The sequence below is a fragment of the Aplidium turbinatum genome, chromosome 9, assembly GCF_918807975.1.
Source record: "Aplidium turbinatum chromosome 9, kaAplTurb1.1, whole genome shotgun sequence".
Lineage (NCBI taxonomy): Eukaryota > Metazoa > Chordata > Ascidiacea > Aplousobranchia > Polyclinidae > Aplidium > Aplidium turbinatum.
The window spans coordinates 26,029,868-26,159,904 of NC_137480.1; the positions used below are offsets into that span (position 1 = coordinate 26,029,868).

A 130,037-nucleotide genomic window follows, 5' to 3' on the forward strand; every position below is an offset into this window, starting at 1 on the left:
AATTGTACATGCTGTGAAAAGCAACAAAGACAACAGTAGTTATTGTGGTAGCCCATACACATTTGCCAACATGACATTCAACAATTTTCAAGGATTTTGTTTTTCATAACTAGAGTCTTTTTATGTATGACTGACAATCAGTTTGGCTTCAACTTCTGTAAGTGTATTTTTTAAAATCAATAGGTTAACTATCTTGCATTTTGCTAAACCCATTGCCTACACTTATTTACTGTACTATATGTTTAGACTGTCCAAATGAATTTGACCAAGTAAAGTTTTCGAAGCTTGTTCAATGATCCTATGGTATTTGTACAATTCTTGTATTTTTATGCAAAATAATGTATGATTGTAAAGTAGGGATACCATAATTCTCATCCCTTTGGTGTATGTGATGGTGTGAAGCAAGATCGAGTATTAATCTTGAAATTTTACGTAGGCTATGAAATATAATATCAGGGGTGCAGCCAGCACAAAATTTCAGGGGTGACAAATAAGTATTTTTTCATATGTGAGTGAGCCTGGAGTGGCAACGAGTTTCATCGAAGGTGGAGCACTCACTGGGGTCCTCCCCCAGAAAATTTTTTAAAATATATCTTAAAATTGCCATTGTTTCAGCCAAAATCGATAGTAAAACTTTGTCAAATGATCCTGTAATAGAGTGTGAAATGTTACTTTAAAATATTTCGAGGGGAGGCAATTGCTCTCTTTGCTCGCCCCCCTGACTACACCCCTGATAAACATTTATCATTACAATTTCATGGTCTTTCTTTTGGCTGCTGCATTGGCAATTGTTTTTGTAGTTGTATGCTAAAGAAAGACGTAGGTTATTTTGCACCAAGTATTCAGAATCTTTTCTAAAGTTTGTCATTTCTGCAGGCAAACGTATTTAAAACGGTTATTATTTTATGTATGTTATTTCTTCCACACACCGTACTTGTTGTGAGGACCTATGTGATAAATAATAGTTTGCGCTAATTATGCAGAAAAAGTAAACTTGTGAAAGTGAAATTCAGGTCGTACGTATATTTATTTGTGCATTGCCAATTGAAACTTTGAGGGGACCCGAAGTTTGGCTTGGTACCGGGCCCAATTATGCACTCAATGGCCCTGCCAAGACGTATTTTTTTATAATGTGCATTGAGTAAAGATCAGAAACAATCTACTGAATTATAGAAAATGTTTATTTTCTCCGTTTACGTTAATGTTGATGGTTTGGAGAAAACTACTTCTGATAACTTTAGGTTTCATTTCGTATTGCAGTTGGCATTTATGAAGATTAATAACTATCAATCAACTCAAAGAAAGTTCACGATATCGTACAAAGCTTTAAATACTTATTACTAATAAAGGAAATGTTTGTTACCCTCTTACAATATTTTCTGAAAGAACTTTAGTTGTAGAAACTGCAATGTTTAAGACAATTTGAGTCAGCCTGTTAATAAAATCCTTCAAAATGTGACAAATCTGGCCTTATCTGCAGTGGGCCATGGGTCTAGGTAATGTAGTTTTTTAGATATTTCCTAAAATAGCGTTTTTGTAAAAAATCTAGTTAATTTACTCTAATAATTATTTAATACATATTTTTTCTATTGCTGGCTAAAGTGGCAATGTAACAATCACACAATAGTCTGGCAATGCATAGGCGCCGACTTTTCAAAAAACCTTGGGGGGCGAGAAAGGTGATGACGTCATAACCATAACGTTATTTTACTCAATTAAAATAGTCTTTGATTAAGCTTAGTGTCTTGTTTATATTGACACCTAGGTCGCAAACCGAATTTATTAGCACCGCTGCTTGAAACGATTGGTTTTACGCATGCAGTACGCCTAGTCGTAAAAATCTTGATATTGTTAGCTCATAATTGGAACAGTTGGAAAACAAGCCGATTCATTACTTTTTCGTGTGAGTGAATAACAACGATCAAGACAGTGAAGTTATCAAAATAAAACGCTAAAAATCATGATCTCAAGCAGAGTGGAAACCCGCTATTAGTTTTATTAACCTCGTTTCGTTCGTTTTGCTAATTACTTACCTTCAAAGCGTTAACAACGGCGTAGTGTTTTCTCTTCTGTTTTTTTATCGAAAATCTTTATAGTCTTTTATCAAATACCGTATATTCTCGAATATAGGTCGAGATGTTCGCAAGTAATTTTCACCTCAAAAAACAGGTTCAAACTCATACACGGGACAAGCTGTTGTCTCCAGCTCGGCAGTTTTCACAATGAACGCATTTTTGCTGCGGCAAAATCATTGCCGAGGTAGATTATGGAGTGTGAAATGGCGTCGGCCGAAATAAAAGTTTTGAATGCGTGTATTTGCAGTGATTCAAACTTAATATTCAAATTTAATGTTTTCTTGTTAATTCTAAACTTTATGCACTTGTTGGGCAATATGCAAAGCTCACGAGACAAAACAGCGGAAAGAGCTGTTTTAAGAGATCATTTTTTTTATTTTTGCGTGTAGGATATAATCGTTCTTATTACGTAACATTCCATGATTGTCGAAGTCGATGTCAAACCTTAGCGGCCGCATAAAACAATGATGTCAGGTTGGCTAGGTGACAATAGCGGTAAGAGACGTCGTTAATGCAGGCAATATCTGCGACCAAAACCATTAAACACCTTTTCTTTTATCGGTTTTCGATTTAATTCTCACACATAGCGAACAATACAATGCGTTCTGTTAAATCATAGAAGACCTCGTTGAAAATCGCGCGTTAAATTTCGCTGGTTTACTTAATATTGCAGTGAATAGTTATGTGATTATTCCAGCAGCGTAAGTTCCTCTACCATCTACTTTGATATTTCCATACCGAATGAGAAAGCCATGCGATCAGCAGCTGCTGTTTTGCGAGCAAGAGCAACGTAGGCTATTTTTCGCTTTCGACATTCTTTAAGTCCGTTTAAATGATCTAAATCTCTTTCGCGAAGTGTTTTATCTGTGAAACAGCACTTGTAATAACCATTTTTGTTGCTCCTCAACCATAAATTTACAGAAGAGCAGACAAAAGGAATAATCACACTTCCTAATAAAGAAGTTTAAATGCTTTTGATGTCATCCGTCGGCGACTGGCCTTCCAAGGAATGGACGCCGACGAATTATTTCGGCTTGAGAGGGAAACATGTCCAAAAGTTTAAACCAGAAAACTTTGGAGAATTTTTTTTAAATTGCTGAATAAAAGTAGCCCACTGTTGTGAAATGCAGTGCGTAATTTCATTTGTGCAGTTTCGTTCAGTTGAAGAACACTGCAAATTAATTATTTTACCAGACAGCGCAAAAAACTTGAAAAAAAAAACTTTTGTATTTTCAAAACAAACAATAAGTGTGAGCTGTGTTTTTCTACCATACCCCTATTTTTGTAGGCCACATTCCATTCTCAAAACTACACAGCTGGTAGGCTAAAAATAGCACGCTTAAATCAAAAACTTCAACGGCCAAAGTTTGCGTTGTGACGTCACAGAGATCGGTGAGATGAAAACAAGTCCGATTGCCGCAGTTTGCAGAAAAATGCTTTGATTGTACAAGCTCTTCCCAGTCAGCAAAGCTGGTCTTTTTTACATTGATTCAACGTCTGCAGACAATAAATCAATGTAAAAACAACCAGTTTTGCTGGCTGGAACATACCGCTTAGTGTTATGTAACAGAAAACTAGTAAACTCTTTAAAGTTTAACCAGAATTGTAAACAGTTGTAGGAAGTATCAGTTTGTAATGTGCGTTGCAGCCTAGTCAGCATAGACGTCTTCTCAACAATTACGCCATTCACCCCGAACCTTTTTTTTAGCAAATTGGTTAAACGAATCAATCGTATAATCGTATCAAAACGTCTGGCAAATAGGTGATACGATTAACCGATTTCGTCTGTATACAATTACAACTTAAAATTACAAACTAATGTCTGACAAATGCTGTATATATATAGTGTATAACAGAAAGCATGGATTGGTTTCAAAGAGTTCTTTGTCAAACTGATCAAAGGATAAACACACACTAGAGTAGCCTACTGTTGAAAGAGCAGGTGCAAAGCACCTACTTTGCACCTTGGCATGTTTTCGATACATTGGATAAAACATACCGGTAGCAGTCTTAATGTTCCAAAATTACAGCAAGTACAATTTTTATGTTGCATTTAGATGAACAATGAACATTATAATTATGTTACTATAGTGCATGTGAAGTCATCAAAAGAACACGAGAATTCATTACCAGTATTTTGTAAATACAAAGAATATAGGCCTAGTGCACCAATGCAAATTTAAAATGCTGCAGTAAGGTGTCCATATAGTACACTACATAATTATAAAGCACCAACAGTGAATTAAAAAAATCCCAATGACATCACCAATAAACTAACATTCTTTCATTTCCTAATGCTTATGATAATATTGAACAAAAACTGATGTTCTTTTATGGTTTCAAAAACATTTTATTGAAACATATTAGATCGAGCAGGGTCACACTACACAAAAGGCTTGCTTAAAAAAAGAAGAACTGTATGTCATTTCAGGAGAGCAAAACAGAATTTAGCAGATTGGCAGCCTTTGCAGTAGATTTTACTGTAATCCACTTTGAGTGAAAAAAAAATACTTTATTAACCATGTGAAAACGCCTTGTTTCTAGCCTAATTTTCTGCTTTTAAAATCACCTTGTGCAGTTGTATTGCTTGTGACTGAAATCAAAACTAATCAGTGTCCATATCTTTGTTTAGCTCGCAATTTACATAACAGAATTCAGCAGCAGTTTGTTTTAAAACAAAACATAATGCTTAAAACAGTACATGACCAGATTTGTGCCTCGTGTGGCCAAATTGCAATCCTTTATATCTCCAGAACCGAAGGTCATAGAACGCTAATTTTTTTTAAAAAAGAGTTGTCTTGATGAGCTCCATCTGAATACAATATATCATAAAATTCTGAAACCGTGGGTGTACAAGCACCTAAATTAAGGATGGAATGACTCGTTTGCCAAACGACGCAAAAATGTAATGCGTCGTTCGGCAAACACGGTCACATCCTCTGCTCTTATGACGAACAGAAAATTACTCGGAGAAATTCTCAAATTCCAGAAAATTACAAACTCTAACTTTATTACTCATAGTTGAAAAGACATAAAAAATTGGGCTGTAGCCTACTCAAATTAAAAATTAACCACAAAAATGCAGCAGCCTAACGATTGAGTCAATTTGGGTCAAAATTTAGTTAAAAATAAAAAAACGCCTCCGCATAGTATTGAACTCATTCCCTCTGGAGCACCAGCCGGAGACTTATCCTATGCGCCACCGAATCAGTTGAACATAACTGCCGAATTTAGAACTTATAATATATAAGCACTTTTCTCGTCTTTTGTTTTGAAAAAGAAAAAAAATGCCTATATAGTGATGTCATGACCGGTCAAATAGTGTTTCAGATACAAAGACCAGCGCCGGTCAAATAGCCACTGTCCTAAAAAATTTTCCAAAATACAAGTTTATGTTTTCAACAGCTTTAAACTTTACTGAAATTAGGGCAGATTTCCTGGATGCAACCTACCGTAATTCGTACCATGAACAATTCGTACCATCAGTTCGTACCTTGAAAAGATTAAGAGAAAAAATTAAAAAAGCCGAAGTCTCTGATCGCAGTTTCCGCAAACATTTTAAAATTTTCCGCAAACAAACAAAAACTCTAAGGATCATTTAAAGAAATTTTAAAATGTTTGCGGAAACTCCGATCAACCTTAACCCTTTTAAATTGTTTGCGGAAACTCCAAACAACCCTAACCCTAACCTTTTTTAAATGTTTGCAGAAACTGCGATCAGCGACTTTGGCAAACTCTTAGGATCATTACCGAAAATTTAAAAATGTTTGCGGAAACTGCGGAAAAACTGGAAACTGCGATCAGCGACTTCGGCTTTGTTCTATTTCTTTCTCTCGATCTTTCCACTTTGTTTGCGGAAACACCCTAGCCCTAAACTTTAACCCTTTTAAATGTTGGCTGTGGCTATATTTACACTGTATAGTGTAATGATAGCTTCAATAGTGTTGCCAGATAAGGAATTCTGCCCTAATTTGAGAAAAGTTTAAAGCTCTTGAAAACAAAAACATGCATTTTGGAAATTTTTTTTAATCCTGGGCAAAGATCAAAACCCTAATCTTATTTCTAACACAAACCCTTACCTTAACCCTTCCTAACTTAATCCTAACTCTGGCAACACCTGATTATAAGCATGGCATCTGATCAAGTGTGGAAAAATAGCCACTTCCTTTAAGAAAATCGAAAAAACCTGTCAGACCTCGAAAGTAAACTCATGGTGCAGAGGTAAAAGCGTAAAAGCGAAATCAGCTTCAAGGGGAAAACCCGTATCACCAAAACCAGCCAAGCATGAAATATCTGTGAACAAAATTGTCGCAGTTTTGCATAAGCCAGTTCAGTTCAGTTTATTTTTATTTCTGAGTTCAGTTCATATCTGACCATCATAGCGAAAAAAACAATATATGACAAACATAGCAGAGGTCTAGAAAATGGTCAAAAAGCTAATTAATCACTTAACAAACAGTTTACCAGCTTCCTTTTTTAATCATCAGTCGATATCGCCATCACAACATCCTCAGTTTGATCATGATCATGTCAAGAGCCGAAATTGTCGCAGTTTGATAAGGGGACAAGAAGCAGGGAAAGACTATATTAGTCATCGGGTCAGCTGCATCTCAAAGATTTTTGACATGTCCAAGCTTCAAAATTATAAAAAGTAAACATTTTTTTTATTATTCATCAATAGGCCTATCTTTCAAAAAAGTAGTCCTTCACAATCATGTTTTTCTTTTCTTCGTTATAATTATAATATAATAATTTATTTGCATCAGACAAAGCTGTCCATATCCATTATAAAAAATGTTATTCATAAAATTGCTTCATAGTAAGCGACAAGGCAACTTTTGCATTATTTTTTTTTATTCTAAATCAAATTCAAGCAAGAGAGATCTTATTTGTTGTCGTTTTTACGAGTAAGCTTAACAAACAAACCGAGTGAATGAAATATTCCAAACAAGACATTTTTCCTCGTAGTCTATAGGCCTAAACTTTCTTCGCCACTTCAAGGGTCGATAGTGTCTGCCTTTTACCACCTTTGAGCAGTGGCGGCGACCAGTGCCGGTCTTAGGGTATGTCGGGCCCTGTGCGAAATATGCTTTGCGGGCCCCAATGACAATGATCCAATTCAGTAGCGTAGCTAGGTATTTTAAAAGGGGAGGGGGGGTTTGACGGCGAGCGGTGAAATTTTTGAAAAATTGCTTTGAATTTGGTGCATTCTCAAAGCATGTTCAACTCTGTCAGAGTCATTTTCTATGCAGTGGCAGAGCAGCATTTAATTAACAACTGACTTCAAGGATACCGATATAGGCTATAGCCTATACTTGCTTGTGAATCGAATTGAATTTTTTCCAATGGAAATGACGAAAATTACTGCATTTTCTCAGTAAATTGCGGGCCCCCTAATTTGCGGGCCCTGTGCGATCGCACGGTTTGCACACCACAAAGACCGGCACTGTGGCGACTCGGTCTAGATGTTTGGGCAGGTGTCGAGCAGTCACTGAATTGATTCGTCTTCCACTTCACGCAGACCAATGACCATGCACACCATTGGTGTGGTCTGCGGTTTGTACTTCCTTGCCACACTCACAGATCGCGGACGGAGTCATTTCCCATCGGTCTCGATTTCAGTCGCCGAGGTTGATTGCTTACAGACTCGTAGAGACTTGGTATAGTAGGCCTATTGTAGATAGGCCTAGGCTATCTACGCTAGGTTAGAAATAGGCACAATCGATATTAGGCCTAAGGAAGAGTCTCCTACAAGTCAGCAGTTGTAAACTGAGCAAATGTTCTAACTTTTTGCCTCTCAATGCCATTATGAAACTAAATTAAAAATAAAGACAACTTTTGCTTTTGACACAAAATAATCAATTTTTAACACAACAACCTACACTAAATTTGTGATAGGATAGATGGGCGAACCACAGAAGCAATTTCATGGAAGTTAAGAAAATAAATCAATAGCTTTTTTTCCTTGGTCTGAACGTTAAAACATTTGACCAGGCTTTCATGGAAGTTAAAATTATAAGTTGGGACTAGTAGGCCTACTGATTAGAAAACAATTTGAAGTTGAAATTGAATCAAAAAAGAAGAAATTATCAGTGAAATCATCGAGGGAAAAATATTTCTACAAAAATCAGGAGTTTTCGCTAAAAAATTAAGGATGCAACCGCAGTGCAGGGAAAGAATGAAAGATTTCGGCCCTTCAAAATCACCTTGAATACGATTCCAGAATAAAGCTAGCTTTGCCCCCTATTGTTAATGACAGGTCTACTGCACAGCTTCGTCATAAAGACTTACAAACTTCAGTTTTTCCTTTACTAGACTATAGGCTAGGCTAGGCCAAATGTTGTCTTTATTTTTTCATCCACAGCGTGGTGGTGAATGAAGGGACTGTTGTTGAAATGGGCTGTTCAAGCGCATACCTTGACTTGAGAGTTGAACCAGGGCAATAATTCATTTTTTGCCAAAAATATCAACTGAGGTATGGAGACCGACTTTCGTGAAGAAAGATGAAGAAAATTTTTAATTTTAGCAAAATTGCTTGTGTTTTTGGCTATAGGCTATACAGTAGTTTTGATATTGGCCTACTGCCATAAACATGCAAAAAATTAAACACAAGAATTTTTCACAATATATGTTCTTTGACAGCTTGTCCTCTGACACTTTGTATAAATAAAAATATTTGACACATCATCAGATGATGCATCAGATAGACTTTATAAGTTTTAGCGTTCTGAAAGGTTACAGCCTACCATAGCCTAGCCTACTAAGCTATACAAATTTTCAAGACATTTAAAATACTTCTGGGATCATAAATATATAGCCTATAGTAGGCAATATAGCCTATATATTTTTTTAATGGTAAGCTAACTAAATTTTAGGCTAATCCTTCCACCAAATCCAAATTTAATTTGATGAATTCGGTTACATACAAAACGCGCATTTTGAATTTCGGGAGGAGCGGGCAAGATGGTGCTCCTTACCTACAATTGTAGGCTATGGCTTTTATTTTTGTTTGTATTTTTTTATTCGAATATGGGCATTCTTGTCTGATGCAAATAAATAATAATAACATAGTCTAGGCTACTTGTAGAGGATTTGAATAACAGCAGCAGGCCCAGTTTTCGAGTTTGCCAAAGTGAAGTTTCCGATTGTCAAAGAAGGATACTGTTGCCTGTGAATTATTCCAATCACTAGGTGCCGTTGAATGAATAGCAATCTCAATGCACGCCTTAAATCGGGCGCTAAAGCAACTGTGCTTTGGAGGCGAATAATTTTATCCTCGTTTTGGTTAACAGCTTTGTTCCAGATGCATTGACAACTTGTTTTTTTTGGAACTTGTCATTTTCACAACTTACTTCGTAATTGTGAGTCCATCGTTTCTCACTGATAAGTTGTTTTATCCGATGACGTTGACGAGCAATCAGGATATCATGTTTGGAATATCTCAGTGCAAGACTCTAGCTCAAGCGATTTAACCCAGGCTCGCGGAGGCCAAAACACGGAAAACACTTTTAAAAATAACTCATTGGTGTATGGGTAAAAAAATTTTTCTTTGGATGTTTAATAATATTAATTTAAGCCTGTTGCGCCTGTAGGGACCACTTGCGTTTGTGGGATTGAAATAGATAGTGATCCCAAAACATGTCAATTTGCGAGCCACAGGTTTATAACATTGTTGTGTTGTGTCATAATGACATGTAGCGTATTGTGACTATTCAGGGACCTTTCAACGACGCATAATAGATTTCATGAATATTTAATGTTTTCTAGATCCAAGATTAGCCAACATATGAATTTAATTCGGTTCCATTCTTTGGAGTCTTAGGCTATTACCTAATGATGCGTGTGTACGTACTCCAAATTTTTTATTCCAGATACAACTTCTTCTTATTTCGGGCTGAAAATTTCCTGTTGTTTAATATTAGCCTCTCATTGAGATAATTCTTCATTTTTTAAAGATGTGTCTTGTTCAGGGCTGTGCAGTCGAAGTCAGCGTCGGAGTCGGACAGATTGTGGCGTGTCTGTAGTCGGTCACTTATACAACAAGGCACAAACAGACCAATGTCATTTGTTTTTGAGATTTTGGGAAAGCATTAATTTTGTCGGACGCGATTTGGGCAAAACTAATTTCGTGACAAGCTGTTGTCTTTTGAGATTCAAGATGCTCTACTACCGCTTAGCCGCGTAGCTGTGCAATAATGAGCTTGTGATGAGATGAAAGAACCAAAAGACTGTCAGATTATGATCTAAAATCAATTCAGGGTTTTAGCCGCTGACGAAAGACTCTGCCATTTCAGCACTTAGGCTATTTTCAAAACCACAACATTCCCTTTTTATAATTAAATAAATTAACTACCTTTCTATAACCACTAGTTAGGTAAATCATGAATTATTCATTAAAATTGACTTTGAGCCAAAAGATTAAGAATGATCCGCACTATGGACACACCTAAGACGATGTTTCAAAAGAGTAGCTGCACCCTGTAATGAACAAATAGGCTACGTTAAGTTTCTTTCTTGGGGAAAGACTATTCGGTAGTTAATGTTGTTCCGCTAAAGGTTCAATTTTTAGTCTATGATAAGTTATTGCGTACAGCAACGTTATAGGATCCGTTGAAGCAAAAAACATCTACCCAGACAGAAAAATCAGTCTGCAGACGTTGAATCAATGTAAAAATGACGGATTTGGCAGTATGGATAGCTGTTAAAAAATGAAGAGGAGTGAAAAAAGATGTGTGATATTTTCTCTCAGTTTCAACAATTGAACAAAGCCTTCAACGCTGCAAATGAAAAGCTGCTACCGATTCATATCAATAGCCAATAGGACAGACGCTCTTCTGTATGTAAGAAGGACTAGATGTTATTAGACTGGGTTACCGATACATGAGCCAGGAAGACCAACCTGTATTGTACAATAAACTATTTTTTATAACCTATAAATGATTCAATTCGTTTGTGGAAAGTTAGAAAAATAATAGGTAACACTTGTTAGCTAGAACAGTTTAAACCGCATAAGACATAAAAATAAGACGTTATCAAAAAAGCAAACGTGTTACGTAACTAACTACTGTGCAACGTCATGCCACCAAGACCAATGCAAAGTGTGTAATTCAGGGTTACTTAACTAATCTTAACAAAGGTTCAGTTTGACAAGTTGAATATTTTTAATGGTCCGGTGAATAAGTTATTTCACACACAACCACAAAAGTTTTGGAACTCGAAGCCCCCCAGCAACTAGGACAATCACAGTAAAAATTGCTTCCTCCCAGTAGAAATCTGTTTAAAGAAGCCCCGAAACGTGGCAATGAGGTTATTCTTCCAAAAGCTCAAAGTCCACCATCAACACCCAGAAGGTCCGGATTCGGACCACGGTCCGCCAGTTGAGTAAGCTTAGCCCTGGCGTAGTTGATCTGTCACACAGGCAGGCGGAACAATTGAGTCTGTGGATAAATATCACATTGTGAAAAAATTCACGATGATGCTTTCATTCACCATCCGCTAGTCATACCACGTCACATCCGTGAAGCGAATGATGTTGGTAAGTTTGGTTATGCAAGCAAAGAAATTGACTTTAAACTCAATCTTGCTTGTCTATGAATTTATACGCAGACAAATGAATTTATATGCAAAATTTAATTTAAAAAATTTTCTTTCAAATTTTATAATTTATGCAAAGATCAGGATTCAGAAAAACTTATTTATTCCATAAAGTTTTCAAAGCATTTCACTCATATGGAGATAACGTTTGGTAAAATCCTAATGATGAACTGCCATGCAAGTGGAAGAGATGAAATGATGAAGGATTACTCTGCTTTGATAGATGAAGATAATTTTTAGCTTGGATCAGGGATTCATAGTATAGGGATCGCCAACTCGGCTGGATTTCTGACAAGCGGAGTGTAAAAGTGTTGCCAGATATTTTTTAAATTTTTAGAAAAAATATTATTTTGGCATTTTTAAATTTAGTAGTCGCACAAAACTTGCCCGTAAATAACTATTTTAAAACTACTCTAAAAAAATTTATTATTCACTTATCAAACTGTCATATTTTTTGCTAATTTAACCTTTCTTTCTAACTTTTATTTAAATTTTGTGCATAAATTCACATTCTTATTGCAAAGTACAACTTCAAACTACTTTAACTCAATCTTGTACAACTTTAAACTTCAGGTTAGCTTTAAATGGACAAGCCTTGGGTGACCATTACTCTTTAAAAATGCCAAAGAGTTAGTTTTTCTAAAAATAAATATCTGGCAACACTTTTACACTCCGCTTGTCAGAAATCCAGCCGAGTTGGCGATCCCTATGTTTTGAATCCCTGGCTTGGATAAACAACACTTTCAATTGGTATTCATTATAAGGTTCATTTATGGTGGCACAATGTCTTAATTGTGAATAATACTTACGTAGTGACTGAACGATGGTGTAAATTATGAGAAAATAATGAAGATCCAGTCGAGCTGCAGACCAACGTGACGTAAATACTTAACCATATATTTGAGTTATTTTTCAACTTTTGCAGCGTTTTATTGAGTTCTATTGATATTAAGTTTTGATTGTATTGATATTCACTCATTGTGACCTGTTTGTATGTCAACAATGGAATCGCGTCTACACACCAAGACGGAACAGGCTCTTATGCTTTTAGCTGAGACATTTTATGAGTACGTGATAAGGAGTCTGTTACAATAAGTATATTCATGGTTTGTAAGTATACAGCTGAACTAACTTCTGCAGGACAAACTATGTGATAATGTGCGTCTTCTCTTCGCCATCACAAGCAAGGATAAAGTTTTCAATTTTGTAGTTGCCTCATTTTGTGGGCAAGACCTGGTTAAGTATTAGAAATACCTATTGCACTTTTACACTACGATTTGAGAAAACCATAAATAACCAAATAAATTTTGTATCGCCCTGAAAGATTTTTGTCCAAAGCCCTGATTGCAGAGCAATGTAAATTTTTTGTTTACAACAATAAACTTACAAAGAAGTGGCTTACATGGAATAGAAATATTTCTTGACGATAATTTGCGACAACGGCTGCCGAGAAACAAAGATTAAATTCATTACCCACCCCGCTACATGGAATAGCATACATGCCAAAATATATCTTCTGAGATTACTCAAGAGTAAATTTAGCTGAGATTGTTATGTTTGCATGACAAGCATTGAGCGACGAGGGGCATCACAGCAACCATATTGCTTCAAAGTGGATCTTATTATTCAAAGTATTCAGCTTCTTCCATTGGCTGGGAGTTTTCTTTGATGCAAATGTTCGATCGTTTCGTGCCCTTCTACAGAGTTATAAAGAGTAAGCCTAACAACCGCCTGTGAGCGATATACTGGCTCTGTACATTTGCATCCAACTGACACATTTTCGTTTATTCGCTTTTAGTTTTTTGTTAACCTCTGCTGTATTGGTACTTATTGTTTTTTCTGTTTTTTTAATTTCTTTGGAACAGGTTGGAACAGATATTTTAATAATCTCATGGTTTTCAACTCATTGGACAGTCAGATTGAATTGTGTGATAATATTATAAAGCGTTCTTGCACTTGTGCAGAAGATGCCCGGATGAAGCTTTATGTGTATCATTGTCACCTGAACAGCTAACAAAGTTAATTGTTCTCTATTTCTCTGACGAACACTAAAATGTTTCATGTTCTGCTACATATTCTTGTTTCAACTTCAGTTACGCACGAAAAGGTAAAGACGGTGATGACAGCCAGCTGGACAGAGAAGAAATGGATCTCCTGCTCAAAAAGGAGCTTGTACATTTTCTTGGAGTAAGTGTCTGATGAGATGTGTCGCTTGTTCTCCGTTTACAAACCTTGAGTCTGGTTTACAATCTTCGGATTCACAATTTTCGGTTGAATAGCTTACAAGTTTGTAAAATCTGCTTGTAAATAAATAAGTCAGAAAGATGATCAACAAAACACAAACTACCACGAAAAAGTACACAAAATGAGTTACAAATTTATGATATGTCACTTGCAGAAATATTTATGGTTTATCAAAATATATAAAATGTGGGTTGGAGTTCTTGTAAAAAGACATTCTTAGTGATGTAACATACATGAATTCAAGGATGACTCGCGTAATGTAAGTTGTCTAAAGAAAGTACATTAATATCAATGTTTGAGCAAGCATACGTGAGTTGAAATAGAGAAATAGCCTATACAGACGGCCTAAGACAATTTTCCCAGACAACCACTTTATTTGGCCCAGATCTGGTCAGATCCGTACCCAATCTAGCAAAGATTTGGTCCAGATAAATTGGCTGTAGGCCTATGGGTGAGACTATATCACTCTGAGTTATTATCAGACACAGCCCCATATGTTTTTCCAATAAATTTAGTTTCCAGCGTGCAGGTATGACTTATAGGCTCCAGTTATAATGGTCCAGCAGACGCTAACTTCTTGTAACCGATTTACACTTGCCACGCAGGATGGAACATTCGAGCAGTTCGACCGCGACAACAGCGGCTCCGTCACCTTCGCTGAGTTCATGCGCGAATTGGCTGAGGTTGGAACTCAAGTTCAAATGAAGGTCAAGAACGCAATACGGAAACAAAATTCTTAAAAGTTTCCTTTGCAACTGATGGAATTTGGACACTGTAAATGTTTGGACTCGATTTTCTGAATAGCAAAACAGGGTCATCATTAATTAACGTTACAACTTCAAAAAATTGCATTTAACATTAATATTTAGCGTTACAATGTTAAAGGGATTATAAAGTAGATAGTAGATAGTAAAGTAAAGGAAAAAGTAGATAGTAAAGGAAAAACCTGACTTGGCGATTTTCCACGTTCTTTGTGTTTAACATGCTACCATAAAACGATTTTCAATAAAACTTTTGCCCCATTGCGGTCTGATCAGCATTCCGTGCCTGTTTTTGTCAGAGCTTTCAGAACGACAGTAGGCGTGAGCAGCGAAGCGTGCGACTGTACAGTCTACGTCACTATAGGCGAGCAATCAGTTGATCGCGCAATAGTTGTTACTGCGGGCGATTTAACTGTAGGCTATGTAGGCTATGTACATCAAAACAGCAGGTTTCAACATCAAAACAACAGACAGTTTGCTCAAAACATCAGATCTGATGTTAGTGTTAACGTGGCTTTTGTTATTGCTATCTATAGCTTTTTGCTTTGCTTTTGCTTTTGGCTTAGCTTTTAGCTTTGCTTATATTGCTTTTGTCGGCAGCAATTGCTGAGTGGTTAGCGCGTTGGGCTCGCAGTCGAGAGCCTGCATGTTCGACTCCAGCCACCCGCACTTGCTGTTGTTTCTCTGGGCAAGAAACTTTACGATAATTGCCTCTACCCAGTGATCGATTTCGAGTAATGGGTAGTACCAAATTTCAGTAATAAGTAGAGTAGACAATCGGAAACAGCCATTGCCGTCGGCTGCAGCGTGGGTCAGGTGTATGTCGGAAGGCGTACACCGATGCATAGCGCTCAAGTCCGCTTTCCCGCAATGCAGGGTAAACATATGAAAAACAAACAAACAAACAAACAAACTATAGTGACGTATTCTCGAGCAGTGTTTGCACTTTTTGGTCATTTTGAAAAAAATAAAACATAAATGAAACATTGAACTTTGGGCCTTGCCAGTGCTATTGAAAATATTTTTTTTTTCGGTAATTCTTGTTGAAATGTATTCTTGAATGTTCAGTTTACGCATTTTAATGTTTAATTTCCGTTTGAAAATTTCATTTACTATGCCTTTAATAAATTGAATATTTCTCGATTTTATATTTTTGGGCCTAAATTTTATAGGCCATGAATGAAAATTTGAATAAAAGAATTGCTATTGAAGAGCTCTTCAAATCTGGCAAGTCAAGGAGTGATATTTGCAAAGACCTAAAAATTAACAGAACATTGGTCTGGAGAACTCTCAAAAGGCACAAAGAAACTGGAAATCTCAAAAATCGACCTGGCCAAGGTCGTTCTCGAAGCGCCAGAACTTCAAAACTGATAAAAGCAACCAGAGAAAAGGTACAAAGAAATCCAAAGGGACCCATTCAAAAACTGGCAAAGGAGGCGAACGCGGCCTATGAAACCATGTTCACAGTTCTCAAGAAGAATTTGAAGATGAGCCCATTCAAACACATGAAGAAACAGTTGTTAAATGCCAATACCATTAAGAAACGTCTCTCCAGAGCCAAAATTCTGCTCTCACGCATTGAAGGAGGAGGCACGCTGCCAAACCTTGTGTCCAGCGATGAGAAGAAATTTGATGTCCAGGATCATTTTAACAGTCAGAACGATCGTGTTTGGTCAAGAGATGGTGACGTGGAACCCCGGGTAGTCACTCGGAGACAAGGGGCGGCATCAGTAATGGTGTGGGCCGCAGTCAACGGATCAGGAAGGAGTCCATTGATTTTTGTGGAGCAAGGAGTGAAATTGAACCAAGAAAACCACCGAAATGATATTCTTGAGGGTTCATTGTTGCCTTGGGCAAAGAAACATTTCAAAAAACATAATTGGTCATTCCAACAAGATTCTGCCTCTTCACGTGGAGCTAAGAGAACGCAAAACTGACTTTCAACCAATGTGCCGTTCTTCATTTCCAAGGAAGAATATCCTCCATCTCTTGACTGGAAGTCCCTAGACTATGGCAACTGGTCTTACCTGGAGAACAAGGTTTCGACTAAACACCACCAAAGTTTGGAAGCGCTGAAGGCTAATCTGAACAAAAATGGACCAAAATACCTCAAAGAGTTATTCATGATTCTTGCAGGTCTTTTTCGAAGCGTCTCCGACTTGTTATCGACGCAAATGGGGGACACACTGAGTAAAACTTATTTTTCATAAATACTTATTTATTTGACAATAATATTATATGTTTATTACTCAAAAATTTTCTACCATTTGTTAAATACAGTTGTTTAAAGTTGTAACGTTAATTATTGATGACCCTGTAATTGTTATAGAAAAAATGAATTTTGTTTCTACCAGTAAATTCGGTTCACACAACGGCACTTCAGGAAAAAAAATAATTACATTATCATCAACTGTCTATTTCATTGTACGTAACTGCGTTTTTAAGAAACCTTGTAATAGACAAATGATTATTAAATTGATGAGGATTTAAATCATTCAAAATTATCACAACAAATTTGTGTTGTCATACCCTACAACTTTAAGTTTTACAGGAATTTTTTGAAGCCATCTGCATCTTTTCGAACTATCGACGTTTCACACTTGATAAACATCAAAAATTAATTAGACAATTCGATTGGTGGTCTTTTTGTTGCAAATTGTTTGTTCTTATCAAAACTTATTGTGTGTATTGTCACACGTAATTGTTATGAAACAGTAATTGATATGATATAATAGTCACTTAGTAGGATGTCAATGCAGTACAAAATTTATTAGAACATTTTGTGGTAGGCTACGGTTTCTTTCATTAGGACGTTTAAAGGCTCATGTAGATTGTAGATCGTTTTAAAAAGAAAATATAAAAGGATCAAAGAAAGTCTGTCCATGCAACAGGTTTGTCATGTTAAGGTAGTGCTGGGAATGTAAGAATCTGGTTAAATCAACTTGTTAAACTTACCTAGGTCGTGCTCGTAAATAGTCTAAGTAGAGGCCCTACTGTACACGATTAGTGCACTCTGCGCACATTGCACCCAAATAAGGATTATTACTGTATTCATTATATATAGAGAAATAGTTTTAAGCCAAAAGTATTTCACCTGTTGCATAAAACATGCGATGAATTAATATAATACAATATGGCAATTATAGCGTTAAGATAATTTAATTTCACAACAGACCGTTATAGTGAAATACGAAAACATTCATCTAACTAAGTGAAGGAAAGAGATTAGACGCCAGCAATAACTGAATTATAATTAATAGATTTTACACAAAATTAATGGAAGTGTTGAAACCTTACCTTATGCTACATTATACGCCTTCATTGTCTTCATCATCAAGGGAAGTTAATTTTAGATTTTTGGATTAAATGAAACTTATAAGAGTAGGCTAAGTAGCTTATGTGTCTATATATAACACTAAACACCAATAATTCCAACATTGATAAATAATTAATAGATGTCGCTTATCAGGTCCTCTTTTTGGGAGTTGCTTCCTCAATTTCATATTGCTTTAAAAATACTATCAATGATAACAGATCTTTCTTGGTGCTTTATTTCTGTTATAACAATTATTCGGCAATTCGAAAACAATTTTGCTTTCACAAAGTAGTTTGTCTGGTAAGGCATAGCGTAACAAAATAGTGGCGAGCCAGCCTGGTTGAGACCATACGCGCAACAAGAGTTTGTTTTTTATCAGTTTTACTGCAAGCGGCCGATAAATAAGTTTAATAAATTCATTTTATGGTTAAGGTTGTAAATGATCTGATAGCCTGTCTTCAGGGTTCTGCAAGGAAACTCAGCATATCTCATTTTTATTTAGGCTTAAATAATAATAATATGTAGCCTACTGGCCTAGCAACACTTGTGCGACGAAAGCTCTACAATAGGCTACACTTGAATTGATCGAATTATTGCAGTAGCCCACTCTTTATTTCTTTTATATATTTATTGCATAACGTATTTAGTTGGATCACTGGTAAATTTAAAGGAAGATTTTCGATAAAAAGTTTAGGGACGCAGTTTGATTTTGAAATCTCAGTATAACTTGATAATACTCGATGAGTGAAAAATTGAAGCGGTGAAATACAATCGGAGCCACTCGAGATTTGCAATCTTTATGATATTTTTAAGCCTTTATCGCCATAAATTCTATTATCAGCAGCTGTGTAGACGAGAAAAATGAAACAATAATAAACAATAAATACGTTTATTTTTTTGCAAAGTCATGGAGATTCCTCTCATTGACCTGAACAAAGCGGATGAGATCGAAGACAGTTCAGCTATTGTTCCTGGGCTTAAGCCTTTACAATGGAATGTTGAAGAGGTTTGACTTGTTTGTAAATATAATTTAGCTTATTCTTCGTCGTGTGAACTTATGGGGCCGAGGGTTCATCCTTTTTCTACCCCAGATTCACGATGTTCCCGAACTATGCTAAAAAGCTACTAAAAAGCTGCCAGTCTTTGATGTCATCATCCAAGACGCGCAGACCTTCCACTCTGATAGATGGCTTGAAGAATAGATGGTACAGTCATTGATGGTGTGGTCTGCAGTCTGTTCCTTGGAACCACATTTACAGGAGGAGGAAGAGGCTGAAAAAGCTAATAAATTATTTCAGTAACTAATCAAGGCCAACAGGTCTTTTTTCGTTATTACAGTTTTTATTCCAAAAACTTAAAAGATTTAACGAAAAATTAGATGAGAACGTTTCATCAAGACATCAGTAGAGTTCCTTCTTGTTTATCCTTACAAACCTGATTCCTGAAGGTTCACAATATGTGAACGAAAAGAAAGCCATCTTCGTACACTCTTTAAAAATGGCTTTTGCGTGCCTTTGATGAATTTCGAACGAACGTCGTTCGTACGTTCAGCAGGTACTTACAACTTTACCAACTTTCACATTTTACTATGAGATCTATTTTGTGAAAAATTTTATGGTTTTAAGTTTAGATTATTTTAGCTCTAGTTTCTCGTGGGGAATTCGTTATACTCTTATTGTTTGTTTATGCGAAGTCAAGATTTTTAAAAACTTCTTTTCGTACTCTTTCAAGCTGACAATAAACTTTACAAAATCTTTGCATCTTAACAGCTTAAAGAGCGGTTGCAATGCGCATCAGCGAAACTTGAAAAGAGCCTTCAACGTCAAAAAATCTACAAAAAACAAATTCAAACAACTGTCGACAGAATTATGACGTACCACAGTGAACTTTCGGAATGTGAGGTGCGGTAACAAGCAAATCGAATGCGATAAAACTTACTGCTTACTTTGATAGCTTGAGATACAACACAGTCCATGAACATTGAACAATTCAACAATCGGAAACTTCACTCTGTCAATCTCGGTGGGCCTGTGTCAGTGATTCAAAGCATCTACAAGTATGCGAAACTGCCAGGATTAAGCTCTGCAAGAAGCTTTCCCAGTCCGAGAAAGATTCAATCAACCAATCATCAAGGTTTCCTGTTTTTGTACACAAATTTAAGAAAGTAGGTCTATGTCAGACTAATAAGATTTACCTGTAGTTTATGTTTGACTATGATCGCAAAAATTTACTTTCTTCACTTAGTATCCCTACAATAAACCACGTTGGGCACGGTAGCTAAACGAAAGATATATTTTTTCTGATCAAAAAGGGGACAGAAAGGCAGGTAATCTAATCTGTACGTCCACCTTCAAGTACACCTTTATGTGTCTTGTTTTTAGTGGTTCTCAAACTAAACGTCATTCACGCTGCCAACGAAAGACTGAGTCGGTGCTTCCTAATCTTTTTTAGTCTGGAAGCCAGAGCAAAAACTTTGCAAAATTAATCTTACATACTGTATTTTAGTTTTTGTCTACATATTATTATATTTTTCTAAAATTAATACATTTAAGGATCAACTTGAAACCTGATACAGAACCCCAAAAGGCTTTTAGACCCCATTGGTGCAAAACATAAACTACTTTATTGCTAAATTATTAGATGCATAATTTCCCGAGCCTAAATGTAACCAATCCAGAATATTTCATCCAAGTTCTGTTTGTCGAATTTACAAGATTTGCAATCTTAAAAGTATAAATGGTTGTCATCGTCAGTTTCTGAATAGACAGAGCAATATTAGCAAAGACTTTCCTGTCAAAACTGGAAGCTCTGGGTCAACTTTCGGGACCAAGGCACAACCGTTAGTGACTTGTAACTACAAACATCAAAAGGGATGGCATTGTTAGCGGCTTGCATGACAAGAGCTGACCCCATCTCGTTTCGAAAGGTGCATTTCAGCCAGGGTTATCTAGAGAAGGGGATATGAAGGCTCGCAGCGATTGCCTTATTCTCATGATACTACCAGGGCGGTAGTTTGTAGTGCTTTAAACATGTGGTTCTTTTTAAAATTGTAAAAAGTTTTGTAGTGCAGCTGGTACAATGAGCTACAGAAGACAGTTAGCAAATGTTACCTTGAACATATTTAAAGAATACTTGTTTATAAAGACAGTTGAAAAGTTACCAGTAAGCTGTTTTTTATAACAAAGCCTTTGCAGGAGGCTAGATGTAAAGCAAGTATATGGGTAGTTGAATTAACAAGCAACCACAAGCATGCTGTGAATATCCAGGGCTGGTGTTAATAGCGCAATGCAAGTTATCATAACAAGATTTATTAAACTACTATCGGTGCCAATTGTCATTTTACGATAAACCCAGATTATTTACGATAAACAAAAGCCCTTCTATTGTCAGACGTAATAAAAGCCTTCGTATCCCCTTCATTAGATATCCCTGATTTCAGCATTCGAGGACACGTAGCGTCAATCTCGCGGAGTATCTTCCATGAAAGTGTTTGGTCCAGCGAATAATCACTTTTATTGTGAATATATTTGCTATCGGTTGATGTCTTTCCAGGAGGAAAGACAGGAAGTGATTAAAAGAATTTCCAATCTGAGATTTGGAAAATCTATCCACGAAATTTACACAGACGTCGAAGACGCCTTGTTCGACCTTGTACATCGAGTCTGTTGCCAAGACACCTACGACAAAGTTGACATCACCGACGATCTGGAAATCAACGATGTTGTCACAACAACCCTTGAAAAAGCCAATCACGTCACTGAGAGTGACGTTATCCAAACAGCAAAAACAATAAACAAGAATGTCGTCATCGCACATCCAGATGCTGGTGACGTTGATGGCCACGGAGATTTCACGGCGGAACAAGAGAAAAAATTAAACGACTAAGAACAAAATTTTAAGAAAAAGAGAAAGTTACATCTACAAAGAAATGTCGGATCGGCTCATGAAGCACTAAGACTAAAAACAAATTTGCTTGTTGAAGCTTAAGCCTATCTTTTCCACTGAGTGGGGCGTCCTCATAAAACCCGGTGTCGGTACAGATATTGTTAGGCAACCGCTTCCCATGACGATTAACAAGTCTTTGCATCAAATACACAGAATTGTTGTTATTACTGAACAATCTTCATGTGATCGGCAGATCAGCTTTTTATGTTCAACGCGAATTGTCGGCAGGTTGAAATACTGTACACTCGTTTTGGGGAAAACTGTAATGTAGTAAATTTGTAGATTGAGTTTCGGTTTTAGCATCATTGTTACTTATTAACGATTAGCAGCATTAGGTTGAAGCAGGTCGTTTGTATCTACAGTTGTGAAATAGAAAATTAGGTTTGAATTAGCAAAATGTTATACAGCAGCTGCTTGTTACCGTCATTGCAATTGTGGAAAACTTGATCCGGTTAGCCGCGAGAGCACCCTGCCGATTAGGTAGGCCTATCCTGAAGACAGCAATGTAGGCTAGCTGGCAGGCATGCTGTCATGCATAAGTTTAGCTCAATCATCAGCTCAACATTGCACAAAAGCATCTTTGCGAAAACTTACAAACGGTGTTGGCCGTTCATAAAAATACTCGAAAATTTACTTTTTTAAAAACTATTCACAATTTTTGTGCCTTTCAAACAAAATTTTTGTACGACACAAAAAAATCTTCGTACGTAATTTTTGTTCTTAGCGAAGATCTCAATGTATTAAATTAACTGGGAAATGTCAATTTGCGTCCAGCCCCAGACAGAAAATCAGACGCTTTTTTTACATTCATTCAACGTCTGTGGACGTTAAATCAATCTAAAAATCGACTGATTTGCTGTCTGTGGCGAGCATAGGATATGGCTCTTGAGCAAGCTGAACCACGATCAATTCACGACGATGAAAGTGTGCAGTGACTTTATAAAAAACAACAAGGCAAGAATACAGTATTCAGTTACAACGTAATAGTACGTAAATCCAACGCAATTATTGTTATGGTGAACTTCATAGTAACTTTGCAGCTATATGTATTAGGCTAATATCAAATTGAGGGAAATTGTAAAGTAATACTTTCAAAATAGTCTGGGACAGAAGTCAGCTCTACTGTATATTCGGCTTTACTCTTAAGTGAACTGGGATTGTTTTCACTAGACAAAGTTTTGGTAGTCAGCATTAAGATTATGTAACTTAAGAGTGACATCACAATGAATATAATGCAAAGATGATTTCATTTGGCAAAAGTATGACGTGACAAATGGTTAAATAAACCTATTAGGTCATTAAAGTTATAATTACTGTAAAGCACGAAAGAGACTCCATGCAAGATAAATTCTGATCAGGAATGCAGGAGATGAGAGAGAAAATAATTTCTAGAGCACTTTTCGTTGTAAGTGTTGGGGCCTTCCCATATAGTAAAATATGCTGTTTTTATGTTTTACAAACGTTAAGCAACGCTGGAACGATGAGAAAAAAAAACTTTCTTGTTGAGTTGTAAGAAAGCCATGACAACAAAGTGAAACAAAACCAATTTCCTTTTTGCTTCTTCAAGCGCTTGTCTTTATCACTTAAAAGACCATTGTTCTTGGATGCATAATAAAGCAACAAAACTAATCGTTTGTTCAAAAATAGTGATTTATTAAAATTAATACATAATAGAGCACAAAATACCTGCGCGTTCCATTAGATTCGTTCAACAACGTAACCTCAAATACTCTATTCGCAATAGTTACCAGACTTTTGAGAAAAAATTGCACTTAGGAATGTATCTTGCTGTCCTGACTTTACCAGCCAAATACATAAATATAATGAGAGGATTTTGAGACGATGCTTCACAGAGGAGAACCACTTAAATCGACTCTTAACTTGGGACTTTGTGATGATTCTCTTCTTGTAAATATGTTATAAGTGGAGACTGTGATATCAAAAGCACGTGGACTCAATCTTGTCACAGTTCTGTTGAACAAAAAAAGTTTTAAAATAATTTATTTTAACTTTAAACCAGTGGTTCCCAACCGGGGAGGAATTCCTCCCTAGGGAGGAATTTCATGAGTTCAGGGGAGGAATTTCAGTTTTTGCCGTTCGTGTGCAAGAGCTACATTTAATAAGTTAATAGCTGTTTATTTGCTAATAAATTTCATACAAATATTACCCTAAAAGTGTTTCCAGAAAGCGCTATAATCCATTATTTTAGTGTAATTTTGCAAAAAATTTTCGGGGGAGCATGCCCCCGGGCCCCCCTAGAATACGCGTGCCTTCGGCACGCTCTAACCTCCCACCAGTTTTATTGCTTCCCTTGCTCAACCGACCAGGGTACGCCACTGCACATGAGGTAGCGATGTCTTTAATCAAACACTTTGTTGTTCTCTTCGATCCATCAAATATTTGGCCCCCCCAAAAAAACATTTCTGGCTACGCCACTGGCCAACACGCCACTAAAAAACCTTCACATACCTTGGGTTCCGCTTGCGCAGAATGAGGATGATCGACACGATGGTTTTGATAAGCCAAACCAAAAACTGGCATATCTGGTAATTTTTATAGACCGCCGGCTGTGCGGTCCCTGATCCCGTTTTTACTTCCGATCGGAATGAGGAAAGAGTCTTAGAACCCTAACATAATGGTGTCTATTACAATCTGGGGGAATTCTAGAGAAACCATTTTAGTTAAAATTCTAGGGTTTCTAAAATTTAGGACTCCCTTTTTTGTTTTTAGTAATATGGGGAGGAATGAATAGTTCCAAAATAGGCAAAGGGAGGAACGCAACAAAAAAGGTTGGGAACCACTGCAGTTTAAACTATTAAGAAAATGGGCTTTTCGCTCAAGCGGCCAGTTATCCAACTTCTGTTTATAACCGTGAGAGCTAAATAGAAAATGACTTATAACTGTTTTGAAACTCTTGATATATCTCGATAAAGCATTGTACCAATATGGGGTCTGTTGTTATGTCAGTAGGTATTAGCTGGTATGCTTTACTGAAACATGCATGGAAAAGTTGGTTGGTTGGTTTTGAATCTTTATTCTCGGACCGACAAAGTCTTTGATAGGTTATTCCTGGTAGCTTCGCATACTTGTAGAATAGATGTAGAGGCTCTTGACGAAGGGCCGGTTACCGAGATTAGTAGAGTGAAGTTTTCCGATTGTTAAAGAGAAGTGTTGTTGCCGGAGAATTATTCCATCCACTGAGTGCCGCTGAATGGAGAACAGTTCTTGAAATGCGCTGCTCAAGCGCACACCCCGAGAGCTGAACCAGCGTTGCGTGATCTTGAGTCTTTTTTTGATTCATGCGGTTAACCACTGAGTTAACGGGTCGAAACACGAAGAAGATATGGAGATTAGTAAATGTCGCACTTCAAGCGACATTATGACATTGTAAATCAATAAAATCAATGCAATAAAATCTATAACACGTGATGTGGTCTAGTAATCCTTAACAACCACCAAAGCTATTAAAATGCATAGGTTGTTAAATTGAGTTTGAATAACTCACGTTCTAGTTAGATTAGCCTTAGATTAGCCACTCACGTTCTAGTGTTACTTTGAAACCGTATAAATCGCCGCAGGGTGGAGCTGTCCGCGCCGAACACACGAACATTGTAACGCAACAATGCAGACGATCTTCCACGAATTCGAACAGGGAACCATTCAACCGTAACGGTTTGTGACGTAAATGATGCCAATCGTAAACCACTAGGTGGTACCAGTGTATTGGAAATTGGTGGCTCTAATAAACGAAACAAAAATAAGTGATAACTATAGCGGCAGTGAACATCATAACAATCTTACCAACGTTTCCGAAAGAGTTGTGCACGGCGCATCATCGGCCAACACTCAATTGATCTTTTTGCTATCTGACAAACGCCGTGTGGTAGCTTGGTTTTGTTTGCTCATAGTTCAACAAAGCAGCATCTCCACCGACATTGTAATACCAGATGCTACTCATTCACCAGGTAAATCATTCCATATTTGGCATAAGCAATCTTTGTCTGAGCCCACGAGCAGAACAGACAGAAGTCGTCGGATCTTCTGTTGAGGTCAAGCCACCAAGACTAGCATTATGACACATCGTAACTGCCCAAGTTCAAGTCTGCAATAAGACACTTCATAGGACAGTGTCGGATACACTAGGGAAACATGAGACCATGTATGGCACATTAATAAATACTGTAAGGAATTTTTACCTGTTACAACTGGAGGAGGGGTGCCACTACGTGTTGTTATTACCCTGTTATATACTGCTGTCGATGCTGCTGATGACGTTGCTATGATTTCATAATCCGTACCGGGTGATAATGACGTGAACGTCACGCTTGAATGAAGACGATTGATGGAGAATTGTTGATGAGGCTGTAACACACAAAGACGAGGTGCTCAGTTTTCAGTTTGTTTGTATTTCTGACCATCACCATAACACTCATACATGTAAAACATAGCGGAAGTGTAGAAAAAGGTAGAAGCGAGAAAACGCGAATTTAGACAAAATATAACGAGCTTGATACCGAAACAAGATAATCAGTTTAAAATTTAACACTTTGCATATAAAAATAGGATGCGCTATTCAAATAGCTTGTTCTTTCAACTGGTTCCAGCTCACATTTTAATTCAAGTTTTATTAAAGTGTATGACTTCTAACAAATTCTTATAATAACAAAATTATGAACAGGTTGCCACAGTTGGAGCATCAGCATATGTAGAGGGGGAACCACCGCAATATTTTTCCTTGCCAAACTTTACTTTTCGCAATGAAAGGAAAACGACTATTTGTAAAGGTGGATAAAACTGTTTGATCATAATTGACTCGGCACTGATGAAGCCGAAAATGTCTAAATAAAACAAATCGATGTCTAATACACATAACCACATTTTGACAAAAGAAACTACACACACTCACCCTGACTACCCCTCTGCGAATGATAGTGAACAACAGAGTTCGAACCCCAGCTGGAAACCGTTCCCAAGACAACGTGACGCGATTGTAGCCCACTGACGTCACATCTACGTCAAAAGTTTCGTCTGCGGGGTCACCTGAAGACAGTCAATGATAGTTAATGATGGTTAGTGATAATGATGCGGCCAACATTCCAAACTTCCCAGCAAAATTGAAAACATTAAAGCAAAGCCTATTAATGTTTCCCACAAAAGATATCTCGACAACCATTGTTTCTATCGGATACATCGGCAACTTTCGTTGATGAATGTTGTTGAGTTATCTACTTGGCATCGGTGTGTCGTGGGTTCGACACCTCTCACCCAGCACAACTGTCACATCTTTATCGTAAAGAATTGAAAAAATGCAAATGAACTTTGAAGCTTACAGTACAACCCTACAAACCCACTCTGAAATAAATAGCTTATCATATAAACCAGTTACCATATTGACGAATAATCAACCAGTGATAGGCTAAACGTTAACTCGGTGTGTAACAGCCACCAAATTTGGGCATAGACAGGTCTTACAAGTGTTCAAAGCAGACTTGTACTCACTCGTTCGTATCCTTGTTCTACCAACAACTCTTGGTATCACTTCGTCATCAGAGTCCACCGGACGTATTGTGACGTCATAAAACAACGATGCTTCCAGGTTAGACATGATGATTGACCTGCCGGGCTGGATGCCGTCATAAATGATTCTCGATCCCGAATCCGCGGACACACGTTCGACCACCACTTGGTATCTGAGAATGTGAGAGATGAATGCACCTCACCAAAGGTTAGGTTGGAACGCCTGCGTAATGTGAAGTCTACAAATTTCCTAAAACCTTTATAATACGCCACGAAACAGAAAGAGCATTAACTCTCGGTGTAGAAATGTTTAAAATTTTAGAAAGTAATTAAATCTCATCAAAAGCGCAAACTTTGTTTTTTATTCCACCTGGCGCCTAACTTTAGCTTTGATCCAGCTCTATGGACACAATTCGATATTAATTATATTCATCATCATCATCCTATCAGCCAGTCATGCCTCTGCTGGCAGATGGCTTCCACATATGTTTCCACATCATTCTGTCTCTTGCTGTCCTCATCCAGGTGACTTGAATCTTTTCTATTAATTATATTATTCAATAATTATCGAAAGTAGGATACGAACTCACCTGTGTGTGTTTTGGTAACCTCCCCAAGTAGCGACGAATCTCGACGTTGTGATGGTGGTGTTGTCCACCAGAATCGTCAGTCTTTGCTCCCTGGGGAACGTGGGCCCCACCTGGATAACAACGGGGATTCTCCCGGAGATGAGAAGATCGTTGATTTGTTGATGGACAAAAGGAAACAAGAGTTCGTTCACTTCCTCCCGCGATATGTCGCGCGACAAAGTTGTTAGCGATGACGTCACTAACACCGTCAGTGCTTGCGTCAGTCGTGTGACAATGCTGTCAGCAGTTGCTTCTGTGGCGTCATTGGAACGAATCAAGCCCTTGAGCTCCCCAGCCAGAGAGTAGAGAGTTTCAAAGGCGGTTGTTGGACCATAGTCCGCGCTGAGAAAAGCAGAATCCTTCACAAGAATCTCTGCAAGGTTTGGAAGGAGATTAGTTTTCGTCTATCACGTACTCAGACGCAAAGCTTCAAAAACGGCAGTGATTATGTTTTTGCCTCACTAAGCTTACAGCCTTTGACCTATAAATTACAATAGGTTGCAGCATGGCCACCTAAAAATACGGCCTGATTTGTCACATTTTGCAGAAATTTCCAGGTTTTTCTAACTTTGGGCAAACGTTTAAATAAATTTTTCTAAAAATTAGATTTTTACGCTTTCTTTATTCTTTTCCCCAGATGACACAATAGGTTTTAACATCCTCACATGTTCAAAAACAAAGAAAATTTGATTTCGAAGATTTTAGTCAGACTGTTAATTTTCAATAACAGTCTGATTTTGCGTTTTTTAATTTACTTTTTCTCATTTGCTATTGCTTCCCCAAGGCAACAAAAAAGTTTTATGTCATTAGGAAACCGCAAAAAGTAAAAACATTACAAAAAATGTCAGTCAAGCATTAGCAGTAGCTGTAATCAAAATCTGCAAAATGTGACAAATCAGGCGCATCTCCAGGTGGCCATGGTTGCAGCTAATGAAAAAGTAATATTGTTTAATAGATGCAGCTCTTATCTAGAAAATGAGAACAGTAGAGATTCTAAGCGTCTACGTACGTGGAGGGGGTGTGCTTCTTCTGTCGAGAATGTTCTCTACTGCAATCTTCATCTGTTGGATCTTCTCTTGAATGGATTGTTCAAACGCTAGTTCATCGTTGCGTTCTTCTGGAGTCCTTTCGCGCGTTCCAATTCTCTCCAGAGCTGACCTGAACAAGACGCGCGCGGTTGCACAAACACGAACGACAACAATTACTAAGCTGGTTGTACGACTCTTTCAGCACTACCTAGTTTGTGCGATGATCATACAAACATCGTTATATGTTTTGAAGCCTTAAAAGGCACCACCGCAGTGCTATAATGTTTTGTCGAAAAACTATGACGTTTAACAAAAAATTGCTGGTTGTCAGCATGGGCTCTATCCAAGGGAGGGTGAGGGGGGTGATCACCCCCCCACTTATTGAAGTGGTTCAAATGACTAAGACACGCAAGGAAATTCTCTAACCTTGGTATTTCAAGCAATTGCGTCACCAAGGAATCTATGGTGGATTCTAAAATATCTTCATTTACGTTGGAGGATGGGAGAACCACTTGGCCAAATCCACTTCTTCGTCGACCTGCAAGTACAAGCAGGTTGATGGTAGGTACATATCAAAGCACAGATAATTTAATGAAATGATTTCTTTTGTTCGAAAAAATTTGTAATTTTACATGAGTCAGCTGAAAAATCCACTTCGACCCTTAAACTTCTTCCAATACAAATCTATTTGATTTTATTCTTCTGTATCTAGTGACACCAAAGCTACAAGTCACAGACATATACAACCAAGCAACCACACGGCATTTAACATAATGGATTAAAATTAAACATAAACTATAAGCTACAAACGTTTTCGGCCATACACACGTTAGCCCTTATCAAGTAACAAAAAATAACTGCTTATCATATCTACAATGAAAATGAATGACTGATCTAAACACTGAATTGAAAAACGAAATGCAAAATGAAACGGCAGAACAGAAGAAAGGCACATCACGTGGCGTTTAAATTACACCAGGCAAAGACGCAACATATGACGTATCAAGAAAAGACGTTGAGTAGATAAGAAGCACCTGAGGCAAACAACTGTGTATTGAGGCGAGGATTGTATGATTTTATTAGCAAAGTTGCGTCTTTGCCTGGTGTAATTTAAACGCCACGTGATGTGCCTTTCTTCTGTTCTGCCGTTTCATTTTGCATTTCGTTTTTCAATTCAGTGTTTAGATCAGTCATTCATTTTCATTGTAGATATGATAAGCAGTTATTTTTTGTTACTTGATAAGGGCTAACGTGTGTATGGCCGAAAACGTTTGTAGCTTATAGTGTATGTTTAATTTTAATCCATTATGTTAAATGCCGTGTGGTTGCTTAGTTGTATATGTCTGTGGCTGAAGAAAGTAACCTCTTTACCAAAATTGTATTATAAAGCTACAAGTATGCAATACAATTGTGGAGATGAAAACTTGAAATATGATCAAAGAATAGATTGTTTTTGCTTGATTGGTTCAATCTTCAACTCAATATGGAAGTATATGTTTCTCAACAGCAGATTGTAGCAAGAATTGACAGCGATAGACGCCCTATTTCGCCCATAAAGCTGGGCTCCGCAGTATCGCACTTCTAATTCTGAAAGCTACACCGTTATGGTTAGCGAATCGCAATTTCTCGCTGTAGCCTACTAATGAGTAGGCTACTAGTGTAGCCTACTAGTGAGTGGGCTACTCAGCCTTGTGCTGATAGCCAGGAAGAACCCTCCCTTCTTCACAATACAGAAAGTTTTCCAGATTAATTTTCAAACAAATTTTCCGATTACACAGAAACTTTGGTTGATAACTTTAATCTAGTCAAACGTTGTCTTGACGACAATGCAGCTGCATACCGTACCTGTTGCGGTTACGATCCACTCCCCTCTAGCCGTTGGTCCGTCATGGCTGACTGCCAGCACTGTGACGTTGTATGTAGTGTCGGCCTTCAGACCTCCAACACGATGCTGTGCAAGACAATGATGTGTTTCGTTCAATTACAAGTTTCAGGATTGTTTGTTGTGAAAGCAAATGCTGTCAGTTTGAAAAAGCTTGTGCTGTAGCTCACTGCTCACCAGTATTATTACTTTGACAGTTAACTGAATTCAAATTTTAGTTTGTTTGACTATTTTCATGCCATGTCTTGAAGTAGGATAAATCTCAAGACTGCTTTATTTTAAAAGCTTTGAACAACTTAACACTGCAACGATACTGACTTCAATGCAGCAAGGTTTAACGGGGTGTATAGAATAAAGGCAGGTTGCTCACAAGAACGCAAAGCGTGAAACACAATGGTGAAGAATTATTAACAATGACAATAATACTGTAGGAAATTATAAATTAAACAAGTTAAAATCACAGAACGTGCTCTAGAAACAACGCGAAAATAAAGAAAAACAACATGACAATAAACAACAAAATAAGCACGTTTTGCCTTGCAAGTTACTATTACAATGTTTTCTCAATGTTATGAATAGTAACAGACTTTTGCTCTTGCTGTCATTTTATAAAAATCCTTGACATTATTTTGCTACCGATATTGTCCGTATCCCTCTGATCTCCTGCACCACTCTCGGACCCTGTGCGACCAGGATTGTGTAGCTGACCGCGAATGGGGTGGGGTACCACCTCAACCTGAACCCATCTGCCGTTGTCAGATCGGCGCTGATCCCAACTACGGGTTCAGCTTCAGGATAAGCTGGATATGTGAAAGACAACGTGGTTAATTATTTGACAACTATATAAGATTTGTAAGGCGTAAAAGAGGATTGATTTACTGGCTGGGTATTTCATTCATCATCCTTTCAGCTTAAGACAAAACTCTTTAACAGTTTTTTGCGTATTTGCTTCACTCACACAAAAGTAATTAAAATTGAAAATACTAGGCCTACAACCCACAATTATTTTTGAAATGTTGCTTTTAGTCAAAAAATTCCAATTGGATGGAATGCAGCTCTTGTGTATATCTAAGGGCAAATTTATAAGCAAAAAAATACGATGCTTGACAATATTGTAAAGATTCTAACTCCAAATCTTGATTAGATGCATTTTGCTTTAAAATAATTTAGTAACAAACGAGAAGTAAAAGTTAAATAGTTATGCTTATGATGGAATTAGTTACGTCTCACACCATGGTTGAAAGGCTTCAAAGCAACCAACTTACGAATATCAAGTTTAATTGGCGTGACATATTCCGACTCGAAGAACATCCCCACAGAAGCAGCGGATACGTTGTACGTCTCCCGAAACACCAATCCAGTGATGTGGAACGGTGATGTCACGTTGCTAGAATTGTGAGGAAACAAGATTGGTTATGTAGTCACTGCAAGGATGCGCACGCGGTGATGCTTTCATTCATGGCAGCCTTGGCCGAGTGGTTAGCGCGTTGGGCTCGCAGTCGAGAGCCTGCATGTTCGACTCCAGCCACCCGCACTTGCTGTTGTTTCTCTGGGCAAGAAACTTTACGATAATTGCCTCTACCTAGTGATCGATTTCGAGTAATGGGTAGTACCAAATTCACGTCATAAGTAGAGTAGACAACCGGAAACAGACATTGCCGTCGGCTGCAGCGTGGGTCAGGTGTATGCCGGAAGGCGTACACCGATGCATAGCGCTCAAGTCCGCTTTCCCGCAATGCAGGATAAAGATAAACAAACAAACAAACAAACACTCAAATATTCTTGAAACCCAAATATTATTTTGAGAACTTAGGTCAGTAGTGGGCAAGTTACGTTTCTTGAAGACCCCAATTTTCAAAAAACAGAACTTTACAAGCTCTACACAATAACTTTACAAGCTCAATATAGAAGTATCTATATGTTTGTATTTCTATATTATGTTTTTTATTATATTTTGAACCTATATGCGTGTATAGTAGCCTCCATCAATCAACAAACGTTTAAAAATTTAGATTAATTTTATACAATTATTGTGCCTATTTGTCCATAAGTAGGTTATGACTAAAATAATGATTCTCTTTGAATGTAGGCTCTGGTCAAATAGCCTTTCTGCTCAGTCTCCAACACCCAATCATAAAGTTTGAACAAACACAATATACTTACTCATAGACCTTTGTGACACCAGTCCTGGTGTTTTGGGAACTAACTCTGTAGCCAACAGCAAATCGTGCCGGTTGCCATACTACAGTCACCTGCTCCGACGTGACGTTGGTCACTTGGAAGTCCACGGGTTGGCCGGGGATCAAACGAACTGGAAAGGTAGGATAGGGTTAAGTCTTGGATGAGAATAAGTGTTCATTGTTTATATGTTATAGATGTAAAAAGTAATAACAAAATATATTACTTCACTTTAACCGGCCCTGCGTCAAGAGCCTCTACAAATATACGAAACTACCAGGAATAACCAATCAAGGCTTTGTCAGTTCAAGGATAAAGATTCAAAAACCCCAAAAAAATTATATTGATACAAAGTATCCTAATCAATAATTAACCAATAACAGTTTTCTAAAAACATGTTTATGAAAGAAAATTACCGGCACAGCTGAGATGAGACGTTATCACATTGCCCTTGATTTTACATTGCTTCTTAAAAAAGATTTAGTGGAAACGTGCCCTAACGTTTGAACATAGGTATAGATCAAGAAAGGAGTTAAGATGAGCAAACTTTCTTGGTAGGGAGGGGTCGATAGATTTAGTGTTCACTAGGGGGAATATTAATTCTCATGTTATCGACAATTTTGACTGCCACTGAATACCAATGGATTGAATTCTATTCTTTTTAATGAAAACTAACAGGCTGTAGTTAAAAACGTACAAAGTAGAAAAATAAACTTCTTTTTGTCGACCAATACCCGTAGAGCGACATGAATATTGTAGGCATGTTATTTATGGCAAAAGGAAATTTATGATCTTTCACTGGTTCGGTGAACTCGGTAGCATATCAGAACATACTGACGCCAATACGCCATGTCTCGCAAATTAAGCAAAAAGGATATTTCAAATTTTCCAAAGTGATAAAATACATTCCAAATCATAGAACACACTTGTAATCTTTGTAATCAAAAAGTGGAAATTAGTATGGGAACAATTTTTTTTTTAAAGTCTATAGACCAGGGGTTCTTAACCGGGGGTAAATTTACCCCCTGGGGGTAAATTTCACCGACCGAGGGGGTAAATTTACTGAATCATAAATTAAAGTAAATTTCATATTTTCAGTTATTAAAAAACTGGTAGTATTGCACTCGATTTTGATTCAAATTTACGCTTAGGCTTAATGTAAGTTTTCGTCGTTTTCTTTTATCTCCACGCAAGTAGACAACCAGTTTCATTTCAGCAGCGCATGTGTGCTACAATTTTGGAAAAAATGGATAAATTGATTTCTTTCAACAAAATAATATATCCTGGAATTATACGGGTTTACTTTGCACAGACGGTGTCCCTTCTATGCTCGGTGCTAAGTCTGGCTTTACAACTCCGGTGAGAAAACGCGCACCGAACATCATTTCTACTCACTGTGCCCTTCATCGACATGCACTGGCAAGTAAAAACCTTCCAGAATATTTGAAAGCAGTATTGAAGCATGTGGTTGAATGTGTGAATTTTATCAGGGCACGTGCTCTTAATCATCGTCTTTTCAAAGTGGTTTGTGGTCAGATGGGATCAAAACACTCTGTTCTCCTTTATCACACCGAAGTTCGGTGGCTCTCTATAGGGGTCTTGCTTTGTCTCGAGTTTTCGAACTACATGGTGAAATCGAGATTTTTCTTCGAGAACGCAAATCCCCGTTGAGCTTTTTGCGACAACAAATTTATTGGTGCATTGGCTTACTTGACAGACATTTTTTCAAGTTTGAACCAGCTCAATGTGCAAATGCAAAGAAAAGTGTTAGCATTAGACAATATTAGATCTGAGTAGAAGAGTTCAAAAAGGAATTTACGCAAATTTTGCAACATTTGATGATTGGAAAGTCAGTAGAAGTCGCAACGAGATTTCTGACCTCAAAGTCGAAATATGCCAGCACCTTGCCGCCTTAAAAAAGAACTTTGACGGTTACTTCGAAGGTGAAAGTTTTAACAGTACCGGTACTGCTCTTTGGATAACTCATCCTTTCGAAGCAAAGTTAGAAAGTATTGCTGACGATGATCTTTGCAAAGATGAATTGATTGATCTTCAATGTTCAACAACGCTTTGTTCCAAATTCTTATCGTGCAATGGTGACTTTTCCAAGTTTTGATGTGGATTAGTCGAAGAGTTTCCTACGCAGACTAAGCGTGTATTTGAAGTTATTATACTTTTTTCAACTATTTATCTGTGTGAAGCAGTGTGCTCTTCACTGTTGACTATTAAAACAAAACATCGATCTCGCTTAGTTCCCAAAGACGACATGCGAGTAGCTCCTTCAACGACTGTTCCAAGAATCTCCAAAATTGTTCGTGGAAAGCAAGCACAAAAGTCATTTGAGTAGACATTATTTTTCACAGAATCCCGTCAAGAACAATCGTGTCTTCGGCAAATAAACAGCTTGTTTCTGATATTTGCCAAGGTAAATCCAAACAAAAAAGGATGTTTTGCATTTCTTCGCATGGTTGACTGGACTCGATGACATCACAAGGGGCCATCAAAACGGTGGGGGTAAATTTTACTTTTTTCATTTGGCAAGGGGTAAACGAGACAAAAAAGGTTAAGAACCCCTGCTATAGACCGATCAGTAAAAAATACGGAGCCGAAAATGCTGAAGTTAAACTTATTTTCATCAGTTCTTTGTAATATTAACCTATACTTCTATCATCTTCGGTATTATACAAAATATTATCGTCTTACAGTAAGTCAAATGAAGTGTCTGTAATATTAAGCCACGCTCTTGGTAACAGCCAAACACCACCATAACCAGCCAGAAATTTTATTTGATTGAGACATCACAATCTTCGTGATTAATTACGCACAGATACGTCATCGGGAGCTGCTGTGACGACTTTTGAAGAAACAATCATAATTTTGAGCTTATAGCCACCTGTGATGTTACAAAATCTATATGACATCACAAACGGGCTTATCTCAGTTTGTTAGTAAATAATACTTGCGCATTTGGTATTCAGTTTAGTTTGTTTGTATTTCTGACCATCACAACGAAAAACATTATATGCCAAATATACCAGAGGTTTAAAAAAAGATAGAAGTGACAAAACTGTTTTATATCTTTGTCAATAAACAATTGACCAAGGTATAAGTAAAATAGAACTTAAGCCAACAAAGTACTGCAAAACATAAGCAAAGGTAGCCAAGATCAGGTCAGGTGTGTACAGAACAAAAGTCAACAAGAATATGCTCGAAACAAAAGTTGCTGAGCAACCAGTCTTGTGATTAATTGTCCGCATTTCAATCACTGTAAAGTCACCACTAAGCAATTTTATTTTAGAAATAAATTTTTTTCCAGAGCAAAATTTGTCGTTTTAACATTGATTCACTTGTAGATAAGCTGAATCAATATAAAAACGTATGGTTTTGTTAGTTGAGTTATCAGAACGGCAAGATGCTACTTGACGTCACAAAGCAGCGGTTGAGGGGTTAATCAATACCTTCAGATGGTTTTTCTTTCCTGACAAGTTCTGCAAATTGTGATGGTGAAAAATTTGTGCAACAAACCAAATGAGACTCAGAATACATTTGGACAACTCATAGGTTAAGTACATCGCTGCTAGGAAAAAGAATCACTTTGAAAATTGTTTCTCTTTTTTCAAAGATTGTACTTTTTTAATGACTTGAGGCTCCCTTCAGCCACATTTTCTCCGCTGTCACAAGTAATTTAGTTATTTTTTGGACAAAATATTACAAATCCTTCTTTTTTTCGTAGGCTCGTCGTCGTGTAAGCCTCTGGGGCCGAGGGTCTATCCTTTTTCCACCCCAGATTCACGATATTCCCGGACTACGCTGGAAGGCTACTAGACGTAGGGTGTGCCTCACAAAAACAAGCATTACTGTAACTCAGGGATCAATGCAACTTGTTCCATTCACCATTGCATCACAACAATGCAAGATTTCGTGTGTCAAAAATGTTGTAACAAGCCGTGTGTTTATTTATTCGTGAAAAGGCTTCTTTTTTAAGAAGAACCATAGTTTTTCCTTTATTGATTTATATCTGCCATGCAGTACTTCCTTTTCTGTCTGTTTCAAAGCTGAAGATATGAGCAAACGACTTTGAAAATTCTTTGGGAAGTTAGCAAAATATAATTGCCAGCAGTACTCTCCTACATTTTGTTAAAGTCTAGGACCTGGACTCTAGGTGGATTACGCTTCTGATATGAACCTTGAAATTTACAAATTTTGAAACATTAGGCTATTTTAGTGTTTAATTTTATAAAGTGCAAAAGGTCATGCTGACCAAGTGGATACTGTGTGCTCATCATCATCATCATCATAAAGTTTCATCCTCTAGTAGAAGATTGGAGACAATGAGGCGCCAAGTTGCATGTATAAACCGGGTTACAACAATTGTCAAACACAAGCTATATTATATATCTCAAAATACTTTTGGCTATTAGTGAAATGAATCGCTTGTTACAAACTCCGGAAGAAGTTATGTGTAGCTTATGCAAAGATCATAAAAAATGGCATAACAAACATAGACATTAACCATCTACCTAAACCGTGTGGGTTGCACGAGAGCACGTTTTTAATTGTTACCTCACAGTACTTGCTGTTATGAAGTCATACGGACGTCACACTTACGGGTTCGTGTCGTCACAACGTTGCTTTCCTCTGACAGGTCACCTCCGCGACCGATAGCACGATACGTGACGTCATAAACGGTGTTCTGTTCCAGCCGACCAATAGGGAGAGGAGCTGATGAGATTATGTTCCTGCAACGGTAGAGAGGAAAATAGTCAGATCATGGATTAGTGGATAACGGCCGCGGCGAAATAGATAAATAGGAGACTTACAAAGAATTTGCAAATCTCTGGTTTAGAAAAGAAGTTCAAAAAGACAGTTTAGCATAAATTTACTGAATAAAGTTTCATTGGCTAAGCACTGTTTCTGAGGAATGGATTTTCTGATGCAAAAGCAAAGAAGTGGTGAAAAGTTAACAGTTTTTACAAGAATTGAAATTTTGGTTTTGTAACGACAAAAATGTCAAAAATTCACTTCATTAACGAAGCAAAGACGTTGCATTACGTTTTTAAATTTTGTCACGTAATTTTAGCAAATAATCACATGATTAAAGTAGCGTTAGTTAATGTGTACAAACCGATTTTATTTGTATAGAAAAGATGGACAATTGCAGCTTACTTGTGAGTTACAATTGCTTTGGGTAATTTTAGATTTAATTTTGGTCATGCTCTTAGCACAATAGCTCAGTGGAAAATATTAATTCCGAACGCAAAACCAAAGCAAGCTTCACAAAGTTCAGTCCATACTTGAGATAAAGTTGCAGCAAATAGTGTCACAATCAATGTGCGAGGTCTTGCGACGGGCTGCTTGTATCTTCAACGAGCGTGTTGTTTTGGTTGTAGAATTCTGGTGCGATGTGTTATTATTGGTTATGACCTGAAGTAACCTCTGATTACGAAATCTGTATTATGTAAAATGTGTTTTCTGGAATCATTTTTCCTACGTGACATTCTAGAGACTTCTGTTGTTTACATTTAAATGCTGCTTGATAGAACAATGGTTCTTTATGATGTAACCTTACGTAACCTTCTCGAAGTTACTGGACTGAACAACCAACTATAAATAGTGGTGTAGTTTGTGTAATGTTTAATATTATTATTATGAGGATTATTATTATGAGTTGATTATGAGAGTTGTGCTATGAGTTGTGGATTGGTAGTTGATGCAGAAATTATTGGTGATTGAGACTTGAAGTAATTGAATACAAGTAGATGAGAATTGGTGCTGATATAAATTGTGTTCGAAATTAGAGTTATTTGAGAAGCGGGTGGTTAAAGTTCTTCAAGAAGTCAGATTATCATTTCACTAGTAGAATTATTCGACCTTTAATTGACTGCTTTTCGGTTTGACCCATTAAACTACGTCATTGAACCTTTCCAAGTCTTTTTCCTGGTAAGAGATAGAAAGAAATCGTGACAAATAGTAATTCTAAAAAATCCAATGTACCTTAGTCGTCTCAGAGGAGATCCGCTACTTCTTAATATGACAACATAGCTATTTGCGTGCTCTATTGGCTCTACTATGACCTCCATCGAATTGTAGGTAATGTTGCGAATGGTTATTAGGCGGCGGTTTCGAGGCATAACTGGAACAGGATGTCCTAAAGTTGAAGAAATTCTTAAAATTAAAGTCCAAAACACTCCCAGCAAATTGTTAAAATTAAAGTCCAAAACACTCCCAATACAATAAAAACAACTTTATTTTGATTTAGAGATAAGCTAGCCATAGTCATAATAGTAAAGCAGGTCACATGCAGGAAAATGCTTCATCGTATCAATTCTAGTAAGCTTACTAGCTTGGAATCTCTTGGCGATACTACCAGGTGATCTCTCGTACTCTCCCAGAGCAATTACTTGGATAACGTAGTTGTTGAGAACTGTCAGTCCGGTGATGTTCACAAACGTATTAGGGATGTCTCTGCGGAAAGCAAATATTTCTAATGAGGAAATGTTATAACAAACTGCTCGCACAGTAAGTTTTAAAAAAGCTGCACATCTTTGTAATGAGATTTAAATAAATTTATTTTCACACGAGTCAGTTCAATCATAAATAGCTAAAAATTAATTCCGATCAGCTAGTAGCTAGATCATCTTTAGTTAAGCTTATTCAAATAGAATCAGTGTAATTAATCTTTGTAATGAAGAAATGTTTTGATAAATTGCTCGCACAGTACTGTAAGTTTTAAAAGAAAAAATCATCAATTTAAGTTACAGCAGCCTATTGTGAAAATAACTAAAACCGACTTGGGTCAGGCTATAATTTTACGTAAAAGAAGAATAAAGGCTAATCCTATACACGATCTCATGCAATGTTGCATTAGTTTGTTTCAGCCATGCCACTTCCACAAGTTGGCAATCAATATTTTGAGTTGTTTTGTTTGTTTGTCGTATCCAGGCTTACACCTGGTGGTTGAAGATTCAGATTAAGTGGACGGGAAGGCAAGGAAGCCAATCTTCGTGTCCACTTTCAGACATGCCTTTAAGTATCCTACCAAAGACACAGCCGTATGCTCTTGAGCGGTGTCGAACCGGCGCCCTTTCGATTGCGATTCCAAGGCTCTCACCACTCGGCTATGCAGCCGACAATATTTTGAGTTATCGATCTTGAAACAGTTTTGCACAAGATTTTGAGGAAGAAGTTTATTGTTGCGTCACCTCAGTCGTCGTCTCAGATCACTCGCTTCGTCCAACACTCTGACAATGTAACCGATCGCGCGTCGCGATGGCTCCCATTCCACTTCGACGTAGGTGGCTCGAATCTTGGTCACTGTGACCCCTGTTGGCCGGGCTGGCGGGAGAGGCCCTGTTAAAATGTAAAAATTGACCCTTGAAGTTAAAGCTTGATATTCTACGTGTTTGTAATAAACGGATAACCACTTGGATAAGAAGCAAATTTGAGTTAATGAAACAGCATAGTGCTAAATCGGCACCACTTCGGTTGATATAGGGTTAAACTGTTAATCACGACAGGGTAAGTAGTACTAATTCCTCAGCAAGTTAACTACGTAACAAGAATAAACTCGTTGCAAAGCACAAATTTAGCTGCATCATTGTGTACTCATAAAACAATTAAAAGTAAAAACACAACGATTTTCGTAATAACAAAGCATGTCACGTATGAGAGCCATGATCTGATGATCAATATGACTGTCTTTGACAAACCCAATCTAAACAGAAACACCAACAAAGAGTTGGACAACATTTTCTCATGTCATTTTTCTGAGCATCGAACCCGGATGACATAAACAATAAATAATGTGTTTCCACCACACCATGGTTCTGACAAATTGATTTGCAAACTCACTGGTTGTGGTCGTTGCAGGTGGTGAACTTTCTTCTGTTTCGTCGCCAATCACCCCGACAGCTTTGAGTGTGACGTTGTAATCAGTGTCAGGGTCCAATCCACTTACTGTTACTTCAGTGTTACGGAATCCTCTGAAATATTTTCAGTATTAAAAAAATAGATTTTCGTTTGGGAGAGATGTTAGATACTGTGCCAACATGCGAGGAATACGATGCTTGTGAGCTAACACAGAAACGCTTGTGAGCTAACACAGAAACGTTAACAACAATTGAGTTGAAATTGTCGACTATCACTTGGTGGCATGACGAGGCGAACCTGACTGGTATTTCTCGTCGATTGGCTCCACTTCTGATCACTATGACATAGCCGACTGCGTTCTCTATCCTTCGCCATCTAGCGGTAATATTGGTTGTTGCAACTTCAGAAATGGCCACTAGAGGAGCCAGGCTTTGTGGGAGCTCAGGTGATAGCGAGTCTGTAACAGCAAAAAAAGTAACAAAAAGATAATAAGGAAGTTATTTTTCTGTAAAACATGTATCAAAACAAATGAAAATCGATAAAGCGAAGAAAGAAAACAAAGTATTTATCTTCAACCAAAGAAGACTTTTTGGGAAGTTTTTTTATTTTGACGTTTTTTTGGACAAGAATGTGAAATGAATTGACTATGAATTAACAATAAAGCATAAACCAACAATAAACCAGCCGCCCATAGCTCAGTGGTTATCGCCTTCGGCTCTGGTGCTGGTAGCCCTGGGTTCGATTCCAGGTCGGGTCATACCAAAGACTTTAAAAAGGGTACCGATTGTGTTCTTTCTTGCATAACGTAGTGAGGATAAATCAGGTAATAATCTGGTGACATATCACCCTCTTCCAATCTGCCTTGAGCCAGCATGGAAGCAGTACGGCTCATAAAATCACATGGAACCCTGTCAAGTAACCCATGTTGATGCGCAATCTGCTGCAAGCGGAGATAGCAAATGATTATACTATGATTATAACAATAAAGTTTACTTCCACGATCAGAATGAACTGACATGTTGTTGTTGTTGTTGTTTGGACAAGAATGTGAAATGAATTGACTATGAATTAACAATAAAGTTTGAATTAACAATAAGTTTGAATTAACAATAAATTGAATTAACGATAAAGTTTACTTCCACGTCACAATTGACTGACATGTTGTTGTGGTGACGCTGATGCTCCTGTCGCTTTCCAGCCCTTCAGCGCTGGTAGCGGTCACTTCGAACGTATAGTTGACTTGGGCTTGAAGATTAATGACGTCAGCTTCCGATGACGTCAGTCGGTCAAGTTTTCTCTCAACTTCAGTATTCCTGATCACCTTCTTAATGTCGCCATCAACGCTGAACACGTAGACGGAATAATAGACAGCACCTGGAACATGTTAAGGTTCGTTGCAAAGACAAGAACTTAAGTTAAGCACAAAGACGAAGTAACTCCACAGATGAATAAAAAAATAACAGTTAACCTCTCAAGTACTGTGAAATTTACATGCCTTTTGACTCTTTTTTATTTCTTTAAAAATAATGTCTAAAAAGACATTATTGTCCAAAAAGAATGTCTAAAAAGACATTATGAAAAGTAACTACGGACAAAGGACAGTGTTTCGATCTTCCGATCTCTTCAGCGTAGTAAAGTGAAAGTGGAAAGTTGTCTTGAAGTGTTGGTTGAGATGATGATTTGAAACTTGAGTGATTGTTGTGAGATAATGAGACTGAATTTAATTTTTAATTTTGGACTTCAGCGAAACGTAATTTAACAGCCTATTAGAAGGTGTGATTTTTTTGAGAGAATTTGTGCTAAGAAATGACTGGAATTAGTTAAAAATAAAAACTAGAAAAAAAGACAAGAATTTGCAACTGAGCTAGGACATAACAATCATCTGAGATGGATCTAAAATACAAGAAATTAGACACTAGCGGCACATATAAGTATTAAAATTTAAAGAAAATGAAAGGGTGTACCAGCAAACATCTATAGGATTGGCCCATGATACTAGAGAAGGATCCACAGAGGATACAAACTGATATGAATGAATCAACAAGTGAATAAAAAACAGAGTTTGTTATTCACAGAGTGAATAACTGAATAACAGATTCAATAACTCCACAGAGTTTGTTTAAATCTCGTTCCGGTACTTAGTTAAATGCTTGTGGTAGAACCACGTCAGGATTCTACAATATGTAGTTGGGCAAAGCAACAAACAACAAAATTTAAGCGCAACCTCTGCAAAAACTATTTCCTGATTCTCTGAAAAGAAACAACCTTTGTTAACCAGACAATGACGGAATGATTAGTTCCTCATCGCTGCTTCAGAGAGGACTGGATTTGATTCCCCGTTAGGTCAAACTAGCGACTTTATGATATGAAAGATTTTAAAATGGTACAAACTGTATTCATTCTTAAAAACGGTTAAGTTGATCAACAATGTAACCACATTGCGAACATTAGCAAACCTCATTTTACCGATTGTACTGGTTCAGCTATTTCACATTTCAAATATTTTACCAACTAGTACTATTGGTAAGTCGTTTGAAATCGTAGAGTGACAATGAACTAGCCATAACATTATTACCTTTGACATCTTCCCAATCCAGCTGGATTGAAGTTTCATTGTTGGAATCTGCGATCAGGTTCTTCGGTGCCTCAAGTCCTGAAGTGAAATCAGTGATGAACAATTGGTGAAAGCAATAAGACTGAACACATTGCTGTTGTGATGAAACAATACCCACTTGTCCTCTGCACAATCGAGGCGTTGGCGACACTTCGAACGCCATCTTCGGTGATCGCGAACACAGTAACCCGGTACCGCGTACCAGGAACGAGATTCTCAATGGAACCGATGTTGGTATTGATGATTGTCGTTTGGGCCGCTAGTCGTGGCCGGTCCAATCGTTGGGCCACCACATCGTAGGAATCCGCCCCTGAAATGGAAGAAATGGGCCACACTTGGAATTAGATATTAATTTGAAGGTTTGTTATGTTGTATCCAGGCTTACACCAGGTGGTTGAAGATTTAGAATTTAGATCCTGTTCTAATATACTCGGTTAAGTAACAACTTCAACAACACAGATGTGAACCATTGTGAACTAGAATTCAAAACCACTCACCGTTGACAGGCTCCCAGGTTAGGTTGAGATGTGTTGGTCGAATTAGAATGACTTCGATCGATGGTGGAGCGACTGGAACTGTAGTTCAATAACATATGAAGTTACAAGTCAGTCTTGAGGAAATATTTTCAAGAATGATGTGAGTAATATTTTAGGATGTTCTTTGGAAGAAATAATTCAATATGAATTTTTACTGCAAAATTTTTGGTTTCCATTAAACTCTAGCCACACTCTCTTATCAGCCACCTGTTCTTTGTGACATTACAGCTACGGAGCTCCTCCTTCCATTCCGATTGATCGCTGAGATGGAGACAGTGTACAAGGACCCAGGTTCGAGTCCTCCAATAAACACTCGGTTTCGATCAGTAGTTCTGTTCCTGATCAAATCGTCGTCTTGCATCACATCAACATGATACTGGGTAGCGCCTGAGCGATACAAGTCAAAGATGAATGTTAATTATAGTGGTTGCTGGCTTGGTACTCGGCAAGCTCAGTGAAGTATCAGCTCAGTGAAGTAGCAAAGAGTGCGCCAGGTGAAGAGACCAATATCACATCGTGTTTTTGGTGAAATAAATAAATTTATTGCAAATAGGAACAGAAAAGGCTACAACGTAAACAAAAATAAAGCCAAAAAAACAATCTCTATCTTTTCCTTTATAAGTTAAAAGTTTGAAACGCATTACTAAACTTAAACTGACATGACATTGATAAAATGTATGTTACTGAATCAAAATTGCCTGGCCGGAGTTTGCGCACCTCATCACTGCGTTAAGTTAGTCCATTGGATATATACAAGGAAATGACGAATAGCATCACGCTACGTACGGTATATCTCAAGTTCGCACAATTTCTGTGTAAATGTAACTTCAATTTGATACTAACTTAAATAATAAAGATTATTTTAAAAATAAAAGCAGAGTCAAAATCCATCTTCACCTTGAGGAGGATCCCATATGATAGTGATGGAGCCTGGTGTCAAGGATGTCACTCGGAGGTTCCTGGGTGGAAGAGTCACTGAAATGGAGAAGTTATAGTTATGATGAAAAGCATATACGGCAACAATTCACATAACGCCACATCGGCAATGACAACTATACTTCTGAAAGGTATGAGAATAGCAAACAAATCATTTCTTTTGACAATCTTTTACATACAAAGTAATAAAAACTTTTCAATTAAATTTACCGTGTGGTAACTCAAGTTGAGGTTGTTGAATTACTATGGTACTTATCTTTCGTGTAGTTTTTGAAGATTAAATTGAATGAAACACTCACCAGTAACAACTTCAACTTGGTTGGTCGTTGACAAGCTCTGCCTGCCTTTTGCATCAAGAGAAGCCACTCTAAAGTTGTACACGAATCCTGGAGTTAGGTTCTGTACAGTGAATCTATTATCCTCTGCTTCAAAGAATCTTTCACCACGGGGGGTTGCAAGAAGAACATGGTACGAAGATGCCCCTGGAGTTAAAGAACATTTAAAAAACAAAAATACTGTTGCATTGCATGAAAACCAGCACAAATATTAAGTTTATCATCGTATTCTCACATCGAGCGACTGAATGATGATTGACTCTTCAACCTATACCAACGTAGAAAAAATTGTTCTTATCATCTGTAGTGTATATAATCACCATAGTGATGGCTTGTGAAAATATATTTTAATTTTGTTCTAACACGTGATTTAACAAACAAATACCTTCCACTGGTTCCCAAGACAACCGGACAGAAGTTGTTGTTTCGTCGTGAAATTCCAGAGTTTCTGGAGCACCAACTCCTGCAAGAATCACAGAATGGAATACGATGAGATTTCCTATCAAGCTAATGACTACGAAACAGGGCAACTCATAAACTTCATAACTTCATGAAAAAATTGCAACAACAGCGATATTTAATCTTAAAATCACAGCAGATTACATTTAATAAACGTATACGAACGAAGATATAAGCTTGCACTGTAATTCCAAAAAGTTTTTATTTAAATTAGACGCTTACGTGTCAACTCTGTTATGCGTTCACTTTCCACACTAACAATCCCGGTTTGTTCTCCCAGGCTTGTCACTGTGAACGCATAGACCCTCCCTGGGATCAGGGAACGGATCGCGATCGCCATCCTCGACGTAGTCACTTGGCGGATTTCATTGTTTTCGTCATAAGATCTCACAAGGTATGATCTCGCACCTGAGAATGTGAAAGTAAACTTACTACAATCGCCTGTACAGCCAGAGGTGCGTGTTGACAGGGTGCACAATTTTGTTAGAAAGCAACAAAGCTTCACTACACTGTAGTTGGCTATGTCTTGAATAATCCCATAACCAGCATGAAAGAGAACATATCGCAAAAATAAAAACAAAAAATAAAAGGATAATAAAAAGGAATCCTTAAACCAGTCTGAGAGAACTGTGAACCTTTGTCATTAACACAATATTCCACCTTACCTTGCACCGCCACCCACTGGAGGTTTATGCGGTTCGTGGCAACACTTGTGACGTTGAGATCAGCAGGAGGATTGGGCACTGGAAGTACAAAGATGTTTACTTTAGCTCATATCTAGATTATTGAGAATTGTTTAAACATTGTGATAGTTTTGCAGCATAGGGGGTTTGTAAAAACCTTTATTTATTTGTTTGTGGTCGTTTTAAGGCTTACGTGGATGAAAATTTAGATTAAGTGGACAGGAAGGCAAGAAAGCCAATCTATGCGTTTTATATTTTCACGCATGTCATTAAGTGTCTTGCTAAAAACACTGCGCCATGATGTCGAGCGGTGTCGAATTGTCAGCATGGCTTCTCCGTACAAAAGTTCTCACCACTGTGCCACAATATGAGAGCAGCAGATAATTTAATATTCTTTTTTTCTACCATGAGTATTACATTTCGATCCGTTAATTTTACAATTTTGCCTCCAGCCAATTTTTTACAACAACAAATTTTGATATTTTAATAACATAATAATGAAGAAGAAGATAAAATAATAATTTATAACAATGAAGAAGAAATAACATGATAATGAAATATATTGCGCTAACCTGTCTGGAATCTGACAATTTCGCTTGGAGTGGGGTTCGTTCGACTTTCAACTCCAACTGAGCTGACTTCAACAGCATACCATGTTCCTGGAAGAAGATCTTGGATGACGACGAAGTTTGAGCGTGTTCTCAATACAAAACCTTCCTCAGTGTTGTTGCTCCTGCCATTCACAACATAACGAATCGCCCCTGGCAAGAATGCAATAAAATTGTTATATCTGCTTCAGTTTGTAAATTGATTGAATCCGTGATTTTTTTGAAGTGTTTATAAATTCTGCTTCAAAGGATTTGGTTAAATGTTCAGTTTTCGTAATTCACTGAACAAGAAGAAGGAAAATGACCATGCTGTCTTTGGGATTTGAAGTACCCCTAGCGCTTTGTAATCATAACATTTTGAGTTTTGGAAATTTTATAACCTTTATCCAAAATAAATTTATTGTGCCATTTTTATTACTGCACCAGGATAAAAAGAGAGATATTAGTGAGCTCAGTATACTCGCATTGCATTGTTAGTGGAAAGTTACTTGCAAACCTCACCTCTCACTGAGTCCCATGTGATGTTGGCTGAGGTGGTGGATTGCGACACCACGCGCACATTACGAGGTGTGTCGGGAACTAGAAATAAACGTTCCTAAGTATTATATACTGAAGATCGGTGCGTTGTGTGCGATATGTGAAAAATATTGAACAATTGAAAATTTTTGTGCGTGCAATTTATACAATTCTGTGCGCCCTATGCATGGGCTTGAAGTCCAAAGAGATTATGAAAAATGAAAGTCAAATTTGACTTTTCAGGTGAAATGCAAATTGGTCCAATTATAGAAGTATTCCTACAATGGAACGGCGGACTGATCTTGTGATTTAATCGATCAACACAAATTAGTATCAAATAAATTATAATTTACATACAACGCTTCATATATTGGCAGATCTCAGATTTGAACAGAATAAAATGCAGTTGTTGCTGCAGTTCCAGGCTTTCAAAACCACAAGCGTCATTATGAAATGGGCTTCCGTTCAGCGATTGATGTTTAGCTTAATTATTAGCACACAAAGTGCCATTGACGACGAGTATCTTACCTGTGGTTTCTCTTATGACGTCACTCTCAACACTACGTTGCTCCTTTTCACCAATAGACGTCACATAAAAGCCGTACGCGGTCCCTGGTCTCAAGTTCGTCATCGTTAGGCTATTTGATTCGCTTGTAGTGATGATGTCATCTACGTCATCACTTGTCACCCTTATGACGTATGAGTGGGCTCCTGAAGCAAAGTCGTAAGGTATTGTTAAAACTTGATTCTCGTACAAGTCAGCAGTTGCGAAGTGAGCAAATGGCAGTTGAACAAGTAACAACTGAGCTAGCAACATTTTAGCAAGTGGCTAAAGTTGGCAAATGATGAAATTGAGCAAGTAACATCCGAGGAACTGGCAACTTGGAATGTCACAAGTCAGCAACAATCACTTTAACAAGCGATCACCAAGCCAGTTCGAACTAAACAAGTAAACCTTATTAGCTGACTTGGCAGTAGCTGAAATGTACTTGCTGAGTTGAAGCACATGCTGAGTTGTTGCATGCCGAGTGGTCTGACGACCCTAAAACTTGAGCCGGTATAAGATGCTATATTATAGATGGTTTATCTCTGTTCCAATTCAGTCCAACCAGGTTCAATAAGTGCACAAACATGGTCCTCAAAGTAAGCTTTAAGAATAGTAACTATTTTTTTATTCAACAGAAATTTGTGACCAAGTAAAAAGTTCTGCACATGATAAGCTGTAGGAACAAACTAAACTTACCTAACACTTCGTTCCATTCCAAACGCATCCGGTCAGTTTCCACAGAAGACACTGCAATGGCTTGAGGGGGCAAAGGAACTGAAAGCGAACATACAAGGTCAGAATTCTTTGATTTCGAAATGGAGCATAAACTTTTTAGATAAGAGTAAAGCCAAATAATTTTAAAATCTTTAAATAGCACCAATTACAAACGTCAATTGTTGCTACTTACATTTCATGACCTTTCCAAGCAACTGAATGTTGGTAAAAAATTCTGACTTATTGCCGTGAACAAAATTAGAATATCTTCTTTGAACATGTTGTTTTGTTTCATGCCTCAACTCTCACAGGAACATTTGTACAAATGCTTGCACTTTTTCGTAATTACTTTTTTCTTTTTGCAAAAAGATAACTTCAACCATTACTTCAAATCATCAAATTTTTTGCTGTTTAACATTTTTTCGACTTGCTCTTTAACCTACCCGTTTGTACTTGCAGTTCGTCGCTTTCGAGAGGGTTTACTCGTTGCTTTACTCCGACTGACGTCACTCTGATGTCATACCACCCACCAGGAGTGAGATTACGTAATGTAATAGAGTTTGCTGTAGGTCGGAAAACCGCGCTCGCTGATTGGTGAATGCTTTCAACCGTAACCACGTATCCGGTGGCACCTTTCGCTTCGTTCCACATGAGTGACGCTGTATCAGTCGTAGTTGACACGGTCCGTAGATCCTCTGGCACACTTGGTACTGAAATGACAGAAGTGAATTGCATTTGTTGGTTCATAACTTATCATCTCAGTGCCGTCGACTTATAGTTAAGTGATGAGAGCCCTGGTAAAAAACTCGAAAGGAATCCAGCTCGACACCGTTCAAAAGCATAAGTCTGTGTCTTTGGCAGGACACTTAAAGGCATGCCTGAAGGTGGACACAAAGATTAACTTCCTTGCCTTCCCGTCTACTTAATCTCAGTCTTCAACCACTGGCGTACGTACGTCTAAATATGACAAAAAACTTTCAGTGCCGGAACCAGATGGAAACATTATTGTTGGTATTTATCAGGTTATTGCCACCACAGAGAGGAACACATGGAGGCAATTGATCTCCTGTGTTGAATCTGATACAGCTTGATGAAGATGATTCGGCATAAAGATGTTGGTGGACCTAGTTTTGGTTTTTAGTAAGTCACATCTAAGCAACTGCTACCTATGTTGATCCTTTTTCCGTAAAAAAATAGGAATATTTCAATAATGATGACTGATCATCGCTGGTATGACTGTAACATGAATATAAACATTGAGATCCTACACTAGTTTAGACATCAGTCTTTTTTAAATTATTGACAAAAACCTACAGTTTAATATTACTACGTATTACCACTGCACCTCAAGTGCAGTTTTTATTTCGGAATTTACATTTTCCTTTCAAGTTACACTAACGCAGATGTAGTTTGTTTAATTTGCTAACGCCATAAGCTATAAGGAACTCTATTTACTATTGGCTCATAATGTTGCTGAGAAATAGTGATAGTTTTCAAACAATAAACCAATATAAAAACATTATTACCAGTCAAGTCAGTCACATGTTCACTTTCCACGCTTTGTTGATCTTGATGGCCCACTGACGTCACATAGAATTCATATCTTGTTCCCGGTTCAAGGCCTTGGACTAAAAAGTCATTTTCTTCACTAGCTCGTATGACATCTGGGGTTCCTCCCTCAGTGTTGACAATCCTAACGCGGTAGGATTGGGCTCCTAAATATCAACATCGCAGTGCAACAATGATCGAACAAACAAAATACGTAACAAAGAAACAAACTCTATTAGTCAACAAACAAAGCTAGATATGAGTATGATTAACATAGCCCATGCTGTTTATTTGATGATTTGGTTATTGTGGGGATGGCGTGAATACACTGCGTTGATCTCTTTGCCTTGGTATGAAAGCAAATGTTTTTTCGACAAAAAGGAAAGCGATGTGGAAAGGTCAGGACCAGAAAAGAATGCTCCATTAACACTTACGATACTTCTTAGCCAAAGGTAGATATCAACGAGCTTTGATCAACTTTGAATTAATTGGTGAGCTAAATTCACTACAATTGACAGAAGCTATCTTACGCACCTGTGACGTCATTCCACGAAACCACCAATGACGTAGTTGTGACGTCGTTCACTGCTAAAGACGTAGGCGCAAGTGGAACTGCCAATATGAAAAAAATGTCAGCAAATTCTTCACCTTGATTTGTCGGAGTTGTGTAAGCTTATGCAAAACTTAGTCTAGAAACACTTTACACATTTCAAACAATACACACTCAGGCTCATACTGTTGTAGTCACACAAAATCAAAGCAAGAAACGTAACAAAGAAAATTAAACCTTATCAGTCACGCATTTTTTCTTAATTTTATTTTTTTAATTTTATTACATTTCTAACTGACTGGAATGCTCTGGAGAAAAAACCCAGAATATATGATACAAAAGGAAAGTGGTAAGGAAAAAAAAGGACTTTATGTCATAATCAATTTGGCACTCTTGAAGCTGGCTGGTTTTGATACCCACGCATATGGGACCCTCGTGCTGACCTGTTTGCAAATGGAGAATGTCGCTGCCTTCCTCATTCCGTCTTCCCCTGCTACCAATGGAAAAGACCACAAACTCGTACCAAACTCCTTCCTTCAATCCATCAATTCTTGCGAGAGTTGTGTCCGTCTCCATCATCATGTGGTCATCAGAGGAGTGTCTCTCGCGATAATAGACGACATATCGTCTGGCACCTAACAAAGAGAAAGATAAGATTCTTATGGTGTGATTACTCAAAAGCTACGATGGGATGGGCGACAAGTGGCTCCTCGTGCCCCATCCTGTGAGTAACCCCTCTGCACCCAAGTAGATGCTAAACGAAACTTGTCAACCATCAAGAGCCTCCACCCGGACGGCACAGCTGCAAGGGGCAATGAACATGTTCAGACGCCCCACCATTCTGCAGCTCAACATACTGTAGAAGCTACGATCGCATTTGTTCAGATCTCTTTCCATTCGGTCTGAATTATGTTTTTCAAAAGGTTTTTATTGGTTTTCAAATGACTGCCACAAATGCGTTGTAGATTAATATCGTAATGTACTTTTGATACATTCCACTAAGTATTCTTACGGAAATGTCTTTGCGAGGTATTTTGCTGCAATAAAAGCAAATAAATTCCCTATGGTAGTAATTAATTCACACTTTCTGGGATTCCAATTACCCACTCACCCTTCACTGGTTCCCATTCCAAGGTGGTGGATGTGGTGGTAACGCCGCGTACCAGAAGATTGGTTGCCACGTCTGGTCCTGTTCAGAAAGGAAATTATTTATTTGTTACATACTTTAATCTAGCAGCAATACCTTGGACAACTTAACTGAGTCAACACAGAGAGAGATGAAACAAGAAGCAGTTTTGATAATGAGCAAATTTATTTGATAGGTTACCCACTTATCTGTAAATAATAGAAAACATTCTGAAGCTCATCACTTTCATTCGCATAAAACAAGTGAAAGTTTTGCGCACAGTTATCGCTTTGTGATGATTTCGAATAAGAATTATAAATGCAAAAAAAACTTTGTTCTTAAAAAAAATTAATCAGTGGACCCTTCTGTTGCATGTATGCTTACAAACGAAGCTGAAATAGCTTTCTATTTAGACACAATGATATAACCGGTAACATTGTGACGTCACACTTAAATTTTAGAGATACTTTTCAAAAGAATAAATTGTGACGACACAAACATATTCGAGCAACATCTTGTCAAGTCGCTCACTAGTTGTTTCTTGAATCGCTTCACTGGGCTCGCTATCTACTCCTTCCAGGCTTCTAGTGATGATGGTGAACTGATAATCTGTTCCAGGGAGCAACTGATCCACCACAACGGATGTGGAGTTGCTGATCACTTCTCTTCTATTGATCACTCCGAGCACTCTCCACGTCACCGTTATGACGTAACTAGCAGCTCCTGTAAATTAAAGAACGCATGCTGAGAACGTTTGGATGTCCATCAGGATCATTTATTTTTTCTAGCAATGATTTTAGTGTGAAGAAGAAAGAAAATTAAAGCAGAAATATTTGAGTCGTTTTATCACTTAACTGATGTTCTGCGCACTTTGGTAATGCGCATTCTCAGAGTATATGGTGTTACAAAAAGTTTTAATAGTAGAGAAAAGGTTTGGAGTATGAAATAAACAAGATAACGTTTTCCCATTCTGTTATATCACAATGTCTAGTGCAATCTTAGCTGTCAAAAAATCAAAGCGTCCCTGGATTGTTCATCATCAGACCTACCTCTGCTTCCACTCCACAACAAACTGACGGTTTCCACACTGACGTCAGTTGCTTCAAACACGCGGGGCGGTAGAGATACTAAACATAGAAAAGCGATAAATATAACAAATTCCACATTTTAGTTAAACAGTGCCGCGATTAATTTTAGCCGGACATCTAGCTAGCAAACCAGTCCTTTTTTACATTGCTTCAACGTTTGCAGAGGTTGAATCGTTGTAAAAAACTGACGTCACTTATTTTTTGTTCGGATAAGATCTTTAGGATTTGTGACCACATAATCTGGTGATGGACATGAGTGAACGTTGGATTGTTCCAGTACTTTAAATACACGACGAACAATTATTTATTACCATTGTGGAAAAATATTGCACTTCATTCATTAAATATTGGACGAAATATTCTAGATTGGCGATAAGCTAGAGCTCAGGGAATGATACAAACTAGGCGTTGCTACAATCTGTGGCGCTTTAAACCAGGGGTCACTCTGGTCTCTACGTGGAAAAGGCTGCAGTGCCATATTTGGTTGCTTGAGAATCATGTGTCTCTAAGCGCTTCCCTGATTCTCTATTGGGCATTGTGAGGTATCGAGACGAATATTCTTCAAGCAAGTAAAAGCGAACTTGCAGTCCCTTAAAAGGCGTTCAGAGCCGCCCCTGCACTAACGGGATGAATGCAAAGAACGATTGAGTGCTTCGGTTGTGGAGCTTATCAGTGAAACTCACCTGTTCGAGCTCGGGCGGTGACGTCAAAATTAACATTTGTGACGTTGAAAGCTCCAATAGAGACCACGCTGAACCGATACAGCGTCCCTGGTCTCAAAGCAGTTGCAATCGCAAACTCATTCGCGCTATCGAAGCGTGAAATAATGTCATCGTCCAAGTTGATAACGACCACATGGTAGCGCTGTGTCCCTGAAAAGCGAAGATTGTTAATTCGTTGGATCGCGTTCACAAACGCGGAATGAAACAGTGAAGACGACATGCATACAGGAAATGTAGCTATGCTTATGACAGACATAAATTGAAAAACGGGCAACCTTAATGATGCCCATGCTATTGGCAACAAAGTTGATATAGTCCCGAAAAAATAACTTTAATATTTTTTTATTTTTCACCAAACCTACCTCTACAACTATATTTTTATAAACCACTTTCAAAAAAGTTAATTGCAATAAACCTAACAGAAATATAATTGAATCCGTAAAGACACCAACTTGGATGCATTGGTTACACAGAGCCAATTGGCAAAAAATACAAATATTTGAGTTTAAAAGAAGGCTCAAAGTTTTTTGAAACATAATACGCTACACAATGAGCGCTTGCTGTTTTGGAGAGGTGTAATTTACTCAAGCAGGCCCGTAACTAGGGGGGGCGCAGGGGGGGCGAAGCCCCCCTGCAAAAATGTTGGCACCCCCTGAAAAAAATTATGTTAATTAGCTCTGTTCGCTGACTTTTCAGTTTTATACTCAATTTTCTTGTGTTATTTAATTGTAAACATTGTGTGTTTAAGGGTGTGGTAGAATGTTGTCTCTAAAACAAAGTTTGCCTAATTTTAAAGGAAACTGCATTAAAAGAGCGAGTTTTGCCAATACCAAACATTCAAATATCTCAGCCAGGAATTAGCAACAAGAAAACATAGAGACTTAGCTTTATTACCGAAAAATGCCCTAGAAAACATGATCTTATACTTTTGCTATGCCACCGGACAGCACCATTTTACAGGAATATTTATACCCACATGTTTGTTAAAAATGCTTTCAGAATGCACCAAATTCAAAGTAATTTTTCAAAATTTTCTGGGGGAGGCCCCCCAGACCCCCCGCTGCTGGGTGTCGCCTTTGGCGAAGACGCCGTCGGTTTTTGCCCGTCGGCCGTCAACCCCCACCCCCTTTCAAAATTCCTGGCTACGCCACTGACTGGTTCTATGATAAACTAGTTTAATGTAAACGTTGTATTAGGCCTACGATTAATGTTCTTGCGTAAATATACCCACATTGTGTACAAACGTCGTTTTCGTACATGATACGGAAAGTAAAAGTTGAGCCCCCTCTAGAATACTTTTCGCCCCCCTGCTGCTCCAAGCTAGTTACGGGCCTGTACTCAAGTGCCTTTGAAAAATTCAATATTTTGTTTTCCTAGCTTAGGTGTAATATATCAGTAAACAAAAATACTGAGGGAACACTTGCTCAATCTTCCAGTCAGCTAAGACGTTGAGCAGCACCTCATGTTTAACAAGGATCTTGGTAAAAATAAATTAGTTTTTCATTCACCGGAAAGTGCAGTTCGCACTGGGAACAATACTTTTATCAGCTTATGGGTACGTGGGCCTGGCATATGCAACGTATGAACGAATGAAATACAATGCTTACATATCTCTGCACAACTGTTGTCACACAATACCTGGATGGCGTATCCACTGTAAGGACACGCTGGTTGAAGTGACGTCGACAATGTTTATGTCATCCACCGCGTCGGGCTCTGTCATAGGAGAAAAACACCAATTAACAAAACGAACAAAAACAAGCTAACAACCCAGGAGCCTATATAGATTTAAATGCAGCCTTAGTTCCTCATTAAAAGAAACAGTTTATGAAGGGACTTTGTTTGCTCCAGAAGAGAACCCTTGTTGAATGGTTTGAACAAGGATTCGATAGGTCCGGTGGGAATCGAACCATCTTCCTTCCAAACAACAACTCAACAATTCCGCCTGATAGCTCACTTGGTTAGCCGTCTGACTATACGAACAAAGAAACTGTAAGATAAGGTGACGCTTGTTCGACTATCGGGATGTGCGCTTGAACAACGCATTTCAAGGACAGTTCTCCAATAAGCAGGTAAAAAATTTGAGTGAAAATTTAGTGGGTGAAAAATTCACGGATAACAACACATCAACAGTCAGAAACTTCACTTTGTCAATCTCGGTGACCGGGTCGCGAAATTTTTTTTCCCACGAGATTTCTGTCTCATTTACATATTTTGGTAAATGTTTGTATTAAAACCGTGTGAATGCAACATTTTCTCGTTGGCACGGTTGGTGCAGTGGTTTCATCCTCTGCCTAGTGTTCGTGAGAACGAGGGTTCGACGCCCGTCGAAGTCAAACTTTTTTTTTCATTAAATTAATTTTTGCGGTGCACAAGAGCTTTTCAAAAAAAGTAGGGTTAGGGAAAGCTTATATTTTATTATCATTGCAGAATTTCATTGGCAAATAGTTATTTCGCAATCTGAATCAACAAATCTCTCAAAACACTTTCGGAAAATCTTTTAGAGAGACTAGAATCAATGAGACAGAAATCTCGTGGGAAAAAAAATTTTGCGACCGGGCCTGCGTCAGTGATTCAAAGCCTCTACAAGCATGCGAAACTGCCAGGATTAAGCTCACAAAGAAGTTTTCTCAGTCCGAGGATAAAGATTCAATCAATCAATTCACCAAGAAGATAAACCAGTCGCAATGACGTCACAGCATATGCATTCGTGCGTCAGATCTGATGACGTTAAAAGTTACAACTCAGCCAGTAAAAGTTGCCGTTTTTACATCGTTTTAAGCAACGTTGAAATTATGTAAAAACAACAATTTTGCTAGCTGGGAAGGCATAGCCTTTGACAATTTACTATGCCTATGTTTATTAATTCATTATAACTGCAATGCTTTTTGTTACGCTAACCAAGCAACGCTCTGGTTTATTGAATAATGTAGGGTGGTAAAGCAAGCCGTATCACACCTGGCTTGCAAGTCACATAGCTTACTATTTAAATTGATAATAATTATTCGACATTATCAATTCGGATCACTTTAATTCATTATACTTTCAAGCTAAAGATCCTTAAAAGGTAGTTGATCGAAAAAAACTTTTCAACAATAAAAAAGCCCTTTACTAACTTTTTAAACCGAACAAAGCTACTCAAGAAGTAAACAGATTTTCTTATAGATAATGTCAACTTTTATATAAAACGCAATTCAATACTGGCTGTGTAAAATTTTCCCAAACCTTGGAAAATACCTTCTATCATGCCGAGAATATTCCCTAACTAAATATCCAAGTTGGCTTATCCTTTTTATGTAGGTAGGCTATTTTTCTTACTACATGTATTTGGTGGAGTTTTATCTAAAGAAAGGGACGCGATGAAGGCTTTTATTACGCCTGACAATAGAAGGGCTTCTGTTTATCATAAATAATCTCTGTTTATCGTAAAATGACAATTGGCAACGATTGTAGTTTAATAAAGCTTGTTATGACAACGTGCATTGCGCTATTAGCATCATACCTAAATATTCACTGCATGCTCATAGTTACTTATTAATTCAACTACCCTTATACTTGCTTTACATCTAGCCAACTGCAAAGGCTTTGTTAAGAAAAACAACTTACTGGTAACTTTTCAACTTTTTTTCCAAACAAGTATTCTTTAAATATGCTTTACATAACATTTGCTAACTGTCTTCTGCAGCGAAATTTATCAGCAGCAGTACAAACTTTCTGCAATTTAAAAAAAAACCGCATGTTGAACCAATTGCCGCCCTTTTAGTGTCGTGAGAATAAGGCAATCGCTACGAGTCTTCAAGTCCCTCTTCTGTAGATATCACTGGTTTCATTTCACTCTTCAAAAGTTCTCTACTAAGTGTTTTCGCTCGATATATTTTTATAAATTAATATGCATGCTAAAAACAAATGTTAGTAAATGTTGTTTATTGAATATTGCAGCAATAAGAGCACTGAATGCATGCAGGTAAGCGTTAGGTAAGATAATACATGTAAGTAAATAAAAACAAATAGAAACTGTTGTTCATACCCAAAACGTTGTGTGTGTTAATCCCAGCAAAAGATCCGTTAGTAGGTGACAGAAAGTGATAATTTATTATCAATCAAATTTCTGTTTTTAAAAGTTACTTTTAGAACAATATTAGTCACATTTTGTCAGTGCTAGGTAAACAATCATGTAAGTTGTTTCATACTCAAGTGTCCGAAATTGCATCGGTAGTACAAGCAACAGTAAAGCGTTCCACATGCAAAGATGTGAAGCAATGTATTATAATTTGTAAGCTTGAAGACCAATGCAAAGTATAGAAGTAGCGAAAGAAAAGTTTTTATGGCGATATAAAGATTCACCTTTCTAGGTCACAACATCCATCTTCGCCACACAGCAACAAGATGGAACATCTTCACACGTAGTCAAAATGATTGTAAAAAAACTTAGTTGATTTCTTTTAATCATAGTTATCAAAAAATGTCACTAAACGTTATATTTGCATGCAACTATGATTGCAGAGTCAAGCAAAAAGGAAGACCTGTTTTTATCTTGAATACAAAAATACTGCAGCATTTTCAAGCACAAAGCGCCATTACGTGTTAGTATAGAAACCACCACTGTCACCGGCTTGTGGCGCTGTTCATGCATCCAAGATGGCAGTATCGTCGTTCTCACTAGTTGCGGATAAGAATCCTTCAGACTCTCTGCTCTTTCTTCCTTCCTCTCCGACTGATCTCACCCGGAAGACGTAGGCAGTCCCAGGAAACAGTTCAGATACCTCCATCGTCGTTACTTCCGAGCTCAGTGTCGACTCCGAAAGCGTCCCGACTTCTTCGTATATGACGTCATAAAACAAGGCTCCTGCAAGAGTTTGAAAACAGAAGTGTATACATTGAATAACAAGGTTTATGTAGACGTGTTTCCAAGCCATATTTCTCAAACTTCACCTTTGACAGGTCTCCATGACAAATATATTGATGTCGTTGAGGCGTTGTTAGTCAAAAAGATCACGTCTGAGGGAGCAACTGGAACTGAACACAAAAGAAACTGATGAAGACAGCTTTGAGGGGTCAGTTATAATGCAATAATAACATTCTACAAAATCTTAGAATCATAACCATGCCAATAACTTGACTGCATCAACTGAACATATTTTAAAGTTTATAACAAAATATTGCATCCTGGCATCAGAAATATGTTGCGCTAGGAATAAAGACTTGACACTTTGGAAGTAATTTTAACTATATTTTTCTTCCACCTACCAGTCTGTTTCCTTATCACTTCACTTCCATCTTGATTGATCCCATTGACACCGACAGAATAAACTGTGAACTCATAAACAGTGCCTGGCAGCAATGGCGTAATAATAGCGGCCGGCTCTGTGCTGCTGACGCGGCTTGTGTCGTTGGTCTCCGTGTTCCGTGCCAGTGTGACGTAAGAAAGGGCTCCTGCAAGCATCATTGTTTACCTTAGTTCGAAATGTAGAAGCAATCGCTAAATGTTTGTGCTATTTATTCATTCAGTCATGTGCAACACTCGGCTGCACAGTGCACAGTCGAATGGTGAGAGCCCTGGTTCGATGTTCGAACGGTCGCTGTTTCGACACCGCTCAAAAGCATGTGACTGTTTTTGGCAAGACACTTAAAGGCATGCTGTCGATTGCAATGTGGCGTCTTTTCGACAATAGCCCTTGATTTCTCTCATGATTATGAACAGGAAGCTGCTCTAGAAAGAAATGCCTATGACACTTCTTAGACCCGCCTATGGTCTGCTGAACTGAATTGTACAAAAGAGCACAGCTTCTGCAAGTTGAAGTTTCTTCTCATCACCACTTTCTCTCGTTTTATCTTTGTCAAAGAGCTGGGAAATGTAAATGTTCATTTTGAAAGTGGAAATACAATTTGGAATTTTAACATAAATTTAAAATTTTAATAAATCTTCACTACGCATTCTTTAAATATATTTTATTTCAACAAGTTTACCTTTCAAAGAAGTCCAAGCCAATGATACTGATGTACTTGTAGTTGTAACAACTCTTGCATCTTTAACCACGTCCGGAGCTGCATCAAACATATAAATTAATGCAATAAAATCTCGAAGTGAGAATTTAGCTGATTGTGGAAAGAGTATAATTCTGGTGAATTACTTTTACACACAAATTATTTTACTCATTCCACGGCCGCCTGGGGATGCAGTTAATTTGTCACATTTAGCAAACTTTGATTACTGTCCGTTAAACTGCTGTTGTCTGACCGAACTTTGATTTTTTTTTTACTTTTTGCTGGCTCGTAATGATGTAGAATCTGTAAAAGCTTTTTGTTGCCTTGGGGAAGCAGTAGAAAAGTGAAAAAGTAAATTAAAAAAGTCCAATCAGACTGTTAGCGTGTAGTTAACAGTCTCACTGAAATTTTATGAATCAAGTTGTCTTTGTTTTTCAATGTCTGATTGTTAAAACTCAGTTTGTTATCTGGAGAAGACAGTAAAAAAAGACGACAATTTAGAAAATTTTATTCAGACAGTTGCAAAAAGTTTGCAAAGTCTGGAAAATTCTGCTCAATGTGACAAACCAGGTCGTATCTCTAGTTAGCCATGTTTTACTCCAGTAATTTACAACCATTTCGTTTTGCCATCGATATCATTTATGAGAGTTTATGATCCCAAATCGCAGCAGGCACTCACCTATTGTTACCTGGACAATGGCGCTTGGTTGGCTCATTTGTCCCAGCAGACTACTCGCCGTTACCGTCACTAGGTAGGTCGTGCCATGATCCAAGTTTTCGACAAATGAAAACGTATCTGGCGTCGTCATCAGTGATGGGACGTCATCGTCTGATGACGTGATTTCTACTACGTAATGATCGACCCCTGTGTATATTGAAATGAAAATGAAAATAAATTAAATTTTATCTGTTATAACATGCCAAACTATGCTCGGATGTACTTCATCGCTGAAGAGTCGAAGTTCACCGGTTCGATACCAAGGTGGGGCATGCAAAATAGAATTGTTTCAACTGTCTTCACTTAATTTTGCGTCATTGATTTGTGTTTTTTCTTCAGCAATTAAGCGTCATGTGATTTAGCCTCTCCTCTGTCTTGTCGTTTCGTTCTTATGTACGGTATTTCTTTTTTCGATTTTTGTGTATGTAGATCAGTTCTGTAATTTTAATTTATGAAGAACATCAGTCAGTTGGTTACTTGAAAAGGGCTGGCCTGAGTATGGCCAAAAACATTTGTAATTTTTAGTTTATTTTCATGTTATTATGGTAAATGCCGTCTGGTTGTCAGGTTTTATCTCTCTTCACTTATCCTCTCCTCACAATGCCATCGCGTGTCCATTTCATGATCTACAATTGTCTGCGTCAACTGTGTCTCCTCTGTGCTGTTGGTATTATTACATTGACGTCATTTCCTAACAACTCCAATACTGTGAAGAAAGGCGTTCTTCCCGGCTATCAGCACAAGGCTGATTACTCACTAGCACAGCGAGCAGCAGTAACGCTTCGCTAACCAGAACGGTGTAGCTTCCACGCTAGCCATTGAGACCTCCAATAAACGTTTAAGTTTTTGGCAGCCGATTGTAGGGCGAAACACGTGTCTATCGCTGTCTATTCGATGCTACAATCGGCTGCCAAAAACTTAAACTCCAATACTTGTGATAAATATTGCAAAGCGAAGGTTTATTTCCTTCAATTTTTGTAAACTACCTTATAGTTAACTTTGAAGTGACAAATTTATAATCACGTCATTGCCCACTTGCCTGTGACCCCTCGCCAGGTGATCAGTATTGACGTCACCGTGTCGTCATTAATGACAACTTGAACATTGGATGGCGGCAAAGGAACTGCAATAGAAAAAATAAAACATTGAATAAACCAAGCAATGATTTATAGAAGCAGGGCAGCACGTCCACACCGATTCTTCATAATCCAGGTATAATTGCCTAGGCCTGCACGTTTGTTTGCTGCAAACAAGTACCGAAGTAAAACGTAACTTTTATAAAATATAAATAATGGCAAAGTTCTGCTGTGAAGTATGTAAAAGATATTGTCGACAAAATGTTGACAGGAATAAGCGTAAAGTCATGTTTTTCATTTATCGTGGTAAAATAATGTAGGCTCAGACACTGCAATAAATTTCAGTGCCGTAATATGATGTGACTAGGGAAAGCCTCTAAAACCGCAATGTTCCAAATGATCAAATAAATGTCATTACGTATAAATCAAGCAATAAAACAACTTGTAGTGAGGAGAACCTGTTTGGAACGTGAGTAATTCACTTCCGTCATTGTTAACACCACTCGTTCCCACAGAAAATATCACAGCTTCGTAGAAAGTTCCCGCTTGTAAGGAACTAAATCTGGCAGTAGTTAGCTCTGTAGTGACACTTTGTGTTTCATCTGTGTCTACGTTTCTCAACACTAGGTTGTAACTGGTGGCACCTAAAAACATTGGATTTGGTTGGATAGGTGGTTTCACTAGTTTGAATAGGTTGAGAGTCATTGCAAAACATATCTTAAATTGTTTAGTTATAGAAAGACTAATTTTAAAATAAATAAAATATAACATAAACAGTTCAAATTATACCAAACACACATCTCCAATACATAATAGTGTGGGTAAAAATGCTCTGAAAAAATAATTTTAACCACACCCATTACAAAGTAAAAAGCTGCAACGAAGAATAACTAGATACCTTTGACAGGCAACCAAAATAGCGACACCTCATTGGTTCCCAAATCAGCCACTTGTAGTCGCTCCGGAGTAGCAGGTACTGCAACGATATCAGCTCTATTACATCAACAAATATCCGAGTGTGTCATATAAACGTCACAATAGATAATGGTGAAGTGTGTGTGATGCAAGCCATCCACTTACACGTGGTCGTGAGGAGGGGTTCGCTTTGATCGCTCAGTTCCCCTTCGAAGTTGACCGCTGTTACTGTGACGGCATAGATAGTTCCTGAGGTGACTCCTCGCACGTCCGTCGATAGATCTGACGTAGTTATCGATGACGGAAGGATGACGTCGTCGTCATCTGATGTGATGTCAACGACGTATCGTTGTGCACCTGCAACAATGTAAATCGTCACAATCGGTGTGGGTGGCGCTGTAAGTGTAGAGACAAACAAGGGAAAACTATGACGAACATACCTGAAACAGGTTGCCACAACACCACGAATGACGTCACTCCTACGTTGCCTATTGAGATTCCAGTCGGTGCATCGGTGACTGATAAAGCATAAAATACATCGCATTAAAACTGAGGATCTCGTATTTGTCAATTTGCAAGACGGGAGAGCTGAGATTTGACACCTAACGGTTTCAATGAAGTAATCTACCAAACTTAACCAATAGGAAAGAAAAAAATTTTATAAGTGGCATTAGCATGAACAGAAATAAGTTAAGTAACAATAATTGGAAAACTTTAAGTGTTTTTAAAACTTGATCATTGCATGTATTTCCATCCTTCTTACTGGTCTGCTTTAAAAGAGGTTCGCTTCCTTCTGGGTTGGTTTTACCATTCTCCGACACTGAGAAGACAACAAATCTGTATCTATCTCCTGGGATCAAAGAAACAACTTCTGCTCTTGGATTTGTAGCATCCAGGTCGTCTTCATCTCCCTCACCTTCGTTGGTGATGATTACTCGATAACCCACAGCCCCTGAAACCATAAACGTCATAATGTGTCAGCTTCTTCATTCAACGCTACATGTACCAAGCAACTTTCACAATCCCTTGTGGCGCAACACAAATCTCTTGTAGTCACGTGCTTTGCTGTCACGTGACATGATTGCTTTTTAGTTAGTTTGAAAAACCACCAGTTGAGTGGAATGGTTAACGTTTTTATCCCTGGTTCTGGTAGGTCTAGGTTCGATTCCAGGTCAAAATATTAAGACTTTATAAACGATGCCGATTGTGTTTTGTCTTGAGGAAATCATAGACGATACCTTTGAGTTAATACGTGAACACATCTTGAATATACAACTGAATACTTTGACTTTCTAGAAGACTTAGATGTTGCATGGAGACAATGAATAAACTGAGGCGTAACTAATATTCATACAAAGAACCAACAATTTTCTGCCACATGTCAATGTTACAGACATTTAATTTGCCTTTTCAAGCTGAATATGTAAAGAAAGCACACCCAGTTTCAAGTCATGTATCATAACCGGTATAAACTTCTTACCCTTTACTGGAGACCATTCGATCTCCACAGATGTTCTAGTTACTGCCACAGCTTGAGGTGGCCCCGGTATTCCAGGCACTAAACAGAAAGTCCTAGTTAAACCAACCTTTAAAATCATGAAAGTTGAGCAAAGTTTGTTATAGCAAAAAATGTTATTTGTAAGATGAGGTTACCCCGCGAACAAAGTTTAAAGTTTCAGTTATTATGTCAAAGCTTGTAAAGTTTATCTGCTTGAACTATGACGCTACAAGAACCCGAATGGAGCGTGTTTGTTAAGACAAAACTCGGAATGATGAAGCTGCGTAGCTATGACGTGGCTACGCATATGCAGTGAACAAAAAGTCCAACATCAACACCACTGAGCTTCATGCGAGTATTCTTGTTAACAAAGCATCGAGTGCTATCCCCTCAGCAGTTAGCCTACAAACCACTACAGATGATGAATCTTAGTTGTAAGTTGGTTTTGAATAGAGGAAAGTTAAAACAAATCATCTTCTTACAAACGGTTCTGCTTGCTGCTTCTCCTGGTTCGCTCCAGAGTCCCCCCTCCCCAACAGCGATCACAGAAAACAAATAAACTGTTCCAGAACTGAGGTCGCTGAACAATGCTGACGTGTCTGACGTCATAACGGGAGAAGGAATGACGGCTTCCGGGTCCAGTGAAGTCACGGTGACGACATAAGAAGCAGCACCTGCAAGATACAATAATTATCAGCTGACATTACGACAATATAACGTATGTTAAACATTTCTAGAATTTGCATAGGCTACTTACCAGTGACTGGCTGCCACATCACAAGTAATGACGATATGTCGGCATCTGACGTCATGATGTTGCTTGGAGGATTTGGAGCTGAGAAGAAAATAAGAAAATAAACGAATTATATAATCTCAGTGTTAATTGTTTTTATTATAAACTACATGGTAGTGTGTCTGTTTCAACATCGGTCTGCAACAACGAGCAAGGAATTTCTTGCTTACTGCACCACTTTCAGAATACAATTATGTCATCAAATTTGTATTGGCATCTAAAAAGAACGTAGCACTGTACATTATGTTGTCTTTGTAATAGTTTAAGTAAATTTTCTTGTAATTGTCATACAATAATTTAATGTTTACGTGCATGTTATCTACCAAATCATTTACGGAGTATCAACTCACCAGTTTGTCTTGAAACAGGTTCACTTCCTTCTGGGTTTATTCTCACATTGGTTCCAACAGAAAACACAACAAATTGATAAAATATTCCGGGGAGCAATTCAGTGATGACTGTGTTTGGTGATGAGCTGGTTTCGAAGTCGGTTTCGTTATTGGCCAGATTTCGAAGTGATATTCTGTAGCTCACAGCACCTGGAAGAGGAACAAGAAAAACAATTTCATAAAAAAAACATTCCAATAAGTTTTCGTGGTGTTAATGCACGGGTGAAAAATAAAATAAAGGATGTTGAAATTCTAAAGCCAAGCTACAGTTGAAGGGATTGATTACAGTGCATTTGTATTGAAGCAGAAATAATCCTTTTTGAAAATTTTCAGTTAAGCTATCTTCAAAATTACGTGGAGATTTGACGTCAAAAGTTACAAAGATAAATTGGTAATTTTGCCATCCACTAGTTCTACTGGGTAAAGATTGACTGAACATCTTGTTCAGCTCTGCATGATAGCGACTAACATCGACAAAGAATTACGTAATAATAAGATACAATGCACTCACCCATCTGTGGCTGCCATGTCAGTCCAACACTTGTTGTTCCCACGCTGGTGATCTCAATTTGTGTAGGAGTAGAGGGAACTAGAATGTGCAATAATAACATGTTTACTGGAAGTTAAGAAATTTTTATGAAAAAAAACAACCTCAAGGTTTTATTGTGAAAGCCGTTGAGTGGAAAAGATTTGTTGTGTTTTAAAATAAAAATGTATATTGAAAACAAAATGTGTACATCTTGAAGAGTATTGGCGTTTCCAACAGACAACTACAGTATGTTGTTTATTATGTCATAAAGTCTTACTCAGCACAAACAGACAAAGAGGAATCTGGATGAAGACATAAAGAAGCTCAGACGAAAACTAAGACTTATTTTTCGTTTTCACTGACTTGGTACAATAGCAAAAAGTGAAACATTATATGGAGAAATAGGAATAATATATTGGAAACACTGGGAACTATGAAAACACAAAACAACGATCAACTTATTGTGAATCATTTCTCGTTGCTCACCTGTGGTATCGAACACTGGTTCACTTGGGTCGCTCACTTGGTTTTCATCTCCAATAGATTGAAGTGTGAACCTGTACCTTGTTCCTGCTTCCAATCCGAGAACCTGTTGTTGAGTTGATGACGATAGCAGGCTCTGAGAGGATTCATCGTCATCATCGGTAGCTTTGTACGACAGCCGATAAGATGCGGCTCCTGCAATAAATGAAAAGCTATCTCAACTAGCAAAATTGAGATTTTTGCTTTGAATCAACGTCTGCAATCGATGAGTCAATGTTGAGACCAATTTTTCTATCTGAGAAGCAACTAGCATGATGCATAGAAGATCTTTACCTTGTATTACCAACACTTTAATGTTGTGATTGTTATTTAAGCATGGCCTATTTTTACAATTTACCTGTTGCAGCGTCCCACGTCACCAAAAGTGACGTCGTCGTGACGTCACTGATCCGTACGTCCGTAGGCGACAAAGGAACTGCAAAGGTAAAACTTCTCTGTATTTTTTGCAAAAGTAAAAACAACCCAATGAATAGATATGGCATGATTTGAGATTAACGAGGAAAGACCAATGGCAAAAGAAGAAAATTTTATAAAAACAAAAGTATCAATTTCAACAAACTTTTCACAGAGTTTAGAAAATGTTTATTTTAATTAGGATTCTTTGGTGCTTAAAAGTGATAGGCTATGAGAAGCAAATAAACATGTTCATAAAAAATAACTTTCCATTTTGGCAAAAGATATTTTAAAAGTACAAGCTAAACTTCCAATATTAGTTGTTTGACTATCTCTGATAGAAATATTTTCCGTCGCTGGTATGTTCATTTGTAAAAAGTTTCCAGAGGTTGGTGCCGAACAGACAAACTGGGTACGATTTTGTGATTACCTATTTACTCATGTTAGATTATTTCGTTGTTCTTACCTGTCTGCAATGACAAGACTTCACTCCCCTGGTCATTTCTACGCTCTCCCGTGCCGACTGAAAACACCCGGGCCTCGTACCACAAGCCTGCCTCCAACCGGTCCACTACAACGGCAGGCGTGCTGGTTTCTTTCACGTCATAATCGTCCGTCGAGCCTCTCTCTTTGTAGTAAACCTGGTAGTATATCGCCCCTGTGAAAGCGAGAAAGTTTAGTGATGGTATAAAACCGGAATAAAACTTTACAGCAACACTTTTAAGTTACAGCTGATTACTTATAATTTGTTCCTTACCTTTCACTGCGTTCCATTGCAACTCAGCTGACGTTGGCGTGACGTCAACTTTACGTAGTGATGACGTGGTGGCCGGAACTGCAAGAAGACAGTTAAAACCTCATATGGCAATTTAGTATCTGTATTCTTCTACTAAGTAAAATGTTTCACAAGATATTGCAGCCGATATTAGTCTTTCCGGCAACGTTTCATCAAGAAGACATGATCGTTGTTTTTAAGGATCAAGATTATTTGCAAAAGTAAAATAAAAATTGAAGCAGAATCCGAGTTGGATTCCAAAAAAAAAATAGTTGGAGCGGAATGAAGCGAGTTGCCGAATGTGAAAGAGATGTGGCGTTTAATTACCATGAGCTGCGTACTATCGCTTCAAACAAATGGGATTGTGAAGCAACAGTCCACAATAAGTGAAGTCTTAATAAGCAGATGGGCCTTTTAACAATGGATTTAATAAGTGGGGACTACTGTAATTGCTTGAAAACAAATTAGATTGCGGAGAAACAGTCCACTCAAGGTAGCTACCATTCACGTTGGTTAGCGAATCAAAATGTGCCTTTTCTTTCGCAAAGCATTGCCAAGCTTCTTTAGTTTTGTCTACTTACGTGTGGTTTCACTTATGACGTCACTGTCAGCGCTTCTTTGTGTCTCGTTGCCAACGCTTGCGATTTTGACGTCATATGCTGTTCCGCTGAGCAGTCCATCCACTGTCAATGACGTCACTGCTGTTGAAATGTTACGCTCCACGTCGTCACCAATTGTCGATGAAGTCACCATGACAACGTATGACGCAGCTCCTGGGCACAGAAACTGAATTAGAAAAGTGTCAACATGATGTTTACGATTTTAGTTTCAGAAACTCTTATATGCGTCTTCCCGACTAGAATGTGAGGTTGTGAGCCTGCAACCTGCCACCTCGGCCAGCGCAAGTGGCCGCCTGACAGTGGGTTCACTCACGAATGCACAGATAGATGGTGGTGCAAAGAATCGCATGCAAACGCCTACAAAAAAACAGTAGAATTCAAATTCTTGAGATATCGATGGTTTCTTCTTTCTCCTGTAGTAGCAATTGAGGTTACGCTCTTTAATTGTGGTAACCAGTGTATTGTCTCAAAGTTAAGTTCTGTTGAGGTTCACATTTCTATGATCAGAAAGCTGTAGGCTAAAATAATGTGCTGTTTGAGGCCACTGCAGGCGCAAGTTGATGTCATAATTTGTCAATGTCGATAACCTGACGACATTGATATCTAGGGTAAGTAGGAGGAGTGCTAAGGTGGCAGGGTGAACGAAATAGATTCATGTTGAAACATCAACGGAAGTAAAAATGTTCTATTCGTTCTTGTGCTTCGTTTTCAAGTAGGAAAGCCGGAACTTACCTAGTTGTTCTGATCGATAACATTCCGTAGCTATTACAGCTTACCGTATGATGGATCCCATGTGAGATGGAAGCTTCTTGTCGTTACCTCACTGATCTCCACAAAGCCAGTTGGAAGAGGGACTGAAAGTAAACAACAATGCATTGAAAGGCTGGAATTGTAAACTTATAGTGTTGCAACGTATTTCAGTGAAATATAGTGCAAAGGAATGTAGCAGCCTGAGTTCAATATCTTCAGTACCTGTTTGCGCACTCACAGAGACGTCATCGTCGCTGTTTGTGAATGACAATGGTCCAACGGAAATAACGTTAAATTGATAGAACTGGCCTGGTCTCAAAGCAGTCGCAGTGATGGATGGCTCGACTGTTGTGAGACTATTCTCTGTGTTGTCATCAATGCTTCTAACAATAACGACATAGCGTTGCGCTCCTGAAGAAAGCAAAGATTAGATTCTAACGAATAAACAAAATATGTTTCAGTGTTTTTAAGAAAGAAAGTCAAACTTGTTTATTAGGTGTTATGCAACTTTTAAGTGTGGCAGTGGAAACTCACAAACTCGAACTTTATTAGTGTCTCTAGGTTCCAATTTAAAACTATTCCTTTTACTGGCTGCAGCCCAGCAACTGAAAATAATTAACCTTGTGCTTCCAAAAATTTACAAAACAAGATTAGCAATAATACCTTCTGCGGGTGGCCACTCTACACTGATTGTGTCTGTTGTGAGACTAGCCACAGATATACTGGACACGGCATTTGGAACTGCAAAAACAAAAATCAGATTGATAAGCAAAAACGTCACTTTTGCTCAACAAAATTGGCTGGAAGAAAATGATTGAAAGCAGTCAATTATGATGACAGGTTTCAAATGCAACCAATTACGATGATAGCTTACAATTGCAACCAATTACGATGACACTTGTACGATCAGTAGTGTTGACAAAGAGGTCCTAGGGGATGCTTGTGGTCACGGGCCAGAGATGATTTTAGGGGCCCGGAGTCTTTCAAGGGGCCAGGAAGCTTGAGAAATCACCGCGTATTGTTTGGATGCATCTTAGAAGTGTCTTAATGTGGGGCCCGAGGTCTCATCGGTACCGGGCCCAAAATATCCTCTCAACGGCCCTGTGTACGACCACCGTTACTGTCCCATGCCCGGCTTAATGGTGATAAGATGATGTTACAATAATTGATTTTATAATGCTTTGTACTTCCAATGTAAATTATTCGTCTATTGAATTTATCAGCTCATATCGAATCTAATCAAAGCTTTTTGAGAATCAGTTATGAGCACCCTTGCTTTGCATAACCCCAGCATTGCGGTACTGAATTCTACTTATAAGAATCCGTGCAGGCAACTTAATGCTCTGATGAACTCACGAGTGGCGGTTGGTATTTCCATGCTGTCCCCACTTTCAACTTCCTCATCTCCGACCGTTCGCACCTTCACAGCATATCGTCTCCCTGGCAGCAATGACGTAACTGCGTATAACGTCATTGGCACTGACGTAGATTCCACCAGAGTAATTGCATCTCTGGTGACTTCATGAACGATGACTTTGTATGACGATGCTCCTATACATCAATACGCAAGTATGTAGTCATAGTGCAAGTATTAAAGAAATAAGTTCGTATTGGGTTGGCAGTAGAAGTGCAGCAATAAAGCAAATCGAAGGTACAGTGTTCAATACTCAGCCCACCATGGCCACCTGGAAATCCGGCCTGATTTGTCACATTTTGCAGATTTTGATTACGGCTACTGCTAGTGCTTGACTGATATTTTTTGAGATGTTTTTACTTTTTGCGGTTTCCTAATGACATAAAACTTTTTTGTTGCCTTGGGGAAGCAGCAGCAAATGAAAAAAAGTAAGTTGAAAAACGCTAAATCAGACTGTTATTGAAAAATTAACAGTCTGACTAAAATCTTCGATATCAAATTTTCTTTGTTTTTGAACATGTGAGGATGTTAAAACCTGTTGTGTCATCTGGGGAAAAGAGAACAGAAAGGGTAAAATTCTACTTTTTAGAAAAATTTATTTAAACGTTCGCCCAAAGTTAGAAAAACCTGGAAATTTCTGCAAAATGTAACAAATCAGGCCGTATCTTTAGGTGGCCATGACCCCACTTATTACTTTACGCCTGTTGCTTATGAATCTTCCATCTAGCCTTGTTGCAACCCTTGGATATCTTGGGTAGCCCACGATAACCATGAAGTAAAAATCGCTAAACGTTTTGTGTGAAAGATAACCAAGTTCAAGACAGAACAATCAAACAACCTGTAAACAATGAGTTTAAGAACAAAAGGCGCGTTGCGTCTCACCAATAGCTGCTTCCCAAGTAACGGATAGTGACGTTGTTGTGATGTCATCAACTTGCACGTCAGTGGGAGGAAGAGCCACTAAAAATATAAGTTACACTGTTTACTTCGTAAACGTATCACGCCTTATAATTATTCAATCTCTTTCAGAGCTATGCAATTCAATGCTTGCTTGACACGCTGGGGCATGAGGGACTCTGCTGCGTGTCAGTGCAGTGCGATGGAGCAAACAGCCAATCACATCATCTTTGGATGTCTCATCTATTCCCCTCCCAATGGAATAACAGGCCTCCGCACACTTGACAATCTGACGAAAAGTTGGTTCCAAGTCCTTCCTTTCGGCTGACCAAAAACTTTCTGCTTCATACGAAGGACGACGACGCCGAGAGCTATGTATATTCCTTTATAATGTCGGTTACCGAGTGGTCAGTAACCTCCTTAGTTACTTGTCGGTGTTTTCAGCTGTAGTGCTTCTAGGTCTGGGTTCGATTACAGGTCATGCTATATCAAGGACTTTATAAATCATATCAGCAACGCCCTATTGGTCAAATCATGGCTCAAAATACCTCATGAATATGACCATGAAGCAGTCAATGCCTAGTTCTGGCAAGACAAGTGGTTGCATGAGTTACTGGAGTTTATTAGTCGTCTCACTATTGCACATGGTCTGTCGATATTGATATGCAACGAGATATGCTACGAGAAATCATAGAATCAACCATGACACAGATACGTATTTGCAGCTGTTAATGTTGTTGTTAAATCTTCTGTTTTTAAGGTTTTGTTCAGTTTTAAGCCTGAGAACAAAGATACCTGTTTGCTTGAGGAGAGGATCACTCCCATCCGGATTCGTCTTTCCGTCTATGGATACGGAGAATACCACGAATTGATACCTGGTTCCGGAGAAAAGGGATGTGATCTCGACGGACGAGCTCACGACCTCGATGTTTTGTGAATCTTCTACGTCATCACTCGTCACAATAACTTGGTAACCAACCGCTCCTGTGTGGAAGAGATCGATCGAGATTATCGCTCCAGTGACGCACATGTGTCTATGTGCTGAGAAGTCACATCTCTATACTCTCTTATCAGGTACGTTGTTGTTACGTTGACAGACATAGTTAACTCAGATCTATTCAAAAGAGTTGCGTTTCGATGCTTGGTATCTTTTGAAGTTGAGAAAGTAATCACAAAAAAACAAAATAAAGTTTAAAAGTTTCAATCGCCTGCTGAATGGTAACGACACAAAGCATTGTATGAACAAACAGAGCAGCGATGTTTATCAAACTTTATCCCAACTCGCCTTTCACAGGAGGCCATGTCAAGTGGATGTGATCTGTAGTTAATTCAGTCACGCTCGGAATCTCAGGTTTTCCAGGCACTGCAACACATACAAGCAAACAGCATGAGTGATTTGGCAGTTTCACTTGTACATCCCAACGTTGAAAGTCATACAATTTCTTTTTAAGTTTTGCACAAGAAAAAGAGTAAATAGGTTGATATAATAATATAATGTCTTAGTATTGTCATTTAAACAAGAATACACGTTTGTACACAACGGAGACAAGAAATCATGACAATGACTCATAAATAACATCTTCAATTTATTATGACATCACTTAAGGCCTTCTGGCAAAAATTCTTGCAAAGCACTTTTTGTTCCTGATGGGATGGTGCTATTTCAGCCACAAAAGGGCGTACTTACACACGGTCCGACTAACAGCTTGACCAGGCTCGCTTCTCTGCCCCTCCGCCCCAATAGCTACCACCTGGAAGGAATAGACAGTCCCCGAGCTCAATTGGTGGAAGACAGCAGATGTGTGTGACGTCATGATTGCGTCGGGAATGACGGCTAAACTGTCAGATGACGACAAGACCACAGAATAGGCGACGGCTCCTAAAACGTTTAACACAAAGTTAATAACTTAAACAGATTCACTCTCAATGCACCAATAGCGTGACGTGATTCACATTTACGTCGTCGATTCTGAGACATACGTAAAGCAAGGATAGCATCGTCATGTGAATTGAAGCTACAGCCAAGAACATAAACAAAACCTGACTGACCAGTCACAGCTTGCCACGTCACAGAGAGGGATGTCGAGTTCGAGTCCGAATTGAGAATGTTGCTTGGCGCGCTGGGCACTAGAAGGAAGGTATATAATTAGTGTGTTTTGTATCTACAAAGTCTACCGTAATGTGTATATATGTCATAAATATACATCATAGAATTTGTAACATTCAAATAAAATTTCCAGCATATCCTATGACGTTTCAAGTTGATTTAAATGAACACCAAGTGATGGAATACATCATACATGCTTTTTTCTGAAGCCGATGAGCTTTCACATTTCACCGAAAATTTTAGTTGGTATAATCGAGACATTATTTTTTATAGTTTCGAAACATATTGAACACTGCCACAAAGCAACAAATGAAATCAAACAGTCTAGCACTTTGATATGATCCTGCAAAAATGTTTGTTTCTTCTCAGTTGTAAATAAACGTCATGAATTTCTCAAAGTCCATTAAGAGAAGAATTTATGCCAAATTCTAATATTCCTAATAAAAAGAGAAGTTTTGCAGAACAGAAGTCAACATTTTTAACAAGTCGTTTTTTGTTCCGCAAGTAAGTTCATCTACTGCAATACACAAGCACCAACCTGTTTGTCTTGAAACAGGTTCACTTCCTTCTGGGTTTATTCTCACATTGGTTCCAACAGAAAATACAACAAATTGATAAAATATTCCGGGGAGCAATTCAGTGATGACTGTGTTTGGTGATGAGCTGGTTTCGAAGTCGGTTTCGTTATTGGCCAGGTTTCGAAGTGATATTCTGTAGCTCACAGCACCTGGAAGAGGAGCATGAAAAACAATTTCAGAAGCATTTTAGTATTAGATATTCACCATAATTCATCAACTACTAGAGTCTCCTACAAGTCAGCAGTTGTGAACTGAGCAAATGGCAATTGAGCAAGTGACAACTGAGCTAGCAACATTTCAGCAAGTGGCTCAAGTTGGCAATTGATAAATTGAGCAAAAACAACTCAGCACATTCAGTAACAATTAATGACCAAGCAAGTCCGAAATGAGCAAGTAAGTTTTATTTGCTGACTTGACAGTAGCTAAAATGTACTTGCTGAGTTGAAGCACTTGCTGAGTTGTCGCATGCCGAGTAGTCTGATGATCCAATACTTTAGGTATAAAAAAATTATGAATTTAATTTGTGAAGCCGTAGCAACATGATGTGCTTGTATCTTTCAATCGAGTCGTCATCGGCGTGAAACTAACAGATTACAGATTTCTACAATTCTTGTTTGATTCAACTTTCCATGTATCTGCCGGCAGACATGGATAACTTGTCCTACCAAAGTTGCTCAGTATTCACAAGTACTCACCCTTCTGTGGCTGCCAGGTGAGCTGGACACTTGTTGTTCTAACGTTGGTGATCTCAACTTCTGTAGGAGTGGAGGGAACTGGAACAAATTGGGTTGTCATAACTTTTATTGAAAAGTAATGTAATTTGTGGATGCGACCCACGCAATAATCGATGGTGGGAGTTGCAACTTCGTTACATGCCGAAATAATTTTGTTCAAAAAAATGTTATCTTTGTTTCAATAACCTTTTTTGTTTTAGAAAAGTTGAAAGGTCCACTTGTGCTCATAAACGTTAACCATTGTAAGAGTGCGAGAGGTTCGTCAATGAAAAGTAGCAATAAATTGAGTTTCGCTTTCAGCAGCATGATCGTTGTTTACTTCAGAAGTGGAGATACTAACGACCTGTTTAGCCTGATGCTGCGAGTTCGCTGTGGTATTAGCGAATTGCACTAGCTTTCGGAATACAGTTCCCTAGTCATGTGCTATGACAAAATGAAGAATAGGTTAAACCGGTATCATGTGTTTTCCAAGTCAGCGCAAATTTATTTTTCAACAATTAATCAGTGCGTTTAAAACAGAACATTTATTACACATCTGCAACAAGAGTCAGAGAAGACTGGAGACATTGATGAATATTGAATAATGCCCTGTCAAACTATGCAGAAACGATCATATATCAGCGATACTTATCGAAATTAGTTGGTTTTTGTGTGAAAATAATTTTATTTTTTGCTTCTTTCGTACCTGTAGTGTCTGAGATGTCGTCGCTGACGTCGCTAACTAGCTCGTTATCTCCCACCGATTGCACTATGAACGTGTATCTGGTTCCTGTTGCTAGGTCGGTTACTAGATGACGTGTGGACGACGTCACAACTACGTTGGTTTCGTCGTCGCCGTCAGCCACGTAAGAAAGTCGATATGTCACAGCTCCTGAAAATGAAACAACAATTTAGGTTTAGTTAAATTATTCACATGATTTATGAAGCCGTACAACAATATGAAAAAATGTTTAAAACAAAACATACAGTATACTGGGGATTATTTTTTTTTGAAAGTATTGAGACTGTTGACCGATCCTTTGGTACTTAGACAGTGCAGACAGACCAACATACTGGGCATTATATTCTCATTATAAAGTTGTTTGAAACATCACTCAGTGTGTTTTCTACAAATATCATTCTCTCATCTGGAGCCTACACATGAAAATGATAATGAAATCCTATGAAATTATTACAAAACATATAATAAATAATGATAAGCGAATCACACGGACACAGAGGAGCATCTCCTGTTTTCTCTTCTAAAACATGAGACGTTTATTGTGGCAAAAAATGCATGACAACTCATTCGTTAGTTTTATTTGTGATATGCAGAATAAGAAACACATCTTACCAATAGCTGAGTCCCACGTCACGACCATCGACGTCGTGGTGACGTCACTGATGTCAAGAGACTCAGGAGCCAAAGGAACTGAAACAAAATTACCGATGAAAGGAAGCTAGAAATTAAAGACTAAAGTAATAAAACATTTTTACTGATAATTACGATCCATCTTCAGAAACTATGAAATTTCAAAACAGTTTATCAAAACTTGTTGGTAGGTCATAGATTTGTGTAATGAATCGTAGCCTTATTGTTACAATGTGCTAAATTAAACATCGGAACAATGTATTGTACATGGAGGCAAGCACAGATGCCATAAACTTTACAAAGCATCCCAGTCGCATCCAATTACTTGTTTGCAGATGAAGAGGTTCGCTTTCCTCCTCATTTCGTCTGTTCCGCAGCCCAACCGAGAAGACCACAAACTGGTACCGCCTCCCCGGCTCCAGGCCTTCTACAGTCAGCGTCGTTGATGACGTATCGATGACGTCATTTGCCTCTAAAGAGTTGCGGATTCCGTAGTGGATCTGATAGTTTAAAGCACCTGAAATGTCCAGTGAACACGTTTATTGTCGTATAGAAGTTTCCTACGCTGTTAGACATCCAATTACAAGGTCGTTGAAAGAACAATTTGGGCCCAGTACAGATGGTAAGCCCGGGCCTCTCCAAACAATAGACTACCAAAGAAACCAATAAAAACCTAAAGAATAATCTACACAATGTTTTCTTCCTTCTTGGGCCCCAAAACCTTTGCCGTCTTTTAAAATAATTCCGGGCCGGACCCAAAAGTACCCCATGAACCACCCTGTCAGCGCTACGGGCCCCTTAAACACAAAGTTAGAAATCTAACCATGCGAACCCTGATTGTTTAAAGGACTTCCTTGAGGATCTGTAACCAAGGATCGGTAAAAACAGGTAATCGCAGCTTCCTCTGTCAGCCAGCAACCACATACGTTTGTAGCCTATCTTTAACAACTCACCTTTGACCTCGTTCCATTGCAGTTCTGCTGACGTGGTGGTGACATCATTACTACGTAATCCTGTAGGAACATCGGGTCCTGAAAATATATGACGTCGAGTTGACAATGAGAAAACAAGCATAAATAAATATTTCATTTCCTCAGTGGTCGGATTAACATGGAAGTGATGGCAGTGGTTGCACTTGCAAATTCCAAAGGCAGATGCTTAGCGGAAAAGCATGCAACATTGGCTCTGACCACGAAACGCTGGAAAATATTACTTAGAAAAGCTGAAAGAGTGGCAAAAACGTTGAAAGTGTAACTAAGTAAGCATCATCCACAACTCTCAAACAAAAACTAGAAATACTCACGGGTGGTCTCGCTTTTGACGTCACTCTCGGTGCTTCTTTGAGATTCGCGCCCTACGCTTACAATTGTGATGTCATAACTTGTTCCAAAAAGAAGACCGGTCACAGTCAATGATGTCGCAGAGGAGCGTAAACTTCTTGTTTCGTCATCACCCTCCGTTGACGTAACCGTGACGATATAAGCTTGAACACCTGCGCGATTTGTAGATGTTGTAGGTACATGTTACACCATCATTGTTTTCTATACGAGTTCCTTTGCGCGATGAATAGACTAGACAATGCTTTGGAAGGTGTTTCTATGCTTTCTGAGCTGTTGGGCATCACACTCGAGTTCAATTCCGTGATTGGGTAATATCCTATTTTTTTTCATTAAGATATCAAACTCTTTTGCTTTACATGACAAGACTTGATGGGTCAACAGTAAAGCATTTGTTACCAAATAGAGGTCATCATCATTGCAGTCGTTACAATGCCATTGACTTCTAGAATTTACAGCAGATCACCCCTGCATCGCAACGGCAACACACAATGACCGTCAGCTTATTATTATGACGCACACAATGACACATCCACTCACCGTACACTTCGTCCCATTCCACGAGAAAGCTTTCCGTTGTGACGTCACTGATCTCAACAAAGCTCGGTGGTAGGGGAACTGCACAAAGCTTGCGGTTAGTTGTTGAAGATCAACGATAAACAAGCGGGCGCAATACATGTCGTCAGCAAAACATTGAACATTCAAACTACAACTTGAGAAACACTAATAAGCTCTGGCACTGACCCACTTGTTAGTGGAAGAAAACTGATTTTGCAGCGAATATATTATTACAATATGCTCTGTGAGTGATCCGGCTATTATTTAATTATTAATAAATTATTAATTACACTTAGTAGTATACTTTAATGAAACTTATTAACTTTCATAAGCAAAAACCATTTGAAATATACGGTATTCGCAAACATGATATAATTTGCTGTTATTTATAAAGATTATCCAAAACTAAGCAACTATTTGAACTCAAATCTTTCCATGCATTGTGATGTTTCTTGAATGGACGAAGTCAAGCAGTGGAACTAATTGAAAGGAAATACGCACAATCTTAGATTTTGGAAAATTGAACCACAAAAATGTGTCCACCAAATCTGTCGACTCTACCTGTTTGTGCCGTTGCATTGACGTCGCTATTGATGTTTGTGAATGACAAAACTCCCACAGAGATGACGATGAACCGATAGAATCTTCCAGGCTGCAAATCACTAGCTACGGTAGATGGCGCCACAGAGTCGATCTTTCTCTCTGTGACATCATCAAGGTTGGCCACCACCACCATGTAACTCGTTGAACCTGACAACAAATTGGGTTGAGAATGGTCGAAACGGTTTTGCTAAGGGTTTGTATCACTGACGTAGATTCGGTTTTCCAGGCAGAAAAGAGACTTTAAATTTAATCTTAGAGAAGCTGTTCAGGTCATTTTAACAAAGATATTTAAGTTTTCCTGTCTGGACCTGCTATTGGAATACAAAACATGCTGTATTTAGTTGCAACACATCGGTTAGAAGTTTTCATACCACTAGTGATTCCAAGTCATAGGCGTGCCTGACTTCAATTGTAAGTAATTGCTGTTTGGAGTTTAAATGGTGCATAGGCTACGTGTCATCACGCATTTCTCTTGGACTCTTCAATCATTTACAATTTAACCTCATGGGCAGTTTGATCACATGGAGACATGGGCATGTCTTCTCAAAATCATTTCCGTAGTTTTAAAAGTTACCAAAGCAATCAAGTGATTTCAACTCGAGACTACCACATTACCTTGAGCTTCTGTCCAGCTTATTTCAATGGCATTTGTAGTCACATTGACGATGGAGATGCTCTCTATAGCGGCTGGAACTGGAAGCAAATCACCATTAAGTAAAAAGTTGCGAATACAAGCAATGTTTTAGTTATACGTGAAAGAAGCATAAGTATGTCGAAGATACGTGCATTACAAATGTGTCGCAACATGTGAGTAATCTAGTGTAGCATAATACAGTATTTTTTGTCTAGAATTGATAGAAACATAAATAATCGTCAAGGCACTGAAGCAAAAATGTCCAAACAAACCAGAAAGAGAAAGAAACAAGAAGAATGCAAACTTACGCGTTGCAGTCGTCACTTCCAAGCTGTCCAGGCTTTCGCTTCCATCCACTCCCAAAGATTTTACTTTAACCGTGTATTCCGTTCCTGGGGTTAATGACGTCACAATATATGACGTCATCGACACTGCCGTGGTTTTTACTAAAGTTGGCACACCGTTGCTAATCTCGTGTAGAATGACGTTATAAGACACAGCACCTGGAATACGATATAAGTTATAAATTTTCACCCAAGAAGCACAATTGATAGGCAGTGGTTCTCCACCGGGTAAATGTACTGAAGATGTAATGAAAAATTGCAGGATAAATGTTCAAAATCTGATTGTAAAAAAGTCGATTGGGTAAATCTATCTTTGGACGGTGGGCAAGGTGAACCAAAAAAAAAAGCTTGAGAAACTCTGGTGCAGAGAACACAGAGGTTTGCAATCTTCAGGCAAAACTACATCTCACTGTTGTGTGGAAACGTGGTCAGGGTGGAAACAATATAGCAACGTCCATAACTCGCCTTGGAGGCTAACATTGTAGGCTGCTTTTCACTTTTATTTAATACGTTGATTACGTTTATGTACGTTTGGAGTTATCTTCTCTATAATAGCTTCTATAGAGAAGCCAGGTAAGCTTCAAATGATCTCTCTGTGCTACACATTCTGTCATAGGTAACAAATTTACCATAAACGTTGTTCCAAGAAAGCGGAAGCGATGTAGTCGTGACGTCACCGACTTGTAGACCAGATGGAGGGAGAGTTACTGGATGAAGAAAACAAGGTCAATGAATACAATTTAAAATATCTTGTTTTGAGCATTGAAGATTACGCTTCTTAATCAGCTTTCAAAAGATCATCTTCCATTAAAGATCATGTTGCATCTTCAAAGAAAAAAGAACTTCACAGTTTAATGGAGCTATATAGTAAAATGAACAAAATTTGTAAAAAAAAATATGCCACAAACTACTAATAGGAAACCTTGAGAGATTTTTTCACTTCAAAAGTAGAACCTAGATCAAGGTTTGACAATTCTAAAACCAGCCTCTCCTGTTTTCAAGGGATACAATACGTACCGGTTTGTTGCGTCACTGGTGGACTCCCTTGTTCGTTTCTTACGTCATCCACTCCTATCGAATACACTGTGAAATGGTACGAGGCTCCAGGAGTCAAACTTTCTACTATGACAGGCAAAGTCGTGACGTCAATGATGACATCATCAGCTGGCACATCCAACCGTTGCAACGTCATGGAATATCTAAGTGCCCCTATGCGAAAGATTCATTGTCATACGATGAGAAATAGTGAAGCCACAACTGTACGTGATACAGAAACTTTTGTGACAGGATAACTGGCGTGGAACTAGAATTGAGATCCAACAATGTAACGACAACTGTATAGACTTTTCGTTGCAGGACTCAATTAAGAAAAGAAACGACGTAGAGGGCAAGAAAATTAGGTTCAGAAATATATTGTTCATGGATGATGGTGTATCAACATAAAACGAGAATCAATATCAGGTGTGCGTGAGCAGGGCTCAAAAAGTTTGAAACGGCTCTTACTTGTAAGTTACCAGAAGTTATAAAAAACTAGTTGGAACAATTTTCCAAAAAAAAAATTGTAATAAAGCTCAAACGCAACATCCATAATTTCAAAGACTGGTTTCATTCTAGTCCATCATCAAAGAATATCTCTCCTCACCTGTTACTAAGCTCCACTCTAAGGACACAGAGGTTGGCGTCGTAGATACGACAGTTGGTTGATCTGGTGTGCCCGGTACTGAAACAATCGAACAAAGATATATTTATTGTGACATCATATATACATTGAGTTGATGCAGATAACGCAAGAAGTTAATTCAAATAAACTGCGACGGAGTTTGAAGCAAACTTAACTCTTTTCTTATTTTGCAAAAATTACAACATGTATGTTGTTAATTACCATGCAGTTATACGTAGCCTATTATTTAATATTGGTGGATGACCAGATGACTGCTTACTGCTTAGCCTATGGTCTTTCGCTACCATCCTGATTGCGCCATATTCTAACCAACAGTTGTACAATGCATTGTTTTGACAATTACATTTACTCTGCTTGTTTGTTAATATATGGCGTTGTTGAAACAAAATAAATTGACCTGACTTTAAGAGTTTATCAATGTGATAACCACAATATCAGATGGCTTGGAATATCTTTAAACCATTCAAGTCATTATCGCATATCAGATTTCCAATCCTACTCAAGTACTCACGCGTGCTTTGTCTGGTAGACACCGGAGCGCTGATTCTTTGCTTCTGCGTTCCAATTGTTTGGATTTGAAACTCATAAGTTATTCCCGAATCCAGTTCAGTGAAGCTGATCTCTCTATCCGAAGTCGCCTTTCGCTGCACAATTTCTGGAACACCAGACGCCCCCGATGTCGTCACAACGACATCAAATGAATCCCGACCTGAATAGGTCATCAGAGATTTAACTATTTCGTCATAAATTCAAATTGATGCATTGTGAAGTGTAGGTTACTTTTTACGTCTTTCTGCTCGCTATGTATTTAGACGTAGGCCTAGTTTTGACAACAAGAAATTGATTTATTTTTTTAAGTTTTTTGCAGTGCTTTCCAAAAGGTAATATATTATTAAACCATTATTGTTTTGTTCGGTTTTGTCACTTGAAAGTCATTTTGACCAGTGTGGGAATTTACTTCAACTGTCGACATTCACATAAGACGATAGTCAAAGATCACATTTGGCTTCTTGGCTGATTAACAATCAAACCACAACCGACATGAGTTCAAACTTCTGATCAATGATTACGATTGATTGTGAGATCAACAAACTTACCGAACACGTCTTCCCACAAAAGATCCACACTAGTGGTGGTAAATCCGCTAGGTCGCAGTCCGCTAGGTGGCAATGGAACTAAAATAGCAAATGGAATAAGGAATCACTGTTACGCTACGTGAGTTGGAAATACAGAAGCAATGGTTGCATTGATTTGTGCAGTAAATCGATGATCAATGAACGATATCTGCTGACATGACTGACATAATAAGCACCAGGGTAAAAGAGCCGTCGGCAAATCAAAGAAGTTTCACAAGTTGCCATAACAAAAATGTAAAAAAAATAAATGACACAAAGAGCTAAACACGAAATAATGCTGCTTTTAGACTTAGATTCATCAATTGCTGTAGCTTGTAGATCTTAAAACAAAGCTGAAATTTGTGAGCATTACGTAGGCCTACTACACTTAAAGTTTATTCTTGGTCGTACTTGTCTGAATCACAATCTCATCGCTGCTTTGAGGGTTCTTTCTATCTCCAGTACCGATGGAGAATACTCGGAATGTATAAACTCCTCCTGGAACCAATCCAGTGATCCGATGGGAAGTCTCTTCCGTTGTGAGAGCCATTGGAGAATCGAGCAAATCACTCTCAATAATAACTTCATAGCTTAGAGCGCCTAGAATAAAAAATACTTTAACTGTCAAGAATATTTCATGCCTTTGGACGGAAAATGATTGGTAACAACTGTTTATCTAAACCACAAAAGCGAAACTGCAACTATAAACTTCACGCCGTTTGATGTTGCCAAGTAGGCATAGTGACGTCATAGACAGCTGTACAATTTATTTACACTTGCGTTAAGATAGACAACATGACAATAGAAAACAATGGCAAACAGTCAAGTTCAAGGTGGTAAACAATGAAGCAATTTTGCCTTTGCCTACCTTGCCCTGCAGACCATTGGATGCTGACAGATGATGTCGTTGTTGAAACTTCATTGAGAGACTGGGGGGTTGTCGGGTCTAACAATAGAAGGCATGTGTCAATACAAGGCTGGTTTGTGCAACTTTTCTTACTAACGAGTGAGACTTCTTAGTGAAAGTCTTTTAGACTAGACTTCTTTCAATATGTTTATTTGCGTATATACTCATGAAGCGACTAAACTACACAGCATATATGAGGGTTAAATAAAGTTGTTATAAAGCTTAGGCTACGGTTCTATGGGCATAACTGCGTTTCAATTTTTATCAAATGATCTCATATATCTTAAAACAAATTGAGGTCACGCTCAGTCGGTTTGTTACAAGGGTCGGGTAATAGGAAAGTGAGCACCTCACCTCCCTGCACCAACCCACCGCTGAAATGCGTATAGAAGTGTTTCTTATTACAATCCTTCAAAAACTCTATATTTTATTGGCTTGACGTCACAGTACTTACACGTCGTCCCAAAGGTTACGCTTTCGTCCGACGTCCTCTGGCGTTGGAGACCGATCGGTTGGAGCTGAAAGAAGTAGGCGACACCTGGTGACAGGCCGGTCAATGTGACGGTCAGCTTGTCTGACGTCACAATCTCAATAAAGTCTGGATCCGATGACGTAGTGGTAGTAATCTCGAATACGGAGCGACCTAAGGAAGCGGTGTGCAACAATCATTATCAATGCATTTAAGAAACATTAAAATAAAAGGTTTTTAGTTTATTTTAATTATGTTGTATTCTTTGTGTGATAAAATTAATAAAATATCACCCATTGAAGCTACTTTGTTTTGTATGTCTATGATACAACAAAGCGAACTCTCTACCAAAGCTTCATTATTTTCAAATAAACGAAGTGCCACTCTCCGCAAAGAATAGACCATCAGACAAATGTTCTCTCAACAAACAGTAGCGAATTCATAGCGTTAACTATGCAAAAAATATGTGTTAATTTAAGAAAGAAAAACTTTTATTTTTCCTGTTGTTAAAACAGTACGTACAAATATATTCATTACGAAAAAATAGCACCATAAGCAAATAAATTCCACAATACATTAAATGGAATATCAATTATTTAAATAATTGCAAAAATTCTCATTAGCTCCTACCGACGACGTCATCCCAAGATAATGTGATGCTATTTGTGGTTTCTTCCACGACGGCGAAGTTATTCACAGGAGCAGGAGCTGCAAAATATTCGTTTCAAGTTTCCATGCATCAAGCTACTCTATGATGTGAAAATCGCCATTTATGAGAGATTCAAGCAAGACATTGTGGCTTATGAGGACATAGAGAACATGCAGCTGCTGCAGACATGTCAAAGTCTCGGTGTATTTCGGTGTGACTCTTTTTAACTTCAATTCTTTCATAAAAACATTAAATGTCCTCTTTAGCCTCCAGTCAAACCAGAACTCTCTTGAAAAACATCATCAAGCGATAAACAAGTTTTTTTGGCCATTTCATGAAGAAGGGACAATTAGGACACATTGCTTTTTGTGGAAAGATCAAAGAAAAACGAGCTCGTGGAAAACAACGCCTCACTTTTCTCAATAATCTCAAGGATCGTCATGTTACAACCAGAACAATTTTTAATACACTCAAACACCGGATAACTGGAAAGAACTATGCTTGAACGCCTAAGCCCGGAACAGGCATGGTACACAAAGAAAAAGAAGAAGTCTCAGACAGTATAAAAAATAGTCGATCTGATAAGCGATGGATGTAAACGACATTGTCTATTTGTGATCTACCAACAGATTTTTACACTTAGGCTAAAATTTTAATCCAGAAAATTAAAAGGTTTAGACATTAGAATAAGGCGAACAGAGAAGCAAAATTTAAGCTGCACTTTTACTTTACTGTAGCTGAAAGGTATAATGATTTTTGAACATAAACACTGGTCAAGCTTTTAACAAAACTCGAACTCACATCCCTGCAAGCAGAAATTATCATCTACAGCCATTCTTCCACCTAGCTACATTTCATCATTAAGTTCGTTACTGCGCCTTGATGGTAAGTTTGGAAAGATTTGGATGCTCCCAAAGTCAGGTTTGGAAACAGAGCCGCTCGGAATTTGGTAATTTTGATTCAAGTCCACAGCTATGGTTAGGTGGCAAGAAGAATATACTGTGACTTATCACATATCTAACGTACATAAGTTACAGTTTTTTGTTTCAAGCCTATATGGTTCTCACCTGTTTGCACCCTCAAAATGGGGCTTCCCTCTGGGTTGCGTCTGTTTTTAGCTCCAACAGAATGAATTTGAAACCTATAAAAACTTCCAGGTTCAAACCCTGCCCGAGTTATCCTGTTATTGTCTGTTCTCACTGGGGTGGGGTCATCGTTTACAGTGATGAGATAGGCAACAGCACCTGGTGTAGAGATGTAGATGAAAAGATGTTATTAGGCCCACTTACGGTCGATAAAGTAGACAAATAGTTTAGGAGTATCTTAAACTGATAAAGAAAACAACTTAATTGGATTGAATGACGTTATTTATAAAACAATACAATAAACTAACTAAGTAACATAATATATTAAATTTGAACGTTTTCGGCAAACTTCTCTGCCCTCATCGGAAATAACCCAATAGGTTGCATCTAAACAAAAACACAATAACCCACAATTGTGAATAATAAATAACTGTGATAATTACGATTTGAAACGAGCAAGATTTTGTAACAAGCAAGAAACTTTACGATAATTGCCTCTGCCCAGTGAACGATTTCGAGTAATGGTAGTACCAAATTTAAGTCATAAGTAGAGTAGACAACCGGAAACAGACATTGCAGTCGACTGCAGCGTGGGTCAGGTGTACGTCGGAAGACGTATACCAATGCATAGCGCTCAAGTCCGCTTTCTCGCAATGCAGGATAAAGATAATAAAACAAACAAACAAACAAAAACAAAAGAAACAGATACAGAGTCACAAGACAACATGGCGAGATAGCAAATTTAAGAAAACGACTATAAACAAGAAACAAACGTAACATAACTTTAGCAGAAACGATGACTGCTTATAAAGAATATCTGGCAACAAATCAAACATTCCTTCACCTCGCTTTCTTTCCCAGGTAATTTCAATCGTAGTCGATGTGACAACGCCACTTTGTGGTAGACCAGGAGCATCGGGAACTAAAAGAATAAAGTTTCTGATTAGTTGACCGTGGTGGCACCTGGTAACAGACTGGGTGCTTTCGCAGTGCGGCAAGCGCAGTTGTATATGATTACAATGCAATGATCATAGGGAAGCCACACGGAGATGTTCTTACAATATTAGACAAGTTCAAAGTTCTTAACCTTTAACATACCAAGCGGGGTCTCGTAGGGACCCCAGAGGTGAATTTTTTTATCTCCCGCCTTACCTATAGCAACAATTTTTCTCATCATCTTTGTATGTGTCATAAATTTAAGCAAGTTCGGTATAGTGCAACAAAAATTAAAAAATTATTTGAAACATATGCAAAAAACAGCATAACGTTACCTGGGGTCCTGATGGGACCCCCCTTGGTATATTACGTTACAAATGCTGAATGTTAACCAGTTAACTTCACGCGAAAAATGTCCTTACATTTTGCCAGAGATTGAGAATTTGATGACAAATCAACACGTAGTCAAAGAAAAAAAAATGCTAAACTTGCAGCTTTTCGCGAAATTTGAATGGATTTATAGAAAACTGCAAAAAACTCTATAAGCCATTTGAAGAAGTAACGGTAGATGAACAATTAGTCTCTTTCCGAGGGAAATGTCCAATGAGAGAGTATATGAAGTCAAAACTAGCAAGATATGAAATTAAAGTGTGGGCAGCTGAAGACGTGAAAACCACTCGCCTGTAGAATCTCCAAGTCTATACTGAAAAACTTCCTGGGAGTACACCTGAGAAAAATCAAGGACGTCTGGTTGTGTGTACTGTGTGACATGATGAAATCACTGTTTGCAACTAGAAGAAGTGTTACCACAGATATTTTTTTTATATCAGTGCCAACTGCAGAATTTTTGCTCGAGAAAAATATCACCAAGACAGGAACACTGAGCAAAAAAGTCAGATATTCCTGCAGTTATGGAAGTTGCGAAGGGACGATATGTTTTATCGTCAAACTTTATCTTTTCAGATAAACTGTCAGTTGTAAGCTATGTGCCTAAAAAAACAAGACGGTTCGTTTACTATCTTCTCAGCATCTTGATAATTCACTGTCTAATGACGATCACAAGAAACCCAACATGATACTTGAATATAACCGCACAAAAGGCGGAGTGGATGATACAGACAAGTTGGTGAGTGAATATTCTTGTGCCAGACGAATGTCAAGATGGCCTTTCTGACTTTTTATGAACGTGCTTGACATTGGAGCCCTGAATTCCTGTATCACTTGGGTGTTCATAAACAGAGACTGGAACAGTAGAAAATCTAATCGAGGATTATATTTCTTGATGGAGTTAGGCAAAGAATTAACGAAACCTAATGTCTTGCGCAGAGCATGTAATCCATCTGGTTTTCAGCTTTACATCGTTAGAGCTATTACAGTTATGGGAGTTTCTGTAGGTCGAAACACTGAAGCTTCAAATATATCCTCAACGTCAAGGCAGCCAGTGACGGAAGAGAGGAAGATGTTTTCAATGTCCTTGAAACAACGATAGAAAAGTTAACATTATATGCTCCAAATGCAAACGTTTCGTTTGCGAACAGCACCGAGTCACCAACCCAACTGTGACAAGTGCAAAAGAATGTGAAGATGACAGTGGATGAACTGTGCGTTTATGAATAAGATCCTTTGTCTAAGTAATTTGTAGAAACACATGTGTTATACTATATGTGATGCTAAGACTAAAATTTTAGGTTTATAACACTTGGGGTAACAACAGGGGTTTGTTACAGTGTCATAAAAATGGCATCTGCTTTACTTACAATTTCAGCAATCTTCCTTTGTTACATTAGCTGTATAAACTATAATCTAAGTAAGGATGAAGAAAGTAGACTACAAATTGGCTTGTGCTTTGGTGTGCCGGTATACTGATTGTATGTATTGTGAGAGAACGCAAAACTGGCTCAGCCAATTTGCGTTTTTCATTTCCAAGGAAGAATGGCCTCCTTCATCCACAAACCTGAACCCCCTAGACTTTGGCATCTGGTCTTACCTGGAGAGCAGGGTTTCGACTAAATACCACCAAAGTTTGGAAGCAGTGAAGGATAATCTGAAAAAATAATTAGCCAAAATACCCAAAAAGTTATTCATGACTCTTGCAGGTCCTTTTCGAAGCGTCTCCGACTTGTCATCGACGCAAATGGCTGACACATTGAGTAAAATTTGTTTTTCCTAAATATTTAATTATTTGACAATAATATTATTGTTTATTACTCAATTATTATCTACCATTCGTTAAATACATTTGTTTGAAGTTATAACGTTAATTATTGATGACCCTGTATATACTGTATACTTTAAGCAATAGAAACGATGGGGTCCTTGGAGGACCCCACCTTGGTAAACGACGTTGGTGAGCTAGGCTTGGTATGTTAAGGGTTCAAGTTCTTTGACCCTATTCAACCATCATGGGCCCTCTCTGGTGTGATAGATGTGCAAACGAAAGCTCAATATATCATCGAAACAAAATAAGAAGTTTAAAATTTCGCTTTATACGTGTGGAAAAAGTAAAGCTAACTTAATGGTTGGAAATAGTGCAATTGGTCATGGAATACTTCAGACACAAAAACCTGCTGTAAGCATATAATTTTCATGAAGAAGACAACTTACGAGTGGAATCCGCAAGGGTGTAACTAAAGCTTTCTCTGTTCGCCTGCTCGCCGATCGACCATCCGGATATCTCATATTCCACTCCCGGAAGTAAAGATGTGAAAACCAAGTTAGCATCCTCCGTTTGTGGATCCATGACTCCCCCACTTCCATCTGTGGCCTCGATCCTGAATCTGTACGCGGATGCTCCTGTGAAGGATGCATCAAAGTGATGATCAATCTGTTTTGTAGCATCTGCACCTTGCTTCAGCGTAGATCCTTACGTTGCAATTATTACTATTACATCTTATTTCTAATCCATGCAACACTATGAAATTTCAAGTCGTGGCAGTGAAAGCCGCGTGGGAGATTCATTTCACTATCTGGGTATCTTTTAAAGGCTGTTCGTCACCAGAACAACTCCAAATATATTAAAGCTTGGAAAGTAGAATTTTTGTCTTTTAAAAATTGAAAAAAGTTAACAAAAATCCACATCAAGTCAATTATATGCCACGTCATAAAATTCTTCATGAAGATATTTCAGTGGACAGTGCCTGCTTTGTAACGGGTTTAGAGTAAAGCATATCTACGATGCCTACAACGGTGTATAAAAACATGATTGTTATCTCACCAATGACTTCATTCCATGAGATCGATATGGAGGCGGTTGTGACAGAGCTGACTTGGAAGAAAGGAGGAGAAGGATCTGAAACAAGACAACAGATGAACTCGCCTTCCGAAAGTTTTCATGACGTCACATTCAATTGGACATGATAACACGGGATAGAATAATCCTGTTCTAACTAATGAAAGCGTCAACATGACAATGCATCTACAGAGATTCTGAAAATTGAAGGTACAATAATTCTGTTTATTAAACCCATTTCAGGACAGGACAATTTTGGGCTTATTAAGCGGATTTTTAGACTTATAAAACGTTTTTTTTATTGCTAGAATGAATGGAAGTAATTTAGGATCGGACCAAATTGGGCTTACTATGCAGGTAGGCCTTTGAATCGTGGGCTTAATAAGTGGGTATTACTATTTTTAAATCCATCTTATTTCAGAATAACATACCCCTAACCATCCCTTCTGTAAGTTTATGCCATAAGACGCAGCAAGCTAATAAATCGATTTTATTTTAGAAGTAGACTACTGTTATATGGTCACGTTTACATGTTTAAGTAATTAACCGAGCGATAGCATTGTGATTAGCGAACTCTTCGAAAGCTAGACACAGTAGGCTACAATATGGAATGGAAAGTGACAGAGAGTTTAAATAGTTAAGTCGGAAAGCTACAACTGTATTACCTTCCTTGTATTTACCATTTATGTAATAAAAGCCTGTGTACATGAAGCACAAAATTTTCAAGGCTACTTTAGCGTCGAGATCAGACTAACTACTGTAGTTTGACACAAATATCTGCAATCACCTGTTTGGACCGATAAGATATCACTTCCATCTTCATTAGCTCTGCTACGGGTTCCAATGGAAAATATATTCAAGTTGTAGTACATTCCAGCATTAAGACCTCTAACAACGATCCCTGATTGGCTGGCGAAAACTGGTGATGCCACGTCATGGGTAAGACTATCAATCTCGACACGATAAGACACAGCTCCTAAAAAAGTAAACAACTTGATATTCTTCAGTAACTTTAATGAAAGTTTCATTCCATTATGCTAACCTTGAAAGAAAAGTCAAGTGAAAACAAGTTAACCATTTTGTGTTAACAAGTTAACCAGTTAGCAACTAGTCTAGAAAATCTCGGTTATTTGAAACATGGAGCTAATTGGGAGACATAAATTCTTAACCTTCAAGCCAGTGAAGACTCGAACACATCTCACCTCTCACTTGAGGCCAACTAAGTTGAACACTAGTGGGAGTGACATCGACAACACGAATTGAAGTAGGGGTTGCTGGAACTGCAAAGATTTGTTCACGTGTCAGCAATAATGTATAGAACATAAACAAAAATAATTAAAATAATTTAGGAAATAATTTGTCAATGAAAAAGAAACCTATAACGTATGAAACTGATTTGTTGCTTGTTTGGAACTGGCTGTGCACGTGCAATTGTCACCACTGCTTGCTGAAACAGAAAATAACGCAAGTTTTGCATTGCATTTAAACATTTGCCAACCAGATTGTCAGAATAAATCATTGATGACCTACTGACGACACCTGGTAGAATAACGTTATCAACAGCATCACTATACTGTAGCTTATGTTGGTAATTACACTAAGAAAGACCACTTAAATCTGACAAGACCACAACCACCATTCCCGAGATCCATCCTGCAGCAGAAGCTTCACCGCACAGATAAGCCTCATAAGTCATCCCGGTACTCACGTACACTGACAATAGCCTAAGCTAAAGCTTGATTCAGTCTCATTGGTTATCTTTGGAAACGAAAGGCAAACATCAGCTTATGTTGGTAAATACACTTAGAAAGACCACTTAAATCTGGTGTAGATTTTCAATAAATCGTGACAGATCAGAACTGAATCCGATGAAGACCAGCACCAGATGGCTGCCTGGGCCGAGACACGTTGCCAGAACTCACGTGTCGTTTCCACTGTACGAGAGGAGTCCGTGCTCTGTACGTCATCATCTCCGATTGACCTTAGAATGAAGGTGTGACGTAACCCAGAGCCCAGTTGTGATATCATCGCTGACGTCACGTCGAACGTCATCGTCTTTTCATCGCCATCTTCTGATCTCACGACCAATGAGTACGAGGAAGCACCTGTAAATTAATAAAATTGGCAAAAGTATATTTCGTTCCTAGCACCAGTTGCAACGTTCATCTGATGAAAGTAAAAGCAACAACAAAGTTGATTTATTACTTCACTGACGTTTCGCGCATCATGCCAATGCGCTTCATCAGAGCGACTAACATACAAAATTAAATTCAAAAAGTTATATACTACAGTGCGGTTGAAGGTAAGAAAAAATAAAACACACATTATTTTAAAAATTAGCCAAAGGTGTGTGAGCGGTTACTTTCCACGTGAAATTACGTAAAAACTGCCAACATTAAAAATAAATTCGAAGCAGTGGAGACCAACAGAAATTCGAGACGAAACTAAATTACAAAAACGTTTCTAACTGTGTTCAAATAGACATGAAGCCTGCGTATCAAGACAATAAAGATTTATAAGCTTTCGGTAACAGATTTCCTTCGTTTCAGTTGAGTACATTGCATTGTTTTAACGTAATATTGATGAAGCAACCTTCTGCCGTGGTGCGTTGATTATAAATTGTTTTATTTTTCAAAAAGTATATTTGACAAATGAGAACTTATTGGCAGAAAATTAGGAGCTACAAAATCAAGTGTCAACCACTCACCTCGGGCGGCTCTCCATGACAACGCAATCGCATCGACTTGAGCAGAAGTAGCGGAAAAGTCGCTAGGTGGGTTTGTAACAGTTTGTAGCGTCACAATGGGAGAAAGAGACTCGCTCAGATAGCCACGTGGTCCGACGGAGCGTAGACGAAATGAATAGCGAATTCCTGCATCCAGTTGTCTCAAGACAAAATTAGACTCTTCAGAGGAGTGCTCGGATGTTGCTCCATCCTCATCCTCGACAAATACTTGATAACTCAAAGCTCCTAATGCATCAACAAGAATCATATAATTTATGAAAATTTATTGTTAATGAAGTTTAGAACAATAAAAGTTATTCAAAAGCTATTAAAGTTTTAAACACCAAAGGACAGTCAAGAGCTTTCCACCTACCTTGTGCGGCCGGCCACGAAATAAAAATTGAATTGGTTGTCACATCGCCAACTAGTGGTGCACCAGGGGCATTAGGAACTGGAAGCAAATAAGAATGTTGAAAGACTTACTGTGGGCTATATAATCTCTTAGTGAAAAAATGACTGATACAAACAGGAGCATGACCATACTAGTAGAGATGACCGGCTATGTCACATTTTGAAGCCTTAAAATACCGGGCCGACTGTTTCGTAGCAGTTCGGCAGACAAAACACATTACTTTTGCCGAGTATGTAGACATGAATCGCAGGTTTGTAGACGTTGACTCAATGTAAGGAAAGTTTGTAAATTGAGAGCTGAAATATTGCGCAGCTGGACATTTTGCTTGATGGGAGTGAACCATGAAGTAAACTCATACGCAGTTAGTCACAGCATAGACAAGTCTAGCAGCTAAAGTGAAAAGGAAAACAATATAGTATGTGCAGTTAGTTTTCATGTGATATTCTCAAGCAACATAACACAGAAAAGTAATGCACGGTACCGAAATTATGCAGCTGATTACTGAGCAAATCAAGCTTCTGATATGCAATGGCTACAGGCCTAGTTGTATCTTCACTTCAGCATACTTTTTAATTGCTACTGTAGCCTACTTTAACTTTGTAGTCAGTTGACGAAAGGAAAGCAGGTTAACTTCATGTTTGCAAAACTAAACCAGATAAACCAATCGTTTTCTGTCAGCAAAATATTGTAACTCTTTGACCAATGTATGAATCGTAATGCAAGTCTTGGCATGTAGGATAGCCTATACAATTATACATGACCGTGAATCGGTCATGATCTGTAATTCACATGTTCAAGTAGATGACGGACTTGTTGTTTCATTGCATTTTATAAGAATTAAGTGACAAAACGCCTAATAAATGCGTTGCGTTTGGTTGCAAATCAAGCTACCTTACTTCTGCTGCTAATATTTCTAAGTTTGCTTTTCCTTTAGATATAGTGTAGTGTAGTGTTGCTGCCGCAATGGATAAAATTTGTCAACTGATCTAACTGGAAGCCTACAAAAAAGTCTGTTTTGTGTATGAAACATTTTGAAGAGAAGTAGCATCTAAATCCAATTTCGACAGTTCACTCAATTGAAGCATCAAAACGCATCTGTAACTGCGCCATCTACCATGCGCCAAATGGTGTGCGTGGACTGCGTGAACTGGATGACGAATCAATTCAATGGCTGCTCGACACCTGCCCAAACATTTAAACCGCGTCGCCGCCACTGCCCAAGGGTGGTAAAAGGCAGAGCCCCTCGACCCTTGAAGTGGCGAAGAACAAGGTTCAAACGAAGAAGAAGAAGCTTTACCAACTCCAGCAGCACCTCCACGAAAAGCACCCAAAATTCGTATAACACACCCTGATGAACTGGTAGACTTTTCGCAGAAAAACAGAATATCTGATTTTCAGCGACATAACTGAGGCACAGTGCCCAGATGGTTTCTAGTACTGTCGGGAATAAAACTTTTGATTTTTACAACATTACTTCTGACAAGTGTCTGGCTTTCCCAAGGTTGCTGAAGCTGTTAAAGTAGATCGAAATTTGCATGTGCAAAAAGATTTGTTGAAAAGGGATATTCAATTTTGGAAAGAGGATCTAGCTGCAAGTGATCCATGCATTTCAAGCTTTGAAAAGTTTCAGGAAGACGTGGATGAAGTTGCCATTGAAATGTTTGACGCAACATTATCTTTTAATAGTGCAGAAGTTGGCTTTACAATGGCCGGTTATATTGCAAAAAACTTGTTAAACGCTCCAAATGTGCAATGTGCAAAAGTTTACTTACAGCTGATTCTGCAGCTAAAGCTCCTTTGTACTTTCAGCTTTTGTCAAGGGGGGCTTCAATGTGCCTTCTCAGCCACTTGCTGATTTTGTTTGTAGTGCTTTTGCTGTTTTAAATGTTGTTGAAGAAAAGGAACGCAAATGTGGATTGCCTTGTCGAAAGGCTATGCAGTCGCCTATGTTTTAAAAAAATATCTTTTCGCCGGTGTAAAATTTGAAAACTGTTGTTAATATTGATTATTATAATTGCCAAAAGATTATAAATTGAGTCAAAAAGAAAGGTCGACATTGTAGCATTTAAAGCAAAGGCAAAAGTAGTTTAAGATTCTATTGTAGTTATGGGATGTCTTTTTTTCGTCACCATGATCACTATCGTCTTTCTAGTTCCCCCCACTTCATTGAATAGCACATATATCATTATTTTCGCATGTCCTTACACTATTTTTGTTGTAAAAAAGTAGTCTGTGCTGTTTGTTATTGTTTATTTTGAGGTGTTTGTTCACTTACAAATTATTAATTTGCACCATTCATTATGTAGTTTGGTAATACAATATGTCTAGATATAAGGTCAGGCACCTGTTAAATGCATTAAAAACGCCTAACAAGCCTAAAAAATATCTGCTTTGTTGTACCTCATGCCAGTAAGAGCAGTTTCTTTGTTAGTCAAAATTTCAAGTATTTTTCTATCGGCCCATTGTAAAAAGGCCTTTATATGTGACATAGCCGGCCATATTCTACTAGGTGGCCATGACAGGAGGTATCAAAATATTCTGATTTTAAAAAGCCAATAATTTCACAGGCTTACCAATTAATCTAGCAGATTGCTTCAGCATTTTGTGAATGTCAACAATTTTAAAACTCCAGTGTTTCCCTTAGGCGCAAAAGTTACAGCAATACCATTTTTTGGGTTTAATCAGGTTTGAATAAGCAGGAATGATCCAGCCTTGTGAGAGTCAAACATCATTGATCAGGGTAGAATTAATTATGTATCTTTATGATAACACCTTACACCACCATGGCTGCAAGAAGATATCAAACAATCTTTTTCTAAACTAAACATGTAAATAACGTTCGTGATACCAGTAAAAGAACCCATATCAAACGATGTTGCTTTATATTGTCGCAATGAACGTAGCCTGCACTGAAATCATTGTTTCATTTCTAAGAACAACACAATCCGTTTCTTGTGAACTTACGAGTCGCTTCTCGAAGCTCAGGGTGTGCTGCGCTGACTCTGTCTTCGTTACCAATGGCCTGGATGTCGAATACATACTCGGTCCCAGGATCAAGATCGCTCACTTGAAGGCGCGGTTCATCAGAGGCCAAGACTGATGAGCTGTCACCTCTGAACGTTCTTCCGTACCTCCTAACGTCCACCGTATAAGAAACCGCCCCTAAAGTTCAACAAGCTCCTTTACAAGCAAACAAATCAGATCGAAAACACAATGCACTCTGTTCATTGTAGTTGTTTAGCTAAAAATTGTTCAGGTCAGATAAACTTCAATTCGTTGTCATTGACCGCTCAGGGGTGAGAGGTATTTAAGAAAAGTTATTTCATTCACTTCCATCTCACCATGGACTTCGTTCCATTCGAGAGTGACTCCACGTGTTGTGATACCACTAGTTTCAATGCCGGTAGGTGGTGCTGGAGCTGTTAAAAACAACAATATGTTTGAGTTTGTAACCCTTCTTCATAACTGTGTTTGCAAACAATTTGCCTTCAAAAGAAATTGCTGCAAACGTCACACTAATGTTAGAAAAGACTGATTTATTGGTTAGGTATGGAGATTCATTATGTGGCTAAGCAAAACCAAGAGTGATTTTCATCAAATCCATTTAAGTCATGCAGGTTCGTTGCATCAATGCACTGAGGCAAAACTGTGTGGTGGTAGTTGATCTAATCAAACCCTTCGATGTGAGAAAGTACTTGCATTCGCGTTTGATCAACGGGAGGGATAGTCTACAAGCAGGTACACTTAAAAAGGTGAAATCTTTACGATGTCAATCTTAATAATCGAGCTTGCGTTGGTGGTTCAAACTATCAGCATGTAAACAACCATAACCAGTCTATAGATGAAGCTTTGCTGGAGGACCAAAATTCTTCATTCAAAAACATTTGTCTCCTGTGGGTATTCATCCGAGCAGCTCAGTTGCGCACTGCTGAGTGCCAAAGCCGCTACATCCAACTACTTTTTGATTTGATTTAAACTTTAAAATGTGTTTTAGTGTTGAGATCACAACAAAAATTACTTTTGTGTCCTCAAAGAGGTTTAGTCTCATATTTTGTGACTTTCTCTGTATCGACGACTCAGACTCTTGGAGAAACGAATCATGCCATTCAGTGAACCTGTAGCTGGCTTTATAAACTGGTCGTTTATTAAGTGCAAGGCGAAATATCGAGGCTGATGACCTATGTGTCTTCAAACAGAAAGAGATGCATAGAAGACGATATTTATAGCGTGATATTGTTATTTCATATTACAATGCTTCCACCTACCGGTATAAGCTGAGCTGATTTCGCTTCCTCTAGGGTTCCTCCTGTTGCGGATGCCGACAGAAAACACGCTGAAGTGATACAAAGTACCGGAGTTCAAACTGTGGATGAGTGCGTTGTTCTCACTAACGGAAATTTCTATGGGTTCAGTTGGTGCCGGCCCCATAATTCTGACGACGTATTGACGAGCACCTACGTAAGTGAAAACATGTCAAGATATTTTAAAGATAAAATTTTCTTAATTTGAATGCAAATTTTATTTTATGAATAAAGAAACCTGGTAAATATTTTTTCGACTAGTTTATCTTATCCGCAACTTACTCGAATATTTGCTCTCAAAAAAGTTGTGCAAAGTTAAGAGAACACCGACCTTTGACAGAATTCCAATCCAACCTTAATGTAGAAGCTCTAACTTCAGATATAATTGCCTGGTTCGGAGTGTCCGGATCTAGACAGAGAAGGTGATAACTTATTATTAATACTTGCATGGCAAAAGCCGGACTTGATCAAAAATGTCAAAAATAGTTTCCATAGTTTTATGGAGAGCATTGACATGATTTCTCACACGACACAGACACATTTTATTGATATGATGTGTTTTAATGAACTTGGTGTCAGTAAAGATTGCATAATGGCAATACTTGTTGTATCGTCAGTTTTACATTAAATGCGTTTCAAATTGTTAGTAATTACCAATTCGGCTTTTTATGGAAAGAGACAACCTTACTCTAGTAACTTTAAGCAGTTGTGTACTAGACTAGAGGCACATATTTTCTGGTAGGTTTATATTAATGCATATGGTTCTTCTCATTTGTTTACTGTTCAATATTTGACTTATAATTATAATTACGATCTGTTTAAGACACAACTTCATACTTGTTTCTTCCCTAGCTGGGGAGCTCCTCACGCTTCTCCTGGACTTATCTTCTCCGATGGAGGTCACTTGAAAAGAGTAGCGAGTTCCAGGGAGGAGATCATCTATCACTACATTCCTTTCAATTGTTTCTGTTTCAGAAACGATTGTCCTTTGCTTTTCCAAATTTCTTGCTGTCACTGCATATGCTCCCGCGCCTGTTGAAAAAGTTGTCGAAGGTGTAAATGCAGTTTCTTACAATTATAACATAAGGTGTCATAACACCCATCAATACTTGCTAACTATTATTGATACACGAAAATGTAAAACACTTGTAGCAAGACTTCACTGATTGTCTACCATGAAAAGTGGATAACTGTTGTTAGGTGGCTACAATCTTTTTCTTGTAAGTTACAAATGTCATTGTCAGAAGTATATGTCACATAAATAAAGCTCTAAACTAATTAGGTTATTTTTCTCTCTAGTTCTGTCTTATTTTCCATTAAAGATAAATTAAACATTAAACAACAACCACATGTTCTAACCGATGACACTATTCCACTCCATGCTGATGTTGGTGCTGGTGATCTCAGTGAATTGTATGGTTATGGGAGCCAGTGGCACTGAAAAGCAAAAGAAGGTAAATTGAAGTAAACTTAATAAAAACAAAGTTTGAAATATTTTAAGTGCACTAGTGACAAGAATAAAATCAAAATAAATTGAAATTGAATTGAATAAACGAAGAAAAAAAACTGAAAAAGTGTTAAAACAGTTTAGATTGAAAATAGTATTTCAAAGCAAACGTCGTAAGTCAAATTAACAACTGCTAATATGAACCATAACATTTCCAAGGGCATCGAGTGACGCAGATGTTACCGCCACTCGGCCTCACAGCCGACAAGAACACCAGATATTATGAGTCACAATATCGCGCGGTATGACATCATGCATAACGTACCAGTTTGTTCTCTAAGTGGGATGCTGCCTTTGTCATTCCGCCTGTCTTTGATCCCAATTGAGAAGATACTGAGATTATACCATCCTCCCGGGATTAATTGTCGCACAACAATGCTGTTTGTGTCCGTCATCAGTTCCCACTTGGTGGCGTTAAAGGGCACCGCTTGCTCAACCTCCACAGCAAACGCCTCAGCACCTAGAAACGTAATCACGTCTTCAAAACCAGCACTGGGTGGACGTGTTTTAATGTTCTCCATGGAATGCCCACATAATATAATCATAATAATATGTTTGTTTTTGTATAGCGCTGTATCCATCGCAGAATGCGTTGCTCCTTAGCGCTTTACAAAACAGTGTCAATGTAGCCGTATAGAGGCGCAACTGAGTACATTATTACCCGAATCCATTCCATTGCTCAGTGCCAAGCAGAAATTGGATTTAGTGCCATTATATAAAAAGTCTTTGGTATGACCTGACAAGGTATCGAACCCATACCTACCGATTCAGAGGCGGACGCACTAACCACTAAGCCACTGAGCTGAGATTTTACTGTAATTTATCACTGCAGCTGTGCTGAGGCTCTGTTAATCAAGCATAAAACTGAAGATGTCTGATTGGTTTTCGGGGTAACATTTGAACTCCAATAGTTTTACTCAAGCTTGCAGACTTCTAATTTGCACATGTGAGGTGTAATGTTTATCAAAGTTATATTTACACTATAATGTTATTAAACAAAAAAATACTATCAAATAGATTCTATTTGAATAAAGACCTTCTGATGATCCCCCTTTTATGGTGAAACAGGCTGTAGAGGTTTTTAATGAATAGAAACTATATTTGATATAATGTTATCCCATGCTTTATGTTCGACAAATTGTTTACACTACAGTTAGGTAGTTAGTGCAGGCCCTTAGGGGCAAAAATGAGCATCTTTAGGCTAAACGTGTTACATGTTGTTTTTTTTGCGTTTTTTTGTAGTTGATGAATCTAATTGTTTTGTCTCACTTTATTTTGTCTCACTTATTTGTATGTGCTTTTTAAGTTAAAATATACAAAAATCAAATATGTCATTGCACAAAAATGACGTAAAAAGAGCTGAAACGTGATTTATGGGGAAATCCCTGATTTGGGGGTGATCACGTGACCCAAAAAGTTACGGCACCCACTAAAATCAAAGTTGGGTTAATCAACTGCAAAAATATGCAAAAAAACAACGTGTCACACGTTTAGCCTAAAGATTCCCCTAAGGGCCTGCACTAAGTCGATAGTGGAAAGAATGAAGGGGTAAAAGCAGCATTATTCCGTGCCTCATACAAGGCTGATCATTACTGGCTAAGAAAAAGTTTTCAGCATCTCACATGAAATTATAAAATAGTTTTTATTTGAATTTTACCTTTGACCTGATTCCAAGATACGGCGAGATTCTTGGTCGAGACTCGAACTAGAGATGCTTGCTCTGGTGTGGCAGGAACTAAAATAGAAAAGAGAAAGCTATTATGACGTCAATAGTCACCAAACAAAAGTATGTTAATCTCAAACGATGGTCCGAATGACGTGACAAACATTTGTACGATGACGCAACTCACGCGTGACGTCAGAGATACGGTCCGTTTCGTGGCTGATCTGTTCCTGGAACCCAATGGAACTGATAAAGAAGCGATATCTTGTTCCAGAGTCAAGTTGATCCACCAGAGCCTCCGTCGTTCCGTTCACGCGGACGATTCGCTCCTTGGTTGTAACGTCATTGTCCGTCGTGAAGGCGCGCACTTGATAGGCGGCAGCTCCTGTGACGTCATCAAAAGATTGAATGACGTGTCTCAGGTTAACAAAACTAAAATGCCTCTGATCAATAATCACGGAGTGGAAGGTCTGCGCGTCATGGATGATGAAACAAAAGACTGGCTGCTCTCTAGTAGCCTTCCAGTGTAGTCCGGGAACATCATGAATCTGGTAAAAGGAAAGACCCTCTGCCGTAGAGGCTCACACGAAGAAGAAGAATAGACGCTCAAGATATACTAGTGGTGTCAACCATCTTCTTGAAAGATATCTTACCCCATATGTCATCCCAGATGATCTTGAAACTATCAACCATGGGCCGTCTCGCCTTGACGTTAGGTGGAGCAAGTGGCACTGCAAAGAACAAGTTTGATTGAACAAAAAGATACCAGAGAAGTATCCAGTACCGTGGTGAAAGCTTTATCGACATGCAAGTTACTGAGCCCGGACGATTTATTTTTTATCAATTCGCTATTGCTCATATACAGTAAGAAGCCTACGTTAAGTTTTTTTTTTTAATCGCCTCACACGCCATTGCTGCTCCAAAGTAATTGTTAGAGCACAAACTGCTCGGAAAGATTACAAGAAGAGTGGTTACCAAGACTTGCAACCCCATACACAGAATAAACTGGTAAATAAAAACATAAATTTGTCTTGGCCGAATTTCCAGCTAAGCAGTGTTCTCCATGGTTGCCATGACAACAAACCTGTCTGAACGTTGATAACTGCGCTCCCCATATCATTGCGTTGCCTCCTGGGATCCCTTGCAAAGACAGTGAAGTTGTACCATGTCCCAGGAGCCAGATTGGATGCGGTCACCCTGGCTTGTGTCGCGTTATACCCGTAAATCAGTTTCCTGTTCAAGGAGCCCGCCACGATATGGTAGCTTGCCGCCCCTGAAATATACACAAACAGTAACAAATAGTTACCGAGTTTTCATCAATGACGCGCTTGAGCAATGATGGGTCTCAATCAACACGCACAGAAGGGCATGGGATCAATTTTCATAAAGAGCATGTTGGTTTACTGTAGAAGTAAGATATTTAATCACACGTTTTGTGATGTACTGCTAATCTTCTTTCCTCCATTTTGTTCTAAGTGCTGAAATTCCGCAATCTCATCTCATTACATTATTTAACATTTTAGGATCAATTTCGCTAAAGCAACAATTTGAACTTATTCAAATAGAAAGTTAAAAATTGGCACTAAAATTTTTTCTTCAAATTTTCAACCAACTTGATTGAACTGACAAATATTAGTCTGGATAACACAAAAATTAACTTCAAATATGAGATAACAATGAAGCGCTAGATATACCAACGTAGTGACATGACAAATAAAACATTGAAAAATGAAAACAAAAGCGTGATTGAAGTAAAACTGACCTTTTGTTGGGTTCCATTGTAAAGTGACTGTAGATACAGTGACCCTCACTAAACGGACGTTTTGAGGGGTCCCAGGAACTGAAATATACAAATACTTTCAAATTTATGTTTCTGCGGGTTCAACATATCAAGTCTTTTGATAAAGATCTACCTACAGTATAAGGGATCAAACGTTGCTATCACTGTGCTGGAGCCAATTTGTGATAGTTGTCCCCAGAACTATATTGCATCACAAACATGCAACAGAGCTATGTCTTCCAGCATACTCACTTGTCTGACGCAACAATGGCCGACTGAGACTGCTCTTCCTTTCCTCATGGCCGACAGTTTGAACATGACACCGATACCGCGTTCCAGGGCGCAAGTCTGTCACCTCATACTCTGTGTCATTGCTCCTGAATGCTTGGGTGTATTCCTCAGTGAACTCTGCATCGAAGTCGTCGCTATGGACGTACAGGATGTAGGATACAGCTCCTGAAAAGAGGATGAAGAATTTAAAAGTTTAGCGCCGATTCAATCAATCAATCAATCAATCAATCAATCAATCAATCAATCAATCAATCAATCAATCAATCAATCAATTAATCAATCAATCAATCAATGGTTTATTTGTCAGAAACAAGAACATAGTATATGTTTGAGCATAGTACATTCGTTTCAACACTGATACAAAAGCTTGCATTTGAACCAACAACACTGTGCACCAACTTAGCGAAACTGATAGAAATCTAACATCATGCATTTTGGTTTCTTTAATTTTGATGCTCAGCATTTTTAATTATTAGTTTACAGGAAAAAAACGAAGTGCTGTCTATGATTAACGACATATCAGCAGATTCATAGACGAAAATAGTTGTAGAAACATTCGGATTAAAATGTAGGCCTACTTGAACTTTGTTTGGATAGTATGGTGGATGGTGGATGTCTGTCTGAGTTTGTACAGCTACCAAACCAAACAAACATTAAATTACATGAATAATAATAATATTAATAATCATGCTTTTATTTGTGCCCATTGCGATAACATAGAGTACACTGCGATCACAGATGCGATACAACAGACGACAGGAAGCAGCGAAGTGACACATAGTCTTCGAGTCAAATGCTCTCCTTATTTTGGCTTGCCATTAAGTGTCTTTGCCAAGACACAGCCACGTGCTCTGGCGCAGACTTTCTCACCACCCGGCTACGCAGCCGACATTACTTTATGTTCATTGTTTATGTGGTAACGAACAATAGCAAAATGGAATAATATGAGGAGTCTATGAATAGGACTTACCTCTAGCCTCCAACCACTGAAGCCTCAGTGAGGTGGTATCGGCTCTCGCTAAACGAACATCATGAGGAGGGGAGGGAACTGTAAGAATAAGTTTAACAACCGGTTGAGCAAAGGCATTCTCAATCAATGTGAACACACAGAAACATAAACATATTTAAATTCATTCAGAACATCTTTTCATAAAATGTTTTCTTTCATAATATGGAATTAATTGTGTTTATCAAACATGTCACATCAAAGCAGATGACGATTCAAACATTTTCTAATTACTGTTTACAAACTTCTAAGCTGCTAATATTTCTTTTACACGTAACAACAAAGTGGTATGCATAGTGTGAGCATAGCAAGAACAGGTTGTTATGAGGCTTTGAAATGGAACGATCAATCCGAATAAAAAGTTTCCTAAATTATTGACCTCATGTATTGTATATCATGAATACTAAAGGTAAACAAAATGGAAATGTAGTTTTGAATGTCAGTTGTGAAAATAAAACGTTTATTCTCGAAGCCTGTGTTGAGCTATGAGTTTCACTTTTTCGGACGGTGTTCTAACAAGCTTCCATTGGGGTCACCAGTTGAAAACTATTAAGCTTTAAAGTAGGTTGTTGATTTTTGTTGCTTGATCTTCAGCAATTTTTACAGCTGTATTTATTTTGGAAAGTTCCATAAATGATGACTACTTCTCTAACCTGTTTGCTCAATGAGAGGCTTGCTTTTTTGGGGGTTGGTTTTTTCAAAAACGCTTGTTGATGTCACAGTTATTCTGTACCAAATCCCCCTGGTCAACCTATCTACCACGACCCCTTCCAATTCGTGGAGGACTCTCCGTCTGTTAAAACCTGAAAATCTTCTATCACTGGAGTACAAAGTGTCCACCTCCAATACGTAACTGACCGCCCCTGTACAATTAGATTAGTTTCAGTAATTTAACATCATAATTTGGCTTTGGTAGAGAGGTACTTTTTAAAAACCATAGACAGACAATCGATAACAACTTAATAACATTGAATTGCATAATTCAAAATTAATACAGAAATGAAATAAATACATAATTTCAAACGTTTTCGGCAAAACTTTCTGCCCTCTTCAGGAAAATATCTTAAATCATCTAAACAAAACAATTATTCGTGAAATGTTAATAATAAATGACTGAAATTAAACATTATGAACGGTTTAACATTACCTTGAATATTGATAATGTTGGAGCCTAATAATATTATTTAAAAGATTATATAAATAGTGTTGCTTATTATTCCGTCATTCAATTCCAAAACAAAACACTAAACCAACACCATGCCTTCAAGAGCAGTCTCTTTGGTGGATATTTGAAGTCACCCGCCTCTGACTGATAAATGTGAAGAAAATATACGAATAAAGTTTGCCCTTAGTTTGCAATAGTCACCGCTCTAACCTACGCCGGAAAGACTTCATTACAATGACAAATATTGATAAAAACAAATAATATGTTTATGAAACATCGCGCCTAAGCCACTAGACAACAACTTTGTTACAATGAACAACAATAGCTTGTTGTGTGGTCACAATATGTTGCTGGCGATCGAAGTTGCCACACTCACCTTCTGCAGGCTCGATGTCCAATGCGATGAAGGAACCGTTGACGAATGTCGCTCTCGGCTGCCGTGGGACAGCCGCATCTAGAAAGGAACAAACGCAGAATGAAACACTCATTGTTGGTAATAATAAAAAGACAATTTGAACGTCATAAAGTTTCAATTGTGAGGACACAATTTTAACACTGATGACTCAAGTCATGAGAATCCAAACTTAAAACTGGTCAATAACTTCATTGAACCAAAATAACTACTTTTCTCTTGCAAAACTTGGAAGCAAATGCAGCTTTCGCACAAACCATATAGAAATAGCAACCTTTACGTACAAGTAGAATCGCGGATGGATTCGGTTGGTCTGCTCTCCTGGCCTTGTATGCCTTCACTTATAACGTAAAAGTCGTACAGCGTCCCAGGCTTCAAGTTCTCGACTGTAGCGGAACTGATGGACCTATTGAAGGTCTGGCTCACATTCCCTGTTGGCTCGAGGCCGTCGAGAGCGCGCGAGAAGACGATGTATCTCCTCACCCCATAAACTGGGTCCCAATTGATGTGGATCGTTGAAGCTGATACCTCAGTGACCTCAACATTACCAGGTGGGTTTGGTACTGGATAACAAAGAAAATATTTCACACTGCAAAAAGCGGATTATCTTGCTGTTTTAATCTCGTAATTTGAACGAAGCAACTACATAACAAATGTAACCCACTATACAAAATTTTTGTTTTGTTTTCTTATCCGGATATAAGACAACTTGTTCGTCAATTTCAAGCTTGTATAAAGGTAAACATAATGACAAGCAACGAGTTTAAAAATCCTATATAGGGAATTAAACTCATGTCTTCTGATTAATCGTCAATCAATGCGATGAACAGCATCATTATATTTCCCACAGTCGTACCTGCTTGTGCTACTAGCGGGTAGACGACGTTGGCATCGACAAATCCGTTCAGTCCTATCGAAAGCACTGTGATTGTGTAGAAGGTGCCTGCCTGGAGACCGTCCGCTGTGAACCGGGTGGCAGTCACATTCGTGTTGATCTTGTACCTGAAATCCCTCCCTGACGTCACAGAGACGCTGTATCCCAATGCAGCTGAAAACAAACACAATCTGCTTGATGATGAAATATTTAATTACTAAAGTCCTGCTGGAAAGCATAGACTACACTATCAACTAATAATGGAACGAGGATGACGTTTTATCAATCTATATCCACTGAGAAAAGCTAATAACAAGCTGACGTGAAGTGAACACGTAACAATACCATGCAATCATATGGCATACTTGATTGTCATAATTCACAACGTTTGAACTAGGTTTGCATTGCTTTCAGCTCTTTTTCAGCGGCTTATAGTTTTATTTTTATGCAATCATTTATTTTCTTTATTTATTTTCTTATTCTTTGTTCGACCGAAAATTCTAGACTATAAAAAGTTTGAAATGAAACAAAATTTGCATTATTCTACAATTAAAAATATACCAAAGACAGGCAAGACACAACAATACCACAGGGTTGAGCATTACAACAGCATATGTTTTTTACATATTTATTTAAATTAAAAAAAAAGCTAAGTCTCTTATTTAAACTAAATTAAAAATATTATGGATGATATTGGGTAACGCTGATGTAGCACCAACATGTACCTCATTCTGTGTCATCAGAAGGCCATAATGTAAATGTGGACAGCACAAATTTATTACAAAACAAGAAATACCTGGTTGCGCTCCCCATGCAAAGGTGATAGAGTCGCTGGTGGTTTCCACGGCTCTAACGATGTCTGGATTGCTGGGAGCTGGAATGCAACATTTCAATCTACGTGGCTTGCCAGAATCAGCACAAACACAAGAGAATGTGCAGGTATAGGTTACCAGGATGCTGTAGCTATGTGTGCCTTCTGTGTGTGTTTGTGCGTCACAATCAACTCAAATATACGTCATTAAAACAAAACTGACTGAGTAATTTTTGTCTAAACTTAAAAAAACGCCATAACTGTACTTTCATTAAAACACTTCACCAATTTCTGTAAAGCCAAAAAACAATATTAAAGGAATAAAGTGTTTAACTGACCCGTGACCACCACCAAGCGGCGACTAAAAGCGCTGATTGCTCCTCCGGCCCCGATTGTCCGGCCCCTTAACTCGTATCGTTTCGATGGCGTCAGATCTTGAATAGCCAGAGTCGTCTCACTGTAGTTTGTAAATCTTTGTTGCTCGTTTGATTCTACATCTCGGAAGACGAGATTGTATCTTAATCCACCTGCAGAAAGTCTGTCATTACCTTCTTTAACTTCAATTCAATGATTGAAGCTTGGTGGGGTTTGCTTTGTGTCACCAAGATTCTATCCAACTGCAAACACCAAACCTAGGCATGAAAACCACTCTTTAAAACCAGTGAACTCAACTGACAAGAAAAAGATGAGTGTTCAGATTGTTCACAATATCTGCAAAACTGCGAGCATTGTATGCTGTTCTGATTGTGTGCTTCTTTTATGTAAAATTAGTGAAGAAACGTTTGAAATAGAAATGTCATTGTTCTATCTCTGAATGCAAATTATGAAGCGGCCCAGAACAACAATAGAAAATTACAATGAACTGCAGCTAACAGACCTCAGCTGTTGCAGAGCGAAAATAAATAACTTTAATCAATGTAACTCCGATTTTCGATGTGAAATTGATTCTAATCAACTTTTCAAATCATTTTATTTGCGCCCACCGAAATAGCAAAACTTGTTGCAAACAATTACCAGCACCCCATAATAATCCTCATGACCACAAATCAATTATCACCAACCGCGGGCGAAGCTATGCAATGTGACGTAATAGACCTGCAGCATGATCGCGTCAGCATTAAGCACACAATTGAGAATCGAGAAGCCAGTTTCTGGAAATCACCAGCGGCCGCGACCACTCTATGAGAAACAAGATCAATTATTTTAATTATTTTAAGCTGGAAAATACCAACGAAACAAATCTAGCGGTTCAATGTCGTGTATCAGGTAAACAAATGTTGAATGGTTCTAATGTTGCATCCCTTTGCAAGTTAAGAGGATCATGGTTAAGTTTGTACAACGTACAGGCTTGCTACTTTCTCCTGTATAAAATCTTGAAATTCATAAACAGTTATACAATGAAGAATGCCACAAAAACTTTGTTCCAGTTAAAATCTCCCTTTATTAGTCAAGTCACTTTTCATCTTCACACGCTTTGTTTGTTGACAATCAACAACTATATAATCACAATCCATTTGAATAATGTTATACATCACGTTGCTACAAAATAAACATAGCGTGGAATTTTTTTGGAAAGTCTTAAAGCTAGCAAGATTTTAGTAGAGTGGAAATGAAAAACAAAGTTAACATTTCTATTTATAAATCAGTTGTAAGAATCGTGAGGTTTGAGTAGTGGTAGAAAATAAGCCTAGACTATTGCTATGCAATACCACAAATACTGTATTTAGCATTATTGTTTGAGTATTTTAAAAATTGCAAAGTATTGTTTTGTTGCAGTGTGCAACAATTGAAATTTGTAATGTTTTGGAACAAGAAATTGAACCAAGGCCTGAATCCACATTGTAGCCCTCAAAAAATGTTGGTGCATTTGTTTTGCTCTTGCCCGTTACGAACATTAAGTGCACCAAAGTTACTTCGTGTAGCAGTAGAGCATAGATAGAGAGTTGAAACGGTCAAAATATTTTTCAAGGGCACCACTCTACTGATCACACGTATGGACTAAATGCCTTCGAAAAGCTCCACCGCTTCGCTGTCAACAACATCCCGTTAGTGCGGTTGGTTGCGCGGCGGCCAATGAGCAGAGCGTTTGATCAAAGCTCGGATGGGACATTAGTTCGAAATCCATTGAGGACACACCATTATTTCTTTACAACAAGCTTGAATAAAGATGCAAGGATTACTATCCTTGTCTTTATGCAATCCAGTGAGTGGTGAGAGCCTTGGAACAGCAATCGAAAGGGCGCCGGTTCAACACCGCTCAAGAGCATGCTGCTGTGTCTTTGGCAGGACACTTAAAGGCATGCCTAAAGGTGGACACGAAGATTCGCTTCCTTGCCTTCCCGTCCACTTAATGTAAATCTTCAACCACCGGGTGTAAGCCTGGATACGACAAACACAAAAAAAAAACGATGCTGTAGTGTAGAATGCAGAAGCTCAAAACTATTTGATAATATTTTCTAATCTCCCAAACAAACTGGTTTCAGCGATCATTCATTGTCATCATCACTTTCAGCCTGTGGTAGGCTACACCCACTGCAGAGCGACGGCGATAAAGAGAAGCAACAATGCGTTTGAAATTGTAGAAACGACTATTGTTATGAGTAAAAAAGCACTATTGATTCAGGTTGGTGTATTAGAAGCAATTCATGCTACACTCCTCAAATCAGAAGCAAAAATAACTCGCGTTGCGTCACGTAAGTCACGCATGACGTGAAATAATATCGCGCTGCAAAGACTTTTGACGTCGTTTAGTTCGATTCTAAGAATACATTACGTCAGTCAGTAAACGTGATGACATCTTTCAGTGGTTACCTTTGACAGGTTTCCAGGTGTAGTAGATTGCGATGTGTTGAACTCTTGCTGCCTGGAGAACGGGCGGATCTGGTACTGTTTGTAAAATGCTTTCGTTAGTAAGTTTCACACTGACGTTTAGAAAACGTTGGAACACATTTGAACATCACAATCTTAGGTTGAATTAAAAATTGTTTTCTGCACAGGACTTTGAAAATAAACAGAATATTTAGTCGCCGGAGAAGCTGCACCAATTGCATAAAATTAATTTTAGTAAATTTCCCATGCCAAGTGCAATCTCAGGAATGATGACGTCATTCAAAACACAATCAGACAACAACGTTTGAAAATGAACAAAACAGCATAACAACAAAAACATTCAGTACCGGTAACGATAAATGCTGGGTCGCTTTCCTGGCTTCTAATTCCGTCCGATAAAGTTGAAACTGTCACCCTGTATCTGGTTCCGGCGTTTAGTTCCGTTATCAAGTGATTAGTTCCCGCAACTGGGTGTCCTCTTGTATTCTATAAATAATACCAAAGCTGTTTACTGATGCAGTGGTTAGACCAGGAGAGGAATTGAGGGAATAGGCCCACCAGGTTGGGTACCTTTCCTACAAGATAATATATTTCATATACAAACAAACAAGTTTGCATTTAAAAGATTTTACTTTAGTAAATCAAAGCATGTAGGCTACCAATTGGACTGATGAAGGAAAACTTTACAGGTCCAACAAAAGTGGGAAAAAGTTTGAAGATTGACAAGCCGAAGTTGTTGACAAAAGTGATGTATTTCTTTCTATCAGGCTAATTCTTATTAAATCCAGAATTGGATGAAAAAAATGTTCTGTTTTCACTTGATGCACATTATTAACATGAATGATCTATTGTAACTCCACTCTCCAATACGTGTGTAACAAGTTACAGCAGGCAGTTATTTCAAGTACTGTGGTAAAAAGGTTGTAAGGTTATATTTTTGTACATTTGTTGCCTTTTCAGAAACGTGAATTGCAATTTCTGTCTTCACATGTGTTCAGGATTGGTGGCATTTTACAAAACGACTTCATAAAGCTCAATCGTAGGTTTAAAACCTGAATTTCACTGCTTGTGTTTCAAAATTCAGACCGGAAATAAGTACCAGGAGACCACAAGTTGCCCGCAAAATCTTTTCGTTCATTATTCAAAGTAATCAAAATGTAATATAGTCTTGTGGAGTTTTTTCCACTTATGTCATTAATGAAAAGCTCTTTTGAACTTGGCCATGACTACTTTGATAGGATTTAATATCAGATGACCCAATTGAGATGTCATGGTAATTTATTTATTTTTGTAGGCAAGAATTACGGAAGTAAGAATAGAACTTTAGAACTTTAAATTATAGGGAAGAAGATTTTGATTAGCACCTGTCTAACAGGAAATAATGCTTTGCTTGGTTAACAAAACACTTCAAAAATATATTATCAGGAATTTACTTAAATCAAAGGATGTAGTGCGGTTGTGCCCAGTTATTTGGGTGGATTGTTAATATACTATGGGAAGCCTTAGTGCAGCAACGCTACGGAATAGTTACATGATATTGCAGCACTTTGTAACTTCCACTACGCTTGCGAGAAACTCCCACACGATCAATGATTTCCTCATTTGCAACAATAGCAGAACTGAACGTTTGGAGGGGGTGTATGCAAATAAACCAAAAATATCGGTAACAAAATAATTACGTCATATTGGTTGCTTTGTTGCAAGGCGCCAAGCTCGACCTGACAAGTACGTCGACTAAGCGTGGTGGATTATGACGCAATAACATAAACCGATTACGCGAAGTTAAGTTGCAGAATCGGCAACAGTGAATGGATTCAAGCTCTTTGCGTTAAAACCATGAAGCTGCTGTGGCTGCTGTGCTGTAGGTGGTTAGTTGGACCAAGTTGTATGTTTTGCCGCTGTGTGGGAGTAATCCGAGAAAAAAACAAGTTGTACATAATCGAGAAAGAATCCACCGACCGGAGAGATACGAACGACTCAAAACCGCAGGGAATTACCACATTTGCTATTGCGCAAGATATTTGGTAAAAACCAAATTTTCCAAGATTGCAGTAAGCAATACTGTAAATGTAAGTGAACAATGTTAAAGAAGAAAGAGATGCACCAGGTGCTTGTTGAATTAAACGAACATGTAATAAAACGAGCCTGACCATTTTAATGAAAAACAATTTTGCTGTAAGCAAAAACAATAAGAATGCACTAAAAAAGCGGATATAATAATATTGTCAACTCATAATAATTGTGAAAGACTTTAACTATACGAAAGCTATATCATCACAATGAAAACGAAGCATTCACTAATGGTAAAAAGAAATCTTTGTCAACTCACAAACTAAAATAGAAAGTTCAAAACTTTAATGTTTTTGGCAATAAACTAATTAAAAAGTTTCTGTTTTCCATCCCAGTTCGTTCGAAAAGTATCCACATTATCAATCACGTACGTACCACGTCCCCTTAACGCTCATTGAACCGTTACCAGCGAGGAAAAAATGGAATGCTTTAAATTGCCATAGCTTTGTTTTAACTTTTGAAATACAAGTTGCTACACTTACTATTGAAAGTGATTTAGCTCACACAACCAACTCTCCCAAAGGATCTTGAATGTATCAAATGTAACCGAACGTTTAAAGCCAGGATTGGACTCATTAGTCATTTAAGAACTCACCGTTAGCTTTTATTTTATTGCGAAGGTCATCATCCTCGAAGACGAGGGATAGCCATCACTACTAACTTCTAATACAAAGTTTTAGCAACGAGGAAGCATTATTCGGTTCATGACGACTGCTACATGACGTAAATTACCACAGAATTTCCAACTTCCGTTATTGTGATGTAATAATTGGAAACTAAGTCGGTTGTCTTTCCCCAGGTAATGTGTACTGATGACGTGGTGATCGTTGATTGGTCCACCTCAATCACAGGTACCGGCAAACCTGTTGAAATAATAGAAAAAGATGAACATCTGAAAACGCTTCGTTTGCTTGAAATTTGAAATTTTCAAACATTTTCCTGGTTTGTGTCAATTCCTATGATTCGTGTTGAATAGAGGGAGCCGAGTCTTTACCACTAACCTTTTATTCCGGTTATGCAAAGTTAAATAAGTTGTAGCCTACTTTGCAAATCGTAAAGTTTTAAGCAGGAAATATGAGAATGATGAATGGGAGAAAAATGTGACGATCAATTTTGTAAATACAGTTTGGAGATCAACACATTCCAAGATTACCGTGCTACCGCTGAGCTAGGCGGTTTGAGTGGGTGCCACGCGCCAGACTTTACAACAAACATAAATGTAAAACACTGTAACTATGCCACCGATGATTAAATGCCCATGAAATGGTGTGAAGAAGCACGATTTTATTGAAATATTTTGAAGTACCGGTATTTTGTATTTGAATGAAGTATTGATGTGAAGTCAACCAAGGGACAATCAACAGATGACGCAGTGTTCACCCTTCAGGTAACTTGTGAGTTTATGCCAAATGTTTCAAGCAATATGTCGCGTTTATTTTAATTCGATACAAGCTTTTCCAGTTGACGATTGCATCATCTTCAAGCCTTCTAATGGAGTGGCAGATCTGCGCGTCATGGATGATGAAACAAAAGACTGGCTGCTCTCTAGTAGCCTTCCAGTGTAGTCCGGGAACATCGTGAATCTGGGGTGGTAAAAGGATAATAGACCCTCGACCCCAGAGGCTCACACGATGATGAGTTAGACAGCCAAGCAGGTATTGGGTTAGGTCAGGCAATGGGTGGCTTTGCCAGTACATAGAAAATTGAGTTATTTACAATTCCAACAAAGCTATAACTACAGACTCAATTCAACTGTTTCCAAACACACAACAGAACAAGCCTACTTAGGTTTATAGCATTCAGGTCAATCTTCATCTAAAAAAAATAAAATAAAATAAGCTTCAACAGGCTACTGGATTGAGTAAACTGAAAAATGTTGTTTGAAAAGAATAGTATTTTTATCTCACATTCTTTGATAATTTATAGGTAAGCATGATTAACCTTTTTTAACAGATTTGCTAAATTTGTTGGTTTCATACGTTTTTTTTAACCTTTTTCTCCAAGCAGCTTTACATGAGTGATGGATGAAGATGTCATCGCTGTAGCGACTTCAATGTCAAAAGATTAAATTTTTGTGTAAAAGTCGGCATTGAAAACTAAAGTGTGTTGTACAAATCAATCTTATAATGCACCTATTTACAGTTGAAGCAAATTTTATGAACATTAAAAGAACTAGGATATGACTTGGACTTGAAAACACTTTCAGTAAGAACCCAAGAAGACTTACTTGTGGTAACGATCACTCTTGAAGTTGAACTTTCAGTCCCATCGATGCCCCTCGCCCAGATGTTCACAATGTAAGTGGTTGCCTCTTCAAGACGTCTGAAGGTAATCTGGAGTTGATCTGGTGGGATGTTGAGACGCTCTTGGATGACTTGACCTCTCCCACCAAGCGCACGCAGCTAGAAAGAAGTGGCGGATTTGTTGCAACACTTTTCTTGTTGTTTAGGTAGCTTTCACTCACGTGCCAAATGGAGCAATCGCATTTTATTTTTATTAACAGAAAGTTTTGTACACTTCTACTATTCACGAATTATCATCAAAAAGGTCACAGAATCTCTTTAGATTTCGTTGTATGGGGCTAACCATAGGTCAAAACTCAACATGGTTACTGAAATGGCTTCAACTGTACAGGTAGACGCTGTAACGTCTTTGCGAATCAATTGATTGTAGTCATGTGACTAAACGCTTGATATTGTGAGGGTTCTTGTCAAGTATTCAACGTTGCCCCAGCACAAGATTCGGGAATGAACTCACCGACGCCATGTAGCGCTGTATGGAAAGCTGACTTTCCCACCGCACACTGAATGATGTCGGACCGATGCCGAACGCAGTCAATGGGGGAGCAACGATGGCTGCAATGAACAATGACAAACAAATAATAGCGATTGTTAATAACAATGACAATTGTGCACGGAAACAACGCGGGACAATAAATTGTTATAAAAAACACTCATTCTTAAAAAGTGCGACAACGTGTTAGATTTTATAGTAAACTATATGTTTGGACGAGCAATTTATTTCTCAGTCTTAGATGACCCAATACTTTACACCTCGCTCCGAGGAAGGTTAGATCGGTACAAGGCAGCTATAAAATTTCTATTGAAGCGCATTTGTCCTAATCCATCAATTCATTGAGGAATGTTTTTTTTGGATTCAGTTTTGAAGAAGCCATCTTGTTGATTCTTTCCAGGCGCAATAAATCTCACAAACGTGACAAAACGAAAACCGCGCATCTCTGATTTGCGCCATTCAAAAGTTCATGCTGCTCATCATCCAGACAGTAAAATCCGTCTCTTTTACTTTGATTCAACGTTTGCAGACGTTGAATCAATGTGAAAGAGACGGATTTTTCTCTCTGGGCAATCTTTAATTACAACATTCTTGTGGTTTTATATTTATTCCAAAGTTATAGTCACGGAAATTGCAAAAGCACTTGCGCTGAACAAGAATTAATGGAGTTGACGATTCGACGTTAAAGGTATTGGTAAAAAAAACTAGTTTTCACAAACTACCGCACAATGCAGCAAACCACCCTACTCTCATTTGCACCTCAGCAAAATAGAGCGCTTCTTTCAAATCAGCTGTGATCTGTTGTTGAAAGATTGTTGTTCTGTGACGTCACATTCATGCGACAATGCCAGCCAACGTTGATAGAGCTACACATGGCTCACTGCGCTGTTTTCGCTCATATTAACGACAACTATGAGGTTGAGATTTTCAAGATAAGCGAAATTGTCGATTTTGATTCTAATAAACGTATATCCTACTAGTACTATTGTATAATGCACAACACACAGATAATATTAAAGGTGCATTACAGCATGAAGTACAAATAGTAATAAAAGGTTTCTGCAGACTCTTAACCTCAGTTCTGGCTTCTCGGTGTTATGGGAGTTGCTAATCATCAATAATTGTAGGATCCATGTGAGAGGATTCAACCAAACGTATAATAATCAATAAAAAATCAACCAAGTTTGGTAACTACAAAAATTTATTGGCAGAGCTTTCGCCGCCGTAAAGGCGGCTTCATCAGTACTCTATGAAAGCACAAATAAATTAGCATTAAAAAAAGAATATGTAAAAAATTATAAAGTACAAGGTAACACTTCAAATGATAACGTTTGAACCATAAAAAGTACAAATGCCTGTAAGTAGCCAGGCGGATTATGACGTCAGCGTAAAACAATCATGAACTTGACAAATATAAAACAACCTATTTTTTTCCAATGATCAATAAACGTTATATTTGCATATTTCAGATCAAACATCCAATAGTCATGGGTGGTAAGCTTGGGCGAATGAGGAGCGTGCACATTGCATCAAGTCAACGGCAGTGAGAAAATCCTCACCACATTAGAGCATGGAGCTTCTTCAAACAGTGGATCTACTCATCAATTCAAAACAAAAAGTAGAGCTAAACTATACGCTGAATATAAAGAATGCTATAACTAGACACATGATGAGGTATGAGTCGTACATACATGTCTTGCATACGAGCCTAAGAGTGGTGTCAACTCTCCTGGCAAGGTCCTGATGTCTTCGACTTAAAATGGTCTGTCTGCGTTGAGGAGGAGAAGCGATCCGGTGTACTTGGTTGCTGGTAACAGCAGCGTCTGGAGATGTTAAAGTGGGTTAGAATAACTAAGGTTATGCTGTTATCATTAGGTGACCGGCCCTGCGTCAATGGTTCAAAGCCTCTACAAGTATGCGAAACTGCCATGGTCAAGCCTCCGAAGAAGCTTTCTCAGTCCGAGGATAAAGATTCCGCAATCACAATCGCCATCTACAGTTTTTGGCTTCATAGCCATTATGCCACAAGTGGACCAATAGACCTGAAACACTAAATGGGCGCGTGGTTAGGTTTGAATACGTAGTTGTAATTTATGAAAAAGATTTTCTACGAAAATCAGTCTTTGCCGTTTATGATATGATTTCCAACGCATGTTTAGGCTATGTAGGAGCGTTGAAGTTGGCATTAAAGTGAGGTTTCTACTTGAAAGCAAGCATGCAGTGAGGCACGCATAGTGGAGTTGGAAATTGGTCTTTTAAGTGTACGGTACCCAAAAACATAGAGTTTCAAATCCCGTAATGCAATGTCGCTATAACAACCCTTAACTTGCATTCTGATGGACTATTCTTGTTGGGTTTTGAAAACAAGCAATAAACTAGTCAACGCTCTTTCTTTGTCAAATCAAAAACTTTACTAACTTTGGCAAGAAAATGTTGTTCAACAAACTGATAATTGTTAAAGAAACTGTCAAAAAAAAATGTAGAAAATTCTAATCTCATTATAAATCCTGCAGATTTGATTTCAATAGCATTTTATTTGTTTTTTCGTTAAATGTCATGGAAAAAAAAGTAGTTTTATTGCGTCAAGAACAAGAAAATAAATTTTGCAGAAAATTATAAGTACGAACTTTTAATTTGAGCTTACTACTTTTCTTGCTAATCCCGGAAAAATGTGAAAGCAATTAAATCTAGAACAATAGATCCAAGAGTGGAAATTCCCGACTAATCTCAGGTATAAAACCACAAAAGCTAAGAATTGTCTTGGCCAGTGACCCGCTTTGTTGATATCCCACATATGATGAAGCAGTTTGTACTTGGACTGTGTAGAATCAGCGACGAGTGTTATAATCGGAAACACATTTTCTGACAGCAAATCAGTTCTTTTTCCCATTGTTTCAAAGTCTATATTACGTCAAACTAATGTAAAAAACAAATGATTTGCTGGATGGTTTTAGACAACCTTTATCATGAAACAATATAGACTGAAATTGACGATGAAATTGGAATCGCGCTTGAACCGCGGCACTGCAAGTTGATTGTTCGAAACAAAGTCTTCAATTGATGAAATGTTTCCCCTTCACGAAACGCCCACGCACGCTTATGAGCAAGATAAACAGTTACTCTGTTTTTACTTTGCTATTCTTGTCATGAGCAAAAGAGGTTTTAACTAATTGCAAACAACATTCCTAATGTCAAAGTCTAACTGTTCCATGTAATGCTATAAGTAGCCGCGCCTACACACGAACAACTGCCAGCAGTAGCGGACCACGCGATAAACGATTCAAACAAGCCTTGTTGAACACGCGACAAAAAGCGTTGCAAGATATTGAAGACATTTAAACAATTTTCAGTTTTGAAATTTCACAATTGTGCTTTATTGTTAGTTTAAAAGTTACATCAGTTTTCTTCTTTCTCAGAGATCTACCAGCGAAGTTTTGCAAACAAATATCTCTACAAACGTTTAAAAAAACATCTAAGCAAACTATGCATAACGCAATTTCACAAATGTACAGTAAATAAGGACTTGATGGACCGCTCCATGATAATTGTGTGTTGTTACTTGCTACGATTGCAGGGCGCATTTCCTTTCTCAGGCTGTTTCGTTGGGTTCATTTCTCTCATAAAACCGCGAAGATTGAAATGAGATTTTAACAAAAACGTAAAACTTTGTTTTTTTTCATCAAAAATCTCTCAAATCATAAATCACACAAATCACACAAAGAGAGGTTTGTACGAAAAATACAGAATGTACTTTTCTGAAATTTTCTTAATTTTTTACAAAACTTTGTTGTCAACTTTTTCTTATTGTTACAAGAAGTTTTGCTTCTTCTGACATTTTTGTTTTATTTTATTTTTTTGTTTCGGCAACAAAATTATTCATATTATTCAATTTTCATTGTTTCCTTTCATCGCGTCCGGAACGAACAGTGGACAATGATGTCACTTTGAAAGAGCCGTCGTTCTGTGATTCGTGAGATATAAATTCAAAGTGATAGTATCAGTGTGGTACACTTGCTGTGTTGCCCTACGCAAAATTAAGAGACAAGTTATTGTGACTCCAATACGTAAGCACAGAGCTGCCCACTGAAGACAATTGAAAACATTATTGACAATCTTTTATCCAATTTTCAGAAGTTTTAGGTGTTCTATAAAACACAGCCGATGGTATAGATCATGGCGACGCACATACAATGCACAAGTCATGTGACCGTGCAAACTTCAAGTTTGACTAGAGGTCGATCTGCTATTCTTGATAGCAATCAAAATCGCTAATATAAGTTGATAATTTGAGTAGTAGTTGATAAATAGTCTTTGTGTATATTTTGAGTGATTTTAAGCTATTTCTGTGCCATTATTACCATATAAACAATGGACTAGATTTTAAGACTTGTGCTGGAATTCTGAAGGGAATCTGGCAACGCTGGCAACAGCAAATATTTGACGTATTTTTAACGTGAAGCTAGGAGTTTTGCGGTGATTTGAAATTCAGTGACCATACTTTGGCAATTTGGATTGTCAAAATAATCATTTCAAAAAGGTATAAAGCACACTGGGCTTGTAGTTTAGTTCAAAATCGAAGTTACATCGGCCCCCAGTCATGCTTTCAGTTCGCATGTTGGCAAGGCTTGTGTAGATGGCCATGGCATAAATATATTCAAAGAGACAATGCACTCAAGAATCCTTCACCTCCGGCTCCGATCGCTACGACCTTGCAGTGTTCCTGGAGTCTCGTTCCAGCCGCGGTGGGATTGCTGGTGAATCGCGTAGACAGTATGACGACACAAACAGGTCTTCGGTCAGATCGCAATCCTGAAGAGAGAGAAAAGCTCTGTTGTTTATTACGCAACAAACAATGCATTCAGACGTCATAGAAAAAAACAGACGAAATCTTTATCAGGATCATGGACTTTTCAGGTTCCTGGGGTGCAATATCTCGACCTTAACTATTTTGTAGGGTCAAAGCATTTAGGCATTTCTGTCGGATATTGCTGTATTTAAAAATTTTAAAACACGAGTTTCACTAAATTTTAATGAAAATATTTATCAGTACGACAACTGAATAGCTCACGCCCTCGAAAAAAAGGCAAAACTTTTTGCAATTTTGAGAAAAACGAGTAAGACCAAATATCGTGTTGAAAAATAATTCTTTTGGTAAATAATTATTTGTTACAAATTTTTGTTTCGTTTGCTACGCAAGCATAGAATATCAAAAGAAATTGTCCCGGTGTTTGACTGTGTTAAAAACTGTTCTGGTTGTAACATGAAGATCCTTGAGGTTATTGAGAAAAGTGAGGCGTTGTTTTCCACGAGCTTGTTTTTCTTTGATCATTCTACAAAAAGCAATGTGTCCTAATTGTCCCTTCTTCATGACATGGCCAAAAAAGCTTGTTTATCGTTTGATGATGTTGTTCAAGAGAGTTTTGGTTTGATTGGTTAGAGCTAGTAGATTAGTATGTACTACTACTGTACTACCACGTCTACCAACATTTAAATTTGTCAACAACTACTTGGCAACCATCAAAATTATCTCACCATGCGCCTGAGTAAACAGATTGTCTGCCATGTAGTTCATTGCAACAATCGGATTCAATCTCCGTCCTGATTGTGGGACAATGCCTCGTGTCGCGCTCCGAACGCGAAGAGGCAGACGAAGATCGTTGAGAGTTCCCAAGTTGGTGACCTTACTGCCGAATCTAGAAGCATAGCAAGTCAATGAAGGGTTGCCCGTGACTTATATAATCATCTTGAAAACTTGTTATGTAATAATCTACTAAGTTACATTAATGTAAAATCATAACAGAGTTGTGATGCAATTCGTTGTAAAAGCAATGTATTGAAGCAGCTGTCAGCGAAAGTTTCAAAACGAAACAACCTTTGACTACTGCAAGAACATTAGATCTACAATTTCCAAAAGATTAATTCAGGAATGATGAAGAAGCTGCTGTCTCACAAGCTTTGCTCCAGTTTTTTAAATACTGAATGAAGCATAATTTGCCGCGGCCAAAGCTTTAGCAGTATTGCTTGAATTATGTTTTGTAATTCCAATAAATTGTCGTCTATTCTGCTTGAGGTATTGCAAATTACACAAGTTATCGAACCTGCTATGTTCATACACTTATCAGACTTAAGATTTGAATTGCATTCTGTCTGTATCAAATTCATATAATTTAGCGTATGCCACTTCTGATCTAAAAACATTTGCGAGAGCAAACTCACATGGTGATGGATACCCTGGTCCGGGCAGGCGCCACCCTCAGACGGCCAGTCATGTCCCTGACATAGTTTCGTATGTGACGGACGTTGGACGACCTAACCACTGAAGAAACTTCGGCGAGAAAATAAATATCAAGGTTTGCAGGAAAACAGTCTGAAAAAAAATGTGTGAAAATGTTTCATTTCAGCGCGCCTTCGATTTCAACTCGAAGCGGTGGTAGCACAAAATCGTGCAGTTCTGATAAACAAATCTTTTTAGAACTTGGAGTAACCGGAAAATATGTCGTCATCGGTGCAAAGGAACTTAACACGTCATACCATCTTGTGTGACCGAATGGTGAGATCCTCTGCATGACGTTCGGAAAGACCTTGGTTCAAAACTCCATGAGAGCACGTGTTATTGAAGTTGGATTTTTGCCTCCCAACCAAATAATTCAAAAAACTTTCAACTACCCGGCAGTAGTGTAGTAGATCAGCGCGTTTCAAACTGGGGTGTGTCACACATTTAAAAACACTAAGGGGTTTTAAAGGTGTTCCAGCAGGCAAATCAGTCCTTTTTTACACCGATTCAGTGTCTGCAGACGTTGATTCAATATAAATGGACTGATTTTCTGGCTAGGGTACCACTTTAATGGCCCTGATACCGTGGGCAATCAATTAAAGAGAGTAGAAATATATCACAACAATCGCTTACCTTTAAAATATCTCTTGGGAATGTTCTGGCAGTTCCCGAGCACAATAATCACAAGCAGAAGTCCAATGCATTTCATGACTTTGCTCACAGAAAGATATTGGTTTCGTTGCTTCTTTTTCTGGTTTTATGGAAATGATACAAACAAGATAGTTTCTTTGACAGAGTTAGTGACTTTATATCATTAAGAGTGGGATTTTGTCTTTAGTTGATCGTTCTTACAAAACACGTCCCTTACGTTTCACAAATAATGGCTGAAAAAGTGCAACTTTTACACCTGCCTTTCAAACTCAAATGGAAGTAAATCCACAATGAACACTTCCAATGCGACCTTCACGTCTTTTACAGCAGTAAAGTTGTCTTCTTTGACACCCTTTCCTAGTCAGAGTCGCCTAAACCTGCTGCTGCAAATGTGAAATAAACAAACGTATTATCGACGTCAAAACCTCCATTAACTTTTTCTTGATTACAGTCTTGCTTCGCGTGTAAAAACAAAAAAGAGGATTTGATAATTTCCCAGACAACAAATTCGGTCATTTTTACATTTATTGAACGTAATCATGGTAAAAATGACGGATTTTACTGTTTACAATCGTTATCTGTACATCGTAGGAAGAAATTGCTACGATGGTTGGTTTTGTAAATCTTACCCACTGAAGACAAGTAGCTCTTGCAAAGAATAAAATGTATCAGTAACACCTTAGTTTATAAACATAAACATCTCTTTATAAGTTAATTCCAACAAACATGTGAAAAAATAGTAATCGGAAGACACTGTAATAAATAACATGCACAAAAACAAAATTTTTGTGCTATAAAATAAAATAACAGACGTTAGCCCTTCGCTAATTAATTTCTGCATGCTGTGTCACGCATGAATGCGTGAGCATTCCTTGGTCATTTGCAATGATGGTAATTACAACTATCTAAGCTCTTGTCTTTTAGCCAGTTTTTACACATATTTCCGTATTGACAAACTGTGTTGAAACCACCGGGTAGTGCTGTCCATGGACAATCTAAAATCTAATGATCAACATTTTGCCAGCTTTTTAGACAGATTGGTGTGTTTTAACAGCCCCATCGATGAAGAGTGGTAGCAGTTCGGGCATGACGGCATAACAAGAATTACATTACCAAACCTTTATGTAGTCTAAAGGTTGGAAAAACGCAGTTGACGCTGGAAGCATAATTGAAATTTTGCAACAATTTAACAATTTAGTGAAAGCAGAAAAATAAATTTCATTCTGTTTCATGATCAGAGCTTGGGAAGATATTCAATCAACCACGAAATGCACAGTTAAAAATATCAAGTCTTTTTAATTCATTAACATGTAAATCTTCATAACAAACCAACCAACTATTTCAACAAATTCTAAAACTGATTAATTTTGGCAAAAGTATGTTTGGTTGTTTCAGATTTCCAATAATTTCTCAATTTATTGTCAGGGTGCGTCTCAGAAAAGCAACTCATTAAAAACTAATCAGTCGTTTTATGTGCGGTGGTGTAAACTATAAGTATTCACAAAGTGCGTTTGAGAGATTGCTATCTTGGTGGGCTACATCCACCAAACCAAGCGATGTATTATTTTGCAAGCCGACCAACCATGCGAGGTGAAACTAAGAAAGCAAAAATTTCACCACTTTTTCGAGAATCGAACGCGCGTTCTCTGCACGAGTAGCAGACATCTCTACATTGTGATTATCCTGTGGGAACAACAAGCAATAGCGACTTGAACAGATTGTTTTGGCATCAATAGAATATTGCCTTGCTTCTTTTTAGGGTGTTTACCATAATGGTCTTGCACTTATAGAACTTTGCTCATTTTTCATCTGTTCAACGTTGAAGAGATGTAAAAGTAATGTTTTATTAACGGAGCTAAACCAAGTCAAAACAATAACTCAAATTGTGTTTATCACTATCACAATCTAACAGATAACGAAACCAAACCTGTTCTTTAACATGTTAAGGCACTGATGTGCTACCTTTGTTTACTTTTCAATGTAAACCAGACCAGTTTATGGTTCCAACTTCACCTGTGATATCAAACTTGATTCTTACGAAGAACAAAATGTCATCGAAAGCGTTTTGGTGGTAATTCAGTTAGTAATTCAGTAGTACTGGTATTTTGCATTCATCAAATGCTGGCATTTGCACAACAATCTAACCTCTTAGTGTAATTTATTAAGAATCGATTTCGCTACAGTAATAGCATCTTCAGCTAATTCAAATAGAGTAGTAAAAGTCCAGTAGGTAAGAGTCTGTTTTGATATCATTCAACTGCAAATACGAGAATGCAACTGATTAAGAAAATGGTTTGTCATTCCGACCGTGAGGGTTGTTAGGAACATTGGAGGGGTTGTTCATTTTCTACATTTCAATTAATTAAAATTATTCATAAACTCAAGATTGTTAAAACGCTGATTGATACTCGGAAATGTTAAACAAAATACTGATATGATAATAATCTTTCACCTATTTCTGAAAAGATTTTGTCCAGCAAACGAATACCTAGACAGCAAAATCCGTCATTTTTACGTTGATTAAACGTCTACAGACCTTGAATCAATGTAAAAATGACGAACTTTGTTGTTTGGGATGTTCACAAACAGAAACACCAGCTTTTCAGACAATAAAATCGATGCTTTTTGTCAAGAAAATACTGTTCATCGATTTACCACATCACAATTACGGCGCAAACCACCAAGATTGATGATAGCGGGACACCAGTTTGAAGGTGACGATTTCTGTTTTGAATATTTTACAATTAATTTTGCCTTTCATTTCACTCAAGTTGAACCCAACCATAAAGTTGTAATTCGACTTTGCTTCTGCCTTCAAGCACTCGCTGCTTCTGCTAAAACATTTGCCTGCCAGCCAACCTGTTTCCACCCATTGATCGCCTAACGCTTACTTCAGCATGGCTAAATACCCTCTGGTTAAATTCCGGAAAGTAAATTCTTATAACTAAGATTCTTGTTTATGCTTGCATGATTGACATAAATTTTACATTTTTTTATGTCAGTTTTACTTCAAAACATTTCATTTGCATTTATGCATCTACTGCAATTCAATCGACATAAATGTCTTTTCCAACAAAAGACAGCGATCTTTGCAAAATATATTGAATTACATAAAACAGAAATACATGATAATGGCTGATCTAGAATCTTCACTTATGACAACTATTTGAAAACGTTCGTCTACAGAGGGGTTCACGTTTGTGGTACATGTGTAGGCTAGCTGCTTATGAATATACCTGGACATGTATAAACCAGAAGTTTTCTAATTTAATTTAAATCCAGATATTTGAACCATCAGGAACAGCATGACATCATTACACACTTTTCAAATCGTGAGCTTTTCCAGCACGTTATCTCCAGCAAGTCACTCGCTTGATCACAATTGTTACAAAACAATGCGCTAAGTTACAGATGGAAAACAAACGTTAAACAAATGGGAGCTTTTATCAGCTGTAGTTGGGCGGGCGTGATAGTCTGTGACATTTTGACCGGTTCCAAGTGAGCACAGGTCACTAAAAACGACTGGGAACTTAAACGGCTCGTTTTCGGGGAAAGAGGGAGAAAGTTTAATAAAAAAAAAGAGCCAAAATGTACTAAATTCATGTTTAGCTTGCTATGTTTTCAAAACTATACTGTCTTCATCTTCAGTGTTATAAATGTCTAAAAGGCTATAAATATATATTTAAAGCACTGAAGATGAAGACAGTATAGTTTTTCAAGACATTTGCTGAATATGAGTTTAGTATCTACATCTTGGCTTCTTATTTTTGGATTAATTTAACCAGGCGTTCCAATTATTTTGTTTCTAAGGGAAAAGCGTTTTAAAGAAACAAATTTACAAATTATTATCGAGTTTCAAGTGTTGTTTTTATCAATGATTTGGTTTTCGGGAAAAGCAAAACATTTGTTAACTATCTCTACCAAACAAACCAGAACATCTGCGTAACTTGGATGACGGGATTGAAAACGAGTTGATCTCTATTAGCCTCCCAGTGTAGTCCGGGAAGCATTGCCAACATCCGGTGGTGAAAGGTTGAGTCATTGGTCCCAAAGGATCACATGAAGATGGCCACTCCACCCTTGAATATGGTTTAATATGATGTGTGCTATAGTTGGTACTCCATCAATAAACTTTAATAAAGTTGTAGATTGGATTAATGACAATATTGTGCAATGTTGCTTATTAATCCTGATTAATTCCATCACAAATCAGACTCAAAAGTTCATACTCAGAAAAATTTACAAGGTTTTTTGGATTAGAAATTGTGCTATTTTGATGTTTACCAAAGTTGCCTTGTTTCTTTCTGCAGTTGTAACAAAATTATTCATGAAAATTCATTAAAATTGCGATATCAAAGTATTTTTGTCTTATCAAATTAATTAAGCTCTGTAAACTTTGTTGGGTGTGCTTGGCTGCATTGACAAGAACTCAGCTTTACAAGTTTGTCCAATCAAAGTCGTAATATAGTTGTAAGTAAAGAATCAAGTTAATTTTCCACTGTGAAAAAATTGTGAAAATACTAAAAAAGTTATAAGTCAAATAGAAAGCTTAATTTATTATATCGTTTAACCAAGGTTTTGTAAAATAGGCTTCTCATATTTTGATTTACTTCAAGAACAAGTATTTGACTTACTGAAGACAGAAAGATCTTTAATCTCACTCACCACTCGGTTTTTCTACAAATTTTATGCTCAGCTAAATTTAAAGCTTTTGGCATAAACTTAAGAATCTTAATAGAATATTCAACCTTTCTATCTTTGTGGCATTCACTAAAACTTTCTATCAAACTTATAATTATTTCTTCTTGGCCATCAAATTAGCTTAAAGGCATCTAGATGTGTTTAACTCAAGTTAGTAGCAGTTATATCTTTTAACTTTTTGATGGTCAACACCGCACGGTAAATCAAAACTTATTTTGCGATTTGACGGACTTTGTTTACTGAGTCATACGTAGTTGATCGCTGGTGGTTGTCACAAACCAGAGGAAACAATATTTCGTTAATTTATTTTGTCACAACCAACACATTCATGTTTGCTTATTTTAGAAGAAAATTTTATATGCTTTGGTAGAGAGAAAATTCTTGAATACTGTAGACAGATGATAGATGATAATATGATAAGATTAAATTGCATATTTAAAAAACAATATATAGAACTAACAAACTAAAATCATATTAAATACGAACGTTTTCGGTAAGACAAGTTTATACATGCACCTCATAATTACCTTGTTGAAATTTAGTTATGTTTCTAGGCTAATATCAACATATTCAAAACCACGATATGAAAAAGTTTACTGGTTCAATATTTTTTTCTCTGCGGACGTGAAGGTGTTCACACACACCAATTGCTTGAGGGAGTTACGTCATATGACGTAGTTCTTTGAAAGTTTTTTGCTCAGTCATAAAATCTTAAATTGCGTTTCGAGATCAGAGATGTAGAAGTTTCTATGTGAAAATTATTTGCCGAAAATATATTAAAATAAGATTTAGTCGCGAATTATCGCGACAGGCAAGCTGGTCAGGGAATTGTCATAACATACAATTTGCAGATTGTTGGTGGTGATAACTAATGGCTGTGATGACAGGCAACTGGTAATTTCAAAACTTTTTAATTTGTTTTCAATATTAGCCTCAATCGCTGTAAATTGTTTTGAGCAACTAAATTAAGTAAATTGTCAACATTTCTTCCCAATATTTTAGCTCTTTTCGACTTAATTTGCAATTTAAAATCATCGCTTTTATTTAAACCAGGAGTGTGCAACCTTTTTTACAGGAGGGCCAGATATAAACAACTGGGTGAAACCGCGGGCCCATGTTTATTTGACATATGATTTCTAGTAGTTGCAGGCATAAAAAAGTAGTTTTTTGTTATTCATATGGTATTATTAGGGGATCTTCTTGCAGAAATTATAAGTTAAGACGTATAAATTTCTGAAGAAAACTGCTATTTAAATCTATTGTCACACAGTCTTTAAACGAGTTCAGTGAGAAGTTTGCAGCTGGCTTCTTTTCCCCACGGATTTTTCCAAATTTACTTCAATGAAAATGCTAGCAATAAAGCGAATTATTCGAAGTCCATTTTCCAAGTGTTCGTCTGTCAGAACCGATCGATCGGGAGATTTTATGACGCCCATTTTAGAAAAAATTGTTCGCACAAATACGTTGAGCTAAAAAGAGCCATTTTTGAAGCCATAAACTTTTTCAAATGTGGAAAGTCATCTTGGTTGAGATGTTTTCGGTAAAAATCGCCAAGATTCATTTCTAAATACTTTGCTTTCAAATCCGTTTTCTCTTGAAGATCAATCAGTTCAAGTTGGATATCAGCTGGTGCTTTGTCAATGTCTGTGTTGAATGCCGAAGAGAATATACCAAACAAATGTTCATGAGATTTAAAGTCCTTGAAACGAGCCAAAAATTCATAGGCCTACAACAATTTTTCAAGTTGGTCTGCAAATTCAGTTTTCTTCTCAGGATGCATTCCATGGTCTCTCAAAGTTGAAAAGTGGAAAAGATTTCCTGTCTGTATGTGGCTTTCCAAAGTCGTACGGTACTTTGTTCAAACTAAGTACAAAGTACAAAGATGAACAAAAGTACTAAGATGAACAAAGTACAAAGTACAAAGATGAACAAAAGTACTAAGATGAACAAAGTACAAAGTACGGTACTTTGTACTTTGTTCATCCAACAGGCCAGGAAATCTTCGCAGGTGGAAAATACGGCATCCGACCCACCACCGGAGATCAGTATGTTTTATTAGTTGATTTTGCGTTTGGTAATGTTTACTGTGGTCACTGTTTGTGTTTTACAATTGATACTTTGTTTTCATTTCAGCTTGAAAGTTTATCCCTTAGCTGTAACAATGGCGAACTCAACGTAGATTTTCTGTACGACGTATGTGTTGACCTTTTGTTGACACGATTATTTGAATGAGCAGACGGACGTGCGCGTGTCAAGGGTTCGATCCCGACTCTGGTGGGGCTTCCTTCTCGTTCGGTTGTTCATGGTCGATGTACTACAACGGATGCAAGTTCGCCCGTTTGACCAACCCGAACAAGTTCAAGTTGGCCGGGAACAAGAAACAAGGAACAAGTAGTTTTGTTCTAAATTTCAAAAATTGTTTACAACAATTTTTCAAATTTAGTTTTCTTCTCAAGATGCATTCCATGGTCTCTCAAAGTTGGAAAGTGGAAAAGATTTTCTGTCTGTATGTGGCTTTCCAAAGTCGTAATTTGTTCATAAAGCCTTTTATGTGACCATACATCTCATTCGCATACTGTTTTTTTGCTGCAGTCTTGCATTGAGTTCATTCAATTGTTTTGTTTTGCCCTTTTCAATTGCCACTTTTTCAATTTTTTTTCTTCCAATGCCTCTACTTTTTTACTTCTAATTTTAACAAATTTTCTATTTTGACTGGTTCAACAAATTTGGCAAGAAATGGGCCGCTAGGCTGAAGTTGTTCTGATCCAACTGCTTGTAGGCCCATAGGCTAGGCCTACATTAGGCAACTGCTAAATTTGACGCAAGCCGGCTCTACAAAAGGTCTAAAGCAAGAGATCAAATAAAAAGGCGACAAAGCCAGAGACAATAGCAGGGCTCCACCTCTGATCTTCTGACGTTCCAAATAATGAAATACAACGGATTAGCGGTGGCCGGTGGGAAATTTCTAAAATGGTTAACAGAAGGTGCGAAATTACAATAATCCACTCCACAATGAATTGTTCTCATGTACCAGACTAAACTAAATTATAAACACGTTTCGCGGGCCGCACACAATTCAAAATTGGTACATCTTCGCGGGCCGCACAATTTTTCTTCGCGGGCCACATTTGGCCCGCGGGCCGCACGTTGCACACCCCTGATTTTAAACCATATTGTATTTTGACCATTGTCGAAACCATAGGGCGTTGTACTTGCTTTGATTGGGGACAGACTGGGTTTGAATTTAAATGGCGCAGTAAAGAAATCTGAAAGTTTCTTTTCTTGCAAAGTGGGATAAAAGCCAGTGACGTAATAGTACCTGTAGTTGCAGCGGTACGGATTGCCTAACTTATTATCCTGTTTTGGTCTCAAGCGTTTTTATGTCGCTTCTACCTCTTTCTATACCTCTGCCATGTTACGACAACAACTATTATTATATTTGCTGTGATGGTCAGAAATAAAAAGATGCAAAACCTAAAAATGAAATTATTGAATACTTTTGTAATTCCAGCAGGACGAGTTATTTACTATACCAAGTGCAGTTCAATAGGCCATAGCCCTGACAAGGGCTGTAGAGATTTCTCTCCAGAGCAGCTTGTTGCTCATCACTATGAGAAAAATCTAGGAGAAAATGATTCAGACGTTGAATCAATGTAAAATTAACTAACACGTTGAATCAATATAACATCAACTAACATAACGCTGACGTTTTTAAGCATTTTAAGTAAATTTAAACAAAATAAGTTTTTTTGCTATTTCTAGATGATTGCCAAATAACTTTTGGGGAAGTCATTTTGCTGTAACATAATTCAAATAGGGAACGGATGGATTGTACAAAAAGGAAAAACATCAGAAAAAATGCGCCTATTAAGCTTTTACAACTAATATGGTTGAGGGAAGGTTACACAATATAAATTGGAACTACACACGCACAAATCGTCGATTCCTTCAAACTTGAAACAGATAAAACAGAGATTTTAGCTTTCATGCAACTTATTTATTATTTGATGGGTTTTCACAGCCAAATAAACAAACTACACTTGAAAGATGCATAAGTCCCTGCCTGAGGTGGGTAACTATTCCCGCATTGAAGTTCAATAAAGATAGAAATTCTTATTCTTATTTGCCACCGAGCTTTCA

The 130,037-nt window shown here is 37.9% G+C and overlaps 3 protein-coding genes and 1 long non-coding RNA gene across 5 annotated transcripts; 2 read left to right on the plus strand and 2 right to left on the minus strand.

Annotated features, from left to right (window-relative positions):
* The first annotated feature begins 12,595 nt into the window (after positions 1 to 12,595).
* On the plus strand, positions 12,596 to 15,115 carry LOC145776906 (uncharacterized). The gene is made up of 3 exons (XM_082588125.1): positions 12,596 to 12,736; positions 13,763 to 13,856; positions 14,519 to 15,115. The coding sequence occupies exons 1-3, from the start codon at positions 12,663 to 12,665 to the stop codon at positions 14,651 to 14,653; spliced, it is 303 nt and encodes a 100-aa protein (XP_082444251.1). The 5' UTR covers positions 12,596 to 12,662; the 3' UTR covers positions 14,654 to 15,115.
* Positions 15,116 to 17,327: 2,212 nt separating this feature from the next.
* Positions 17,328 to 22,135, plus strand: LOC145777195 (uncharacterized). Of its 2 annotated transcripts, XM_082588516.1 has the most exons (5): positions 17,328 to 17,565; positions 18,896 to 18,996; positions 19,760 to 19,891; positions 21,543 to 21,816; positions 21,897 to 22,135. In XM_082588516.1, exons 2-5 carry the CDS (start codon positions 18,898 to 18,900, stop codon positions 21,935 to 21,937), a joined length of 546 nt encoding a protein of 181 aa, XP_082444642.1. In that variant the 5' UTR covers positions 17,328 to 17,565; positions 18,896 to 18,897; the 3' UTR covers positions 21,938 to 22,135. The 2 variants fall into 2 exon arrangements, with proteins under 2 accessions (XP_082444642.1, XP_082444641.1); XM_082588515.1 differs by having other exon boundaries at positions 21,543 to 22,133.
* Positions 22,136 to 22,860: 725 nt separating this feature from the next.
* LOC145776885 (titin-like) lies at positions 22,861 to 121,254 on the minus strand. The gene is made up of 128 exons (XM_082588102.1): positions 121,179 to 121,254; positions 120,488 to 120,638; positions 119,804 to 119,964; positions 118,958 to 119,080; positions 115,963 to 116,094; positions 114,236 to 114,333; positions 113,706 to 113,880; positions 112,211 to 112,341; positions 109,756 to 109,894; positions 106,918 to 107,106; positions 106,565 to 106,642; positions 105,751 to 105,942; positions 105,179 to 105,457; positions 104,859 to 104,936; positions 103,971 to 104,180; positions 103,282 to 103,359; positions 102,273 to 102,476; positions 102,003 to 102,080; positions 101,325 to 101,513; positions 100,894 to 100,971; positions 100,428 to 100,625; positions 100,235 to 100,312; positions 98,843 to 99,037; positions 98,430 to 98,507; positions 97,908 to 98,102; positions 97,402 to 97,479; positions 97,035 to 97,223; positions 96,111 to 96,188; positions 95,734 to 95,931; positions 92,731 to 92,808; positions 92,340 to 92,603; positions 91,555 to 91,737; positions 90,835 to 90,912; positions 90,420 to 90,608; positions 89,618 to 89,692; positions 89,008 to 89,196; positions 86,312 to 86,389; positions 85,450 to 85,626; positions 84,364 to 84,441; positions 83,719 to 83,907; positions 83,226 to 83,303; positions 82,769 to 82,957; positions 82,340 to 82,417; positions 81,754 to 81,951; positions 81,204 to 81,281; positions 80,579 to 80,770; positions 80,191 to 80,268; positions 79,526 to 79,720; positions 79,199 to 79,276; positions 78,542 to 78,730; positions 77,963 to 78,040; positions 77,389 to 77,577; positions 77,039 to 77,116; positions 76,411 to 76,602; positions 76,068 to 76,145; positions 75,420 to 75,605; positions 74,696 to 74,773; positions 73,961 to 74,149; positions 73,296 to 73,442; positions 73,003 to 73,194; positions 72,601 to 72,678; positions 72,111 to 72,299; positions 71,301 to 71,378; positions 70,361 to 70,555; positions 69,668 to 69,745; positions 69,227 to 69,415; positions 69,031 to 69,108; positions 68,216 to 68,407; positions 67,617 to 67,694; positions 67,326 to 67,517; positions 66,804 to 66,881; positions 66,410 to 66,601; positions 65,906 to 65,983; positions 65,356 to 65,544; positions 64,970 to 65,047; positions 64,695 to 64,886; positions 64,195 to 64,272; positions 63,478 to 63,666; positions 63,155 to 63,232; positions 62,880 to 63,071; positions 62,698 to 62,775; positions 62,258 to 62,443; positions 61,763 to 61,846; positions 60,749 to 60,870; positions 59,268 to 59,415; positions 58,953 to 59,036; positions 58,681 to 58,866; positions 55,659 to 55,736; positions 53,982 to 54,170; positions 53,260 to 53,337; positions 52,742 to 52,933; positions 52,196 to 52,273; positions 51,528 to 51,719; positions 51,069 to 51,146; positions 50,636 to 50,701; positions 49,430 to 49,627; positions 48,969 to 49,046; positions 48,254 to 48,436; positions 47,711 to 47,788; positions 47,174 to 47,362; positions 46,584 to 46,661; positions 46,141 to 46,326; positions 45,845 to 45,922; positions 45,424 to 45,606; positions 45,086 to 45,163; positions 44,396 to 44,575; positions 44,150 to 44,227; positions 43,771 to 43,962; positions 43,614 to 43,691; positions 42,197 to 42,412; positions 41,336 to 41,495; positions 41,021 to 41,151; positions 40,372 to 40,519; positions 39,510 to 39,634; positions 39,164 to 39,317; positions 37,778 to 37,908; positions 33,155 to 33,302; positions 32,257 to 32,378; positions 31,628 to 31,791; positions 30,955 to 31,060; positions 29,536 to 29,647; positions 29,091 to 29,239; positions 28,043 to 28,454; positions 27,435 to 27,625; positions 26,842 to 26,975; positions 26,132 to 26,297; positions 25,476 to 25,674; positions 22,861 to 23,906 (listed from the first exon to the last, which is right to left on the minus strand). Exons 1-128 carry the CDS (start codon positions 121,252 to 121,254, stop codon positions 23,783 to 23,785), a joined length of 17,943 nt encoding a protein of 5,980 aa, XP_082444228.1. The 3' UTR covers positions 22,861 to 23,782.
* Positions 59,416 to 60,743, minus strand: LOC145777196 (uncharacterized). Its single transcript, XR_014290318.1, has 3 exons — positions 60,685 to 60,743; positions 59,988 to 60,065; positions 59,416 to 59,453 (listed from the first exon to the last, which is right to left on the minus strand). It is a non-coding gene; the product is annotated as an uncharacterized LOC145777196 (long non-coding RNA).
* Positions 121,255 to 130,037: the final 8,783 nt, after the last annotated feature.

What these genes read in the sequence shown, in the direction of transcription:
- LOC145776906 (XM_082588125.1), top strand. Translation starts at nt 12,663, where the DNA reads ATGTCAACAATGGAATCGCGTCTACACACCAAGACGGAACAGGCTCTT. An exon ending in TTAGCTGAGACATTTTATGA is followed by an intron (nt 12,737 to 13,762) that starts GTACGTGATAAG and finishes TTTCAACTTCAG; the next exon opens with TTACGCACGAAAAGGTAAAG. An exon ending in AGCTTGTACATTTTCTTGGA is followed by an intron (nt 13,857 to 14,518) that starts GTAAGTGTCTGA and finishes CTTGCCACGCAG; the next exon opens with GATGGAACATTCGAGCAGTT.
- LOC145776885 (XM_082588102.1), bottom strand. Translation starts at nt 121,254, where the DNA reads ATGAAATGCATTGGACTTCTGCTTGTGATTATTGTGCTCGGGAACTGC. An exon ending in TGAGATTGTGATTCAGACAA is followed by an intron (nt 82,418 to 82,768) that starts GTACGACCAAGA and finishes TTGCTATTTTAG; the next exon opens with TTCCATTGCCACCTAGCGGA. An exon ending in CCAGTGGGTGGCGGTGCAAG is followed by an intron (nt 46,327 to 46,583) that starts GTAAGGTGGAAT and finishes TCACATTCTCAG; the next exon opens with GTGCGAGATCATACCTTGTG.
- LOC145777195 (XM_082588515.1), top strand. Translation starts at nt 18,898, where the DNA reads ATGGAGATTCCTCTCATTGACCTGAACAAAGCGGATGAGATCGAAGAC. An exon ending in TACAATGGAATGTTGAAGAG is followed by an intron (nt 18,997 to 19,759) that starts GTTTGACTTGTT and finishes GCATCTTAACAG; the next exon opens with CTTAAAGAGCGGTTGCAATG. An exon ending in GTGAACTTTCGGAATGTGAG is followed by an intron (nt 19,892 to 21,542) that starts GTGCGGTAACAA and finishes ATGTCTTTCCAG; the next exon opens with GAGGAAAGACAGGAAGTGAT.